Genomic DNA, 144,179 nt, shown 5'->3' on the forward strand with positions numbered 1-144,179 from the left:
GAAAATGAGGAGGAGGTCGTTGGATCTGGTTAGTGGCGCGGGCTTCGAGGTTGATGCGGCGGCTGGAGGTTTGGGGAGGGGCTAGGCTAGGTTTAGACCCGATTTGGAAGGGGAAGGGGTCTATTTATAGTAGGTGGGCTAGGATTAGGGTTTGGAGAGGGGCTTGCTCCGTTTTGGACCCTCGGATCGTGATCGTGCGGTCCGAAGCGGAGGGGGAACTAGGTGGTCTGAGAGCAGAGAAGACAAGAAGAGGCCCGGCGGTAGTCCCGGATATCGAAAACGTCCGACGATTTGACCGACTATATTGTCGATGTAGTTTAACGGTTGGGCTATCAAATGAACCCCGAATGCGATGAAACTTGACAGGCGGTCTATCTACACTATAATAAGACCACATGCCAACTTTCAACCTAATCCGAGAACATTTTCCGGTCACTTATAAAATACTATTTCGGACATGCCACGGGCGCGTGCAAGTGTGGTCGGGCTCAGAACGAACAACGGAAAGAACGAGGAGACCGGGACGGATGCAAGTTTTGAAAACGTGATGATGCAAAGTACATGATGACATGACAAGATGCAACACGCAAGCGAATGACAAGACAACAATAGCGAATAACTGGAAGACACCTGGCATATCGGTCTCGGGGCGTCACAAAATTAATCTCTCGAATCCCTGTCCGGTAGCATGATTGCCGAACACATGATGCAGCAACCAAGGAGGCAGAAAGCTACATCACACCACGGAACTCCCAGGTGGATTACGATAACAAGTGAAATACTTGCTTTAATATTATTCCTCAGCTTGCCCTTGGAGGGGACATAGTCCTACTTTTTGCTTATCGCCCTACCTGTATCATTCTGCTCTAACGCACGTTTTTTAATAAACAATGCATTGCATTAAGGCTTTTATTGCATTCTTTATATATATATATATGTGTGTGTGTGTGTGTGTGTGTGTTCATTAATGACACCTTGCAACCGTACACTTTGGTACGGCCAAAACACTAGGGGCTTAAGTACCCCACAATATGGTGTGAGAAGTCCGAACACTTTCACAAGTGCGGCACCTCGAACTTATAGCATTATATGCATCAGCTCCGAATCATGTCTTTGGTCAATAGTTGGGTTTGCCCGGCTCCCATGTTTTGGTACCTTACGTTCCGCTATATCGGCTAAGGTAGCACTGGGAGAACTACTACGATTGTGCCCCGGTTCAGCTGGGCTAAGCACCTCAGTAGAGAAAAGCTAAAACTGATTGTCATGATAAGGCGAGAGACTGGTTGCTGTTCGAGAGGTTTTCGAGTCCTTGAAGACTTATGCCGCTTAGAGCGAGGAGTCGGCCCTGTCCGGCTTAAGGCGTGTATCGCGCCCCAGATTCGGCCTTCCGAATACTAGGGGCTTCGCCAAAATTTAAAATTATAGAATTCTATGGCTAAGTGAGAGTGATAACGCATTATAGTCCGATTGCCTTGTTCGTTGTGCTGAGCACCTCCCTCGAAGGACCTAACAATGGGAACAAGAGTGCTCAGGTTTATCCCGAACACCCCAGCACTCGTGGCGTGGGGGCAGAAGCCGACGACTAGCCATCTCTCAGATTTGATAAACAGCCGAACAGAAGGTAATATTTTAAATTCAAACAAGCGTTGCATAGCGCATATGAACAAGTTTTCATAACTACATGATTACACGAGCAAGTTTACTCAAATATTACATCTTTCGTACACTCATCCGCTATGAGACAGGCACCCTTCAGGACACCCTCATAGTACATCTTGGGGTGGCGATGCTCCCTGCCCGCCGGCGGCCCTTCCTTAATCAGCTTCACGGCATCCAGCTTGGCCCATTGCACCTTCACACGAGTGAAAGCCCGGCGTGAACCTTCGATGCAGACGGACCGCTTGATGACTTCCAGCCATGGGCAGGCATCCACAAGCCGCCTCACCAGGCCAAAGTAGCTGTTGGGAAGGGCGTCGCCAGGCCACATCCGGACTATAAAGCCCTTCATGGCCTGTTCGGTCGCCTTGTGTAGCTCGACAAGCTGCTTTAGCTGGTCGCTCATGGGCACCGGGTGTTCGGCCCCAGTATACTGAGACCAGAACAACTTATCCGATGAGCTTCCCTCCTCGGCCTGGTAAAACTGCACGGCATCCGACACGCTACGGGGCAAATCTGCGAACGCTCCTAGAGAGCTCCAGATTTGGGTAAGTAACAAGTAATTTACTTTCACATGCTTGCTCTGCATAAGGAATGCCTTACCCGCTGCTATTTTCTTCATCGCCTCAATCTCCTGGAGGGCTCTTTGGGCCTCAGCCTTGGCATTTTTCGCGCTTTCAAGGGCCGCGGCAAGCTCAGACTCTCGCGTCTTCGAGTCACGCTCCAATGCCTCATGCTTCGACACGAGAGCTTGGAGCTCTTGCTGCACCTCGCCCACCCATGCCTCCTTCCTTTCCCGCTCGGTGCGCTCCTTGGCCGCTCTGTCTTCGACCTCGGATAGCGCTTGCTTCAGGGTCGCCACCTCGGTCGTGGCCCCTGGCAAATTTACGATGATCTTGTCATTTTGCAATCGCGTCTTCTTTTATATATACATATCTATAGACAGGGTATTACTTACCCTTGTTCTCCTCGAGCTGCCTCTTGGCAAGGCCGAGCTCTTTCTTGGACCCCTCGAGGTCCTGCTTCAGTGCGGCGACCTCCGCAGTCAGTGCGGCAGCTGCCAGCAGCGAAGCCTGCATACGCATATTGACATACTTATATTAGACTCCTGCGATATTGTTTGATCCTCTGTTCGGCTTTTCTTTGTGAACACCGAATAGAGCATTAGGGGCTACTGTCTATGCGGTAATATTTTTCCCCATATTTCAAAAACTTACCTCAAAGCCTGTTAGAAGGCTGGCACAGGCTTCAGTCAGTCCGCTCTTGGTGGACTGAACCTTCTGGACCACCGCACTCATAATAGTGCGGTGCTCCTCGTCGATGGAAGCGTTGCGAAGCGCTCCCAGCAGATTGTCCGGTGTCTCTGGATGGACAGAGGTCACCGGCACAGGCGTCTTGCCCCTCTTGGAAGGAGGCCACCTGCTCGAGTTCGGAACCACTGGAGGTTCCGGCACGGTGTTCGGCTGAGGGCCGAACTCGGAGCCCTCGGGGGCCTTGTTCCCTCTGCTCCCGGAGTCCGGAAGGTTGCCTTGAGGCGCCTCCAGGACTGTCTCCCCTCGACCCGGTGCCTCTTGAGACAACACCTCGGCGTTGTCCGTAGGGCAAGGGGAGGTGGCGGTCGGAAGTGGATCGCTATCCATATCCGACGAGTCCAGGGAGCCGTCCGACGGGGATACGTCGATACGGGCTCGGGACAGTCTGCATAATCACGATTCGGTGTTAGGAGAAGTGGTGCGACAAAGGAATGCTATGAGTTACTCTGGTATCCGGATACTTATGACTTCGCCAGGGGCTTGGCTCTGGGCAGCCACTCGTCTTCGCCTTCGGCGGCGGTGGTGGAACTGGCCGGAAGGAGAGTCCTTTCCTTCTTGGACCCTTCGGCCCCCCAGTTGGGGCGGCCTTCCTTTTCTTGTCTCCCCCGACTGGAGGGGGAGTGTCTTCATCTTCCTCCTCGTCTTCGTGGGAGGAGTGCGCCGAGGAGTCCTCGAACGACGAGTCCGATATCACCTGGCGCCGGGAACTCTTTCGGGTTCCCTTGGCCTTCTTGGTCTTCTCCCGCACCTTGTAAGGAGCCGGAGTCAGCATCTCCGTCAGGAGAGCGTCTGCTGGGCCTTCGGGCAAAGGAGCCGGACAGTCGATCTGTCCGGTCGTCTCCTGCCAGTCCTATCAAAGGTATGGGAGCTTAGATCCCGCATAGAGACAAACTATGAAAAACAAGTATCCTGTAAGAGGTAAAACAACTTACTGCGCTGGCTTGGCGCTTTGTGCAGAATCCGCGATCCTCGGTAGTGGGAGGGGGAACCTCGGCGCCCTTGAATAACACCTTCCAGGCATCCTCGTGTGTTGTGTCGAAGAGCCTGTTCAGAGTTTGGTGCTGGGCCGGGTCGAACTCCCACAAGTTGGAAGCCCGTTGTTGACACGGGAGGATCCGGCGGATGAGCATGACCTGGACTACGTTGACGAGTTTGAGTTTCTTGCTCACCATGTTTTGGATAAATGTTTGGAGTCCGGTCAGCTCTCCCGAACTACCCCAGGACAGGCCCTTCTCTTGCCAGGAGGTGAGCCGCATGGGGATGCCAGATCGGAACTCGGGGGCCGCTGCCCATGCAGGGTCACGCGACTCGGTGATGTAGAACCACCCTGATTGCCACCCCTTTATGGTCTCCACAAAGGAGCCCTCGAGCCATGTGACGTTGGGCATCTTGCCCACCATGGCGCCTCCGCACTCTGCCTGGCGGCCGCTCACTACCTCCGGCTTGACATTGAAGGTCCTCAGCCATAAGCCGAAGTGGGGCTTGATGCGGAGGAAGGCCTCGCACACGACGATAAATGCCGAGATGTTGAGGATGAAGTTCGGGGCCAGATCATGGAAATCCAGGCCATAGTAGAACATGAGCCCCCAGACGAATGGGTGGAGAGGGAATCCCAGTCCGCGGAGGAAATGGGTAAGGAACACTACCCTCTCATGGGGCCTGGGGGTGGGGATAAGCTGCCCCTCATCTGGGAGCCGGTGCGCGATGTCGTCGGGCAGGTATCCGGCTCTCCTCAGCTCCTTGATGTGTCCCTCCGTGACGGAGGAGACCATCCACCTGCCTCCCGCTCCGGACATAGTTGGAGAAGGTTGAGGTGGGAAATGCGGACTTGGGCGCTGGAGCTCGAGTGTGCGAAAATGGATGAGCAAAGGAGGAAGAAGGCGTGGATGAAAAGGTGAATCCTTGTCCCTTTATATGGGTGGACGAAACTATGCGTCCCCACCAGCCTAGTAAAACTCGCTTATCCCCCAAGCGCTGTAATCGATGGCGCGGTTGGGCTACCCACGCCCGTATTGATGAGAATCCCGTAATATGGGGGACACCTAGGGAAAAGGCTAGCAGCAGCGCGGGTTTTAGGTGTATCAGTATCGCAGGGACCGGCGCTACAGCTAACACGTAGCAGTAGCGCGTGCTCACCAGCGCTACTGCTACACAAGTGTAGCAGCATCGCGCTTAATGGAAGCTCGCTACTGCTAATAGCTATAGCGCGCTTCTCCTGTGCGCGCTACTGCTACTACCGCGCTGCTGCTAACTTTTCTCCACTCGCTACAGCTAATTTTAGTTGTTTTTGTTTGTTGGGCATATTTGTTTTGTATTTGAACAGGCTTTATAGAATAATCTTTAGCACATACAAATGTCATCATGATACATACAAATGCCTGCGAGACCACAAATGTAATCATAGCATATACATACAAATAGTCTCATCATAATCATCATCCAACACAAAGTGGTATCTTGTCATCATCTCGAAAATAGCGGTACATGCAAGTCTCGAATACTTGCAACTACAACGTCATCCATCTAAACAAAGGTATACGCGAGAAGAGCTATCACTATGAGTGAGAGTGGAGCTATGCAGTACATGAGGTGGCGATTACGAGTCCTCTCTCGCGCTAGCGTGAACCTTAAGTAACTAGCTTCTCCTTCTTGTCTGCTTTTGAAGCCTTTATGGCTGGCGCCCGAGAACCCATTCACTTGCGCCTAACACTCACGCCACTTGTTGTACACCCCCAGAACCTTCCCTTTGTACACGACATAGCACTTCGATCTCGCCATCAAGAAACTAGGTACCTGTTAGAGATGCATGTTCATGAAGAGGATGTACAATCATATATATGCAAGAAAATATACTAGAGCAACACCAAAAAAGAAAGGGTTGGCAACTAGATGCAACATACAGTACGCAAATTAATTAACTAGAGGTACGCAGGTCATCGTACGCAAACTAACAAAGTAGCGTTACGCAAGTTCGGCAGGGACCATGGACATCACAAAGTTTCATCGCTACAAAAAGTATACAAGTTCAACCGACACATATCATCATCATCGGCATCATAAATCACTAGAAGTTCCATCCTTCCATATCATCGAGGATGGACCCTAGCTTCTTGAACGGCATGAGGTCTAGACGTTGCATGCCTATGCGAGTTCAGACGTCAGCTCGCGATATAGGGCCGTGGTGGAACATCCCCTTCTCATCACGACTTCTTTCATGATGATCGTCGCAATGTCGCTTTGGATGCGAAACAAGTCATCTCTAAGTTTATAATCCGCTTCTCCATGAGATTCTAGCCACTTGTGGATATGATCATCATTTCTGCTTTTCATGCGAAGCTTTTGGTGATCCGTGTTGAACTGAATCATGAGATGGATGATGTAGAATCCATCCTTCTTGCTTGGTTTTGGGACATGGATGCAGGAGAAGTTAGTTTTATGCACGAAACCCATCTTCTTGTTCCTTTGTTTCCTGATCTGCATGTGGCCACCTCTAATGCTGAAGCCTTGGAGAGCATCATCTAGAATATTCATTATGTGGGTGTAGTCTTTTTTCTCGTAGTCTCTGGAAGGGTCAAAATACACGGCGTGGGAGACTTGCGGGTAAAGAATGATAAGGATGGCGCGCCCGTTGCTGCGGGGAAAAGACACCTCTAATTATTCCCCATATGAGAGAGAAGGAACGATTGAAATGTACGAAAGGGTTGTCCGGAACTGACTTACTTTGGATGATAAGGCACGAGGACAATTTCCCGATCCTTATTCTGTACCATGAAGTTTTGGAGGTACTCCCTAGCAGTTTCACACTCAAAGTCGCCGAGACTCAAGAAAGACTCGTGCATGTAGTACGGATCCGCCACACAGATTTGCGAGACTTCTTCACTCTTCATGACGGAGCTCATATGTAGCGCAAAAAGGCGCACGATTGTAAAATCGAGCCGCCTTGTCAAAAACATTTCAAAGATATGGTCAAACCGCAGGAAGAACACCTCCGCGGGCCGTGTCTCGACGTAGCACTTCCCCTCAGGCACACGAGCCGCGTATGTCGGATATCCTGGATCCTTTGAGGCTAGTAGGCTTTTCTCAGTCGATAGCACATGGTCGTGCAGTCTCCTGAGATCCCCTGATAGTGCCTCCAGCGGTTTCGGCGGTAGCATCGGCTCGCCCGTGAGATGGAACATGGCCGCACCTTTCACGGGTACACGCTCTTCAGAATGCATCGTCTGGCTGCTATGTGCTCTGGCTTGTTTCGAGGCAGCTATCTTCCTCGATCTCTTTCTCTCCTTTTTCTTGGGCACACCTTCTAGACCCTTCCTTAACCCCTGCCCCAGTGTTCCCGGGCTAAGTATTGTACGACCCTCGCGCCCGGCTAGTTGAGCATGTGTTGAGGCAGCATCTTCAGGCGTGTCCTGTGAGGATTTCATGAAGAAAGACTTTTTGCAATCCCTGCTATGACCTTCCTGCCCGGGCATATCATCCATATCCTCATCAGCAAGCTGATAGCCGATTCGTCATATGGTTGACTCATCAATTCTATGTCACAGTCATACGCGTTTGTATTGAGGAAATCCATAGGGTCGACCTCCGTCTCATCATCCATTCTCTATTCTACAGGACAAATTACATCAGCCAGTACTATTGCACCCCCTTCATCATGTCGTCCGCCGCTCTCACCCGGCACTACAGGAGCTGGTAATTGCGTAGGCGGGGTGGTGGTCTCCGCACATGCTTGTTGATGTGTGGTTATTGGTGTGCTCTCGGCCGGCTCCAGACGAATAAGATTCTTCGGCCATAGCAGCACCCAACCCTTGCAGCTTCCAATCTGCGGCGGGGTCTCGTCGTCCGCTCCCACATGCTGTACTGGAGGAGGCAAATCCTCGTGCCCTGATTTCACACTGGACAAGCTAACCCTGAAGTGCCCAGCGGGGATCGGCTGGTTGTGGAACGTGGGTTGCAAGGGGTCCATTATCATCCCCTTTCCCATGTCCACCTTCTGGCCTTTGATCAAGTAGAGTATGGTGCACGGGGTTTCTTTCGCCTGCAAACACATATGTCTGTGGCGTAAAACATCCGAAAGGCAACAAAAATGGAATAATATATATATATATATATGTTGGTGCGACATGTAATTACCGTGATGGCGTCGAGCTCAGCCAAAGATGAAGGCCCACCGAGCGCGCTAGAGACTGAGGACGGGCTGCTATGAGCGGGAGCGGCTGTGAGAGGAGGCCCGGTTGCGTGGGCAAGTGATGGTGCGATCGTGTTGTTGTTCATGGAGTTGCTCTCGACAAAACTGGGCAACAGGAAATCATGTACCGTCTTGTCTGGATTTTCCTTCGTCCAGTTGATGATAACTAGAACCAAGTTAGTAGCGAAATCATTTCTGCAGGCTGTTACAGCTGCATTGACTGCCTGCTGTAGCAACTCATATTTGTCCTCGGCTGCTTTTTTCGCGTCCTCAGCTGCTTTTTCTCGACCGCAAGCTTCACCTTCGCGTCGATGTCCGCCTGACTAAACTTATTTTTCTGCTTCTTGGCCTCCGGGCCCTCGTTGTAAAACACCTTCCACGTGGCGCCGTCTCCAGCGCCGTGCACACGACCATATTGCGGCCGCTGGCCCAAAGGGAGTCCCTTAAGTTCGTTCAAGGCCCGGTTGAGAGGGGTGTCCCACTTGGGCCTCATCGGAGAAGTAGGGCTTTCGGCTACAAGCTGGTGTTGCTTCTCCAGTAGTCTAATCAATTTCCTCATGATCTGGTCCGTGTAAAAAACCTTTTTCTCCATGTCCCACTTGTAGCGGGCCCTGATGAAGTCACGCTCCAAGGGGTTGGTGAACTTCGCGAAGGGGTCTGGGAGACCCGCGGCTTCACGTTCCATGTCCTCCTTATCCCATATGGGCCTTTTACCGAGGTAGCCACGGCTTCTGAGGCGATGCTTCCCCGCGTTCCTGTGCTGAAGGCTCTTGAATTTCGCAGCCTTAGCCTTGGCGTCCTCGGTAGCGCAAGTGTCCTTGAACTTTTCGAACTCCTCTTCTGTAAGTGTCGGATTTTCCTCCAAAATCTTGGACAGGGGTTCCTCAGCCTCAATAGCTCGTTTCACCCTCCCTTCCCAGGAGGCCAAATCATTGCTGAACATGCCCATGGTGTGATTGTTAATCTTTTTCATCTTCGGATCATCCCACGGTTGTTCTATGTTATCATCCCGGTCGGGGAACTTGAATCTCTTGTGCAACTTCGTTAGGAGCAACTGCGTCAAGTGTTCTTTACTCCTTAAGTCATCGTCGTTGATGCTCGCGCATTCCCATAGGATGCATCCTACTTGGTTCCCATAGCACTTGCGAGGTTCTTCCGGCTCTAACGGCTCAAACTTGCCAGGTGCCATCTTTGTGATCACAAGTCGTCCAATCCCTAGTTTGTTAGGTTTTCGTATCCTCTGCTTCTTATGCTTCCTCTTTTCGGTAGCGGCATCGGCGCCGGTACCTTCCCCGCCAGTATCTTCCCCGCCGGTACCTTCCCCACCGGTCTCGGCGCCGCCATCGGTGCCGGCGCCGTCGGTGTCGATGTCGGCGTCAGTACCATCATCGAGGCAGACCTGCAAACCTTGCTTAGCAGTCAAAAAGTCGAGGTAGTCTTGTTCACCCTGATAATCCATCACGTATGCATCTTGGTCAGAAGGCCCAGTTTCTTCGTTGTTCGACATGTTTCCTATGATTAAGTGTCCTCATTTATTTCTAAAAGTATGAATAAATGAGAAATGACATAAAAAAGAAATCTATGTGCCAGCACTTGATATGCCAACTAGGTAGCAAAAATCATGCCTTTATTCACGGGAAATTTCGGCATGACCTTTGCTAAAAAAAATGGACATATCGAGCGCCTAAAATTCACCGGAACGGAAATGAATCAACATTCCGGTGTAACATAGGCCACTCGGATCATTTACCAAAACATGACATATCCACATATCACATGTCCAGTTCAAATTTGCATATAAATTCAGCTAATTTTGAAACCTATCTAAATTCATAACTAAATAGATAACCTAATTAACATAATTAAAACCTAAGTAAATTAACTGAAGAACCCTAGCTAGCAGAGAGAGAGGGGGGTGGTTTACAAAGGGTGCAGGGGCGAGGAGGCAGGCCCGACGACGGCCGAGGTTGGGAGGGGAGGAAGCAGAGGAGGGAGGCGAGGGCCGACGGGTCGGGGGCGAGCGCCGGCGCCAGGGGCGAGCGCCTGGGTCGGGGGCGAGTGCCGGCGCCGGAGGCGAGCGCCGGGGCCGGGTCGGGCGCGGCGGTGCGACGCGGGGAAGAGAGTGGGGATTTGGCGGAAAAGAGGCGGGATGAAGCAGGGAGAGTGAGAATTTTGGGTTAAGTGGACGTAGTAGTAGCACGTTTAGACAAAACACGCTACTACTATTAAAGGCAGCTATAGCTACAGAAACCGCTACTACTACCTTGACTAGCTGTAGCTCTTTTTCAGTAAAGCGCTACTGCTATAACCAGTTTCCCTTTTTCTTTTCCTTTATTTTTCTCACTTTTTTTTCCGAGAGCAGTGAACGAAGGGAAGGCGATATATATTGCATCATTTGACGGTTAAATATGTATGCAAAATACGAACATATATATTACATCATTGGACCCATGCATAATAATGGCTAAGTGTGTATACAAAATAGGAACATATATATATATACATTACATCATTTGACCGATTCCTCAGCGCTGACGTTTTCGTTTTTGAGTCAGCTTCTTTCCCTTCTTGTTCATCGAAGAATAATTGAGCCCCTCATTGTGACTTTGCCTTTTCCATGGAGTACGATTTTTCTTAGGTAATGTAGTATTGATTCTTCTTTTGACGTATACTTCATCATCATCGTCATCTTCCCTCATTGGGTTGCCGTACTGATCATAGTCTTCCTCGTTGGCGACTCCATCCATTCCAAAGATGTTCCTTTTGCCTCTCTTCACGACAACACGACTGGGATTGCATGGGTCGGTTATGAAGAAGCATTGTGTCACGTGCTTAGCGTGTACCCATGGCTCATTTTTTGCGATAGCGTTCACGGTAGCGCTCTTGGCGTTGGGTATAGTCATGGTAGTGAAAATCCGGTTTTCTATTTCGACATTCTTAGCCCATCTAACACGGAACATCGTCGTGTTGTGCAGTCCAGAGTAGTCAAGCTCCCAGATCTCCTCGACCCTTCCATAAAATCGTTCAGTTGCGCCGTTGTCGCTGCCGGTCATGCATTCCATCGTCACCCCTGAGTTCTGATCATCACTGTCCATATTTTTGGCCTCCGTGTAGAACATGTATCCGTTGATATCATATGCCTGATAGGTTACGAGGTTGGGCGAGGGGCCATGTGCTAAGGCATATATGAGCAATCCATCCTTAGAGCCCTCCTCCAGGGGATTAGCAATAATATGCTCTTTGAACCAATGCAGGAAAGTGGAGTTGTGCTCTCTAGTAACTTCGGCGTCTGTCTTGCATACCTCCCGGTCACGATACTTCTTTGCGATAATTTCTTTGTGCAGTGCCACGAAAGGATCTACCTCGTCTAGATGTTGTAGCACTACCAAGTTTGCTCTGTCAAAGTCGTTGCGTCGATCTGAGTATGCCACGTGCAATTCCCTGCGACCGTTGAAGTGACCTTCTCCTTCGAGCCTCCCATCGTGCTTGTTAACGGGAAAACCAACACTAACACCAGGCGGTTGGTCTGCGCCATATAGAAAATTCTCACAGAAAGAGATGCACTCTTGTGTCAAATAGCCCTGGACGATGCTTCCATCCGGACGGGACATGTTACGAACGAATCCTTTGATGATCCCATTCATCCTCTCAAACGGCATCATGTTGTGCAGGAATGACGGCCCCAGGTCTATTATGTCATCCACAATATGGACACACAGATGCACCATGACGTCAAAGAACGCGGGCGGGAAGTACATCTCAAGCTCATTCAGTATCACAACGATCTCTTCCTGTAGCCTTCGGAGCTGCTTCACATTGATCGACTTTCGAGAGATGACGTCAAAAAAGTTGCAGAGACCAATAAGCGTGTCATGGACGTGCTTGTCCATTATCCCTCTAAGGGTAACAGGTAGTGTCTGCGTCATCATCACATGACAGTCATGGGACTTCATCCCGCTGAACCTTTTCTTGCCCGTGTCTAGATATCTGCTTATCTTGCCATAGTAACCGGAACTAACTTTGACTCCGGTAAGGCACTTAAAGAATTGATGGATCTCAGCCTGACTTAAGGTGAAGCAAGAAGGGGGGCAATAATCCTCTTTCTTTATTTTCTTGCCCTTCTTCTCCCGTGCCTCTGTCTCCGTCTCTGTCTCGTCTGACATTTTACAGGGCAGCATGTGCAGATCTTCCCTGATTTTCAAATCTTGCAAGTCTTTTCTTGCCTTCGGCCCATCCTTAGTCTTATCCGGCATGTTCATCAGTGTTGCGAGCAAGCTCTCAAGGACATTCTTACAGATATGCATTTGATCAAGGCAATGAGGTGTATCGAGTTTGTGCCAGTACTCCAAGTCCCAGAACACATACCTCGTCTTCCATACCTTCAACAGCGGCTCCGGCGCCTTTCTCATTGTCTTTCCCGACGCGGGGCACTCCTTCCAGTTTTTCAACAGCTCATCGATTTCAGCACCGCTCCGCTTACGTGGAGGTCCTCGATGCTCAGCGTGACCATTGAATAGATCTCCACGGTTTCTCCACGAGTCGTCCTATTCGAGCCATCTTCGATGCCCCATGTACACGATTTTCCTAGACCCGCCATCTTTCCTTGACGTTAGCTGCTGAGACGTCGTATCATCCATGCACCCCGTGCATCCGCAATATCCATGGCACACCTGGCCTGCCACATATCTGTAACCGAGATAGTCCTGCACTGTCGTGATCAGCGCGGCTCTCATGTTGAAATACTCGCCTTTGCTGGCATCCCATGTCTTGGCCGGTGTTTTCCATAATGTGTCTAACTCCTCTTGAAGTAGCCCCAGATACAAATTAATATTATTCCCTGGTTGTTTCAGCCCTTGAATAAGCATGCTCATGTGAATGTACTTCGATTTCATGCACAACCAGGAGGGAGGTTGTACATCCATACAAACATGGGCCATGTGCTATGGTTGGTGTTCTGATTGTCAAACGGATTCATGCCATCGGTACACGCGCCGAGCACGATGTTCCTTGCATCACATCCAAAATACCGACAGAAGCTGTTCAACGCTCTCCACTGGCTTCCATCCTTGACGTGTCTCAGCTTCAGATCATCTCCATCGCCAGGCTTCTTCCTCTCCGCGTGCCAGCGCATTAGCTTTGCTTCCTTGGGATCCACAAAATACCTCTGGAGATGGAGAGTGATCGGTAAGTACCATACCACTTTCTGGGGACATTTCTTCCCAGCCTTCTTGTATCGAGAAGCATTGCACACCGGACAACTTGTTTTTTCCGTGTGATCCTTCCGATAAATTATGCAATTGTTGATGCATGCATGGTATCTAACGTGTGGCAGATCAAGAGGGAACACGATCTTCTTGGCCTCATCAACACTACTAGGACATATATTACCCGCGGGAAGAACATCCTTTAGGTACTTGAGATGCGCATCAAGGCTAGTGTCGGTCCATTTGTTTTTAGCCTTCGTCTTCAGGAGTTGGAGCGTGAAACTCAAGCGGGTCACCTCGGGATTGCAACCATCATACAATGGAGTGTTCGAGTCTACCACCAGTTGCTCCAGCTTAGCCTCCTCTCTAGAAGCAGCTCTCTCAGTACTTGTCTCCTTGCGAAGCAATGCTTGAACATGAGGGTCCCGCACGATTGAACTTAGTACCGACGAACTCTGCTGCGTGGAGTCCATGTCGTTCTCTCCGCCGCCATGTCCGGCCCCTTCTCTGCCGCCATGTCCGGCCTCTTCCCCGCCGCCATTATCGATCATCTCTTCGTCTTGCCCCGTGTCATCATTGCCTGCCCCGTCGGCATCCTCAACATCGTCATCCTCATCTTCAATTATCCACCGAGTATAGCCATCCATGAAACCAGTCATGAGCAGGTGCGCTTTGACACAACCATCGTCATGGGGGTCGAGCCAAACTATTCCTTTGCATTTTCGACATGGACATAAAACCTCTGTCAGGTTATTTTCCTTCATGTCCTGCACCGTCGACCGCAACCACCTGTCCACCATCGTTCCACTGACCATCGTCAACTCTGCACGGTAATAATAAACAAATTGATTATAAAAATGCGTGCATTCATCAAAGTCATACAAAAATTCGGCATGACCTTCCTTAAAAATAGGACATATATAGATCTAGAGTTTGCCCGGAATTCGCCAAAACGGAAATAAATCGACATTTTGGCAAAACATAGGCAACTCAAAAGCACAATTTGGCATCAAATCATGCCACACACAAAATTTCCATAAACATATCACACACACATAAACATATTTCCATTTTGCAAAAGCATGAAATTTTAATCACCTCTATCTCGAGATCGAGCACACGGTGGAGATGATGTTGTAGGGAGATCAAAAGTGCACAAATCTCTTCTTGACAAAGATAGATCTAGTTAGGGGCAAATAGGTCACTTAACTAAATGCTACATCTACCTAGCTACCTAATTTGGGAGGAGACAGCTTCAACTAGTGGAGGGGGAAGGAAAAAGAGAAAGGAGATGCATTAATGGAGGTGGTGTAGTTATAGCTAGGAGTAATGAAGAGAGAGAAAGGTAGTTAGAAGAGGGAGAGTAATGGGGGAGAAGTATTGAGGAAGAAGAAGAGTGAGAGGGAGGATGTGGGAGGTAGGGGAAAGGGAGGAGAGGAGATGGGGAGGGAGAGGTGGAAAAAGGTGGTGGGTGCTACGTCTTAGCAGTAGCGTGGGAGCAAAAGTGTGTTGCTGCTAAGAGCGTAGCAGCAGCGCGCTTTCCTGTCACGTGCTACTGCTAAACGGGCCAACTGTGTGGACAATTTCAAAATTAGCAGCAGCGACGTGACTAAAAAGAGCGCTACTACTATGGCATTAGCAGCAGCGCGCTTCCTGACGCCGCGCTACTGGTAAACTTAGGTCGTTGTGTACTGTCGGTGGATTTTTGTAGGAGCGCGGTTTAAACATCACGCGCTACTGCTAAATTTGCACCAGTAACGTGCTTTCCGTAACCGCGCTGCTACTAATTAGCAGCAGCGCCTCTTTTTATGCCACGCTGCTACTAAGATTCTGTGCATAAGGTTTTCCCTAGTAGTGGATCTCTGCTTTGACAAGACGTGTCAAAAAACTGCCTCGCGTTATGTGCGGGGCTAGTTAACGGAAACGGTTCGAATAATCACTGGGCCATGGCATAATGTCGTATTGCCAAAACAAGTCAGCAAATTAGATTTGTGGAAATATTATTCTCTCTACGGTGGTATGTGGAACTTATTTTGCAGGGTCGGACACTATCCTTGTATTCAAATTCTTCCATGGTGTATTCGAAGGAGGAACCCGCCTTGCAATGCCGAAGACAACACTGCGCGCCGGACTCATCATCATTGAAGCCTGGTTCAGGGGCTACTGAGGGAGTCCTGGATTAGGGGGTCTCTGGACAGCCGGACTATATCCTTTGGCCGGACTGTTAGACTATGAAGATACAAGATTGAAGACTTTGTCTCGTGTCCGGATGGGACTCTACTTGGCGTGGAAGGCAAGCTAGGCAATACGGATATGTATATCTCCTCCTTTGTAACCGACCTTGTGTAACCCTAGCCCTTTCCGGTGTCTATATAAACCGGAGGGTTTTAGTCCGTAGGACAACATACAGTCATACCATAGGCTAGCTTCTAGGGTTTAGCCTCTCCGATCTCGTGGTAGATCAACTCTTGTAATACCCATATCATCAAGAATAAATCAAGTAGGACGTAGGGTTTTACCTCCATCAAGAGGGCCCGAACCTGGGTAAAACATCGTGTCCCCTGCCTCCTGTTACCATCCGCCTTAGACGCACAGTTCGGGACCCCCTACCCGAGATCCGCCGGTTTTGACACCGACACCGTCGATGTCATCGGAGCCGTAATCGAGCATGTCAGTTAAGTCTTTGATAGTGGCTATAAAGTGGGTGGCGGGTGGGGAGCGAAATTCCCTGTCATCAGCTTCTAGTTCGAACCAGATATAGTTCGGCTGTGAGTCCCCCGCCAAGGACAGGTTCTTTAATGAGCTTAGCACATCGCCCAAGGGTGAGTGCTAGAAGATGTCTGTGGCGCTGAACTCGAAGATCGATAAACGATCAAGTTCAGCATCCGTGGACTCACATGGTTCGGAACTTACACCCAGAGACGAGTTCGGGGTTCCAGTGACACAAATATTATGTGAGTTTAAGTCCATGTGCGGCTCCAACGCCGGGGAATCTGTGGCCGCCATGGTGGGGTTGAACCTCCAATCCTTAGATGGCGCCGTATGCTTTGGATCTAAGGCAAGATCAGTTACAGGAGCTATCTCCTGAATGTGGTCCGATGACAGATTTAGGTCATGTTCATCGAGGTGACGAGGAGCGATCGCCGCGGTCTCGAATGCAGCAAAGATCAAATCTCCACGGATGTTCGCGACATAGTTCAAGCACCCAAATCTGACATGATGGCCATGGGCATAGCTACCGATATGCTCCAGATGGCCAAATGAGTTGGCTCGCAGTGCAAAGCCGCCGAACACGAAAATATGTACGGGGAGGAAGGTTTCTCCTTGGACAGTGTCATTGTTGATGATTGAAGGGGCCACCGAACCTTTTGAGGACGGGACAATGGAACTCTCAATGAAAGCACCAATGTTGGTGTCAAAACCGGCAGATCTCGGGTAGGGGGTCCCGAACTGTGCGTCTAAGGTCAATGGTAATAGGAGACAGGGGACACGATGTTTACCCAGGTTCGGGCCCTCTCTATGGAGGTAATACCCTACGTCCTGCTTGATTGATCTTGATGAATATGAGTATTACAAGAGTTGATCTACCACGAGATCGTAATGGCTAAACCCTAGAAGTCTAGCCTGTATGACTATGATAATGAATCTCCTCCTCTCCGGACTAAGTCCTCCGGTTTATATAGACACTGAGAGGATCTAGGGTTACATAGGCTCTGTTACAAAGAAAGGAATCTACATATTTGATCGCCAAGCTTGCCTTCCACGCCAAGGTGAGTCCTATCCAGACACAAGTGCAGTCTTCGGTCTTCGTATCTTCACAGCCCATCAGTCCGGCCCATGGCTAACAGGCCGGATACCCGAGGACCCCTTAGTCCAAGACTCCCTCACCCGCCGCTCGCGCATCCCCCTCACACTCGCCGCTCGCAGCCAGCGCACCCGCCGCTCGCGCACATACTCGCCGCTGGCACCGCGCTCGCAGCCGGAGCCCCATCTCCCTGCCCCTTCTCTCGCATCCACTTTCGCAAGGGCGACAGTGGCCAGCGGCGGCGGCCGGATTTGGCGTCAGATCCATCGGCCCCATCTCCTTGCCCCGTCTCTTCAATCACTCTTCCTCTCTCCGAATCTGAAAAAACAGAGCGTACCTCAGCGACGGCGAGCTCGGGGCAGTGGCGCGGGCGTCCTCCTCGTCTCCAACTGCTCCAGATCGGCGCGGAAGCGAGCTTGCAAAGGGGCAGCTCTAGTTTGGACGTCCTCGCTCGGTCGTCTAAATATGGACAATGCGTAGTGATTCTGATGGATGTCTAAAATTTGGGGAATTTGATTATTTGCCACAACTTTGTTTGCTCTTTGATAATTTGCCATACCTTACTTTGTAATTGATCTAGTGGCACCAGTTACATGAAACTTTGCCTTTTGCCCTCTGTCAACTGGGTCCCACAAGCAAAGTCGAAAATACCCCTCTCCCACGATTGACCACAAACTAGAGAGCTCATTCTGGTTCGCTCACCCTTGTTCCCTTTCCTCTCGCCCGCAAGAACAAGGGGAAGGCGGCGGCGGCGACTTGCGTAGGGGGCCCTCAACGACGCTGGTCCTGGTGGTCCTCAACGGCGGCTGGATCTCGGATCTGAAGGTGAGGCCTTCTCTCCCGCTACTATCCTCTGCCCCCTATGTCCCGTCCCTAGGGTTAGGCGCCTCGGGCTCGATCTCGGCCACCACCCGCCCGCCGCCGGTCGCCACCCCCGCCCGCCGCCAGCCGGTCGCCGCCCTCCCCTAGCGCTGCTTTTGCTACTGCTCTCAATTCTGAACAGTGATGCTTGTTGTTGTTGCTCTTTTACTGCTATTTCGGTGTGGCTCTACTGTTGCTTGTATTTTTACTGCTATTTTAGTGTTGCTTGCTGCTGGAGATCTTATTGTTCTTCGATTGATTGTTGATGGTAGACCACAAATTTAAGATGAACTAGGTAAGGGCTGAACCGGAGATGGGTGACGGGTTTATGGCAGACGACTTCAACCTTGAGACTTTGTTCTCAACCAAGCCGAGGTGAGAAAGCAAAGTATCTCCTGACTCTTCTATTGTTCATTGTTGAACACGACACACTAATTCCCTAGTATGTTTCTCCTTGTTGCTTATTGTCAAGTAGGACGCCTCCACCACCCAATATTTTCATAGTAACCATTAGAGTTGCTCCTTATGTCGTCAAGCTTGACGATGGAAGTGAGGAACATGTTGAAAGGCATGATGTTGTTTTTTGACGTAAACATATCAAAATGGGTTAATTTCAATGCTATTGTGGCACAACATATCAAAATGAGGCCACACCAGGAGCTAAAGTTATTTGCTTATGACCGTGTCTTGAAAACAATTGATCCAATGGGCAATGGTCAGCAATTGGTGATGCACTTGATGAGTGATCAATGGGACTGGGAGGCAAAGAAATCATTTTTATATGCTAATGTGGTTACATTGGAGAAACCTAATGCAAAGAAATCTGGAAAAAAGAGCTCCCGCTCCCAAAAAGCTAGCTGCCCCAAAAAACCACCAGCTCCTAAAAAGCCAGCTGCCCCCCAAAAGCCAAGTGCTCCTAGAAAACCCCAAAACCCACCAGCTTCCAAAAAGCCAAGTGCTGTTAGTAAGAAGGAAGCAACAAACACTTTTGTAGAATGCAGTGCTAGCTCATCTATGGTTGTTGACAATTCAAACTTGTCAGCTTTTGAGTTAGCACAGACAATGGGGAGTCAGTATAGAGTTTTTCCAGATGATATGGAGTTTTCATCGGATGATGTTGACCACCCAGCCACAATGCAATCTCAAAGTGTTTGTGATGTGGCTAATAGTAGTGAGAGATGTGAGTCCTCTGTGCTTACTCAGGAAGAACCAACATAGATTGGAGCTTGATTGAGATAGCTCCTCCCATATCTGATGACAATATGTGCGATCCTCTTGGTATCAACAATGTCGACATTCTCGTAACTGAAGATAATATGTGCGGCAATATTATTGGTATCAACGATAGGGCGGTTCCCGAGCCACCAGCTTCTCCACCGAGTGAGGAAGTTTACATGACCGATGAGGAGGATCATTAGCTTTTCATTGAGGCTGCCATTCCTATTGATGATAGTGTGCCACCAGATGAGGAGATTGCATATGACAAAGAGAACCCGCAAATGTATCTTGGTGCTTTGTTTCCTTCAATGAAATATTTTAGGATGGCTATCAGACAATATGCAATTAAAAGGAGATTGACATTTGGGGATATAAGACTGATAAGAAAAGATATCTTGGCAAATGTAGAGCCAAGGGTTGTCCATGGAGGATTATAGCTAGACTAAGGACTGATGGACAAAGCATAAGGGTACTAACGTTTGTAGACCATATCTTAGTATAGACTGACGGTATTGTTCTCTTTAACCGATTCTTTATGGCTCTTATACCATGCATTGATGGTTTTAAAGCTGGTTGTAGACCATATCTTAGTATAGATTCAACTGCACTCACCAGTAAATGGAGAGGTCACTTAGCAGCTTGTACGTCATTAGATGGGCATAATTGGATGTAACCTGTAGCATTTGCATTCATTGATGGTGAAACCGATGAAAATTGGACATGGTTCATGTCACAACTAAACATGGCATTAGGTCTTGTTTCCCCTCTAGCTATATGCACAAATGCATGTAAAGGTTTAGAGAATGCATTCAAAAAAATATCCCTCATGCAGATCAAAGAGAGTGTTTTAGGCATCTCATGGCTAACTTCTCTAAAAAGTTCCAAGGAGATGTGTTTGGCAGAATGTGGCCAGCTGCTAGGGCATATCGGCCACAAGTTTCTAACTACCACATGAATAAAATCCTAGCATAAGCACCCGATGTGAATGAATATCTCTCAAGGTACCATAGCTTAAAATGGATGATATGCATGTTTGACCCCTCAATTAAATGTGATTACATCAATAATAACCTTGCTGAGTCTTTTAATGGTTGGATTAAAGATTACAAAGAGTTGCCACCTGATGAGCTAGCTGACACTCTTAGAGAGCTAGTCATGAAACTTTGTGAGAGAAGAAGAAAGATTGGAATGAAACTGAAAGGAAAAATTACTCCAGCCATCATCCAACAGATTCATAATAGGACAAGGGGACTTAAACATTTGAAAGTTGGGAAATCTAGAGTTGCAAGTTGTGAGGTGAGGGACACAAGTAAATACAACTTGCGACATGTTGTAAAAACTGACCAAAGCGAGTGCATGTGCTTGGAGTGGCAGCACACAGGGAAGCCTTGTGAGCATGCACTTCCTTTCTTGCTGGATAGAAGAAACCCCAAATGGGAGGATTATGTGCATGACTATTTCTCTCCCGAGAAGTTTCGGGCAGCATATGCTGGAGAGGTTGAGCCATTGACAGATAGGTCCCAATGGCCACATGTACAATTTCCATTTGACATGGAGGCTCCATTAGACAAGAAAAGAGGTGTTGGAAGGCCTAGAAAAAACAGGTACAAGAGCTTCCTCGAAGGTGGAGATGGTGGTCCTAAAAAGAAGAAAGAGCCAAAACAGCTAGGCAGCAAGAATAGATGCAAAAGATGCCACATTTTAGGCCATAGGCAGTCCACCTGTCCGTTGAATGGACCAAGGCCAGGGTACACGTAATGATCTATGTTTATTTCATCACTTGTAATGATCAATGTTTATTTCATCGCTTATTTTACTGTGTACTAACTTGTTTATGTGCAGGAAAAGAAAGAAGAGAGCACCAAGATATCCAGCTGATGATGATGACTCGGCACCGGAATCTGAAGTGGCAGCCCAACAACCTAAAGTTGTTGTCACTCCCAATAGGCACATGATCACTATGCCACACAGTCTTCAAGGCAACCCCATTCCAGTGACAAGAAGGTAACACATCCACATATTATAGTAATATCTAATTTTCCTTGCAATTCTTACTTTTCTCAATACATCCAGGATGTTGGCTACGGCGTTGGCTGATAAGGCAACACATGTAGCACCACAACTTGAAGTTGTTGTCACTCCCAATACACACATGATCACTATGCCACATAGTCTTTAAGGCAGTCCCAATCCTATGACAAGAAGGATGTTGGCTATGGCATTGGCTGATGAGGCGTCGCAGCAAACTACCTCAACCGTGGAGGACACCATGATTGCATATGACATGGTCTTAAGCTCAAAAGCTAGAAAGTTGACCCCAAAGAGAAGGAAGTACTAGTGTTGTGTTTGATCTTCTCTATGCTTTTGGTTGTAATATCTATGGCAGCAACTATTGCCTTGTGCTTTTGGTTGTAACATGGCAGCAACTATTGCCTTATGCTTTTGGTTGTAATCGTGGCAGCAACTATTGCCTTGTGGTAGATGAGATATAGATATGATGGATGGACATGTTAAATGCTCTCTCTTGCTATGTTCTCTTCATATTGTGTCATGGTATATGAATATGTCCATCTGCAAATATATGTTTGAATTTGGATATTATGTGCAAAAAATTGCTGAAAAGCCAAAAAAAAGTCAAAATGCTATCCAAATTGAGCCGGATTTCTGCCAAAATTTTGACTTTTTTCGAACCACCCAGAAAAATTTGAAAAAATTCCATAAAAACAAACATATAAGTGCGCCTAATTCGAGAAAGTTTCATCGAATTTGGATCAACGGTTCAACGGTTCCATGCATTTCAATTACAGTTTAACTAATTTGACCAAATTTTGACCGACATTTGAAAGTTGTCAGAATAATTTCAAAAAATTATGGAAAATTGTTCATATATGCGTGACTAATCTGGGAAAGTTTCATCCAAGTCGGATGAACAGTTCAACGGTTGCATGCATTTCAACTAATCTAAGCAATTTTTGACCAAAATTTGACGAGGAACGGCGAGGGAAGAAGAGACTGTACTAGTTGGGGCAGTGGTGGCTGGGTATGAGGTGCAGGAGGGGGCAGCGGCAGCAGGGCAGCAAGGCCGACGAGGAGCAGCAAGGGCCAGGGAGGAGCAGCAAGGCAAGGGCCGGCGTGGAGCAGTACAAACGTGCAGGAGAGAGGAGGGTAGCACGAGTTCAATCCTTCCTGTGTGTTATGTTTGGGTCAAACAGGTACAAGGGCATAATAGTCCTCTATTTTGTTCACTTATGCTGTCTATTATTTATAAACGTTGTTTTTGTGTTGAAAAGTGGTAAAAGATCAAAGTCCAAACAAAAAAGTGTCACTAGATCAATTACAAAATAACGGATGGCAACCCCCCCCCCCCCCTAAAATTTAGAACAGGACATACAGCCACTAGACACATTTTTTGGCCTCTGAGAGCAACTCCAATGGGTCGATCCAAACGGACGGCGCTTTTTTCCGCTTTTTGTCCGTTCGGGTCGGTCGCCCGCCCGGCATCCGTCCTCTTTTAAATTTGGGTCGGCAGGGCGCCCAACGCTTTGACCCATTTCATGACTGCGCGCGCTGGTTTTGGCGCTCCAGCGCGTGGGAAAGGTTCGCATGCTGGTTTTGGCGCGGCCGGCGCTCGTGATTAAGAAGGCGCTCCCTCCACACTCTGTCCGGCGCCCACTCGTCTTGCCCCCTCTTACTAGCCTCGCCGCCTTTGCGCCACCATGTCGATGCGCCACCTAGGCGCTTCGGATTTTCGCGGAGTCCGCGAGCGCCGCTCCGCGCCTTCTCCTCTGAGATCTGGTTTGGCGAGAAACGCCCCATTCTCGGCACCTTCAACACCGCAGAGGAGGCAGCTCGCACGTACAACGCGGCGGCGTGGCACCTCCTGCGGCCTCATCCGGAGATGAATTTTCCCGACGTGTCGACGAGCCAACGGGCGCAGGATCTCACGCCTCTCCCACGGCTTTTCACCGATGAGGATCGTCGTGACCACCGGAGGCGGCAACGTCGCCTCGCCATCGCCAGATGGACGTGGAAGGCATGACGGTGTGGTGTGAATGCTTCCCACAGGACATCGTTGACGAGCGCTAGTTCTACAAGGAAAGGAGGACGGACAGGGAGTCGAGGAGGACGGAGCGAGCCTCCTATCGGGAGGACAAGCGTGCGCGGAAGCAGACCGCTCAATTGAACATGAAGCTAGGAAAAGCGTCGTCCTGAGAAAAAATGGTCGGCGGCGTCGGCGGCGAAGCAGGCGGGCGAGGGTGTGCTGTTGGATGGGGAGAGGCCAATGTGCCACCGACCAGCGAGCCCGGAGAGGAGAGAGGGCGAGCGCGCGCATCCGTCTTGTATCCGCGCCGACGCAAATCTGGCTCAAAAATAGGCCGGGAATAGGTCGGCAGGTGAACGAAAGCGGACGCGCGTCCGTTTGGGTCGGCATGTTGGGCTGACTTTTCTGTCCGCGTCGACCCAAACGGACGGCGACGGATGAAATGGGTCGCCTCATTGGAGTTGTTCTGATGGTCTATATTTGACTTAGACTATGAGATACACGGAACATGCCTAGCAGAATTCGAGGTCTCCCACCTTGCCACATGAGCCCGGAGGCAAGCGAACCAACGAGATCGCAACAACCGCTCAAACCCTAGTTGGCATTTGTCTTCCACTTATCTCCAAGGTTTCTAGTCTGGCAACATTACACATGTGAAGTGTTATAAATAGATTATGCCTAAGCTTCTAGAACTATGTTCGGGCCCTACTTCATTTTTGTCAATGGATCATATGAAGGTGGACTCGATGGTGACCTCGTGTGAGGGACAAGCTTCGCATTTGTCATGTCATCAACTTGAGGTGAACTCGCCTGGGCGCTCGTATGTGGCCTGGTGCCCACTTCTGCCCCGCCGGAGCATCATCATGGTGCCCTCTTTGTAAAAGATCTTTATGACGTGCTTGCCAGCTTGGAGGCTTCTAGCCCTGGATTTGGAAGGGTGGTTGCTTACCTCCTTACAGGGTCGGCAATCAAGGACAAAAGCAAAGAACGCAGGTGATTGCCCTCGGACCAGTATCCCGAAGGAGAAGTCACTCAAAGTGCAAGGGAAAACAGAGTGATTGTCATAGGATATGCGTCCGCAACTGCTTGATGCATGGAAGATCTCGGTCCCTCGGCTCGTCCTCGAGGTTGCATTCGTTATTGTGGTTTTGCTGTTACACATTTCCTTTTGTTGACGTGTTCTCGTCAGCGCCATGTTGCGTTGTACAAGTGTCTGAAATTGCGATGTTGTGTGTTTGAAGAGTTTGATGGGCTGTGTGTGTGCGGTCGTGGGATTTCACACCTTGTGAGTAGTCCACTTATGGTTTGATTGTATGGGTTGTCGCATGATTTGTCATAAATTAATTTGACAATCTTCTTCATAATTAATCGAAGATGCAAAATCTTTTTTTTGCGAGGGGAAGAGGCAAAACTTTTGCCTCCATTTAAAACAGTTATAATATATGAAGAGGAAGTTGCACCGAGATACTCCCTCCGTCCGGAAATACTTGTCGGAGGAATGGATGTATCTAGACGTATTTTAGTTCTAGATACATCCATTTTTATGCATTTCTCCGACAAGTATTTCCGGACGGAGGGAGTACAAGTTTTGGGGCTCTTTCCTCTAGACAAAGAATGCATTGCACGTAGTTAATAAAAGTTTGCATTGCACGTCTTTGTTTGCTAGGATTCTTCTTTTGAACGGCTTTTTTTAGGGAATTCTTTTGAACGTATGCTAGTTGGTACAAAGCCTGCTGGGCCAAAGCTTATTTTAGGTATGAAACCGAAAGAGTTTGATAGTGAGCAGAGCTGTTACGCACCGAGGGAGACTAGACTGAGAAATCGATGAACCATACAGCTTCCAGCAGGAAGATCTTGTAATCTCCAGCAACATAAAGAACAAGGACGTCGGGGCCAAAACATCAATACTACCGAACTGACCCACACGTAAGTATATACCGTAAGTCGTCCTATATAAGTACATGCGCCTTGTGCACTTCTCTCTACAGTTTCGAGCAGAGCACAACCCTTTCTGTATTCTCCTGCACCTTGTATAGGAAGCTTGGAGCTTAGATTTCACAGAGAGAACGAAGGAGTACGTAGATGGCGACTTTCGGGAGAAGTGCAATTCTTGTTGCACTGTTGTACATGTGCTTTGTTGTGACCCATGCATGCGACGGTATGTGTTTGATTAAGTTCCCTGACCAAGTTCCCTCCTAATCAAGCGCTGTTGTATAATGCTAGTTGATTTATAATTGTGGGCATGTGACTCTGGCACACGTTTGTCTACCCTTCTTCACATCTGCCAGTTATCTAGTATGTTAGAAGAATAAAACCTGTATGTAAAGGTCCCATCTCTATTTCTGGTTTCTTATCAGTCAGTACTCAGTACTCTTCACTCTTTTCCTATTTCTCTTGAAATGGAATATCTGGGCTTTAAAGTGAAAAAGGCATGCAATCTTTCACTAAAGAAAATACTCCAGTATTATTCAGATTATAATCATTTCACTACATGAACGGTATACACCAAAGAATGACGGCAAACGGGAACTAAAATAGATGCGGGGTTGTTTCATCTTGTCAGCAAAACAACATCTTGTACAATCTGATTTCAAAAAAAAACATCTTGTACAATCTTGCCATCTTCATCTTTCCTATTGCTACTTGCACAAAGTTTCATCTTGATGTATGATTTCTTATCTATATTTTCTTACTCAAAGGAACCGGCGTGAGATTCGGATACAGTGGGAGAACTGGCCCCGAGCATTGGGGGAGCTTAAGTCCTAATTTCACAGTTTGCTCAAAAGGAATCTACCAGTCTCCAATTGACATCGTGAGAGATGGTGCCTTACACAACCCAGGAATGGAGCCCTTAGAGAGGGATTATACTTCTACAAATGCTTCAATGGTTGACAACGTCTTCAACATTGCGGTTTGCTCCGAGCCTCTCAACCAAATGGTTCTTTATATCAATGAACATAAAATGTTCACATACAAGCACGACAATACCTGATTTAGCTTATCTTTATTTTGTTTGTCTTACAGTAATTTGCTTCGTTTGCGAGTTCTTTTTTCCTGGATCGGCTTTTCTAGCTTTGGTTTCCTTTGATGTTTTGGTTGTATAACTTCATTAACTTGTGCCATCGGTGTAGTGTAATAAAATACACGCATTGTGAAAAAAAAGTCCATCATATTGTGGTCTTCTACATAATGTACCAGTGACTATTACAACATGTTCATGAAAACATGCGTTCTGCTACGTACACGTAATCTCCTAGTTTAAAGTAATGTGTATTATGAAATCATTGTGCCAACTGATTGATGTAGCTGCGATACAATGACACTGTTGGGACTGTCAAGGTGGATGGGAAGAAGTACAAATTGAAGCAATTGCATTGGCACTCCCCCTCAGAACATACCATCAATGGCCAAAGGTTCACATGTACGCTTTTGAGATTTGGGAAGCATTCAATTTCCCTTGTACTAACTATGTGCACCACTCTCTTACCCTGGTAGATTTGCGGTAGAGCTCCACATGGTTCACTCCACCGATGATGGTGACATTACTGTTGTGTCAATCCTTTATCGTTACGGAAAACCAGATCCTTTCCTTCACCAGGTAAATCGCCGTGATAAGAAAAGGGGAATGTGTTGCTACTATATGTATTATCACTGTCGCATTGTAGAACACTACACGGTGTATATCACCGAGATATGAAATGGTCAGTAGCTGTTAGTTAGTCAGTTGAGTAGTTTATATACATTTAATACAAAGCTCTGTTTTATATGAATAGTCGGGAGACATTGACCTGTTTCAAGAACTGAATAACACGATCACAACTTGTAATTTGATTTCTAATCAATATGTATTGGACTTATATGTTGAACCAGATGACTAGGGCACACCTAATGACGTTGCATGCTTGGTCTACATGCATTTTGATTTGACTATTTGCTTTGTATTGTACTCATAGATAAAGGATAAGTTGGCTGAATTGTCTGCGGAGGGCTGCAAAGCTGAGAAAGGTGATCCTCTCCCCGTTGGGGTGGTGAATATGAGGGAACTAATGCAGGGTGCACATAGGTATTTCAGATATGTTGGATCTCTCACCGCACCACCATGCACAGAGAATGTGATCTGGAACATTCTAGGCGAGGTATTCCATCTGCTCAAATATTGAAAATAGTGTGGAAACTTTAACTTCACATGATGTTTATGCAATGGGAGTTACTAATCTATATATACTTTGAGATGTGTCGTAGATAAAAGAAATGACAAAGGAGCAGGCTGCTACTTTGATGGCACCTTTGAAGGGGAGTTACAAGCACAACTACAGGCCGCTACAATCACTGAATGGTCGCGCCGTACAGCTCTATGACAGGTCACGCAATGTTCAAAATGTTCTTTAGTCAACTGAAGTTTGATCCATGGTGAACTATTTTGCTTGGTGCCAATCCAGAACAATGAAAGAAGCGTAAGGTGACTTGATAGATTGCAATAAAATGTAGCTCGTGGCATTGGTACTTGTGTGTGCAAGAACATAAATTATAATTATGGCCATTATCATGTATTTTTTGTGTAACCATTGGGTTGTTGTTTGGATATTAATACCGATCAGTGAAATTTCAAATAAGGAAATTTTCTAAAGTAAAATAGCAATGAAATTTTGTTGTCTGAATGGTGTTAGAAATGTTCTCTTGTCCGTTTTGTTGATAAATCTGAAAGAACACCATGATGTGAAATGCAATATCATTTTCCTTAAACCAAAGAATTCGAATGGCACCAAAACTAAATTGATTCATCCACTTGTGAATATTGTATGGTGGGCGGAGTTTTTCCCCACTATTCCAAGATGAGGGTATAGCAGTATTGATCATGTTGGATGTGGTCAACAAGAGGATGAGGTCCATCTGTTTTTCATGTGCTCTTGTGCAGCTTGGTTTTCCTCTCCTTAGTTTGTTCGTTCGGATGCTTTAGTCCAGGGGCATTCCACCTTGCATTCTGTTCTTGATTTTCTTTGCATGAGGCATCCATATGGCTCTTTCTAACATTTTTACATTTCTTTGGTGTCTCTGGAAAACAAGGAATGATTTTCTCTTTGATAGGGCGAAGTCTCTTCCTCATCAAGTTCACATTGCTGCTCTTGCGTTAACCTCTAATGTGTATGACAATGCCCTTCTCTTGAAGCAGGCTCCAACTCCAACTCAGTTGTCTTCTAATCAAATTCCTTTGCCTGGCAGAACCCTTAGGTCTGATTTGTTGGCTAATGGAGCTAAAATCTATTCGGATGCAACTTTTAGGACCAAGAAAATTCCAGGTTTGTTGCAAGGATAGGTTGGCACAGGTGTGGGAATCTTTATATCCTTACCCTCTAACCGAGGAGAGATCAATGTGCAAGTGCAATCTTCAGCTCCTCCAACTTCTACTCCTCTGCAAGTGGAGGCTCTTGCACTAAATTTTGCTGCTTATTTTGCATCTCAACTCAACATTGCTTAGCCTACTTTTCTGACGGACTGCTTGGTTTTAGCGGGGGCTGCTGCTCTATGTAATGTCTCCACTTCTGAAACTCCATGGAGTATCAGGAAATCTTTGGCTAGTTTTTTTAAGACTACTTATCAGCTTCAGCCAAAAGTGTTTCACATTTCTAGGGAGATCAATGGTATTGCTCACAATCTTGCTCAACAAGTTTTCTGTGCTATTGGCGACACTCGGCTCTTTTGTTTTGCTGCACGACACAATCATGGTCTTTGCCCAATACTGCCTCTTCTTGAAAAATTTCAGATTCAGGGCTTTAGAATTCATACAGTTCAATGTTATTAATTTTCTCCCTGTAGGTTTTGGTGTGGCAAGTTTTTATCTTTGTACTATGTGTTGTGCTTGGTTTTTATTCGTTTGCAGATCTCTGGAGTTTGATGCTATATCGCGAAGCTGGGTACATCAGTTTCTTATTTTGCAGGGTTTTCATCTTGATTGCAGATGTATTTTGCTGTTTCTACAGTACCTTCACATGCTTGCTTCAAGAAGGATGGCTGATCAGTAGTGAAGCAAAAGGCAACAACAATTCCTAGTTTCAGATTCAGAGTGTTCCTGTGCTAGTTCTGACCATGTTGATCATGGTGTAGTGGTCATTCCCACTTTGCCTCATATAGGGTCTTTCTTCAGCTCTCTTTTCTAGATACTACTGCTACTCCTCTCTATATCTTTAGCAGATCTATGTAATTCTCTTTGTACTTTCTCTTCGAGCTGAATGAATTTGGCACTTCGGTGCCTTTGCTTGTTCAAAAAAAAAGTGTTACTAGTATAACCTTTGGCACGCCTTGCCACACCCTTAAGAAGACACACAAAGGTTGACACAGAGAGCAAAACCTCATGCATGGGGTCCTGATCAATACCGAGAGGTTTAAAACTTCATGGGATGAGAATAATAGTTGTTAGTCTAAGCATGAGGATCGGGTTGCCATGGCAATGAGATATCTTGCCTTACTGGGTGCCGAAGAAAAAAATTGGTCTTCTTGTTTGGTATGAATGGCTTTTTATCTAGTGATTGGGTGGCATACTTACACGAGCTTCTATGCCCATATATACAATAAATTACATCAAACCATCACAAGTTGGAGCAATACATATCCACTGCTTTTGATAGCTCTAGTTCTCATTGAGAGCGTTTTGACAGCTGATCTGATGACCCAGAACCATTTGCGAGGACCGATATGATAGCACACATAGAAGGTACATTGAGGTGGGGGCACCCCACCGGTCGGATATATCTCCTTCTTGCCACCCTTTTCTCCTTTCACATGTTGTTATTATTGCTGCTTGCACCATTGTTGTAGTGACCACATCACAAGAGAGCAATGCCGCAGTCTTCGACCCTTTGTTAGTATGTGTACAGAACTGCAATGAGTGTGATAGGATGCTACTTGTGAGAGCAAAGGGAGGAGCGAGTGATTGGGTGGATGGAGGAGGGAGAGGCGGAATAAGGAGAGGGTAGCAATGATGGGCGCTCACATGTGGTAGTAGAGAGAATGAAGGCCATGTGCTGCCGCAGCTCGAGAGAGGGATAGTGATCTACCTTAGTGTGGCAGTGGCCGGTCAAGGGTGCCAAATGTGGCGATACGGGAGTGGGTGGCATAACATAGCTCCCATGGCCTGTCTCTTCCACCGTCTTGTCGTCTAACACGTTGGAGCTCATCAAATCAGAGGCTGCCGCTTCCAAAATTGTGATGCATACAATATGGGAGTGGGCATGTTTCTCTATTAGTCTTAGGCCCGAACGAGGAAGTGCAGTCCAGCTGCCAGGTTTTGCGGATCGATTCGAGCGAGATAGTGCAGTATGAAGTTGCACCATTGGAGGGTTGAGTTCACATTGTGGAGGTGTTTTGTTCGATGTTTCGTAATGTAAACCGATAACAACAGGATCTGAATACCTTAGTTATTTTTTGTAGGAGTTAAGCGTAATGAGGTCCTGTGTAATCAGACGACGTTGCTATTATGTTTCCGCCAACACCTCCCCGATATCTGGTACCTCATGATTTTGTAGCAGTTGTTATTCTCTTGGGCTGGACCAGCGGTGTCGAAGATGAACATGACTGGGGGCTTGCCAGATTGGAGTAGTTGGCGGCGCAAGACCGGGGATGGCTGACAGCGCTTAAAGTCGACGGATGGCTGGCAGCGCGCATGATTAGAATGGTAGGCGGTGCTTAAGATCTAAGAACCGGCGGTTCTTGATTTTGGGGATGACGAGTGGCGCTTGAGATCTAGGGGAAGCCGGGTCCAAGGAAGAGCAGGGGCTAGACAAAGAGCACAGGGATGGTTATTAATTCCTTTACCTAAGAGAACGAAACAAACTTGAAAAGAATTCATTACACCTCCTAAAATGTTGTGATTTGATTACATTAACGCCAATGTTATCATTTTTGTAGCCAAACATCTCCTGTAACTTGACTCCTTTCGCCTAGTCGCATCGTGGCAAAATGATGTTTAGGTTAGGGCCGATGATGGCTCGAGCGGATGAGGTCGATGGTGCAAGAAAGATGTTTGCATGCAACATCTCGATTTGATACCTACATCGTGGTCTCACAAAGCAACTCATGTTGAAGATAGAAGGGGTAGGCTAAGAATATAGATGTGAAGAAGATGACCATGAGTCATTGATAAGTGAGCCCCACATTTACGTGAACATACCATCCACGTGAGCTATTCTATCGATCATGTTATGTGAGCCCAGGTAGTCAAATTCACTTTTGAAGCTTTGTGAGCCGAGGATGTATGCTATGTGTGCGACCAAGCCCAAACAATATGTATGCTCCCTACATATGCTTTACTTGTAATTTTTTATTTGTATGCCCATAGAGTAACCAAGACTGCGTTTCCCTAAAAAAAAGCGAGTAGAGCACATGCAACAATACCTTGCTCTCGCTCATCATGTTACCCCAAAAATTGGCGACCACATACTACCTGCGGTGAACAACACGTATGACGCTTCACATCCCACACTATGTACTTGCATCGGTGGATCAACCAAGACCTTCCACACTTTTTGGCTCGGAAGCGAGAGAGAATATGTAACCAGTGCTTGAAATAGAAAAGTCAAGGCTCCTTCCCGTTCCTCTCAGATAGAATTCGTGTTGAAGCTTATAGATGAGCCTCTTCGAGTCAAGAGACTAGTAAAAACATGTCTGACATGTTCACGCAACCCGCAAAAGCCATATATAACTTGCTGCGATAAGTATGTCAGCATCGCCTGCAGGGGACCACTGAAGTAGGCTGATCCATTTAGCATTGTTTTGGGAAGCTTCTACTTCAATTTTAATGGTCTGGGGAGGTTTCGGCCGTTTTTCCTTCTTTGCGTTTCTTTTTGCTGGTTTTTTATTTTCCGTTTTCTTTTTTTCTTTTCTTAACTGTTTTTTATTCAAATTCATCTAGTTTTCTAATCTTCTAGGTTTTGGTGTAGAAATTATTTTAATACACCCTGAACATCTTTTTGAATGCACGTTACATTTCAGACACACATTGAAGATTTTCCAGTACACGCTGAATAGTTTCTAAATATATGTTAAACATTTTTTTAGATACACACTGAACATTTTTCGAACACATGTTGAAGACTTTCTAATACACGTTAAATGTTTTTCAGATACAGATGAACATACATGTTGAACATTTTTAAATACATTGTGAACTTTTTCATGTCATAAATAATTTTTTTCAAAATTGCTCAAACAAATATTTATATCTCATGAACATCTTCTGTGAATGATGTGAACAAAATATATTTTCATGAATATTTTTATAAATAATATGATCAAAATTTTAAACGTATGTACATTTTTACAAAGTCTAGAACATTTTCTGAATGGTATGATTGTACTTTCAAATATTGTAAAAAAATAAAAAAAATATCATGAATATTTTTTAATGAGCGGTGAACACTTTATAAACAATATGAACAAAATTTTAAATATATGGGCATTTTAAATGTCTCGATTTTTTAAAATTGTATGCATGTTTTTCAAAAACTGCAAACATTTTATTTACAATTTATCAATGTTTTTTAATGTGCAGTGAAATTTTTAATAATTTAAGTAAATCAAATTTTAAAACTCATTGTTCCTTTAGACAATTTTTGAAGTAGGCGTTTTTTTAGGTGTGGCAGGCGTTTTTTTAGAAACAGGTTGTTTCCTTTAGACAATTTTTGAAGCAGGTGCATCCTAGTTGAGGCCTGTAAGCATCAAGCCTCCACGCACAAGCTACTAGATGTGTCGGCCCGGACGAGTTCAAAAAATTGTTGCTGATGTGGTCAACAAGAGGATGAGGTCCATCTGCTTGTCATGTGCTCTTTTTCTCGTGCAGCTTGGTTTTCCTCTCCTTGGTTTGTTTGTTCGGATGCTTTAGTCCAGGGGCATTCCACCTTGCATTCTGTTCTTCTTGATTGTCCTAGCATGAGACATTCATATGGTTCTCTTTCTAACATTTTTACATTTTTTGGTGTCTCTGGAAAGCAAGGAATGCTTTTCTCTTTGATAGGGCAAAATCTCTTCCTCATCAAGTTCAGATTGCTGCTCTTGCGTTAACCTGTAATGTGTATGACAATGCCCTTCTCTTGAATCAGGCTCTAACTCCAACTCAGTTATCTTCTAATCAAATTCCTTTGCCTGGCAGAACCCTTAGGTCTGATTTGTTGGTTGATGGGGCTAAAATCTATTCGGATGCAGCTTTTAGGACCAAGAAAATTTCAGGTTTGTTGCAAGGACAGGTTGACACAGGTGTGGGGGTCTTTATTTCCTTACCCTCTAATCGAGGAGAGATCAATGTGCAAGTGCAAGCTTCAGCTCCCCCAACTTCTACTCCTCTGCAAGCAGAGGCTCTTGCACTAAATTTTGCTGCTTATTTTGCATCTCAACTCAACATTGCTCAGCCTACTTTTCTGACGGACTGCTTGGTTTTAGCAGGGGCTGCTACTCTAGGTAATGTCTCCACTTCTGAAACTCCATGGAGTATCAGGAAATCTTTGGCTAGTTTTTTTTAAGACTACTTATCAGCTGCAGCCAAAGGTGTTTCACATTTCTAGGGAGATCAATGGTAGTGCTTATAATCTTGCTCAACAAGTTTTCCGTGCTATTGGCGACACTCGGCTCTCTTATTTTGCTGCAAGGCTCACTCATGGTCTTTGCCCAATACTGCCTCTTCTTGAAATTTTCAGATTCAGGGCTTTAGAATTCATACAAGTCACTGTTATTAATTTTCTCCCTGTAGGTTTTGGTGTGGCAAGTTTTTTCTCAGTTATATATGGAAGCTTGGGCATGTTTTTTGGTATTTCTTGAGCTCTGCCTTCTCTCTGTACTATGTGTTGTGCTTGGTTTTTTATTCGTCGCACATCTCTGGAGTTTGATGCTATAACGCGAAGCTGGAGTTTCATCTTGGTTGCAGCTATATTTTGCTGTTTCTACAGAACCTTGACATGCTTGCTTCAAGAAACATGGTCGATTAGTAGTGAAGCAAAAGGCAACAGCAGTTCCTAGTTTCATATTCAGAGTGTTCCTCTGCTAGTTCTAACCATGTTGATCATGGTGTAGTGGTCATTTCCACTTTGCCTCATATAGGGTCTTTCTTCAGCTCTCTTTTCTAGATACTGCTACTCGTCCTCTCTATATCTTCAGCTAATCTATGTAATTCTCTTTGTACTTTCTCTATGAGCTGAATGAATTTGGCACTTCGGTGCCTTTGCTTGTTTAAAAAAATGCATTTTGTGTCAAACTGTCGAGCTTTCGCACACGCTGGCGAGCGGTGAGCTGGGTTGATCCATTAATGTGTTGCAGCATTTCCTATTTTACGAACCTTACAAAGATTCCCAACCGGTTTTTATCGGTTTTGGGAACCTTCTAGAAGGTTCCTGAACCGAGTTTTCTATTTTATTACCTTTTCATTTCTATTTTTCTGTTTATATTTCTTTTTCATTTTTTATCTTTTCTGTTTATTTTTTTTGCTTTTCTGTTTCTTTTGTTCGGAAATTTCAAATATTGTTCAATTTTTTTGAAGAAAAAGTTCTTGTTTTAAAATTTTGTGCACAATTCCAAAAAATGATTGTGTTTGAAAACAATCTTGAGGAATTCCCAAAGATATCTTATTTTCAAAATTTGTGCACAATTTCAAAAAATATTCTTTTTTTAATTTCAGAAAAAAAGTTGAGGAATTTCAAAAAAATGTTCTTGTTTTCAAATTTGTTCACAATTTCAGAAAAATGTTCATGTTTCAAAAAGTGTTCAGTAATTCCAAAAAAATTGTCCTCGTCTTTTAATTTGTTCACCATTTGAGAGAAAATTTCATGCTTCAAGAATGTTCGCAGTTCCAACATAAAGGGGTACAATATTTTTTTGTTCATTTCAGAAAAATGTTCCGTTTTAACTTTTTTGTTCGGAATTTTAAAAAATATTCCTGTTTTCCAATTTTTCATAAATTAAAAACTGTTTGTGATTAAGAAAATATTCGTAAATATCAAAAAATGTTTGCATTTTTCATAATTTTTTATTTTTTCAGAAAATGTTAAATTTTAGAAAAATTGTTCGGGATTTGGAAATTTTGTTCATGTTTCTCTTTTAAATAGGAATTAAAAAAAATCTTCTCCCAATAGAATTGCGGCATTTGAAAATAGCAGACATTTTTCAAGAAAAAAATTCAAAAAATAATTCCAATTCTTGACGCTTCTTTGTGTTCTTATAAAGTTTTGCACCTTGATGTTCGGTTATCACTGTCTGGCTTGGTGGCTAACCGCTTGCTGTCTAGTTTCTTCATTGTCTGAGGTCGTGGGGATCACATCTTGGAACTCTCGATTGTTTTTCAGCGAAACATGTTGGACGGCCCAGTCGGGGCTCGCCCTGCGCGTCGAGCTCCTGTACATTTTGCGTCATATAGGAGGTCCCCCAGTTCAGGGCTTCAAGATAGCAACTAATCAAGGAGTACTAGATGTTGGGGCGCCACCTAGTGGCGCCACCTGAAGCGGGCCTGTGCGCACTTATCTTGTGTCGGTACATTCTGCTGTCATGTTTAGTCCTAATCTCACTCATGTACATCAATAATGGATTTGTGCTATAACATTAGGTCCAGTGGCGGAGCTTTGTGGAGAGCAACCTGGGCCATTGCCCCCCCAGTCCATAAGAAAGTTAGCAAATATCCTCTAGTATTCAGCCCATATGTCTAATTAAAATCAGCCTAAAAGCATGTTTCTTGCCCCTCCAGCCCATTTGCCCCTCCACAAATTCAGCCCAAGCTCCGCCACTGCTCTCAGGCACCTGAGACGCTGCAGGCAAGGTACCTTCAAGGAAATTATCTCACGGCAGCAGCTGAGTTCCAATAGCTCCAAACCAAAAGAACCTGAAAGAAGGAACCCCAACTCATCCCCCGTGATATGCACAAAACTCAGAGACAGATTCGTCAGGCTTCTCATGCAACCAAAGCCTACGGTGGGGTGGAAGGCACAACCTACAAATGTTAGATCACGAATGGAGTTTTGACACCCATCAGATAAGAGTGAGCATGGGATTTTGTATTTAGGCTCTTTGTAGAATGGAACACCCTCTGGACACAACAGTCGAAGGGAGAGTCCTTCTATCCCGGGTGCAATGGCAGTCTGGAGGCAACTATCGAGACAAGAATTGGTGTCGCCATCATATGGACCATAGAATCCAAGGTGGAGTGTCTTCACACCGACGCCCGAGTGGCTTCTCAGAATACGACTAACTTTGCTGTTGTAATCTCTTGTCAGTTTACTCTGTCCACGCGCATTTACATTGTACCCACTGTTTCCATACGAAAGCTGAGGTTGGGACGGCACTTCCATGAACTTCGAAACACGCAAGAAACACAAGCAGCACGCGCAGCATCTTCCATTGGCAGAAAGGAGCATATATGAAGCCAGATATCCTGTATGCACAAGTAGAGAAGTTCAAGATTTGAATTGCGGAGGCAAAAAGCCAAAAAGTATCAAGTGCAAGATAAACGTGCGAGATATCACTATTTACATGATTTTTTTTTGATAAAATGCAACAAGTCAGCTTCAAATTTCGAAATCATAATGAGAAAGATTACACAAGAAAACCGCACGAGACACTAATCCATGACACGAAACCCTTGCCCTCTGTCTCCTCCATATCCCAACCTTCCTCTAGATCTTCCAGGCATGGGGAAAAAAGAGGAGACACAGGGAAAAGCAATCTGCTTGGCCCAGCCGTCTGCTGTTCCTGAAATTGCTCCTCCTATTAATTTAGCAAGTGGCAGTAAATGAACTAGAAAAAAGATCTTTGTGGAGTAATGTGCACAGGCACTCTCTTCGGCTTGCATTCCTCCAATATCCTGCCCCCTCTCGTGGGCCTGCAGTTATGCTATGACACTCGTTGATTGTGGATGCTCCGTGCCGTGGGGATTCACAACTCGTTGATTGTGAATGCTCCTGTATCGCACCGTGGGAAGGTAACTTGTTGATTGTGGATGCTCCTATATTGCACCATGGGGATCGGAACTGGTTGATTGCGGATGCTCCTATATCGCGCCATGGGGATCGGTGGCTCACAAAGTCTTGGTATTGTGACCCCTCGTCAACACCACACATCTACTTGTGTTTTTGTTGGTGATGGTACTTCTGTGTATACTGGCTTATCTTCGCCTTCCTCTTCGGCACCCATTTTCTTTCTACTACTGTTATTGTATGGTTTTCGGCCTGGTTTCCCTCATCAATGGGGTCAACTTGTTTAGGTTTTCCATCTGGTTTTCCTTGTGAACTCGATCAGCCAACCAAGAGGGCGACACTCTCTTGGTATCTGGCCTCTTTGAGTAATATATATTCAGGTGGGACCCTCCCCCCACCCTTTGATTTCTTAAAAAAAAGGTATTATGTATTCTGTTATCAGCATTATATGACGTACCTCTGGAAGGCACTTCTTTATTCTTTTGCCAGTCTGAGAAGCATCGTCTGATGAACCAGTTGATACATCTGCAACACGACATGGCCATGAGACGCCAACAAAGGAAACAGCAACCCAAGAACGAGTACATCAATACAGATCTAGTTATGACCATCGTGCAGCTTTTGTGCGCATTACAAAAACAAACATGTTTCAATTTGTAAGAAGAAAAGGGATTTTAATCGGCCGTAGCTATTCTTGCAAAACATTGCAGTCTTGCCAATCCAATCCTGTAGAACATGACAGTAGAGCACATGATTCAGTGAGCATGGGCATCTTTGCACTGCCCCTGCCAATTTATTTATTTATTTATTGTATATATCTATATTTACCAATAAAGCAAGTGCGTTTTTTCAATTTTTTCATCCGTTCACCCCATATTATTTTTTCTGAATTTTTTTACTATCCGAGGTGGTACTAATTTTCCATCCGTCCGTGGCCCATCTAGGTCGTGTCAGGCAGCCCAATAGCAGTCCGAGATGGGGAGGCAAAAATATTTGCCTGGTATAAGGAATTGAACTCACAACCTCCAATAAAGGACTTTCACCAACCGCCAACTGAGCTAGAACGTCTTCTGCTGGCTTTGTACTGTAAGTTTGTCTATTGAATAGTACCACATCGCCCTTTTACGTCCAACCTCATCAATTTATATACGTCTTCAAGTTATTAGATAACAATCAACTCAATAAGCTAGACCGGGAATCAAAATACGTATAAGGAGAAAGGAAAGGATTGAAAAGAAGGAATAAAACTAGGGAAGGAAAGGAATTTAAAGAAAGAATAAAATAAAATTCAATGTGCCCTTAAGAAGGAAAAAAATTAATAGAGAGAATAAAGTTGGCTGTGCCTTGGGAAGGAAAGAAAAGGAATTAATAGAGCGAACAAATTTGGCGGATTAAAAGAAGGAATGGACTCTATATGGCTACCTGCATGGATGAAGGGGCCGAAAAGTGAATAAATTTGGTGGATTAAAAGAAGGAATGAACTCTATATATTGCTGCATGCATGGATGAAGGGGGCAGGTGTTGTTTGGAGTCATATGGGCCGTATTTGCAATACCAAGAAAATAAAGGTACACGAGGTGCCAAATAAAATACATCACATGTACATTGTTTCAGGTGATTTCGTGTAAGGTGTAACTGATCGACCCTTTCGTGAGGTGACAATGGTAAAAATAACTATGAGTATCTCTCTGTGAGAGAGAGAGGGAGAGGATGAACTATTAATCCAACGCCCACGGAAATCAGTGGTGATACAATACAACCATCAACTATGAGTTTGTTGTAGCCTAAACAACATGGATCCATTTTCTAGGAGACAAATTCACTAATTTCCCTGAAAAATGTCGTTGACATCGGAAAATATATTGTTGTTATAGTTGAAGAGTTTTTATATTTTTGGACCTATTTTCGTTACTCATTAAAAAATTAAGACCGTCCTTCTAGATCTAATATTGATATGACTGCTAAAACATTTCATTTATTGAGAGGGGGGTGAACAAGGAGAGACGTCTAATCGACCAGCCAGTGCCCATCACCGACACACTCCACTATTGGGCATCGCTAGGAAGAAGCCGTCACTGCATGATCCGTTGGCACCTGTCACCAATGCACCACCAATCGAACTCATCGCCCGGTGTTTCCGATAAGAAATCCTCAATCCTCACTTTCCCTATAATATTAGCCAAAGGATAAGGATAAAGTGTGCAATGCTCCTCATCATATCCAACATAACCGACGCTCCATATAATGGTACCTTGACCGGGACAATGGTTGTTCATAGTAACCAACATTTATTTCGTAGCAAAGCACAAGCATTGTCTACAAAATTACAAGTCGGTGTAGGAAGGTCTTGTGAAAGTGGCGTGCTAGACTGTGTTTATCAAACTCATCACCTTGGAATTGAGAGCGTGCATTGTTAATTGGTGGATAACAAGACCACCATCTGTGATGGTGATGAAGAGGAGAAGTGGCAACACAGATGGATCTCAAACAACGTGCGAGGATTTTTGTTCTCCCGTTACAACGTACGGGCACATTTGCTAGTGAAACTAAAGCAGAGAGGGACACGGCGGGCTGTGCCGGCGGCCTTGGATTTGCCGGTGACGAGGATCCTGCTCCAGGGACGCCATAAGACAGTTGGGCGCTAGTAGACCCACGAACGATGCATCCACGCGGGAAATCCCTCTCTTTTCTGCTCTGCCTCCGCCTCTCCGTCCGATTCTGGATCGATCCCGAGCCCTGTGTGGACTCTCGACCTCAGTTTCGGTTGGAATCTAACTCCGGAAGGAGATCGCCTCTGACGCCGCCTTTCCCCCTTGCAGAGTAGTAGTAGGAGTAATTTAAAAAAATACAACCTCGGGTTTTAAAACGACCCGGATCAGCGAGTTCAGGGTTTCCTCCTCCTCCACCCCCGCTGGGACCAGCAAGGCCGGCCGCCGGCGCCGCCTCCCGCCTCCCCGCCTCGACCTCCTCAACCAATTCTGCAAGCTAGCTTCTCCCATGGCGGCGGAGGGGCAGGAAAAGGAGAAGATGGTGATGTTGCGGAGCGAGGACGGCGTGGACTTCGTGCTGTCAGAGTCCGAGGCAGAGGCCCAGTGCGGCAGGAAAATCAAAATAATGATGAAGCACGACTTCGAGAACCACATCATCCCTTCCGGCGACGGCGGCGGCGGCGAAATCAACTACTGCCTCATCCGCCTCCCCGTCCGAGGCGACACACTCTCCAAGGTGATAGACTACTCCAAGATGCACGCCTCCGGATCCCACGACTTTGACCCACTGGGATGCGGACTTCATCGCTGCTTTCAACCACGAGGCCCTCTTCGATCTCATCCTGGTGAGTACGTACATACATACTTTCACATTGAGCTTATTCGTGAGAATTCTAAACTTTTGATTCAAGAATAGTAGAGAGGAACTTATGTCACCACAAACAAAACTAAAAGTGTTGGATTTCAATCTGGTGTTAAAGATCATAAATCGATTTGCTACACCCTCCCCGGTATGAAACCAAGGATATGTAAGATTTTGGTCCAAGGCATCGTCGGTTCCTAGCTCCGCCACTAGTATTATCTATGATATGAGTCATGCCCATATAGCAACAAACAGTTTTGCTCATTCGAATGAGAATTATCTTAGAGCTCAATCAACTCCTTAGCAAAAAGATGCCATATCTCATTCATTTCTTTAAGCTTTGCATTACTACTTGCAGGCTTCGGAATATCTTCAAATAAGAGGACTGATTGACCTAGCTTGCCAGACTATTGCTAGTAAGATAAAGGGGAAATCTCCGCGTGAAATTTGTAATATCTTCAACATCAAGAGTGTCTTTCCTCCGGAATTAGATGGAGAAATGATAGCAAAGCGATTGCAATATTCCACAACATGTTCGAGCGACAAGGTATGTTCCTTGATTGATCCACTCTTTTCACGTAATGCAACCTTACCACTATAGAGTCATTTATCTTATGACTTGTTTCATTGTGACATCAATAACAAAATCCTATGGTCATCTTCTACACTTATTTCATTGTTGCTCTGGCGGATTAACAACAAAGTCTTACCCTCGTGTTGTGGACAAGCAGGAGTTGCCATGCAGTGAGACCCAATGTTTAATGCAAGAGCTTGAATTCGAGGAAAAGGCTTTGCAGGCTCTTGACATAGTTCGATGTCAAGAGTTTACGGGATACGATCCTAAGGTCAACGCTTACACCCGTACCCGATTCGACATATTCAACCTAGCCTTCTTTGACCTTGACAAAGAGTGTGAGTATTTTCATAATTGTTTCATTCGTTAATCTTCTTTAGGTACTCATTTGATGAGCATACATGTGTTGGAAATATGCCCTAGAGGCAATAATAAAAGCATTATTATTATATTTCTTTGTTCATGATAATTGTCTTTATTCATGCTATAACTGTATTATCCGGAAATCATAATACACGTGTGAATACATAGACCATAATATGTCCCTAGTAAGCCTCTAGTTGACTAGCTCGTTGATCAACAGATAGTCATGATTTCCTGGCTATGGACATTGGATGTCATTGATAACGGGATCACATCATTAGGAGAATGATGTGATGGACAAGACCCAATCCTAAGCATAGTACAAAGATCGTGTAGTTCGTTTGCTAGAGCTTTTCCAATGTCAAGTATCTTTTCCTTTGACCATGAGATCGTGTAACTCCCGGATACCGTAGGAGTGCTTTGGGTGTATCAAACGTCACAACGTAACTGGGTGACTATAAAGGTGCATTACAGGTATCTCCGAAAGTGTCTGTTGGGTTAACACGGATCGAGACTGGGATTTGTCACTCTGGATAACGGAGAGGTATCACTGGGCCCACTCGGTAATGCATCATCATTATGAGCTCAAGGTGACCAAGTGGTTGATCACGGGATCATGCATTACGGTACGAGTAAAGTGACTTGCCGGTAACGAGATTGAACAAGGTATTGGGATACCGACGATCGAGTCTCGGGCAAGTAACATACCGATTAACAAAGGGAATTGTATACGGGGTTGATTAATCCTCGACATCGTGGTTCATCCGATGAGATCATCGTGGAGCATGTGGGAGCCATCATGGGTATCCAGATCCCGCTGTTGGTTATTGACCGGGGAGTCGTCTCGGTCATGTCTGCTTGTCTCCCGAACCCGTAGGGTCTACACACTTAAGGTTCGGTGACGCTAGGGTTATAAAGATATGAATATGCAGTAACCCGAATGTTGTTCGGAGTCCCGGATGAGATCCCGGACGTCACGAGGAGTTCCGGAATGGTCCGGAGGTAAAGAATTATATATAGGAAGTGTTGTTTCGGCCATCGGGACAAGTTTCGGGGTTATCGGTATTGTACCGGGACCACCGGAGGGGTCCCGGGGGCCCACCGGGTGGGGCCACCTGTCCCGGGGGGCCACATGGGCTGTAGGGGGTGCGCCTTGGCCTTCATGGGCCAAGGGCACCAGCCCTACTAGGCCCATGCGCCTAGGGTTTCCACCACGGAGGAGTCCAAGTGGTGGAAGGCACCCCGAGGTGCCTTGGGGGGAGGGAAACCCTCCCCTGGCCGCCGCACCTAGGAGATTGGATCTCCTAGGCTGCGCACCACCCCCCCTTGGCCCTCCTATATATAGTGGGGGAGAGGAGGGATTTCATACCTCAGCCTTTGGTGCTTCCTCTCTCCCCGTTACGTCTCTCTCTCGTAGTATAGGCGAAGCCCTGCTACTGTGACGCCCTGCATCCACCACCACGCCGTCGTGCTGCTGGATCTTCATCAAACCCTCTTCCCCCCTTGCTGGATCAAGAAAGGAGGAGACGTCATCCGTTCCGTACGTGTGTTGAACGCGGAGGCACCGTCCGTTCGGTGCTTGATCATCGGTGATTTGAATCACGTCGTGTTCGACTACATCATCCCCGTTCTTTGAACGCTTCCGCTCGCGATCTACAAGGTACGTAGATGCATCTAATCACTCGTTGCTAGATGAACTCCTAGATGGATCTTGGTGAAACGAGTAGGAAAAATTTTGTTTTCTGCAACGTTCCTCAACAGTGGCATCATGAGCTAGGTCTATGCGTAGTTCTCTTGCACGAGTAGAACACAAAGTAGTTGTGGGCGTTGATTTTGTTCAATATACTTGCCGTTACTAGTCTTATCTTGATTCGGCGGCATCGTGGGATGAAGCGGCCCGGACCGACCTTACACGTACTCTTACGTGAGACAGGTTCCACCGACTGACATGCACTAGTCGCATAAGGTGGCTAGCGGGTGTCTGTCTCTCCTACTTTAGTCGGATCGGATTCGATGAAAAGGGTCCTTATGAAGGGTAAATAGCAATTGGCATATCACGTTGTGGTCATTGCGTAGGTAAGAAACGTTCTTGCTAGAAACCCATAGCAGCCACGTAAAACATGCAAACAACAATTAGAGGACGTCTAACTTGTTTTTGCAGGGTATGCTATGTGATGTGATATGGCCAAAAGGATGTGATGAATGATATATGTGATGTATGAGATTGATCATGTTCTTGTACAAGGAATCACGGCTTATATGTCGATGAGTATGACGATCTACAAGGATGATCATGGAGCCCCAAGATGGAGATCAAAGGAGCTATGTGATATTGGCCATATCATGTCACTATTATTATTTGATTACATGTGATGTTTATCATGTTTTGCATCTTGTTTACTTAAAACGACGGTAGTAAATAAGATGATCCCTTACAACAATTTCAAGAAGTGTTCTCCCCTAACTGTGCACCGTTGCTATAGTTCGTCGCTTCGAAGCACCACATGTTAATCGGGTGTGATAGATCCTTTCGTTCACATACAACGGGTGTAAGAAGTTTTACACATGCAAAAACACTTAGGGTTAACTTGACGAGCCTAAGCATGTGAAGACATGGCCTCGGAACACAGAGACTGAAAGGTCGAACGCGAGTCGTATGGAAGATACGATCAACATGAAGATGTTCACCGACGATGACTAGTCCGTCTCACGTGTTAATCGGACACGGATTAGTTGACTTGGATCGTGTAACACTTGGATGACTAGAGGGATGTCTAATCTGAGTGGGAGTTCATTAATAATTTGATTAGATGAACTTAATTATCATGAACTTAGTCTAAAATCTTTACAATATGTCCTGTAGATCAAATGGCCAACGTTGTATTCAATTTCAACGCGTTCCTAGAGAAAACCAAGCTGAAAGACGATGGCAGCAACTATACGGACTGGGTCCGGAACCTGAGGATCATCCTCATAGCTGCCAAGAAAGATTATGTCCTACAAGCACCGCTAGGTGATCCACCCGTCCCAAAGAACCAAGACGCTATGAACGCTTGGTAGACACGTACTGATGACTACTCCCTCGTACAGTGCGGCATGCTTTACAGCTTAGAGCCGGGGCTTCAAAAGCGTTTTGAGAGACATGGAGCATATGAGATGTTCGAAGAGCTAAAAATGGTTTTTCAAGCTCATGCCCGGATCGAGAGATACGAAGTCTCCGATAAATTCTTCAGCTGTAAGATGGAGGAAAATAGTTCTGTCAGTGAGCACATACTCACTATGTCTGGGTTACATAACCGCTTGACTCAGCTGGGAGTTAATCTCCCGGATGACGCGGTCATTGACAGAATCCTCCAGTCGCTTCCACCAAGCTACAAGAGCTTTGTGATGAACTTCAATATGCAGGGGATGGTAAAGACCATTCCTGAAGTATTTGCTATGCTGAAATCAGCAGAGGTAGAAGTCAAGAAGGAACATCAAGTGTTGATGATGAATAAAACCACTAAGTTCAAGAAGGGCAAGGGTAAAAAGAACTTCAAGAAGGACGGCAAGGAAGTTGCTGCGCCCGGCAAGCAAGCTGTCGGGAAGAAGTCAAAGAATGGACCCAAGCCTGAGACAGAGTGCTTTTATTGCAAAGGGAAGGGTCACTGGAAGCGGAACTGCCCTAAATACTTAGCGGATAAGAAGGCCGGCAACACCAAAGGTATATTTGATATACATGTGATTGATGTGTACCTTACCAGTACTCGTAGTAACTCCTGGGTATTTGATACCGGTGTCGTTACTCATATTTGTAACTCACCACAGGAGCTGCGGAATAAACCGGAACTGGAGAAGGACGAGGTGACGATGCGCGTCGGGAATGGTTCCAAGGTCGATGTGATCGCCGTCGGCACGCTACCTCTACATTTACCTACGGGATTAGTTATAAACCTCAATAATTGTTATTTAGTGCCATGTCTGAGCATGAACATTGTATCAGGATCTCGTTTAATACGAGATGGCTACTCATTTAAATCCGAGAATAATGGTTGTTCTATTTATATGAGAGATATGTTTTATGGTCATGCTCCGATAGTCAATGGTTTATTCTTAATGAATCTCGAGCGTATTACTACACATATTCATAGTGTGAATACCAAAAGATGTAAAGTTGATAATGATAGTCCCACATACTTGTGGCACTGTCGCCTTGGTCACATAGGTGTCAAACGCATGAAGAAGCTCCATGCAGATGGACTTTTAGAATCTCTTGATTATGAATCATTAGACACGTGCGAACCATGCCTCATGGGAAAAATGACCAAGACTCCGTTCTCAGGAACAATGGAGCGAGCAACCAACTTATTGGAAATCATACATACTGATGTGTGCGGTCCAATGAGTGTTGAGGCTCGCGGTGGCTATCGTTATGTTCTCACCCTCACTGATGACTTAAGTAGATATGGGTATGTCTACTTAATGAAACACAAGTCTGAAACCTTTGAAAAGTTCAAGGAATTTCAGAGTGAAGTTGAGAATCAACGTGACAGGAAGATCAAGTTTCTATGATCAGATCGTGGAGGAGAATACTTGAGTCACGAATTTGGCACACACTTAAGAAAATGTGGAATAGTTTCACAACTAACGCCGCCTAGAACACCTCAGCGTAATGGTGTGTCCGAACATCGTAATCGCACTTTATTAGATATGGTGCGATCTATGATGTCTCTTGCCGATTTACCGTTATCTTTTTGGGGCTATGCTTTAGAGACTGCCGCATTCACTTTAAATAGGGCTCCGTCGAAATCCGTTGAGACGACACCGTATGAATTATGGTTTGGGAAGAAACCTAAGCTGTCGTTTCTAAAAGTTTGGGGATGCGATGCTTATGTCAAGAAACTTCAACCTGAAAAGCTCGAACCCAAGTCGGAAAAATGCGTCTTCATAGGATACCCTAAAGAAACTTATGGGTATACCTTCTACCTCAGATCCCAAGGCAAGATCTTTATTGCCAGGAATGGATTCTTTCTAGAGAAAGAGTTTCTCTCGAAAGAAGTAAGTGGGAGGAAAGTAGAGCTTGATGAAGTATTACCTCTTGAACCGGTAAATGACGCAACTCAAGAAAATGTTCCTGAGGTGCCTGCACTGACTAGAGAGGAAGTTAATGATGATGATCAAGATACTTCTGATCAAGCTCCTACTGAAATTCGAAGGTCCACAAGGACACGTTCCGCACCAGAGTGGTACGGCAACCCTGTCTTGGAAATCATGTTGTTAGACAACAGTGAACCTTCGAACTATGAAGAAGCGATGGCGGGCCCGGATTCCGACAAATGGCTAGAAGCCATGAAATCCGAGATAGGATCCATGTATGAAAACGAAGTATGGACTTTGACTGACTTGCCCGTTGAACGGCGAGCCATAGAAAATAAATGGATCTTTAAGAAGAAGACAGACGCGGATGGTAATGTGACCATCTATAAAGCTAGGCTTGTCGCTAAGGGTTATCGACAAGTTCAAGGGGTTGACTACGATGAGACTTTCTCACCGGTAGCGAAGCTGAAGTCCGTCCGAATCATGTTAGCGATTGTCGCATTCTATGATTATGAAATATGGCAAATGGACGTCAAAACGGCATTCCTTAATGGTTTCCTTAAGGAAGAATTGTATATGATGCAGCCGGAAGGTTTTATTGATCCTAAGAATGCTTACAAGGTGTGCAAGCTCCAACGCTCGATTTATGGGCTGGTGCAAGCATCTCGGAGTTGGAACATTCGCTTTGATGAGATGATCAAAGCGTTTGGGTTTACGCAGACTTATGGAGAAGCCTGCGTTTACAAGAAAGTGAGTAGGAGCTCTGTAGCATTTCTCATACTATATGTAGATGACATACTTTTGATGGGAAATGATATAGAACTCTTGGACAGCATCAAGGCCTACTTGAATAAAAGTTTTTCAATGAAGGACCTTGGAGAAGCTGCTTATATATTAGGCATCAAGATCTATAGAGATAGATCAAGACGCCTCATAGGTCTTTCACAAAGCACATACCTTGATAAGATTTTGAAGAAGTTCAAAATGGATCAGTCCAAGAAAGGGTTCTTGCCTGTTTTGCAAGGTATGAAATTGAGCTCAGCTCAATGTCCGACCACGGCAGAAGAGATAGAAGAGATGAGTGTCATCCCCTATGCCTCAGCCATAGGTTCTATTATGTATGCCATGCTGTGTACCAGACCTGATGTAAACCTTGCCGTAAGTTTGGTAGGAAGGTACCAAAGTAATCCCGGCAAGGAACACTGGACAGCGGTCAAGAATATCCTGAAGTACCTAAAAAGGACTAGGGAAATGTTTCTCGTTTATGGAGGTGACGAAGAGCTCGTCGTAAAGGGTTACGTCGACGCTAGCTTCGACACAGATCTGGATGACTCTAAGTCACAAACCGGATACGTGTATATGTTGAATGGTGGAGCAGTGAGCTGGTGCAGCTGCAAACAGAGCGTCGTGGCGGGATCTACATGTGAAGCGGAGTACATGGCAGTCTCGGAGGCAGCACATGAAGCTATATGGGTGAAGGAGTTCATCACCGACCTAGGAGTCATACCCAATACGTCGGGGCCAATCAAACTCTTTTGTGACAACACTGGAGCTATTGCACTTGCCAAGGAGCCCAGGTTTCACAAGAAGACAAGGCACATCAAGCGTCGCTTCAACTCCATTCGTGAAAATGTTCAAGATGGAGACATAGAGATTTGTAAAGTACATACGGACCTGAATATAGCAGATCCGTTGACTAAACCTCTCCCTAGGGCAAAACATGATCAACACCAGAATTCCATGGGTGTTCGATTCATCACAATGTAACTAGATTATTGACTCTAGTGCAAGTGGGAGACTGTTGGAAATATGCCCTAGAGGCAATAATAAAAGCATTATTATTATATTTCTTTGTTCATGATAATTGTCTTTATTCATGCTATAACTGTATTATCCGGAAATCATAATACACGTGTGAATACATAGACCATAATATGTCCCTAGTAAGCCTCTAGTTGACTAGCTCGTTGATCAACAGATAGTCATGATTTCCTGGCTATGGACATTGGATGTCATTGATAACGGGATCACATCATTAGGAGAATGATGTGATGGACAAGACCCAATCCTAAGCATAGTACAAAGATCGTGTAGTTCGTTTGCTAGAGCTTTTCCAATGTCAAGTATCTTTTCCTTTGACCATGAGATCGTGTAACTCCCGGATACCGTAGGAGTGCTTTGGGTGTATCAAACGTCACAACGTAACTGGGTGACTATAAAGGTGCATTACAGGTATCTCCGAAAGTGTCTGTTGGGTTAACACGGATCGAGACTGGGATTTGTCACTCTGGATAACGGAGAGGTATCACTGGGCCCACTCGGTAATGCATCATCATTATGAGCTCAAGGTGACCAAGTGGTTGATCACGGGATCATGCATTACGGTACGAGTAAAGTGACTTGCCGGTAACGAGATTGAACAAGGTATTGGGATACCGACGATCGAGTCTCGGGCAAGTAACATACCGATTAACAAAGGGAATTGTATACGGGGTTGATTAATCCTCGACATCGTGGTTCATCCGATGAGATAATCGTGGAGCATGTGGGAGCCATCATGGGTATCCAGATCCCGCTGTTGGTTATTGACCGGAGAGTCGTCTCGGTCATGTCTGCTTGTCTCCCGAACCCGTAGGGTCTACACACTTAAGGTTCGGTGACGCTAGGGTTATAAAGATATGAATATGCAGTAACCCGAATGTTGTTCGGAGTCCCGGATGAGATCCCGGACGTCACGAGGAGTTCCGGAATGGTCCGGAGGTAAAGAATTATATATAGGAAGTGCTGTTTCGGCCATCGGGACAAGTTTCGGGGTTATCGGTATTGTACCGGGACCACCAGAGGGGTCCCGGGGGCCCACCGGGTGGGGCCACCTGTCCCGGGGGGCCACATGGGCTGTAGGGGGTGCGCCTTGGCCTTCATGGGCCAAGGGCACCAGCCCTACTAGGCCCATGCGCCTAGGGTTTCCACCACGGAGGAGTCCAAGTGGTGGAAGGCACCCCGAGGTGCCTTGGGGGGAGGGAAACCCTCCCCTGGCCGCCGCACCTAGGAGATTGGATCTCCTAGGCTGCGCACCCCCCCCCTTGGCCCTCCTATATATAGTGGGGGAGAGGAGGGATTTCATACCTCAGCCTTTGGTGCTTCCTCTCTCCCCGTTACGTCTCTCTCTCGTAGTATAGGCGAAGCCCTGCTACTGTGACGCCCTGCATCCACCACCACGCCGTCGTGCTGCTGGATCTTCATCAAACCCTCTTCCCCCCTTGCTGGATCAAGAAAGGAGGAGACGTCATCCGTTCCGTACGTGTGTTGAACGCGGAGGCACCGTCCGTTCGGTGCTTGATCATCGGTGATTTGAATCACGTCGTGTTCGACTACATCATCCCCGTTCTTTGAACGCTTCCGCTCGCGATCTACAAGATACGTAGATGCATCTAATCACTCGTTGCTAGATGAACTCCTAGATGGATCTTGGTGAAACGAGTAGGAAAAATTTTGTTTTCTGCAACGTTCCTCAACAACATGTTGGTTTTGATTTGTGATTGTGGCCTCTATCCACAGCTGATTTTTGTCGTGGTCCGCGGCTTAACATGATTCCTTCACCAATATGTAACTCGATCGTAGGATCATGTGTAAATGTCATTACCTTGAAAGTAAAGGAATCGGAAGTTGGCTTCCCGATAAAAGTTTTTGGTACCGTTGTAGCAAGAGACCAGGTCGACTATAGATGTGTTTATCTCTTCAGGCGTGAAAGGGATGATCCCCAACTCATCACCTCGGCGGTATGTATTTGTGCCTCCAATCTTTTCCTATGCTTATGTATGGCTCCAAAACACATGGAAAGATTATTTTGGTTGAATTTTCTTTTTGCAGGATGGCAAGTTAACTTTGATGGATCCATGCCGAGGGCTTGTTCCGGCAGACAGAATATATTTTGAGATGAATTTAAAGATAGTCCGTGATGGAGGTGAGGTTGAAGATTTCAGCAAAGGTGTGATCGTTTTCAACAGGGCCCGCCTCCCTAATGATAAGCAGACCATGGGTGTGAGTCTAAATAGTTATCTGAGTAGGGTGGAAGTGAGATGTGCGTATGTTGTATATCCCATTGAAGCTACCATTGAAGTCAATATTTTGAAGGGACCGTGTAGTGTCTCAAGAGTTGCCGCCTGGACTACCAAGAATTATGAGTATAGTATGGATCTTTACAACGGTGGTAAAGCAGCAGCAGAGATTGAGGCAGGAACCGTTCCCTTGAGTCGGCATGTTGTAGCTGTCCCACTTGGTAGAAAGTTGGTGCTCCTTGTCACCGGTCGTAGCGTTGGTGATGTTTTTAATAAAAACATCATCGTACCTTTAGGACGATCCAATGAGATGATGCATTATAGATTAGGTTCCGCACTTGTGGAGGTGAAACTTGTCTGGACAGCTGTTCCCAGACGCGAGAGGCAAGATATGATCAAGGATGTGGGAGACGAGAGCCTTTTGATGTGATCCGGCTGAGCATCTGTTTGATGGATGGAAATCGACGCCTCGAAAGTATTCTGTATTCTGGAAAGTATCTTTATTTTCTAGCAGACGGCTGTAGATTCCATGTACTCGTATCTTTATATTTTGGAATGAAGGTGTTTGATTTACTACTCTGTTATTCCTGCCAAAGAGTGTCTTTTTTAATGGATGGAAATCGACATCTCGAATTATTATTATCACTAGGAATAACTTAGATTCGGATAGTAGCGCAAAGCTAAGTAAAAAAAAAAAACCAACGTTGCTTAACTGAGACAAAAATACGGTGACTTCAACAGTCAACATTGTGTTTTTCAATCAAGGTGAAAAACTGTATACAAAACAGTTGCATAGGATGTATACAGGCAAAATGTACTGCCAAAGATGGGCAGCGCAAAGTGGATACAATGATTAGCTGAGTCTAGCCGAGCTGAACCAAAATATTTAAGCTGGAACGCTGTATCCAAATTGTATCAGCGTAAATCTGTAGTGCAAACAGAACGTTTTGGACCCAGCCATTCTACTACATCATTATGTATTCGTAGAATAAACAGTAAAGTAGTTCCTGCTTATATAAAATGCACCATGGAAGAATGAACAGAAAGAAAGCGTGCTCTGCTTTTATGGAACATATTCTGAAAATCAAAAAATGGAAACCAACATTAGCAAGTACAAATGGAGCAGAAATTTGAGAGCACAGATAACTATATATATATATATATATATATATATATATGAGAACATACACGAGAATCAAGTATTTCGGACCTACGACCTCCTTGGCTCCTTCAACAACAGGAAGTACCTGTCTAAAATATAGGCAAAAATGATGATTGGCATTCGGCGGTTCACATAGGAAAACTGAAACGGTATTTTCACAATTATTTGCCAAACAATTATGACATCCATGGTACACCACCTTTGCTAAAATGAAGTCTAAGTTGGGTGTTTGCAATGCAAAAAGAAAAAACTTTCAAATGCTGTCAGAAGAAAATTAAAGCTCTACATAAATCCCATCACTTGTGTACTACACACAAAAGCATAGCAACAAATGATACATCTAAATAAAAGATGACGGCAGATATTGGATGATTAATCAAAACCAAAGCATGGCTAAGCACCAAAAAAATTAAATCCACCTGCAAACTATGATGCCAACAATAATAATTAAGAAAGAGTCAGTAAAACATGACCAATCATGGTGGATGATAAGTACATGACATGTGGACACTGCATTAGCAAGAGGGGGTATATGAGGTACCATACAAATTAAAAGACAAAAAAGAGTTGTGCATGCATGATCAGGCTTTATAGCAGGAGATCCTGGAGCAACTCCAATGCCAAACTGTATACCCACACACAAAAATAAGAGAAGCATAGCCATTCTGAGATGCTTAATAGAAGAGAAAACTAAGGGATATATTCCAGAGCAATAGATATGGACATACATAGCGAAGTGTAACAATGGTGGAAGAGGCAAAATGAGCCGGGATGAAAGAGTGAGGAGAGAGCCGATGCGCTGCCGTCAGCCGGAAACGTTTCAATGACGGTCAAACCCCTTTGACCAAACGGAAACGGCACGGAAGGGTATTTCCATAATGGCACATGACGGAAGAGGGGCATAATTGAGCATGTTTTTATTTAGAGGTAACGATGAGGTCAGACGAAAATTAGGGGGAAAATGGAAATGTCCCAATATGTTATTGTCATGCAAGCTAGCTGCAGCAAGGTGCTACCTATTATCCTTGTTACGTGTTATGATGAAAATATTATATTATTCTCATAAATTGTTCGATCTAAAATTACAAGACAGGTGCTACCAATTTTTTTTAGAAATACGTAATCTCAGTATGTTAATTTGAATAGAACTGGTTCAGCATGGTCATTTGCCATTGAGGGCAAAATCGTCATTTTGCTTACTTTGACAGAAGTGGTTCACACCGACTTAAACGGTTGATGACAAATTGGCAAAGAAACGAGCTTGTAAGCAGCACAAGAGCAACATTGGTTTGTTCGATGGCAAATGAGCAATAGCCGAGCTTGCACTACAAGGAATGTGTTAATACATGACGGACTCGGACTGTCACAATTATGCATAACCGTCAAGATAGGGCATTCATGACGGATTCTGAATCCGTCATGTATATCGCGTCATAATTTGGCCACCATGCACTCCTTGACGGATTGCCAAATCCGTCATGGATCCATGACGGTTCTTGACCGTCACAGGTTAGTATTAGATAACGGCGTTAACCATGCATTTCACATCAACGTATTACATGGCGGCCAACAAGGATTTGACATGGCGGCCCAATTGTTTCAAATTTTGGCCCAATAATTTTGTTATAGCCTTTGTGGCAAATGGCCCAAATAGAATTCCAGCCCATGAATTAGCCCAAATAGGGTTTCAAACTAAGTTTTTATAGCTCAATATTCTTTCGACCGAATCAGCTGCCAATTAGTTTGGGTCCAATTCGTACTTACAGACCATTAGATTTCCTTAATATTTCTGCACATATCATCGTCAAATAAAAGCAAATTACATAAGGAGCAAAGGCAAAACGGACCGCTAAAAACTAAAATATTACAAAAGGTCATTTGCAACGAAGGCCACAGCCCCCCACTCCATCTCCGCCCATCGCTCGCCGGAGATTCTCCACATCCCGTCTATTCATGATGGATGGCGCGACTCCGGTGTCCTTGGCGCTGCTCGCCGTTTTAGCTCGATTTGGTGCCACTTTAGTACATCAGATGCGCGGAGCTGGACGGGATTACAAGGAGTGGCCGCACCAGTATCCATTGCACTGGGACCTCGAGCACCAGTACCCATTGCCCTGGGATCTCGTCGTCCAAGCAATAGTTCGGCGCGCCCACCAACGAGCCCGCTCGCTCGACATGGTGACACGGGCACAACCTGCATCAAGGGCACCGACGCCTGGATCAGGCCGGTGGGGAGAGAAAGGGGTAGGGGACGCCTGGATCAGGCAGGTGGGGAGAGAAAGGGGTAGGGGAGGCTAGAGGTGAGGGATGGGTATGACCGCGCTGTGATCTACCCACAGTTGTCGTGGGCTCATAGATCTCGACGGGATCCGGCTGGGGGTGAGGGCACTGTGGCGATGCGGTGTGCATAGGGGCGCGGCCGATTGTGGGGTAGATGGGCACGGTGGGAGGCGGGGGATGTGGGCAGGACGGCGAGGAGCCAGAAGGGGAGGAGGTGAGTACGGCGGGCTGGCGGCGGGTGGTGCGGCTGGAGAGGGTGCTGGTTCAACGGCGAGATTTGGGGAACCAGAGGAGTCTGGGAGGATTTCTCTGGAAGAGAAGACAACACGTGGGCGGGCTGCAGAACAGACTAGAAAGAGGGGGAGGTTTGCTAGCCGTTGGATCTCAGAGTATCTGACGGTTTGGAATAGCGATCCGTGGGACGGTATGTTCAACCAATCACAGCGCGAGTTTTCCCTCACACTGGATTGCCACATCAGCAGGAGCTGTTATTTCTTCTAACAAAAACAGCAGCATGCCGTGACGGTTTGGACGACGCTAAAAAAACAAAGCAAAGCCGGATCACTTTTTTTTAGGGAAAGCCATCATGGCGGTTTATATTTCATGTGAAAATAAAGATACATCGTTTGATAGGACGTCCACTAGAAAACCCGGAGGCTCCAACTTCCAAACAATAGTTCGAGAGGACTCCAAATTCCTAGCCAACACATCGGCCGCCATATTGGCTTCTCTAGGACAGTGATTAAAAACAATAAAACTAAAATTACGAGCTAAGAAAGTACATTCTTCATAGATTGCCGCCGCATGTCCGAGGAAGTTCCCGCCGTTCTGCATAACATCAATCACCTCCATGCAGTCCGCTTCGACATAAAGTTTGTTGCAACCCATATCATTAGCAAGTAACAACCCATTTCTCAAAGCCCTTGCTTCTGCCATCGCCGCATCCTCCACAAAGGTAATGTCCCCGCACGAAGCAACTATAAAATTTCCCATGTCATCTCGCAGGATAGCTCCTGTACTCCCAGAGCCGCTGTCCATCTCAAATCCCGTGTCGACGTTCAATTTTATAATTCCCTCAGGTGGCCTCTCCCAGCCGTGCCTCCTGATCTTTGTGTTCTTATTTCTAGCTCTCGTGAAATTTTTAGCTAGAGCTGCAATAGCCTGCGCCGATCTGGACGGGTCCTGTAGAAACTCCTCGTGGGTGTAGCGGCGACGCTCCCACGACACATACCATACAGTGGTTGCCACCAGTGCATTGCGTTGGACTCCCGTCACCGTTGCCTGTAGGCTGCTCTTGGACAGAAACATGTCATCTAGTACTGATCCTCCCTCACGTTGTGCAATACATACCTCAGCCACCAATTGTCCTAGACCTAGGATGCGCCACACATCTTGTACTCGTGGGCATAAGAATAGGGCATGTTTAATACTCTCACAATCGATACTACACATAGGACATTGCGAACTCGTGATCATATGTCTATTTTCTAGAACCCCCAGACAAGGGAACTCTCACAATCTTTATCTTGGCGGGTACACTTAATTTCCAAATGGTACTCCAAATAGGACTAGTACTTGAGGATTGAACTGAGTTTGTCATTCTCAACTTTCGTCCATGTTGGTGTTCCCACTCTTCATGATAAGCTGACCGTACAGAAAAAATACCGTTCTTATTGCAGTGCCAAGAGACAAAATCATTCATCATACCTATAGCCAGAGGTATATTCAGAATACGATGTACATCGACTGGCCAAAATAATTCATTAAGCAACTGCTCATCCCAAACTCTATTCTCTTCATCTATCAACTCAGAGACACGTGTGATAACAATATTACCCCTCGGGGTCATTACTCCCCGTGTAGGGCTGGTTGGGATCCATGGATCCTCCCATATGTTTATTTGAGAGCCATCCCCTACTCTCCATATATGCCCTCTCTTGAAAGTTTGTATCCCACTTCATAGGCTCTGCCATGTATAAGAACTACCCTTCTTAAGACTACAATTCAGAAGGTCGCCCTCAGGAAAATATTTAGCCTTCAACACTCTCGCACAAAGTGATTCTGGTTCAGACAACAACCTCCAACACTGCTTAGCCAAAAGTGCCATATTAAAACAGTGCAAGTCTCTGAATCCCATGCCTCCTTTCTCTTTTGAAACACACATCTTCCACCATGCAAACCAATGCATATGTTTTTTATATCATCATCGCCCCACCAATATTTAGACATGGCCGTTGTAATGCTATTGCACACCTGTTTGGGCAATTTAAAAATTGACATAGCATACGACGGGATAGCCTGTATCACTGCCTTCAGCAAGACCTCCCTACCTCCCACAGATAACAATTTTTCTTTCCATCCCCTTATTCTGCACAGAACTCTGTCAATAAGATGTTGAAAACAATCTAACCTGTCAATTCCCATAATTGGGGGTAGTCCCAAATATTTGTCCGTGATCGCCTCCGCCATAATATTTAGAGTTGTGCACACCTCCACTCGAGTTTCAACAGGGGTACAGGGGCTAAAGAAAATACTTGATTTAGCTTCACTCAACAGTTGTCCCGAGGCAGCACAGTAATCGTCCAGTGCTCTCCGAAGACTATTAGCATTTGCTGCATCGGCCCTCATAAGGATAAGAGAGTCATCGGCAAACAGTAGATGTGAAACCGGTGGGGCGTCCCGGCAAACCCGAACTCCAAGCAAATTACCCGCCTCCTCTTCATGCATAATCAAGCTAGAAAGGCCTTCATCACAAAGCAAGAATAAGTATGGCGAGAGCGGATCCCCCTGTCTAAGACCCCTGGACGGAACAAAATAGTCAGATAAATCATTATTAACTCGGACTTGGTACCTTACAGATTTTACACACTCCATAAATCAATGCCACCCAGCTGGGCCTAAACCCCAGTCTTAGTAAAACCTTCTCCAGAAAACACCACTCGACCCGGTCGTAAGCCTTGTGCATATCAAGTTTCACCGCACAAGTACCATATTTACCAACTGTTTTTGTCTTAATTGCATGATATGATTCAAAAGCCACAAGAAAATTATTCGTGATGAGCTGCCCCGGAACAAAGGCGCTTTGGTTTGGTGAAATAATATCTGTCAAGAGAAACTTAAGCCGGCTCGCTAAAAGCCGGATCACTTGTTCTATCAGCTTCTCCTCACCAACGGACAGACCAACCATGGCGGTTTTATTAGATAAAAAAATGTAAGACTGTTGATTCCCATCTAGATGAAGTTAACAAATTATATTCATATTTTTATGAGTAACCATCACATTTAGATACATTAAAACTGAGCGCTTTTCCAGCCATCTCAGACCATTAGCATTTTTGGCCGTCGGATCTACTGTTTTAGGAGTTTTCGGCCGTCTAATCAAACAGATGCGCACTACTTCTGGCTACCGGACTGGGAGCTACTCTCGCAACAAAATTGAAGGCCTGTAGTTAATTGGGCCCTTGCTCTTGCATGAAGCCCACCCAACAATCCTTGCTCCACCTTCCTCTTCTCGCGATTGAGCCTCGATCCAATCGAGCACATGTACTGTACGAGAGACTGACGTGGAGCGAGGCGACGCGGTGCGGACCTTGCCAATCGATGCGAGGGAGAAGCGATGCACGCATAGGCAGCTGGTGCAGAAGGGAAAAGTAGCGTTGTAGGCATTGAGTGGCAATTGAAGTCGATCCGCTGTAATTAAGCCACCAAAGCATCCGTTCCTATTACTCATTTATGATAGGTAATGCGCGCCACTTGCCGGTGGCGATTAATGGATGCGGATACTATTTCGAAAACCTACACGTACTCAAGTTCATCCGCCTATATATATATATATATATATAGGAAAAATCCATCCTACCACCCGGTGGTAGTTACTCCACATATCTCATATACTACCATGTGATATTATATATATTATTTTATTATTTTAAATATGTTCATATAATATATCTAAGATATTTCAAAGCAAGTTATATTAAAAAATTACATATGAACCCATAGTTTTTATTATATTTGTGAAATACTTACATATTTGTATGTAAAAAAGAGCATACTCAAAACATGGTACATACTACTGAAAAATTAGTATATATACTACCTAATCATTGTTATATACTACATACTACACGTACATACTCTCGGTTTTGATAGATAGTACATACAACATACAAAACGCAAGTGGTGGTAACTACCACTGCTTGTAGGAAACATTTGTCATATATATATATATATATATATATATATATATATATATATATATATATATATATATATATATATATATATATATAGGGTCGCGCTATTCGTCACTCTGGTTGAGAAATAGTTATTCTTCACTCCTTCTATTTTACCATCAATGCACCGTAATTTTACGTTCCGTAAGTTTTTTGTCTTATTTCCGACACAAAAAGTGACCGTAAGAAAATATATAATCGTCATAAAAAATATTTTATGTTATGTAAAATTACAAACGTAAAAACATAGTCTAAAATACACATAAACTATAAATTTTCTTGTCTTATGACCTATATTTTTATTTTCTTATGTTAGATTTTACGTAGTGAATCAATAGAAATGTAACTATTTGAATTCCAAACGTAATTTAATTATGAAATGATTGTAAGATTATCTCAGGTGAAGAATAATTTATTCTGCACCCTGGGTGATGAATATATATATATATATATATATAGGAAAATGGTTGTGTAGTACTGGGAGTACTCCCGCTTCTCATATACCACATAGATGAATCTTTTATACCATTTTATTATTTTTAATATACTTCATTAGTAATTATTAGATACCCCAAAATGAGTTTCATGAAAAAATGCATATGAGTCTACATATTTTTAAATGTTTACGTATATACTGATGTGTTTGTACGTGAAAAAGGTATATTACAAAAAGTACATCACAGATGATATTTTTTCAACAAAACTCATATTGGGGTATCTTAGAATATTTAATAAAGTATATTAAGAATAATAAAGAGGTATAATTAATGCGTATATGAGATATATTGAGAATGAGAGTACATACTCCCAGGAGTACAGAAGAGGAGTCATATATATATATATACACACACACACATATATATTGCTTGGAGTCATATATATATATATATATATATATATATATATCCCTCACGCTCTCGTGTCTCATGTTCCCCTTCTTCCTCCTGCAGTAACACCTTGAGCAGCTATAGTTATTGACTAAAGTAGCCCCTCCATCTTCGACCTTACTGCAGAATTTTCCCTACAATTCCATCTTTAACCTAACAATTCCTTTGATTTATTTTCAATATTAGGCCTTTTTTGGTTTAGAGGAATTTTATAGGAATTCTACAGGATAGGATTTTTATAGGATTTTTTCTTTTAGAACCCTTTGGTTCATAGGAATGGATTCCTATTCCTACATAGGATTGGTTTCTATCCTCCACATTTCATAGGAAAATAAAAAAGAGCCTAGACTCAATGGAAAAATTCCTTTGGTGTCAACCAAATGACATCTTGTTTCCTATTTCCTACTCATAGGATTTGAGATACATGTCATCTTATTTCCTACAAGATTCCTATTCTTATGATAATCATATCCTATGAATCAAAAGAGGCCTTAATTTTGTACAAGCAGTGTACATCTTGCTTTTGGTCTATCGGTTCAGGCTAATTCCGAAGGTTCTTTCTCATATCTTGCTTGGATTGGTCTTCATCTGACAATTGCATGCCTGGTAATTTCTTCACGGGGCCAGCCAAGCCCCGTCTCTTCATGTTTTACTATCCATGTAACTAAGCGTTCTTTCTCTGGCAACCTGCAATGAGAATTATTGATATGTATGTGTATCATTCATGACATGGTAGTGTCTGTTGATGTATTCCACAGATTGCTTACAACAATAAAGTCAAATGTGTGAAAATCATAACCCGGTTGCTCTATCAATAAGCGAACAAGCGCTAATAATTTCCCTGATAATTTCATTCCTAAATACACAGTATAACACATTGAGGAAAATCATTGGCTCGCATTAGATACAGGAAACATGGAAAAGTAAGATCAAGTCTGGAGTACTGCATGATGCCTCTGGCCACATTTCCCTCTAAATGAAGAGTACATAGGTGTCCTTGAAGGTAAATAGTTTTTGAAAGATCCCTTGAAGGTAAATTTGATTCTCGCATTTGATGCCCATTTGTTCCCAATGTATATAATAATCAACAAGAGTATATTATTTTGATTAACCTTGACTCCAACCCATCAAAACAGCGTGTTTCATATAATTGTTGTTGGAGCACACGCTATGTCTACTTACCAAATCTTTTAGACCTACTTCCAGATCTTGCAAACGAACCTCTATCCAAGAAACAAAATGTGGCATCAATGTTACTATTTCTATACCATCAAAGCTGTAGTTTTTCCTATCATGTTTCCAGGTTGATTTCCTTGTGATGTAGCTTAAATTCGATGCATAGTACTTGAGCCTGAATGTAGACACTGGTTCGGCTAGAAGACATATCATCTTACTTTTGGCCTATTCACAAGTATCTTCTCATTCCTAAAGCAGAAGAAGAGCTTGCTTCTTCACAGGAGTTGTTTCCTATAAGGGAAACAACGTGGGAGAGATGAGGCTTTGATTTCAGTGGAGAACTTGATTGACCTGTGATATAATGCCCGACGGGAATACCAAAGTTTTGCACTTTCCAAAAGAAAATATATATGATGCGTGTTTGTGTCACAAGATATATTGCTGGCGTGGATTATTGTAATATCACACTGAATCTTTTCCACATTCCTTATGTATGTATCATAAAATTGTACACTAAATGTAGGTAATCAATTCTACAGTGATAGCATTACAAAGTACTCTTACTAATTTATTGCTATAATTACATATTATTTTCTTGGCAGAGAAGCAAATAGTGTTGGAGATGGTAGAACATGAGCCAAAGGGAGTACACAAATCTTCTGCTTGGGAGAAGTTATTTAAGAGATTTGTTGATTCCACATTGGATTGCAATCAGTTCAACTCATTTATTCCTTATTACATGTTTCGTAAAATCTTCAGCACTATGTGTATATTTGTACTGCTACTCAAGTGATACATGAATTGATTATAAATAAAACTGTTCGCGGATGTTCTCCCAAACTGCTATTTGTTGTACCCCTATTTGCTATGAGGCGTTGTTGATGGGAGCAGGAAATATTGTCGTACATCGCATTCCCGGTGATGAGGTCTTAAATACAGTAACTTACGCAAGATAGAGATACACCAAATTTCATACTCTGACAGAATAACTTTCATTACACGGGGTGGTTACTACTCCCTCCGTCCCATAATATAAGAACGTTTTTGACACTACAATAGTGTCAAAAACGTTCTTATATTATGGGACGGAGGGAGTATGATTTTCCTTGAACCAAAATATGCATGTGAACCAATAATTGTAGCCACTGTTTGTTACAATTGCACAAGAATCTGTGTTTCTATTCTCTCATTTGGCTTCTTAGTAGGTATCGTCTTGTGCAATTTTAGCTACCAGATGATGGTTGTACTTGCCTGAAAGTTTCAGAGGTTGTTGCTCCCAGTTGTTTGAATACTTTCAATTTAGAATACGTTCTTAAACTTTGGGGGAAATTATATCATTTATAAAACAAGATTTTTAATATAGATTACGTTCATAAACTTTTAGGGGCAATCATATCATTTATATGTTTAATGTCTTCATATGCATATACGAATTCCAACCATTCTAATGCCAAAATTGATGGGTGCAGCAACGCGCGCCATCATGGTCTAGTAATATATATGTAGTTGTTGTATACTAGTGCAATTATTTATGTCCGTCTGTCACACCAAAATATCTGGACCAACTTGTATTGAATTATTCAAGTAGGTGAGAGGTGCAAGATCTCTTTTTTTTTTTTTTACGAAAACTTGTACTTAGGAGTATTATCAAAAGGAAAATGTCTGAATGCTCTTTGAGTCAGGATGGTAGCGTAGTTATCACAAGCTAGTCTCTTAACCTAAGAGATCTTGGGATCGAGTGCCAATAAGATTTCCTTTTACTAAAAAATAAAATTGCATTCTTCATGGAAAAAAAGTCATATGGGCTTCACGAAGTTTCTAGGCACATTCCATCTTGCTGATCGATGACGGTTTCCATGACGGATGAGAAAATATTGTCATCGACTGTGACGAATTCTTAGAACGTCATCAGAAATTCGTCATGAATTAACGGGTTTCTTGTAGTGTTGTCAATGGTGAATAAGCAATCGTCTCAATATACAGGCTTTCTTTTCGAGCATACCGAGCAGCCACTAGACTAGAGTCGAGCATACAACTTCCTTTTAGTACCGGAAATCGAGCTTGTACATCGAGCGTACAGCAGCTTGATCGGGCCGTCGCGCGCCACCGATCAACGAGTGAAATCTGTTTTGAACCATGTGGTTGTAGAGCGCGACCCAAACGAATCCTCACGTTGAAATCCTTGAAGTCCATACCGTGTCCTCACCGATCCCAGCCACTTGTAACCCTAAACCGACCCTACATCTGTTTGGCAGGACAATCTCGAGTGGGATAGCTTGTTTCTCTCATTGATCATACAGGCCCACATGTCATACCCTTCTTCTTCAACAATCTTTTTCTTCCTCTGATGTAAAAGAAAAAAATCCTCTCTCTCTCTCTCTCTCTCTCTCTCTCTCTCTCTCTTCACAGTGTTGCTCGTCCTGGCCCATCACCATTTTCCCAAAACCAGCTCCCCCGTCCGCGCGCGTCCATGTCCAACATCCAGTGGCGAAGGCAGGAATCGTAAATTTATGATCTTGAGGGGGGCCCGATTAAGAAAACATAACAAAAAAATTACTGTTCATGCCCAAAATACAAAGAAGTGACTAATGTTAGGGAGGGCCCGGGCCCCTGCCCCCCCCCTCCCGTGCCTCCGCCACTGCCAACATCACATGCCGCCGTCGGCGGCATGGACTCGCGAGCCATGGAGCGACATAGCTTCAGATCAATTGCCCACATGTGTCGTATACACGTAGCTAGCCCTCGCAACGAGCAATTCACACACACACACACACACCGGCGGCCCGGTGAGCAATTGAACACACACGCATGCGGCCAGCGTAGGCGCCTCACGTAAACCAAAAGAAGACATAAACTTCATGGCACCCACCACGTTCAAGGTCCGGCCTGCGCCTCGCCTCGCGCAGAAACAGCGCTACGTTACTTTTCTCCGTCATGCTATTGTTGCTCGTATGCCACGCTAACGTCTGCTCGCTGGACGGCTACGTCACGGCGCTCATGGACTTTTGGCTCGCCGCTGACCGCTCCGTCGCGCTCGTGAGCTGGAACCTGTCCGTCAGCTCGTCCCCGTGCAGCGGGGAAACAACAGCGGGGCGTGGGATGACCCGAGCCTGGGGCGCGCGACGCAGCTGGTGCTCGAGGGGCTCGGCCTGTCCGGCGCGGACGTGCTCTACCGCTCGCCAAGTTGCTCCTCCAGCCGCGTCGCCCCCATCTGCTTTGCCACGCGGGACGTGCAGGCCGCCCCTCCGTTTCTGTGGTGATGCTCGCGAAGGAGCTCACCGACGACAAGAAGATGACTGTCCACTGTCGCTTGTGCACCAGCGGCCAGTCTCCGCCTTGGGCGCGAGACGGCGCCCTCCGCCTCCACCTGAACACACATCTGAAAGGATTGGGACAACCTATTCAGTTAGAGTAAAGGTATATCCCGGCCAGGATCATCTATTTCCTGGTATGCCAAACGGATCCAGGGTCTAGATCGACCGGGGACGACGAGTAGAGGGTATCCATTTCACGTATTTAGACGTGGTGTTTATTTACATCACACTCTACAACCTTACAGCATCTTCAACAGGCGCGCTAAACAGGCGTCGCGTCCTAAATATACCCACTTTAGCGCGCGCGCGCAACCCGGCGGATGGCTCCAGCGGGTGCGCAATAACCGCGCGCGCGGTATAACCAGTTGGGCACGCGGCAGGAAGCGGTACCTCGCGCGGTGTATTTGCGGCGCCCGCTTCCACGCACGGCACACTCGACGCTCGCGCTGCGCTCTTCTTCTCCCCCTCCAAAGCCCCGCGCGCTGGCGCTGGCGACCCGCACCCATGAACGCACGCGCCGGCACCCCGCTCACCCCGTCCTATAGCCGCGACCCCCCCCCCCCCCGCCCCCGTCGCCGCCGCCGCCACAAACCCTAGCCCGGGTGGCGTTGGCCTTGCCTCCGCCGGAGCTCCTCCGACCAGCGGCCTCGCGCGCGGTCTCTTCATGCCGCCGCGGATGACCTCGGCGGCGGGTGGCGTCGCGCCGGCGCCGGCCCGAGCCGTCCCCCCCTCCTCCTCAAAGCTCCCCAATGCGGTGCGGCCAAAGAAGGGCAAGACATCAGCGAAGAAAAACAAGGCGGCGGACGGCTCCGGCACCTCGAAGGCGAGGAGGAAGAAGCTTGCGGGGCGTGCGACGGGCGCGGCGGCTGCCGAAGCGCCGGCAAGCTCACTCGTTGAGCCGGCGGCCGGCGCGCACAACATGTTCGACGAAATGCCTCCAAGGTAAAAAAATTCTAACTTTTCATTTTTTTGTTATTTTTTGAGTGCATTCGTCACATATAGATAGCTTATTTGCATTGTGCAAAAAAAATTGTAGTCTCAATGATGATGCATACATGTCAACGATGGGTGTTGGCTCCAACAATTCGCATTGGTCTCAAACAAATGACATGCATTTTGAAGACCATGAGTTCGAGGTGGACGAGGAGGGTGAGGGCATTGTCGACGCACCGATAGGAAGAGCGGGCAATTACACCAACGCCGATGACATCTTACTATGCAATACTTGGTTGCAAGTGTCGAGGGATCCATCCGTTGGAGGTGATCAAAGTAGAGTTGCTTATTGAAACCGGATGAAGGAACATTTTGATGCTCGCAACGTGAGTGGAATTGACCGCTCCAACCGATCACTTAGGTCCCGGTGGTCGACAATAAACTCGGATTGTCACAGGTGGGCGGCATGTCAAAAGACGGTTGACAAGTTGAACCCAAGTGGCACAAATGAGGACGATAGAGTAAGTGCCATTTCATCTTACATGTTGGTGCTAACTTGCTTTGTTTTGCTTGTTGTTGGTGCTAACTTGCTTTGTTTTCATGTAGTTCAACATTACGCAAAACTTGTTCAAAGAAGAGGAGAGAAAAACCAAGAAGGGGAAGATCAAGAAAGGAAGGGTATTTACTTTGCCTCATTGCTATGAAGTGTTGAAGGATGATGAGAAATGGAAGAAGCGTGAAGATTTGGATGATTTGCGTTTGAGCGACAAACGAAAGCGAACAATTAAGTTGGATGATGACGATGAGGAGGAGGATGCATCAAATGATGACGGCAAGAGAAGCCCCACACCCAACTCGGTTTCATACTCGAAGCCTAAGCGGCCGGATGGGTCCAAGAAAGACAAAACCGAAAAGAAGAAGAGGAAAGGAGATGATGAGCTCAAAAATGCTATGGAAGCTATTGTGAAGGCAAGAAAAGAAGCCAACGAGGTGAGGAAAATGGCAAGGACCCAAGATGCCGCGGCCAAGGAGAGGAGGTTGGCGGCCGAGGAGAGGAGGGTGGCGGTCGAGGAGAGGAGGGTGGCTTTGGAGGAAAGGAAGGTGAGCAATGAGGAGCGAACTAGGTTGTTGGAATGGGAGAAGCACTTGTTCTTCTTGGACACAACTAACCTCAATGCGGCGCAAAAGGAGTATGTCAATCTTGCCCAAGAAGAAGTCTTGATCCAAAAAAGAGCCATGGTTCGTGCAATGGGTGGCGGTGGCCTCGGCGCCATGGGTGGCGGTGGCCTTGGCGCCATGGGTGGCATGGGTGGCTTCGGAGGTACCGTGGGCGGTTTACGTGCAATGGGAGGCATGCCTGGCTTTGGAGCACCCCCCCCCCCCCGACGCTATGGCCACCATGGGAGGCATGAGTTTTGCTTCTCTCATGGGAGGCATGGGTGCACCTCCGGCCGCCATGGGTGGAATGTCTTTCGATGTGCCTCCTCGCACACATTCCCATGAAGATGCCGTTGAAGATCTTTCCAACACCGTCGGAGCTTCACGTGATGCGGTGCGCGATGAGGAGAGGGAGGAAGATTCATCTTCAGAGGCGGAAGAATCGTCTTCCGAAGATGAGGACGAGGACGAGGACGAGGACGAGGAATGATGTGTCTTTCATTTGTGTATTGAACTTGATTTGCATTTTGAACTTGGTTGGATGAACTTGTGGGCATTATTTTAAACTTGTGGGCATGAACTTCATCAACTTGTTTGTGCGAAATTTTATTGTGTTGGAAAATGTTTATCATTTTGTGTTGAAAATGCCATATGCAATGCACCTGCGAGTCGCGCGCGTTGCATTTTTACGCGCTGCTGGAGCGGCGCGCGCGCGCTGCATTTTAGCGCGGCTGCTGGAGCCAGCACTGCGCGCCGCGCCAAACCAGGCGATGCGCGCGCGGCATATCTGTTTTTTGCGCGCGGCGCGACCGGCGCCTGTTGGAGATGCTCTTAGAGCATCTCCAACAACGGCGGTAAAAAACACTCGCGCGGGAAACGTGAGTATTAACGCGCGCGAAGCGGTTTCGCGCGCTTCAACGGGCGCGGAAGATCCCGGCACACGGGAAAAGACCGCGCGCACCGAAAAACCGGCCCGGCGCGCTCTATAAAACACGCGTGCCGATGCCAGCCAATCACACACTCGAGCGCTCACGCCGCCCCCTTCTTCCTCGCATCCGGTGCCCCTCCCCCCTCCCCCACCGCCGCCGACATGCCGCCGTGTCGCTGGAGCAGCTCGGGCTACCGTGGCGTCCGCGACCGCTCTTCCGGCACATTCTACACGGAGATCCACTCCGGTGACGTGCGTCTCGGTCTTAGGAAGTTCGAGACCGCGCAAGAGGCCGTCCGCGCGTACGACGTGGCAGCTTGGCGCCTCTCCAGGCCACGCTCGCAGATAAACTTCGACGACGCGCAGACGTGCCAGCAGGCGTAGAACCTCGCCCCTCCGTTGCGTCTAGTAACCGACGAGGATCGTAACGAACACCGCAGACGGCAGTGCCACCTCCTCATCGCGGAGGCGGACGAGCTAACCATGGTGGAGTGGCGCTAACGCTACCCGCAGAACGTCGCCGACGAGAACGCCTTCTGGGCGAAGAGGAGGGCAAAGCGCCATGATGACCGGTCGGATAGGCGTCGGCGGAAGGCACAGGTGATATCGCAGTGCAAACTGGAACATACATCGTTCTTTGACGACAAATATCTCATATTATCAAAATGAACATGTTGCCAGCGTCAGCTGCTTGCGCACGCAATTTTTTGCAGCGGGTGTTGGAGCCAGCGCTCTGCGGCGCGCAAAAAGTTACTATTTCAATGTTGTAAGCTTATTTTAGGGCGCCGTGTGGTTACGCACATGTTGGAGATGCTCTTAGGGTTTAAAATAGACTTCATTCTTGATCAACCATGTCACTTAGAGCAACTCCAATGCACAGACCCAAAATGTCCGCCTGCGTCCGTTTGGGTCGGCGCGGATAAAAGTGGAGGCTCAACGCCCCGACCCAAACTGAAAATGCGTCCGCGCTGAAATGGAGTGCGCACGATTTAAGTTTTTCTTTAATATTTAATTAATATAATATGGACACATGGACTCTTGCCGGCCTTCGTGGCTGGCTTTAATGTTTAATTAATATTTATTTTTAGGATTCACACGAATTTCAATGTAAAATCAATAACATATGACTTAGATGTGTAATACTTATATCAAATCTAGATGTGCTTTAGCAAAACTGTTATTTTTATTTTTGAAATATTTGTGGGGTTTTTTCACGCAACGTCGAAATGAGTCTGATCAGCGTTGGGCGTATGCGTCGATCCAAACACGGAAGCGAACATTGATGTCCGTTGGACCGACTCAAACGGATAAAAATCTGACGGTAGAACGTGGCAGGCAGATCTCTCCGCGCGACCGGCCGCAAATCTGACGGCAAGCGCGAGGCAGATGGCTGCGATCGACGAGCTTGCGATCTACGCCGCGGCACGTGGGAAAGCCGAGCAAAGGTCCTAGATCGCGGTCGCACTTTGAGAATCCACGTGACACGACATCCCGAGGTCCGTCCGTCCCAAGACGCAGCTGCAACGTTTGACAAATGCTGCCGCCTCGTCCGTCCGGCAAACGGCAAACCACCACCCCGAGCTCGGTCGCCGCGCCGCGCCAACCATACGTTCCAGCGGCTAAACCGCTCGTCAGAACCGTGCCGACCCTACGGCCAGCAGAACGGCGACGAAAGTCAGTCGCCGCTCGCGAGAGTCCGGACCCGACGCCGGAACCGTCCGCCGTCGCCGCCCGACCGCGCGCGCGCAACTTGGCCATTTGGACGCAGAGAAGCGCGCTCGCTCCAACTGCACCGGACAATGGCCGATCCAACCACAAGAGTCTACCTGGGTACAGTACTGTACTGCTAGTACCAGCACTTATACTAGTCCAATACGAGGAGGAGTATTTAGGCGCGCGACTCGTGCTCTTGTTACGTACGGTGCGTGTGTGTCCCGAGTGAGTCAGTCCACATACGCGTAGCGTGAGCTAGCGTGGCGTAGGGCGCTCCTCCTGACCCGAGCGGCCTCGCGCGCGCGCTGATGGAGGGGGCGCCGAGGGCGGTGCCGTCCCGGCGCGGCGGCGTCACGCTGGCGGAGCAGCTCGCCGCGTCCTCCAACCTCCGGGACCTTCTCAAGCTCCGCGACGACGACGGCGAGGGCGACGGCGCGCGGCCCGCCAGGCGCCGCACGCTCCTCGACGTCATCCGCGGCCCCGAGGACGACGCCGCTCCCCCCTCCTCCACGCGCGCCGCGGAGCCCGCGGTGACCGTGGCGGGAGCGGTGCCGGGGGCGGCGTCGCCCGGGCAGGGGGAGGAGCGGCGGGTGTCGCTGATGGCGCTGCTGGAGCAGGCGGAGCGGCAGTGGACGACGGCGGCGGCGCGCGCCGGGGCGTGGACGCGCGTGGACCAGGAAGCGGCGGCGGAGGAGGGGGAGGCGGGGAGCGGGAGGGGTGTGGGCGGGCGGTGCTGCGTGTGCATGGCGCGGCGCAAGGGCGCGGCCTTCGTCCCCTGCGGCCACACCTTCTGCCGCGCCTGCGCCCGCGAGGTCCGCGCCGGCCGCGGCCGCTGCCCGCTCTGCAACGCCGCCATCCGCGAGGTCCTCAACCTCTTCTGACGTGACGCCGGCGACCCGGCTCACATCCATCCATTGGCGCCCATTGGGAGACTGCTAGCATCATTCGGTGTATAGAACTATAGACAAATCTCTCCCGTTGTTGATTTCTTCTTCCTTCTTCGTACTAAGTACAAGTGAAAACATTGAATACAGTACTGCATCATTGTCAGTTCATCAATCTGCTCATCTACAAACATGCTGGATCGAATCCTCTGCAGTTAAGATGCTCGTACGATACGAACGCTCGATGGTATGGCATGGTACAGCACGCGCGGCATGGCCGTCCAGGGTGGTTGGGGTCGATGCCATCATTAAGCTCGACTCGCCTAGCCGTTTTCAGTGTCTTCTGTCCAAACTTCAACGCGTCGGAAAAATCCACCCGTGGCGGCGGCGGCGGCGTGATGTCACCGCCGGAGAAGATAGATCGATAGGGAGGACTTGCGCCGCAGGCCAGCCATCTGTCCGGCCTGACCTGATGATGCCTTAGGCGGTGATGTTGACCCGGTGGCTCGGCCCAACGGTGCCGTTGCGGCAAACGGCCAAAGTGTTGCTCTCGTCTCCTCTTCTGTTCTCGTTCTCTTTACCGGTTGTGAAAGTTAAAGCGAAAGGTAAGCAACGCATCGTTGGCACTGGGTCACTGGGAGACGAGATAGATGGCGATAAAGCCAACTGCGCTTGTGCTATTGGACGCAACATGTCTGCACACTCTGCCCACATCGTACTTGCGTTAGATATCGTTGGTTGGGTTGGTTGGGCTGGGTGGTAAGCTAACCTCACCATCACACGCACTATGGTAGAATCGTCTCAAAAAAAAAAAAAACGCACTATGGTAATCTTTCAGAAGTATATCTAAATAGCTAGCCCCCACTAATTATTTCTCTCAACATGCAAGTATGCCACGTCATCACACAACATGCATAAGAAAAGGCCCACTCCCACTATCATATGTCTTACATGCAATCATGCCACTTGATCGTGAAATATGCATGAAAAAGACACATCTCAACATGCAAAACATGAAATATGCAGGGGGTTGACGTGGTGATGCTGCAGCTGAGCCGCGGTTGCTCCTTGTGCTCGAGGGCAAACCAGACCTCCCAATGGGGAGAGTCCGCCGTATGCTCTGGCATACGTCGCTGCTCCGGCGTGAGCTGCGACCAGACGCATGCGCACCTCCTCGACATGCACCCGCTGTGACTGCGACACCGGGATCCACTGCGGATCGAGATGCCAGTCGTGCGGCAGCGGCTGCCTGAACTCCCAGTGCCACCGTGCTTGGTGCATCGGGATGTGCAACCGCTGCCTCACGGGGCGGGCGGGCGGCAACGGAGAATGAAGAGTGCGGGAGGAGGAAGCGCCGGGGGTGAACTTCCCCTTGCTCTTGCCGGAGCCGCTGAATAAATCCATGGCTAGGGTTTGGTTGTTGTCGGCTAGATGTGGACGAATGTGAAAGTGGATGAGCCTCCCCTCCCCCCCACCCCGCACGCGCGGATTAAAAAAGGATGCCCGCCCGACGCTTTTATTGGCTGACGCGTGGACCCGGTGTCGGTGGCCGCTATTAATACGACCGTGTTCGGTCATTGGCCGGCCTCCAATCGGCCGACCCATTTTGTCCGCCCACGTTCATTTGGATCGTCATGGACCAAAATGCCGGCCCAAAGCACAGACCCAAACCCGCACCGACTTTTTATAAACTCAATTTTGGGCTTGAAATGTGTCGGCGCAAACATGAAACAGACGCGTTTTGTGTTTGGGCCCGTGCGCGTTTTGGTCCGTGGCGAGCCAAACGAACATGGACGGACGAAATGGGTCGCCCAGTTGAAATTGCTCTAACGGCGTGTCCACATCGATCGGCCGGGGACCGGACCAACGGCGAGCTTATCTCAATTCCGTTGGCCGTCGACCGTTTGTCCTGGCGAACAAGGACAGCGGGCGTGACGGCGACGGCCCGCGTATGCATGCGGCAAACCGGCCAAACGAGCCGAGGAACGGGTCTGACGGACGGACGGATGCATGCTGCATGGGAGTCGTTGGCAGTTTGGCACCTGGCTTCAGACACAGGGCCGGGTCTCCACGACGGCTCTGCTGCAGTCACGTACGGTGCCCCTGCGCTCGGGGCCTCATGATCGATGTGAACTTTACGTGCTGCGTCAAGCATCAACCAACTAAACCGAAACCGGCCGCGTACGTGCGTTGCCGCATCGGCATCGCGTCGTTGCTGTCCATGTCGGCAGGTTTTTGGAAGCCTCTCACCTCCAAGTCCAAGAGGCTGGCTTTTGGGTTCAAAGTACCGATCACATATTCGCTCACTGCTGACCGTAAAAGCGTCCAGGGTCTTGGCCGATCGATCGATCGATCGATGCAGATGGTGGGGTGTGAGAGGATTTTCACGTGCAGGTACCATGTGGCCGCCACTTTTGGGGCAGCACTTGACGGGCTGGGGTTCAGAGCAAGGTATTGTTGCACGTGCTCCGCGCCGTCTTCGTTACTCTTTACGCATCAGGATCACCGTGTGATGGATGCAACTTGAAGATGGATTGGGGGGTGCTAGCAAAAATTATAGAGCCGGACTAAAATGACCGCCCGAGCCAAATTTGTAGACGCCCCGTTTCATTTTGCAAGTAGCAAGAGCATCTCCAACGGCTTGTGTATATTTGGTTGTCTGTGCGTTCATATAAATAATGGTCAAAAAGGATTTTCTCATATGCACAAGCAATTTTTTCAACAGTCTGTCTATGCATAGAGATAGTCTATATTCTCGCTCGTGTATTTTAATATTATCTTGTGGCTATCAATTCAACTACCATTTCAGCAGCTATTTTTTCACACGGTTTAGGAATCGACATCACAAAATGGACTGCATGTGGGTTGTTGAGATCCTCTGTAGTAATTCTTTGTGCAGTACAATCGATGACGCGTTGCGTCGGGACCACAAACGACAGCGATCGTAGCTACGGTTTAGTTGCAACCGAGGACATGGAGACCTCACATGCAGACACCAAGCATAGATCCGTCTGGACCATGGTCTAGCACAACATTTCTGGCTACATTTTATTGCAACCTATCATGTGAACTTACACTTTCTTCAGCGTTCAGGATTGGCATCAAACAAAATAGTTCACTGTGGATCGAACTTTAGTAGGCTAACGAGTATAATAGTTCACCGTGGATCGAACATCAGTAGGCTAACGTGTATTTTGATTGTGTGACATGTCATAGAGTTGCACAGTGCGACCATTCAGTGACTGTAACGGCCTACTGTTCTGCCTGTAACTCTTCTCCAAAGGAGCCATCAAAGCAACAGCCTGCTCCTTTGTCATTTCTCTTATCTGCGGGACATCTCGGAGTATATGAATAAGTAACTCTTGTTGCGTAAACATAATGTGAAATTAAAATTTACTATTTTCCATATGTGAGAAGATGGAATACCTCGCCAAGAATGTTCCAGATCACATTCTCCGTGCATGGAGGTGCGGTGAGAGACCCAACATATCTGAAATACCTATCCTCACCCTGCATTAGTTCCTTCATATTCACCACTCCAACGGGGAGAGGGTCACCTTTCTCAGCTTTGCAACCCTCCGCAGACAATTCAGCTAACTTATCCTTTATCTATGAGTGCAACACAAATCAAAATATTGAAATGCATGTAGACCAAACATGCACAAAGTACTAAGTTCAAGCCCAATAAATATTGATGGCAAATCAAATTACAAGTTGTGATCATGTTATTAGTTCTTGAACATGTGAGTGTCTCCTAGCTATCCACATAATACATACCCTTGTATTGAATGTATATAAACTACTCAATTAACTAATTAAGGGTTACTAGTCATTTCAATAATCTAGTGCTATAGTGATGCCGACTGGTTATAGTTTGGATTCTTACTTCCCGCGGTCAAAATGAACATATAAAGCATGAAAACACTCCCATCCTGATACACTAAGGGAAAACACCACCACCTATTGAACTAGATCTAAAGCCACCACTCGTGTTATTTGAATCATATCCTCAAGTTGATCATGATGGGGAATTTCAATGTGCAGTGTTCTACAATGCGATAGTGGCAGTAGCAGTCCATGCCTTTGTCATATAAGGGTGATTTACCTGACAAAGGAAATGATCTGGTTTTCCATGCCGATAAAGTATTGAAACAACAGTAATATTGCCATCATCGGTGTAGTGCACCATGTGGAGCTCCACAGCAAATCTAGAGGGGTAAGATAGTGGTGCACACGGTTAGTACAACAAAAGCTGAATGCTTCTCAATTCTCTATAGTACACATGTGAACCTCTTGCCATTGATGGTATGCTCTGAGGGGGAGTGCCAATGCAATTGCTTCAATTTATACTTCTTTCCATCCACCATGACAGTCCCAGCAGTGTCATTATATCGCAACTACATCACTCAGTTCGCCCAATGATTTCATATAATTAGCATTATTTTGAACTAGGAGATAACATTTACGTACTAGAACATATATTTTTATGAACTTTTTATTATAGTCATTCTTACATTATAGAAAAGACCACAATAGGATGAAGGTGGGGGGTTCTTAATGTGTGTTATTTATTACTCCCTCCGTCCGAAATTCTTGTCAAAGGCATGGATGTATCTAGACATATTTTAGTTCTAGATACATCCATTTGTATCCATTTCTCCGACACGTATTTTCGGGCAGAAGGAGGACAAGATATTGAGATGGTGGAGGTTAATGAAGTCATACAACCAAAACAACAAAGGAAAACAAAGCTAAAAAGCCGAGCTAAGAAAAAAAGAAAGCAAACCAAGCAACTTACTGGAAAACAAACAAAATAAAGATAAGTGAGGTCAGGTATTGTTGCGCTTGTATTTATACATTTTATGTTTGGTGACATAAATAACCATTTGGTTAAGAGGGTCAGGGCAAACCGCAATGTTGAAGACGTTGTCAATCATTGTAGCATTTGTAGAAGTATAATATCTCTTTAGGGGCTCCATTTGTGGGTCGTGTACCACACAATCTCTCACGATGTTAATTGGAGACTGGTAGATTCCTTTTGAGCAAACCGTGAAATTAGGACTTAAGCTCCCCCAGTGTTTTGGGCCGGTTCTCCCATTGTATCCAAAGCTCACGCCATTTGCTTATAGTCGGAAAATATAGATAAGAAATCATGTGTCAGCACAAAACTTTGTGCAAATTATACCAGCAATAGTAAAAACAAAGATGGCAAGGTTGTATGGAATGTTTTTTTACAATGTTGGACTAATTTTGTATCTATTTGAGATTGTCGTGTCTCACCCTTCTGTAGCATATCCTCCATGTAGCATATAACTTACCCTCTATAAGTGGTACAAATATGTTCGGGAATTGGTTGGTGAGAGTTCATCATAGGCTAAAGGCTCAAATCCATGTGTGGATATGCGCTTTACCTTGGGCTATATGAAATTGTTGTGTTTTTGACCGAACGAAAGTTGTAAAATGAACTGTAGATTATTTTCAATTGTACTAGATGGATCTGTATGTGGTCCTATCTACGGTGCACAAAGGCTCGGACGACCACATACAACCAATGGAGATGACAACATGTACTGCATTGAACCAATTTGGATGGCTATTCAGCAATAAATCTAGTGATGCATGAGACACCATGTAACTTATCGATGTCTAATGTTTTTAGAATTTTAGCATTTTATACCCGTATATAACACATTTCGATCTTAAAACTTTCCAATGAGAGAAGGTTGCATGCATGAGTCGATGCAGAGCCCTGGTCTTTTCTCCTTCTTGAATTGATTTGGAGTACATCTGAATATATCCAAGAATGATTATAATCTAAATGGCATGCATGATGTTTTGTACTACATCTTTTATGAAAGATTGCGTAGCTTTTCCATTTTTCCACTTTTAACGACTTGGCAGTGAAGTGAACTAACCGATAAGAAACCAAAACAGTCTTGCTAAGTCTCAGTCGACTGAGACTTCATTAAGTCTCAGTTGATACTATATCCATAAGATTTTATGTTGAGATCCGTGCAAAATTTCTTTTCAATTTTTTCCTTTTCTCTCTTACATGTTATGTCATTTGACTAAGACTTAGTTAAACCTCAGTCGACTGAGACCTAGCCACACTCAAACTAAAAATATCTTCTAGACGGGGCCTATAGAGGTTCTCCTTTTTTTAGCACAGACAATCATCATGAAACAGTCGTCCTTTATCCAAATGCCGAACCTATATAAATGTCATCACAAATTAATGAGTATGTGCTTTTTTCATACAAAAAAAAGAGAGAGAGAACAGTTGAACGACAAAGCAGCTTATGAGCCAAATTGAGTGTCTAGAAACGTTGAAAATCATGGAGAACGGAAGACAAAAGTCGTGCCAGAGTCACATGTTCACAGTGAAGAGCAAAACTGAGCTAGCTTCGGAGGGAAATTGGTTAGGGAATGTATGACATAGGAGTAGAACACATACCAGTGTCGCACGCATGGGTCACAAGAAAGCACATGCACAAGAGTGCAACACACGCTGCACTTTTCTCGGAAGTCACCACCATCGTTCTGTTTGAGGTGCAGGAAGATATGGAAGGAACTGTGCTGGAGCTACAAAGAAGAGCTGCACAAGGCACACACGTATATATACAGGGCCACTTGCGGCTGATGGTATGCTACAGGACGCGCTGGTCTGTTTCGTGCATCCAGGGCGGCTGGAGGTCGACGCCATCATTAAAACTCTCGGAAAATCGTAGTGCGGCGGCGCTGTGGTGTGATGTGACGGCCGGAGAAGGTAGATCGATCGATATGGACGAATTGAGCTGCAGGCCAGCCATCTGATACGTCCGGCGGATCTTGACTCGGTGGCTCCCTCGGCCGAACGACCGTCACACGCAGTATAGTAGTAGTATATGGTATACGAGTGTATACAAATGGTAAACACATGCGATCGGTCGGCGACCGGACCGGCGGCGAGCGTTATCTCGTTCCCTTTTGCCGTCGATATATGGTTTGTCTTTGTGGACGAGGACAGCGTGCGCGACGGCGACGGCCGACGGCCTGCGGATGCGGCAAGGCGGCCACACGATAGAAGAACGGGTCGGACGGATCGGGGATGTGGCAATTGGGATTGGGATTCAGCCGCAAAGATACACGTTTACAGGGGCCGGGTCTCCGTGACCTGTAATGACGGCTCTGCTGCAATAATCTCATACTACAGTGCCAGCCACTGCCAGTGTACGTACTGCATGAGCTCAAGGCCGGCCGCATTATCGATTGAAAATGTCAATAGAAGATCGGGCCTCTCGGTTCTACACATTATTGAATTCTTTGAGCTATGGGTTGGTTGATCTTCAGGATGTGAACCTCGCTGCCGTTGCCGAGGACGGAATTGTTTCGATAAATTGCAAAAAACAACCATATATGTGAACCCTAAATCACAAAACCACCATGTCTCGTTTTTTTCTTGAAACCCACCACCATTTGCTGACAGTTTGCGAAAAATGCTAATTAGTCTATTAGAGCATTTTTACGCTAGACCTAACTTCTGGGTCCCACGTGCCATGTGCCCGGGTGGACACGGCGCCCGTTCAACAGGTACTAAAGGTATCTCCAACAGTAACCTGCAAATTTCCTCCCGTATCCGTCCGTGGACAGAGGGACTAGCCCATTGACACGGAGAGGTTGTCATCCAACCGTAGCCACATACATTTTAACAACAGTTCGAACCAACCGCATGAAATTCGTTCAAACACGTCCGGATTTCATATAAACAAATACAAATTTCATATAAACATGGTATAATTAATACCTAATCTAAATGGTCGTTGACGCCCGTTTCCCATGTCCGGCCATGAGCGAGAACTGAAGTTTCGTCTTCTCCAGTTCCGCATCGACGTTCTCCAGCTTCGCCTTCGGAGACCCGGGAAGTGAAACTGTCTGTTTCCACGTCGCCGCCAAGTGAGTAATCGGCCGCCGATGTTGAGCCCACCAAGCTTGGCGTCGATGGGAAGGGAGGAGCGGTGGCCTTCCTAAAACCAGAGCGACGGCGACCTACTATGCACTACTCTTCCTCGTTGGCGGTGGCGCGCACGGACGTGCCACCTTCGTGGTTGTCACGGTGGGACGTGGAGTCAGCGATGTCCTCCTGCTCGTCGTCGGTCTCGCCAAACACAACTTTGCCTGCGTCGTCGCTCTCCTTGTAGGCGGTCGCCACCTCCGCTACTCGCTAGCGGTACAGCTAGCGAGCGAGGCGGATCTCGCGGGTAGAGCGGTAGGACTCGAGCAGCGCCCCCTGCTCCGCCAGGTCCGCGTCCAGCGCGGCCGCCCTTCTGGCGGCAAGCTGCTCCTCTGCCTGCACATACTCCTGGAGGAGGTGGTTGTTGTATCTGGCAGCGGCCTGCGCCTCTCGCTCCTCCTGCACCATATCCATGTAATGGGCACGAGCCTCGCCGATTGTCATGGTGCAATGCACCGGCGAGGGTGCCGCAAAGGAGGAGGTGGCGCCGGTTTGTCGTCGGCATCGTCATCCATTGGGACGTCGTCGTCCTTTGGTTGTCTACCGGCCAGCCAACCGGTAGCAATGGCGGCCATCCCCTTCTTTTGGTCCGACGTCAGCCCATCCCATATAGCTTTGACGGGGGAGGAATCCATGGTGTGAGTAGTGCGGAGATAGATCGGAGGCGGATGACTGCGGCTATGGCCGGGGCATTGGTTTATATAGCAATGATGGGCGGCAGCGGGACAGACATGTAGCATCGGAGGAGACGCCTTGGCAACCGCATGCCATCAATGTGGCCGGCAAATAGACAGACAGACGAGCGACCTTCGTGTTGTTTCAACGCGCAGCAGTCGCCTGCACTGAGAAGCGACGCCGACGACGCTCTTTCGGCCGTGTGCCGCCTCAATGCTGGCGGCGCCAGTGAGCGGTCGTATTAGCTCTACCCGAGCATGAATGCGGACGATGGCGCTCTGGAGCGGCGCTGACCGAAAGTGCACGGGATGGGAGGGCTTTTAGGGGGCCAAGGCGGTCACAATAGAGCTTGGGAGCGGTCCGGACTTCCGCAAAATCCCTATGTTGCGCGAGAAAACACGTCCGAACCATGCCTGTCGGATCACGGGTTCCGACAAAACCCTCAAGGTTCGAACACTGGGGTGCGCACGAAGATTTCCCCCCTACCGATCCACGTCCTAGTTTTGCTAATATCTCGTGGACTAACTCAACGAACTCACAACACAAGGGACACACGATTTATACTGGTTCGGGCCACCGTTGTGGTGTAATACCCTATTCCAGTGTGGTGGTGGTGGATTGCCTCTTGGGTTGATGATGAACAGTACAAGGGGAAGAACAACCTCCTGAGGTTGAGGTGTTCTTGTGCTTGGCGAACTTGTGTGTGTGTGAGGATTCGATCAGCTCAGGCTTGCTTGCCTTCTACTGTGGTGGCTAGTCCTATTTATAGAGGCCCTGGTCCTCTCCCCAAATATCAAGCGGGAAGGGAGCCAACAACGGCCAATTTGAGAGGGGACAACTAGTACAGCTTATCCTGATAAAAGCAGTCTTCACCTGCAAAAGGCTCTGGCGATGACGCCGCCTTGGGCTCTATGGTGACCTCCGTGTTGCCGTCCTGTTGGTCTTGGTTTCATTGCACTGATATGGAAACCTTTGCTTGATGCCTCGGTACTCCGCGCCTGCGCTTGCCCCCTTTGCACCAAAGAGGAAATAAGGACGTTGCGCGCGCTGGCACCTGCCTGGTCTCGATCGTCATGGCTCACGTCACGAGAACCTCGCGAGGTTTGCCTTGCCTTGATCTCTCCGCCCCTCGCGAGCCTGCCTGGCGAGGCTGCTCCTGAGGAGGTCTTGCGCCGTCCGCCTCACGAGGCTTGGCCCCTCGTGAGGGTCTTGGATGCCTTGTTGATGAAGATGGGCCGTATAGGCCTGCTAGCAAAGCCACACCGTGGGCCGCAGGCAGGCAAGTCCGGAGACCCCCGTTCCCAGAACGCCGATAATAGCCCCCGGGCCCAAGGCGCGCTCGGGCTTGGCTTCGAGGCAAAGGCAAAGGTCAAGTACGGAGCGCCGCGGGCCCCAATAGCCTGCGGCCTTGGTCGACGCGTGGTGGTTGATTGGACGTGGGCGTCTCCGCTTCCCCACGCTACCTCGGCAACTGCCCGACTTTGACAAGTCCCTGCGATATGCAAGGAAAACCATCATTATCTGTGATCGTGGGGGGCGCTGGTTGGCCTTCTCCTGCTATAAATGAGGAGGGGGGCAGAGCCCCCGTCGCCCATTTCTTCCCATTCCGCTTGCTTCTTCTTCTGCTCGACCACCGACTCCGATGGCGCCGTCGAAAAGGTTCTCCACCGCAGAGAAGGGAAAGGCCCCTCGCGAGGGGCCCGGCTCCCCGGCGCCCAAGAGTGGACGCGGCCGTCCCCGCAAGCACACCGCGACCCCCCGTTCCCGCGGTGGCGCCGCTGCGCGTGGCAGGGGTCGTTCTAGTCGCGGGAGCCCTGTTGACGAAGGGAGACGCGTCATGGTCGCGCGGCCTCCCCGGCCGCGCTTCCATTCTGCAGTGGTGTTGCCGGAGTTCGTCGTCTGGCCGGAGAACCCGGCCAGCAACTGGCTTCAGCTTCCGCACTTCTTCGCCGACGAGCTGCCAGCCTCCGGTCCAGGCGGGCTCTGGCTGCAGGCGGACGGCTGCTGTAGCAGAGCTTCTTGGGTTGTGGTTGAGGTCTCCGATCCGGGCAAAATAGCTCTGGCCCGCGGTTGGCAGACGTTCGCCTGCGCGCGCGGCCTGGGCAGGCGGTGCACCCTTCATTTCAAGTACGACGGTGATGCGACCCTCTACGTGAGGGTGTTTGGAGAAGATGGTCGCTGCACCGAGTGCTGCCCCGAGGTGAACGACGGCGAGGAGGTGCTCGGCCTTGGCGATGGTCGGGACGAGGAGGAGGGCGAACCCGCCCTTGGTGCCGACCGCATCTTGTCCAGCTACGGCGGCTCTTCCTCTGGCGATAGCTCCAGCAGCGGTGGCTACGCTCAGCCGCCGTGCCGCCGCACCCGCTTCGAAGGTGGTAGCGGGTCGTCTCGTCGTCGCGTCTCCGTGAAGTGCGAGGAGGGGTCTGGCTGAGCTCAGGGCGGTGCCAGGAGCCTGCTTTCGTGGACCGCCGTAAGGGCAGGCGCCGCTTTACTTTGTTCTTCCTTTCTTTTCTGCATCAAGAAGAAACTAGTATGGGCCCCGGTCGGCGTGTATCGAACTATGATTTCCCAATCATTATGCTGTGTTTGTTGTTTCCGTGTTGTGTCATTATTTCGTGTAGAGGTAACTTAGCTTGGCATGCTTGGGGTAGCCTCCTCCTCGCGAGGGACTCGCTTCCTGGTGCCTGCGGAGGCCTTCCTTGGCTTGGCGGGTGTTAGGGAACTGCAAAAAACTTGTTAGGAGCGTCGCCCGGAGGTTTATCGTTCTGTCGAGCCTAGATCCAACGCTTCGTATCGCGATACCCGAGGGGCACAGATCAGGAGAGGCGTGCTAGCTTGTTGGCTCGAACGAGAATTCCTCACGAAGAAACAGACGAAGGGCCTCGCGAAAAACAGACGAAGGGCAGAGGAAAGGAAAAAGGCTCGCGAGGGCACCTGCCTAGCCCCCTCGCAAGGTACGCGCAAGAGAGAAAACAGGTTTAACTGCAACCAGAAACAGCAGCAAAAAGCGACGAAACCAAACCAGCAAGGAAATCTAGAAGCAAACTTTGAATTAAAAGGAGGTGAGCCAACTACAGAAAGCAAATGAAAAGCCACGTCTGGCACCTAACCTAGTCTTCAAGTCTTCTCACCAGCGCGGAGCTAAGTGCTGCCACTAAGACATGGAGGGAGCCCCCGAGGCCCGAGGGTGGCACTCCTGAGACTCCGGGGCGTGTACAGCCCCACTCATTATTACGTGAGAGTGTCACGGGCGGCGGTCTTCACAGGCACTGGGCCTTTCTTCACAGGCGCTGAGCCTTACTTCATGGGTAGAACTTCCGGAGATGCTGGATGTTCCAGGCGTTCTGGATGGGCACCCCGTCCTATGTCTCCAGGCACGCGGCGCCAGGCCTGGAGACATGGACGACCTTGAATGGGCCCTCCCACATGGGTGAGAGCTTATGCAGCCCTTCCCCGGAGAGGACCCGCCTCAGGATGAGGTCACCCGCCTCGAGCGTCCTGGAGCGGATGTTGCGGCAGTGGTATCGCCGCAGCACCTGCTGGTACCTTGCCGCCCGTAGTGCGGCTTCGCGGCGGCGTTCCTCCCCCAGCACGAGGTCCATCCCCTGCGCGGCGTCCTGTTGCGTTTCATCAAACGCCAGGACCCGTGCGGAGTGATGCCTGACCTCGTGAGGGAGGACCGCTTCTGTTCCGTAAACGAGGAAGAATGGGGTCTCGCCCGTTGGCTTGGTGGCGGTGGTGTGGATGGACCACAACACGGACTGGAGCTCGTCGTACCAGCCCTTGCCGCAGGCCTCGAGCTTCTTCTTGAAAGTCCTGGTCTTGAGTCCCCTCAGGACCTCTGCGTTGGTGCGTTCGGCCTGACCATTGCTCCTGGGGTGTGCCACCGAAGCGTAGCAGATCTGCGTTCGAAGGTTAGCACAGTATGTTGATAACCCACAAGTATAGGGGATCACAACAGCTTTCGAGGGTAGAGTATTGAACCCAAATTTATCGATTCGACACAAGGGGAGCCAAAGAATATTCTCAAGTATTAGCAGCTGAGTTGTCAATTCAACCACACCTGGAAACTTAGTATCTGCAGCAAGGTGTTTAGTAGCAAAGTAATATGTAGTGGTGGTAATGGTAACAAAAGATTAATGAAAGCAAAGTAATGTTTTTGGTATTTTGTAGTGATTGTAACAATAGCAACGGGAAAGTAAATAAGCATAAACCAGTATACGGAAAGCTCGTAGGCATCGGATCAATGATGGATAATTATGCCGGATGCGGTTCATCAGGTAACAGTCATAACATAGGGTGACACAGAACTAGCTTCAATTCATCAATGTAATGTAGGCATGTATACCGAATATAGTCATACGTGCTTATGGAAAAGAACTTGCATGGCATCTTTTGTCCTACCCTTCCGTGGCAGCGGGGTCCTAATGGAAACTAAGGGATATTAAGGCCTCCTTTTAATAGAGTACCAGAACAAAGCATTAGCACATAGTGAATACATGAACTCCTCAAACTACGGTCATAACCGGTAAGTATCCCGATTATTGTCACTTCGGGGTTAACAGATCATAACACATAATAGGTGACTATAGACTTGCAAGATAGGATCAAGAACTCTCATATATTGATAAAAACATAATAGGTTCAGATCTTAAATCATGGCACTCGGGCCCTAGTGACAAGCATTAAGCATAGCAAAGTCATAGCAACATCAATCTCAGAACATAGTGGATACTAGGGATCAAACCGTAACAAAACTAACTCGATTACATGATAAATCTCATCCAACCCATCACCGTCCAGCAAGCCTACGATGGAATTACTCACGCACGGCAGTGAGCATCATGAAATTGGCGATGGAGGATGGTTGATGATGACGACGGCGACGAATCCCCCTCTCCGGAGGCCCGAACGGACTCCAGATCAGCCCTCCCGAGAGGTTTTAGGGCTTGGCGGCGGCTCCGTATCGTAAAACGCGATGATTTCTTCTCTTCTATTTTTTTCTCCCCGAAAGCAAATATATAGAGTTGGAGTTGGAGTCGGAAGGTCTCCAGGGGGCCCACGAGGTAGGGGGCATGCCCTAGGGGGGGCGGGGCACCCTCCCCCCTCGTGGACAGGGTGTGGCCCCCCTGGTCTTCATCTTTGGCGAGGATTTTTTATTATTTATTGTAAGATATTTCGTGGAGTTTCAGGTCATTCCGAGAACTTTTGTTTTCTGCACATAAAACAACATCATGGCAATTCTGCTGAAAACAATGTCAGTCCGGGTTAGTTCCATTCAAATCATACAAGTTAGAGTCCAAAATAAGGGCAAAAGTGTTTGGAAAAGTAGATACTGTTGGAAATATGCCCTAGAGGCAATAATAAATTAGTTATTATTATATTTCCTTGTTCATGATAATCGTTTATTATCTATGCTATAATTGTATTGATAGGAAACTCAGATACATGTGTGGATACATAGACAACACCATGTCCCTAGTAAGCCTCTAGTTGACTAGCTCGTTAATCAATAGATGGTTACGGTTTCCTAACCATGGACATTGGATGTCGTTGATAACGGGATCACATCATTAGGAGAATGATGTGATGGACAAGACCCAATCCTAAGCCTAGCACAAAGATCGTGTAGTTCGTATGCTAAAGCTTTTCTAATGTCAAGTATCATTTCCTTAGACCATGAGATTGTGCAACTCCCGGATACCGTAGGAATGCTTTGGGTGTATCAAACGTCACAACGTAACTGGGTGACTATAAAGGTGCATTACAGGTATCTCCGAAAGTGTCTGTTGGGTTGGCACGAATCGAGACTGGGATTTGTCACTCCATGTAAGCGGAGAGGTATCTCTGGGCCCACTCGGTAGGACATCATCATATGCGCAATGTGACCAAAGAGTTGATCACGGGATGATGTGTTACGGAACGAGTAAAGAGACTTGCCGGTAACGAGATTGAACTAGGTATTGGATTCCGACGATCGAATCTCGGGCAAGTAACATACCGATAGACAAAGGGAATTGTATACGGGATTGATTAAGTCCTTGACATCGTGGTTCATCCGATGAGATCATCGTGGAACATGTGGGAGCCATCATGGGTATCCAGATCCCGCTGTTGGTTATTGACCGGAGAACGTCTCGGTCATGTCTGCATGTCTCCCGAACCCGTAGGGTCTACACACTTAAGGTTCGATGACGCTAGGGTTATAAAGGAAGCTTGTATGTGGTTACCGAATGTTGTTCGGAGTCCCGGATGAGATCCCGGACGTCACGAGGAGTTCCGGAATGGTCCGGAGGTAAAGATTTATATATAGGAAGTCCTGTTTCGGCCATCGGGACAAGTTTCGGGGTCATCGGTATTGTAACGGGACCACCGGAAGGGTCCCGGGGGCCCACCGGGTGGGGCCACCTACCCCAGGGGCCACATGGGCTGTAGGGGGTGCGCCTTGGCCTACATGGGCCAAGGGCACCAGCCCCAAGAGGCCCATGCGCCTGGGGAAACCCTAAAGGAAGAGTCCCAGCAGGGGAAGGCACCTCCTAGGTGCCTTGGGGGGGGGGGGAGGACTCCTCCCCTGGCCGCCGCCCCCTTGGAGATTGGATCTCCTAGGGGCTGGCGCACCCCCCCTTGGGATCCCTATATATAGTGGGGTAGGAGGGCCTCTCAAACACACCTTTTGCCTTTGGTGCAGCCCCTCCCTCTCTCCCAAGTTCTTCTCCTCTCCCGTGGTGCTTGGCGAAGCCCTGCAGGATTGCCACGCTCCTCCACCACCACCACGCCGTTGTGCTGCTGCTGGATGGAGTCTTCCTCAACCTCTCCCTCTCTCCTTGCTGGATCAAGGCATGGGAGACGTCACCGGGCTGTACGTGTGTTGAACGCGGAGGTGCCGTGCGTTCGGCACTTGATCATCGGTGATTTGGATCACGACGAGTACGACTCCATCAACCCCGTTCACTTGAACGCTTCCGCTTAGCGATCTACAAGGGTATGTAGATGCACTCTCCTTCCCCTCGTTTCTAGTCTCTCCATAGATAGATCTTGGTAATACGTAGGAAAATTTTGAATTTCTGCTACGTTCCCCAACAGATACGACGGAGACGTATCATATGTTCTGAAGAGATTACTAGTGAACTGCAAGCCGTTATCAGTGATGATGCGGTTGGAGACCCCGAAACGGCTCACGAGACCCTTGATGAACTTGACCGCGGAACCAACTGGGATGGTGCGGATGGCTTCCACTTCCGCCCACTTGGTGAACTTGTCGATAGCGGTGTAGAGGTAGCGGTAGCCCCGTGGCGCTCGAGGAAATGGGCCCAAGATATTCAGCCCCCAGACCGCGAACGACCATGTGAGTGGGATAGTCTGGAGGCCCTGAGCCGGCTGATGGATCTGCTTGGCGTGGAACTGGCAGGCTTCACAGGACTTCACCAGCTCGGCTGCGTCGTTGAGCGTCGTGGGCCAGTAGAATCCGCTGCGAAATGCCTTGCCGACGAGGGTCCGTGATGACGAGTGGTGCCCGCTGTCCCCTCCATGTATGTCAGATAGCAACTCCTTCCCCTGGTCTCTGGAGATGCAACACAGTGAAATGTCATTTGGTCGCTTGCTGTACAACTCACTGTCCCGGATGCAGTATGCCGTGGCCTGCCGGGCCACGCGCTCCGCGTCCTCCTCCTTCTCCGGCAATGTCCCTTGCATCAAGTATTCCTTGAATTCCTTGGTCCAGCATCCCTCCTGGGTCTCGAGCACCAAGAGTAGGTGCGCTCCCGAAGTCGGGCCACAGGCTGGGGCTCCTGTGGTAGGCGGCTGCGGGAGCTCCTCCTGAGGCTGAGCTGTCCTTGAAAGTGGTGGCGTTGCTGACGGCTTGAAGAGCCGCTCCTCGAAGATGCCAGGCTCTTGGGGCTGCCGCTTGGATGCCCTCTTAGCGATGTCATCGGCTTCCTTGTTGGTGCCACGTGGCACGTGCTGCAACTCCAGGCCCAGGAACTGCTTCTCCATCTTGCGCACCTCTGCGAGGTATGCCTCCATGTGCTCGTCCTTCGGCTTGTATACTTTGTTGGAGAAGTTGACGAGAAGCTGCGAGTCGCCCCTGACAGTGAGGCGCTTCACCCCCAGGGCTGCCGCAGCTTTTAGGCCAGCTATTAGGCCTTCGTATTCTGCAATGTTGTTGGAGACCTTCTCGCCTTGCTGAAAGCAGAGCTGTACAACGTAGTAGAGCTTGTCTTGAGTGGGCGAGACGAGTACTGCTCCAGCCCCCGCGCCTTGATGCGCGAAGGCACCATCGAAATACATGACCCAACCATCGGGCGCCTCACTTCCCGGCGAGGTGGACCGGTCCTCGCCTACTTCCAGCGTCGGGGCATCCGTCCATTCCGCCACGAAATCAGCGAGTGCAGCTCCCTTGATGACCCTGGTAGTGCTGAACTCCAACTGGAATGCCTGCATCTTGATGTTCCACTCAGTGACCCTTCCAGCAGAGTTGGGGCTCCTGAGCACTCTCTCCAATGGATAGGCTGAGACGACCTTGATGCGGTGGCCCTGGAAGTAGTGCCGCAACTTGCACGAGGCCACCAAGAGCGCGAGAAGGAGTTTTTAGGGCATGGGGTATCGTGCCCTTGCCTCCCACAACACCGTGTTGAAGAAATACACCGGGTGCTCGACGAGGGCTGGCGCGTTGGTGAGGCTCGTGCCTTGCAGCAGCTGGGGTGTCTCATGAGGTGATGGAACCTCCGACGCTTGATCGCTTGTCGGGACCTTGGTGGCGACGTCCTGCCGAGCTTGGCCCCCTGTTGATGCCGCTACGGCTCTGGCTGCACCTTCCTGATCTTGCGTCACCCCGGCTGTAGCTTGGCGCGACGCGCCTTTGGCTTGGTGCTCTTCCCAAACCGCTACCAGTGCTGCGCTGGCGGAGTACGGAGTGGCGACAAGATAAAGTATTAGGGGATCGAGAGGTCGCGACGCCACCATCACTGGAGGGCTGGTCAGGTAGCTCTTGAGGTCTTGAAAAGCTCGGTCGGCCTCCGGGGTTCACTCGAACGGGCCCTTCTTCTTCATCAGCTTGAAGAAGGGTAGGGCGCGCTCTCCCAGCTTGGAGGTGAAGCGCCCCAACGCGGTCACCCGACCAGCCAGCTTCTGCATTTCCTTGAGGGTCTGCGATCGGTTCATGTCTTCAATGGCCTTCATCTTCTCCGGGTTCGCCTCGATCCCTCTGTGGGACATGAGGAATCCCAACAGCTTGCCGGAAGGGACACCGAACACGCACTTTTCTGGATTAAGTCACAAGTTCACCTGGCGCAGGCTCGCGAAGGTCTCCTCCAGATCTTGGATCAAGGTTCTTGCCTCCCGAGACTTCACCACAATGTCGTCGACGTAGGCCTCCGCATTTCTCTCGAGATGCCGCCCTAAGGATATGTGCATCAACCGCTAAAAGGTCGCGCCCGCGTTGCGCAGCCCGAAGGGCATACAGGTGTAGCAGTACACCCCACACGGGGTCAGAAAGGCTGTCTTCTCTACATCTTCTACTGCCATCTTGATCTGGTGATACCCTAAGAACGCATCCAGGAAGCACATCAGGTCGCACTCGGCGGTGGAGTCAATGATCTTGTCGATGCGTGGGAGTGGGAACGGATCTTGGGGGCAGGCCTTGTTGAGGTTGGTGAAGTCGACGCACATTCGCTCCTTCCCGCCTTCTTTCGGCAGTACGACGGGGTTCGCCAGCCATTCGGGGTACCAAACCTCGCGAATGGCACCCGCCGCCTCCAACTTGCGGGTTTCTTGGACGATGAAGGCCTGCTTCTCCGTGGACTGCCGTCTCGCCCGCTGCTTCACCGGGCGTACGTTGGGGCACACCCTCAAGTGACGTTGAATCACTTCTCTCGAGACCCCCACCAGCTGCTTGGGCTCCCACGCGAATATCTCCTTGTTTGCGCGCAAGAACTTCACCAACGCTTCCTCTTGGCCTGGCTCGAGGTCAGCACCTATGGTAAAGGTGGCTCCCGAGGATCCATCTTCATCGACCGACACCTGCTTGGTTTCCATCTTGTCTTGGGTGAACAACTGCTTCTTCTTGGCTGGTGCGGCCCCCTTGGCCTCGGAGGCGCCTCCGTCGACAGGCTGCGCCGCCGTGGCGGTCTTGAGGGCAAGCTTGAACGCTGCTAGGGCCTCCTTGGCGCCCCCTTGATAGTGAGGACACCCTTGCTTCCAGGCATCTTCATGAGGTTGTATGCTGGGTGGGTCGTTGCCATGAATTGGGCCAGTGCTGGGTACCCGAGGATGGCATTGTACGGGATGCCGACACGGGCGATGTCAAAGTCGACCAGTTCGGTGTGGTAGTTGTCGCACGTGCCGAAGGTGACGGAGAGGCGGATTTGCCCCAAGGAGTGGGTGGTGCCGCCACCAACTCCTGAGAAAGGCTTGCTGAGGCTAAGCCTCTCGAGCGGCACGTGAAGAAGGCTGAAGGCCTCTGTGGAGAGCACATTGAGGCCAGCGCCGCCGTCGATGAGGGTCTTGGTGACGGCCATGTTGCAGATGGTGGGCGTGCAGAGCATTGGGAGCATACCCGAGCCGGCGGTGGTGATGGGGTGGTCTTCTGAGTCGAAGGTGAGGTCGGCCTCGGGTGCAGCCCAGCCCGGCAGAGCCCCCGAGCGCTTGGAAGCGACGCCGATCTGGCGAAGGAATGGCTTGACATGGCAATCTGAAGGCGGTGCTTGAGAGCCGCCTAGTAGGGCCGCGACCGCGTGGTGCGTCGGTGCCGCGTAGCGCGCAGTGAAGAGGTCGCGCAGCTCCTCCCAAGATGCCACCGTGGATCCGGGGAGGTTGAGCAGCCAGGCGCGTGTCACGCCGGTGAGGGCCATGGGAAACCAGTTGGCCATGACCTTGTCGTCACCCCCGGCCTCGAGGATGGCCTCCTCGTATGCCAGCAGGAAAGCCGTCGGGTCCGCCGCGCCGTCCTAGCGCGGCGGCATCTCCGGCTTGTACTTGGGTGGCCACTGCACTTGCCGCAAGGCGAGGGCCAGGGCTCGGAGCCTCCTGGCCCCGTCGTCAACGCCGGCCGTCGGAGCCGGTAGCGTGGCGCCTGCCATGAGGGCGGAGCACGATGCTGGCGGAGCGTAGATTGGCGGAGGGAAGGCTACGACGCACCCCTACCTGGCGCGCCAGATGTCGGATCACGGGTTCCGGCAAAACCATCAAGGTTCGAACACTGGGGTGCGCACGAAGATTCCCCCCTACCGATCCACGTCCTAGTTTTGCTAAGATCTCGCGGACTAACTCGACGAACTCACAACACAAGGGACACAAAATTTATACTGGTTCGGGCCACCTTTGTGGTGTAATACTCTACTGTTGGGGAACGTAGCAGAAATTCAAAAATTTTCCTACGTGTCACCAAGATCTATCTATGGAGAAACCAGCAACGAGGGGAAGGAGAGTGCATCTACATACCCTTGTAGATCCCTACGCGGAAGCGTTCAAGAGAACGGGGTTGATGGAGTCGTACTCGTCGTGATCCAAATCACGGATGATCCTAGTGCCGAACGGACGGCACCTCCGTGTTCAACACACGTACAGCCCGGTGACGTCTCCCATGCCTTGATCCAACAAGGAGAGAGGGAGAGGTTGAGGAAGACTCCATCCAGTAGCAGCACAACGGCGTGGTGGTGGTGGAGGAGCGTGATACTCCAGCAGGGCTTCGCCAAGCATCGCAAGAGACGAGGAGGGAGAGGGGTAGGGCTGCGCCAAGAAGGAGAGGAACTCATGTGTATTGGGCAGCCCAAACCTCAAGTATATATAGGGGGAGGGGAGGGGCTGCGCCCCCACCTAGGTTTCCACCCCTAGGGGTGGCGGCCAGCCTAGATCCCATCTAGGGGAGGCGGCCAAGGGGGAAGAGAGGGGGGCGCACCACTAGGTGGGCCTTAGGCCCATCTGAGCCTAGGGTTTGCCCCCTTCCACTCTCCCTTGAGCCTTGGGCCTTGGTGGGGGGGGGGGCGCACCAGCCCACCTGGGGCTGGTCCCCTCCCACACTTGGCCCATGCAGCCCTCCGGGGCTGGTGGCCCCACTTGGTGGACCCCCGGGACCCTCCCGGTGGTCCCGGTGCGTTACCGATAAACCCCGAAACTTTTCTGGCGACCAAAACAGGACTTCCGATATATAAATCTTTACCTCCAGACCATTCCGGAACTCCTCGTGACATCCCGGATCTCATCCAGGACTCCGAACAACATTCGGTAACCACGTATATCTATTCCCTATAACCCTAGCGTCATCGAACCTTAAGTGTGTAGACCCCACAGGTTCGGGAACCATGCAGACATGACCGAGACGTTCTTCGGTCAATAACCAACAGCGGAATCTGGATACCCATGTTGGTTCCCACATGTTTCACGATGATCTCATCGGATGAACCACGATGTCGAGGATTCGATCAATCCCGTATACAATTCCCTTTGTCTAGCGGTACGATACTTGCCCGAGATTCGATCATCGGTATCCCGATACCTTGTTCAATCTCGTTACTGGCAAGTCTCTACTCGTTCCATAACACATCATCCCGTGATCAACTCCTTGATCACATTGTGCACATTATGATGATGTCCTACCGAGTGGGCCCAGAGATACCTCTCTGTCACACGGAGTGACAAATCCCAGTCTCGATTCGTGCCAACCCAACAGACACTTTCGAAGATACCCGTAGTGCACCTTTATAGCCACCCAGTTACGTTGTGACGTTTGGCACACCCAAAGTATTCCTACGGTATCCGGGAGTTGCACAATCTCATGGTCTAAGGAAATGATACTTGACATTAGAAAAGCTTTAGCATACGAACTACACGATCTTTGTGCTAGGCTTAGGATTGGGTCTTGTCCATCACATCATTCTCCCAATGATGTGATCCCGTTATCAACGACATCCAATGTCCATGGTCAGGAAACCGTAACCATCTATTGATCAACGAGCTAGTCAACTAGAGGCTTACTAGGGACATGGTGTTGTCTATGTATCCACACATGTATCTGAGTTTCCTATCAATACAATTCTAGCATGGATAATAAACGATTATCATGAACAAGGAAATATAATAATAATCAATTTATTATTGCCTCTAGGGCATATTTCCAACAGTCTCCCACTTGCACTAGAGTCAATAATCTAGTTCACATCGCCATGTGATTAACACTCATAGGTCACATCGCCATGTGACCAACACCCAAAGAGTTTACTAGTGTCACTAAACTAGTTCACATCATCATGTGATTAAGACTCAATGAGTTCTAGGGTTTGATCATGTTTTGCTTGTGAGAGAGGTTTCAGTCAATGGGTCTGCAACATTCAGATCCGTATGTACTTTGCAAATCTCTAGGTCATATTATAAATGCTGCTTCCACGCTCCACTTGGAGCTATTCCAAATGGTTGCTCCACTATACGTATCCGGTTTGCTACTCAGAGTCATTCGGATAGGTGTTAAAGCTTGCATCGATGTAACCCTTTACGCCGAACTCTTTATCACCTCCATAATCGAGAAACATGTCCTTATTACTCCAAGGATAATTTTTGACCGCTATCTAGTGATCCACTCCTGGATCACCTTTGTACCCTCTTGCCAGACATGTGGCAAGGCACACATCAGGTGCGGTACTCAGCATGGCATACCGTATAGAGCCTATGACAAAAGCATAGGGGACGACCTTCGTCCTTCCTCTTTCTTCTGCCGTGGTCAAGCTTTAAGTCTTAACTTCATACCTTACAACTCAGGCAAGAACTCCTTCTTTGACTGATCCATCTTGAACACCTTCAAGATCATGTCAATGTATGTGCTCATTTGAAAGTACCATTAAGCGTTTTGATCTATCCTTATAGATCTTGATGCTCAATGTTCAAGTAGCTTAATCCGGGCTTTCCATTGAAAAACACTTTCCAAATAACCCTATATGCTTTCCAGAAATTCTACGTCATTTCTGATCAACAATATGTCAACAACATATACTCATCAGAAATTCTATAGTGCTCCCACTCACTTCTTTGGAAATACAAGTTTCTCATAAACTTTGTATACACCCAAAATCTTTGATCATCTCATCAAAGCATACATTCCAACTCCGAGATGCTTACTCCAGTCCTTAGAAGGAGTGCTGGAGCTTTGCATACTTATTAGCATCTTTCAGGATTGACAAAACCTTCTGGTTGTATCACATACAACCTTTCCTCAAGAAAATCGTCGAGGAAACAATGTTTGACATCCTATCTGCAAGATTTCATAAATAATGCTAATATAATTCCAACAGACTCTTAGCATCGCTATGAGTGAGAAAGTCTCATCGTAGTCAACTCCTTGAACTTGTCGGAAAACATCTTAATGACAAGTCGAGCTTTCTTAATGGTGATACTTACCATCATTGTCCGTCTTCCTTTTAAAATCCATATGTACCTAACAGCCTTACGACCATCAAGTAGTTCTTCCAAAGTCTACACTTTGTTTTCATATATGGATCCTCTCTCGGATTATATGGCCTCGAGCCATTTTGGAATCCAGGCCCACCATCGCTTCTCCATAGCTCGTAGGTTCATTTTTGTCTAGCAACATGACTTCCAAGACAGGATTACGTACCACTCTGAAGTAGTACGCATCCTTGTCATCCCACGAGGTTTGGTAGTGACTTGATCTGAAGTTTCATGATCACTATCATAAGCTTCCACCTCAATTGGTGTAGGTGCCACAGGAACAACTCCCTGTGCCCTACCACACACTAGTTGAAGAGACGGTTCAATAACCTCATCAAGTCTCCACCATCCTCCCACTCAATTCTTTCGAGAGAAACTTTTCCTCGAGAAAGGACCCGATTCTAGAAACAATCCCTTATTGCTTTCGGATCTGAGACAGGAGGTATACCCAACTGTTTTGGGTGTCCTATGAAGATGCATTTATCCGCTTTGGGTTCGAGCTTATCAGCCTATTTTTTTTTCACATAAGCGTCGCAGCCCCAAACTTTTAAGAAATGACAGCTTAGGTTTCTCTAAACCATAGTTCATACGGTGTCATCTCATCGGAATGACGTGGTGCCCTATTTAAAGTGAATGTGGTTGTCTCTAATGCCTAACCCATAGACTATCGTGGTAATTCGATAAGAGACATCATGGTATACATCATATTCAATAGGGTGCAGTTATGATGTTCGGACACACCATCACACTATGGTGTTCCAGACTGTATTAGTTGTGAAACAATTTCCACAATGTCTTAATTCTGTGCCAAACTCGTAATTCAGATATTCATCTCTATGATCATATCATAGATATTTTATCCTCTTGTCACGATGATCTTTCAACTTCACCCTGAAATTACTTGAACCTTTCAATAATTCAGACTCGTGATTCATCAAGTAAATATACTCAACATCTACTCAAATCATCTGTGAAGTAAGAACATAACGATATCCACTACACGCCTCAGCACTCATTGGACTGCACACATCAAAATGTATTACTTCCAACAAGTTGCTTTCTAGTTCCATTTTACTGAAAACAAGGCTTTCAGTCATCTTGCCCACGTGGTATGATTTGCATGTCTCAAGTGATTCAAAATCAAGTGAGTCCAAACGGTCCATTTGCATGGAGTTTCTTCATGCATATACACCAATAGACATGGTTCGCATGTCTCAAACTTTTCAAAACGAGTGATCCCAAAGATCCATCAACATGGAGCTTCTTCATGCGTTTTATACCAATATGACTTACGTGGCAGTGCCACAAGTAGGTGGTACTATCATTACTATCTTATATCTTTTGGCATGAACATGTGTATCACTACGATCGAGATTCAATATTCATTTTAGGTGCAAGACCATTGAAGGTATTATTCAAATAAACAGAGTAACCATTATTCTCCTTAAATGAATAACCGTATTGTGATAGACATAATCCAATCATGTCTATGCTCAACGCAAACACCAATCTCGATGGTAGAGGGAGCGTGCGATGCTTGATCACATCAAGCTTGGAAAAACTTCCAACACATATTGCCAGCTCACCTTTAGCTAGTCTCCGTTTACTCCACAGCCTTTTATTTCGAGTTTACTAACATTTAGCAACCGAACCGGTATCTAATACCATGGTGCTACTAGGAGTACTAGTAAAGTACACATTAACACAATGTATATCCAATATACTTTTATCGACCTTGCCAGCCTTCTCATCTACCAAGTATCTAGGGTAATTCTGCTCCAGTGGCTGTTCCCCTTATTACAGAAGCACTTAGTCTCGGGTTTGGGTTCAACCTTGGGTTTGTTCACTAGAGCAGCAGCTGATTTGCTGTTTCATGAAGTATCCCTTTTTGCCCTTGCCCTTCTTGAAACTAGTGGTTTCACCAACCATCAACAATTGATGCTCCTTCTTGATTTCTACTTTTGTGGTGTCAAACATCGCGAATATCTCAAGGATCATCATATATGTCCCTGATATATTATAGTTCATCATGAAGCTCTAGTAGCTTGGTGGTAATGCGTTCGGAGAAACATCACTGTCTCATCTGGAAGATAAACTCCCACTCGATTCAAATGATTGTTGTACTCAGACAATCTGAGCACAAGCTCAACAATTGAGCTTTTCTCCCTTAGTTTGCAGGCTAAGAAAATCGTCGGAGGTCTTATACCTCTTGACGTGGGCACGAGCCTGAAATCCCAATTTCAGCCCTCGAAACATCTCATATGTTTCGCGACGTTTAAAAACGTCTTCGGTGCCTCAACTCTAAACTGTTTAACTGAACTATCACGTAGTTATCAAAATGTGTATGTCAGATGTTCGCAACATCCACAGACGACGTTCGAGGTTCAGCACACTGAGTGATGCATTAAGGACATAAGCCTTTTATGAAGCAATGAGGACAATCCTCAGTTTACGGACCTAGTCCGCATAATTGCTACTATCAACTTTCAACTAAATTTTATCTAGGAACATATCTAAATAGTAGAACTGAAGCGCGAGTTACGACATAATTTGCGAAGACCTTTTGACTATGTTCAGGATAATTAAGTTCATCTTATGAACTCCCACTCAGATAGACATCCCTCTAGTCATCTAAGTGATTACATGATCCGAGTCAACTAGGCCGTGTCCGATCATCACGTGAGACGGACTAGTCATCATCGGTGAACATCTTCATGTTGATCGTATCTACCATACGACTCATGTTCGACCTTTCGGTCTCTTGTGTTCCGAGGCCATGTCTGTACATGCTAGGCTCGTCAAGTCAACCTAAGTGTTTCGCGTGTGTAAATCTGTCTTACACCCGTTGTATGTGAACGTTAGAATCTATCACACCCGATCATCACGTGGTGCTTCGAAACAACAAACTGTTGCAACGGTGCACAGTTAGGAGGAACACTTTCTTGAAATTATTATGAGGGATCATCTTATTTACTACCGTCGTTCTAAGTAAACAAGATGCAAAAACATGATAAACATCACATGCAATCAAATAATAGTGACATGATATGGCCAATATCATATAGCTCCTTTGATCTCCATCTTGGGGCTCCATGATCATCTTTTCACCGGCATGACACCATGATCTCCATCATCATGATCTCCATCATCGTGTCTCCATGAAGTTGCTCGCCAACTATTACTTCTACTACTATGGCTACCGGTTAGCAATAAAGTAAAGTAATTACATGGCGTTGTTCAATGACACGCATGTCATACAATAAATAAATACAACTTCTATGGCTCCTGCCGGTTGTCATACTCATCGACATGCAAGTCGTGATTCCTACTACAAGAACATGATCAATCTCTTACATCACATATATCATTCATCACATCCTTTTGGCCATATCACATCACATGGCATACCCTGCAAAAACAAGTTAGACGCCCTCTAATTGTTGTTTGCATGTTTTACGTGGCTGCTATGGGTTTCTAGCAAGAACGTTTCTTACCTACACAAAAACCACAACGTGATATGCCAATTGCTATTTACCCTTCATAAGGACCCTTTTCATCGAATCCGATCCGACCAAAGTGGGAGAGACAGACACCCGCTAGCCACCTTATGCAACTAGTGCATGTCAGTCGGTGGAACCAGTCTCACGTAAGAGTACGTGTAAGGTCGGTCCGGGCCGCTTCATCTCACAATGCCGCCGAATCAAGATTGGACTAGTAACGGTAAGCATATTGAACAAAATCAACGCCCACAACTACTTTGTGTTCTACTCGTGCATAGAATCTACGCAATAGACCTAGCTCATGATGCCACTGTTGGGGAACGTAGCAGAAATTCAAATATTTTCCTACGTGTCACCAAGATCTATCTATGGAGAAACCAACCAACGAGGGGAAGGAGAGTGCATCTACATACCCTTGTAGATCGCTACGCGGAAGCGTTCAAGAGAACGGGGTTGATGGAGTCGTACTCGTCGTGATCCAAATCACCGATGATCCTAGTGCCGAACGGACGGCACCTCCGTGTTCAACACACATACAGCCCGGTGACGTCTCCCATGCCTTGATCCAGCAAGGAGAGAGGGAGAGGTTGAGGAAGACTCCATCCAGCAGCAGCACAACGGCGTGGTGGTGGTGGAGAAGTGTGGTACTCCAGCAGGGCTTCGCCAAGCATCGCAAGAGACGAGGAGGGAGAGGGGTAGGGCTGCGCCAAGAAGGAGAGGAACTCATGTGTATTGGGCAGCCCAAACCTCAAGTATATATAGGGGAAGGGGAGGGGCTGCGCCCCCACCTAGGTTTCCACCCCTAGGGGTGGCGGCCAGCCTAGATCCCATCTAGGGGAGGTGGCCAAGGGGGAAGAGAGGGGGGCGCACCACTAGGTGGGCCTTAGGCCCATCTGAGCCTAGGGTTTGCCCCCTTCCACTCTCCCTTGAGCCTTGGGCCTTGGTGGGGGGGCGCACCAGCCCACCTGGGGCTGGTCCCCTCCCACACTTGGCCCATGCAGCCCTCCGTGGCTGGTGGCCCCACTTGATGGACCCTCGGGACCCTCCCGGTGGTCCCGGTACGTTACCGATAAACCCCGAAACTTTTTCGGCGACCAAAACAGGACTTCCCATATATAAATCTTTACCTCCGGACCATTCCGGAACTCCTCGTGACGTTAGGGATCTCATCCGGGACTCCGAACAACATTCGGTAACCACGTATATCTATTCCCTATAACCCTAGCGTCATCGAACCTTAAGTGTGTAGACCCTACGGGTTCGGGAACCATGCAGACATGACCGAGACGTTCTCCGGTCAATAACCAACAGCGGGATTTGGATACCCATGTTGGTTCCCACATGTTCCACGATGATCTCATCGGATGAACCACGATGTCGAGGATTCGATCAATCCCGTATACAATTCCCTTTGTCTAGCGGTACGATACTTGCCCGAGATTCGATCGTCGGTATCCCGATACCTTGTTCAATCTCGTTACTGGCAAGTCTCTTTACTCGTTTCGTAACACATCATTCCGTGATCAACTCCTTGATCACATTGTGCACATTATGATGATGTCCTACCGAGTGGGCCCAGAGATACCTCTCCGTCACACAGAGTGACAAATCCCAGTCTCGATTCGTGCCAACCCAACAGACACTTTCGGAGATACCCGTAGTGCACCTTTATAGCCACCCAGTTACGTTGTGACGTTCGGGACACCCAAAGTATTCCTACGGTATCCGGGAGTTGCACAATCTCATGGTCTAAGGAAATGATACTTGACATTAGAAAAACTTTAGCATACGAACTACACGATCTTTGTGCTAGGCTTAGGATTGGGTCTTGTCCATCACATCATTCTCCCAATGGTGTGATCCCGTTATCAACGACATCCAATGTCCATGGTCAGGAAATCGTAACCATCTATTGATCAACGAGCTAGTCAACTAGAGGCTTACTAGGGACATGGTGTTGTCTATGTATCCACACATGTATCTGAGTTTCCTATCAATACAATTCTAGTATGGATAATAAACGATTATCATGAATAAGGAAATATAATAATAATCAATTTATTATTGCCTCTAGGGCATATTTCTAACATCTACCCCCGTGTGGTGGTGGTGGATTGCCTCTTGGGCTGATGATTAATAATACAAGAGGAAGAACAACCTCCTGAGGTTGAGGTGTTCTTGTGCTTGGCGAACTTGTGTGTGCGAAGATTCGATCAGCTCAGGCTTGCTTGCGTTCTACTGTGGTGGCTAGTCCTATTTATAGAGGCCATGGTCCTCTCCCCAAATATCGAGTTGAAAGGGAGCCAACAACGGCCAATTTAAGAAGGGACAACTAGTACAGCTTATCCTGACAAAAGCAGTCTTCGCCTGCAAAAGGCTCTGGTGATGACGCCGTCTTGGGCTTCATGGTGACCTCCGTCTGGCCGTCCTGCTAGTTTTGGTCTCGTTGCACCGATATGGAAACCTTTACTTGATGCCTCGGTACTACGCGTTTGCGCTTGCCTACTTTGCACAAAAAGGAAACAAGGACGCTGCGCGCGCTGGCGCCCGCCTGGTCTCGATCGTCATGGCTCATGTCATGAGAACCTCGCGAGGTTTGCCTTGCCTTGATCTCTCCGCCCATCACGAGCCTGCCTGGCGAGGCCACTCCTGAGGAGGTCTTGCGCCGTCCGCCTCGCTAGGCTTGGCCCCTCGCGATGGTCTTGAATGCCTTGTTGATGAAGATGGGCCGTACAGGCCTGCTAGCAAAGCCACACCGTGGGTCGCAAACAGGCAAGTCTGGGGATCCCGTTCCCAAAACGCCGACAATGTCACAGACCAATACAAGAGTGTGTTGGATGGGTTTTATGCTCTGAAGGCATTTGAAAGGTTTTCGGGTCCGCGTTGAAGATGCCCTAACGGCGCTAACTGGTTATAGACCAGTCAAAATCGCATCCATAGCTGTGTCGTCACCGTCTCAGCGCGCTGCTGGGTCGCGGCATCTCCGCCGCATTCCTTCTCCTGAGGCGCATGCTACCACCATCTGCTCCTGGTCGGCCGCCCAGCCTCTGACGCCGTCGCTGAATGGCCCTGCATTATCACTCTCGCATGAGCCCCGCTCTCACTAGTGGCGGTGAACGCGCACATGTTCTCCGCGCCGGACAAGCCGAGGCGCCCTACCTACGCCGTTGCCGCCCGGACTGGGTGATGCCGACGCGCTTGCGTCGGGCCTGGATCCAGCGCACTGCCCTCCTCAAATAGATGCTACCGCACGCGGGCGTGCAGTACGGACACCACCGCCATGAATTTCGTGTAGTGCTCCAGCCCACGTCACCCCTGGAGCCGAGCTCCACCACGCCTCGCCAGCTCCAGGTAGCCTTCTGCCCCAGGTCGCCTCTCTACCGAATCCCACGAGGCTCCACCTAATGAACGGCTCCGGCTGTGTGACCAGGAGGCACGCCCCGACGACGGCCGCGAGGTTGTGCTGCCTTTCCTTGCCACCCCGATAGCGAGACGACGCCTGCCAGCTATCCACGATGAGTTCTGCCCCGTTCAACCCCCTCCTCAGTTCAGGGCGCCCGAAGGGATGAGCACGAGCAGGTTGCTAGCTGTTTGACGAAATGCCAAGGAGGCAGTGGAGGGGTTGACCGGTCGCTCGTGTCGTGTCCTGCATCCGTGCCTCCGTGGAGAAGAGACGGGGAGAAGAGAAAGAAGTAATGCAACGGACAAGTGGGCCCTGTGAATTTTTTAAGGGCATGTGCAATGATGTTATTTTAGGAGTGCCAAATAAGATAAATGATAAGGTAAAGGAGAGAGAATTCATAAAAAAAGTCTCTCTTTTCTTATTTAAGAAATGACAAGAGATTGTCTCTTAGCACAATATGTCTCACCATATTTTTAGAAACTGCTAGTTATTGAAGGTATGTCTAAGAGATGACCCATTGTAGACTCTTTTTTTATCATCTCTAGATTACATGCAAAACTTAAGATAAGATTATCTTATCAACCATTGTACATGTTCTAATGTGCTAGTCAAATGGTGTCTGAGAACTTGGTGCCATGTCAGCTTGACAAGCGGGACTCATCGGTCAGTTTCGGCGTCAATCGCTGCTTATTGAGCGATCCATGTTTTCGGCAAACTGTCAACACAATGATGATAGGTTTTTGTAAAATGGAAAAAAGTGTGGTCGTGTTTTCAACCACCTCGAGGAAGTGCTAGGCCTCCTGGGCTTACTCTGCTCAGCCTGACACCTTGACCGCCTCACAGATGAAACCGGCTGTTTGGGATAATTGGGGCCACCAATACATAACATTTCTGTGTGGCTAATTCTACAGTGCTTGGACAGCTAACCGAAAAAAAAAGACTTCAACGTAGGGGATGGTCTAATTGTGGCGTATGTCAATTATGCGAGAAAGAATCGAAGACGACGACACACCTTCTTTTTAAGTGTAGATGCACTAAACAAACTTGGGATGGCATTAGAGCGTTGCTAGGGCTGACCTACATGAGTATTGATGGTTCGAACACGTTCACCTCCATCAAAGATTGGTAGCACTTCATGGTAAACACCATTGGAAAGAGGTCACGTATCTTGTCATGCTCATGTCGCAGAGGCTTTGAAATGAGAGAACACTATTGGTTCGGTACCCCTCCTCCTAAACGCAAAGACGGCTTGAATTGACCCATATCTCTTCATAAGAAAAGGCATGATGGTCATATATTCAAAACTCATAGGACACGAACCAGAGACTACCTGATACAAAGTTTGACGCGATAACCACGGTCAGCTGTTGTGTTTATATAGTTCTTTCTCGTTCTTTCCTCTTTCCTTTTTCCTTTTTTCTTTTTTTCCTGTTACTTTTCCCGTTTTCCCAAACGGTTTTGTTTGGCTTTTATTTTCCTTTTTTCTTTTTCGTTTTTGTTTCCTTTTTATTTTCCCTTTCCTTTTGTAATGTGCAAACTTTTTCAGTTTCCTTAGAAAAATAAATGATTTATTTTTTCTAAATCGCTGGACTTTTTTCAAAATGAATGAATTTTTTCCAAGTCGATGAACTTTCTTTTCAAAATCGATGGACTTTTTTCAAAATTGATAAACATTTCCCAAAATCTATGAACTTTTTGAACTTTTTTCAAATCCTTATACTTTTTTTTCCTAAACCCATGATTTTTCTTTCAATTCATGGTATTTTTAATTCATGAACGTTTTGCAAATCCACTAATTTTTTCAACTCCATGAGCTTGTCCAAAAGGATGAACCATTTTCTCAAAGTCAATGGTCAAAGATTAAACATGTCAATGATCAACTTTTCGTCCATGTCAACCATGAAGAAGTTTTTTTGGATGAAGAAGCGATCGGGCGGATGCTCTTGACGAGCGACAACTGATCACTCGTGTAGTTGGGCCGACCCATGAAAGGTGGCGTGCGAGCGCTGCGTCTGCTAACTAGCACAGAAAGTGGTGACTAGGTGCTCCCGCTGTACAGGGAGTAGTGTCACACAAACCAGTGCACATGCTCCTCCGTCCTACGTCTGGTCCATTTTTCATTTCTTTTTCTAACCTTCAGAAAATAGGTGCATGAAGTAGGACCTCTTGGATTACTTCCACCCACTATAACCAACTAGGACAACTCTTTTTTTTTGTGCATCTTCTCAGTCTGGTTTTGTTTTTTGCTTTTGTTTGGACTATTTTTCTTTGGTTTATTTGTTTTATTATTTTTCTTTGTTTCTTATTCTTGTTCATTTTCTTAAATTTGTGAACTTTTTTCAAATCTATGAACTTATTTTAAGGATTCAAAAAACAACAGGTTCTCAGACAGAGCCTTCTGGCCTACTAGACACCCTTTGTCGAACATGGTCTAGTTTTGGACATCTTTCAAATGACCCCAATTTTTGCAGGAAGGTGGGCATTGCCCATGGTAGGCATCAGTGCCAGGTTTGAACGATTTCTGACACTGTATGCAAGTTGCAATATGTCCGGTTATTTATTAGTCTTTTTCATCGGAAAAACTCCAGAAAATGCAAAACTTGTTGAAAATCCAAACAACTTGGCATGGTGCCTTGAGTTGATCATACAAGCCCATGGAAAAAATTAGGACCATTTCAAGGATGTCAAGAAACAACGCGCTCTTAGACGGAGCCTTCTGGCCAACCGAATACCATTCATTGAACATGGTCTAGTTTTGGACATTTTTGAAAAACGACCCCAACATTTTCAAGCATGTGGGCATGCCTATGGTAGGCACGCATGTCTTGTTTGAATGATTTTTGACACCGTATGCAAGTTGCGACACGTCCGGCCATTTGTTGATCTTTTTTGGCTGAGGAAACTCCAAAAAATGCAAAATTTGCCAAAAAAACAACTTGACATGATGCCTTGAATTATTCATACAAGCCAATGGAAAATAATAGGTCATTTGATGGATGTCGAGAAGAAACATGCTCTCAAACGGAGCCTTCCGACCTACCCGGACACCCTACGTCGAACATGATGATTTTCTCTACACGGATACAAAAAATGCTCGAGAAAATTCAAAGAAAATGATTTCAAAATTTTGTTCTTTTTTCTTGAAATCTTTGCAAATTCCAAATTTGTTAGGTTTTTTTTTCATAAAATGATAAGAAACCGAAAAATGTTTGTGTTCAAAATTTTGTTTGCTCCTTTTAAAAATGTTCATGTTTTGACATTATGAGCAATTTTGAAGAACACAAACATTCTGAGGAATTTATATAATGTTCGCGTTTTGAAAAAATTGGTCATAGTTTCAAAAAATGCTCATCTTTTCAGTTATGTTCCTGGCTTTTAGAAAATGTTCATATTTTCAAAAATATATTTGTTGTTTCGGAAAATGTTCTTGTTTTCAATTTTGCTCCTATTTGTTTTTTAAATTTTGAGATTGTGGAACATTGTTCATAAAAGGTTTGAGTTTTTTAAAATATGTTCACAAATTTTGAAAATGTTTGGGTTTAAAAATATATTTACTTAGTCAAACAGAAATTCACATACGATTTTTCATAAAAAAAACTTTTTGGGCTAGTGATGTTATGCACTCGCGGGAGCTTGTGTGTTAGATCCGCTCACCATTTTAGTATTTGTGAATTGCTGTTTAAGTGTTGCCGATTTATTTAGTTTTTTAAGTGTGGCACTACTATTCTAGCACTTGAGGTAGCCAGTCGAAGTGACTAGCAACGAGAGCCATTCTATCCATGGTCGCGAGTTCGATACCTATCTAGGGCGCTATTTCCGTTGATTTTTCAGCACAAATGGGCCGACCCAGATGAGCTATGGCTTTGTCAAAGGTTATCACCCTTTGTATGCTTTGTGTGGGGGAAAAAGATTAGAATCAACTGGCTGATCATGTGTAGAGTTCTGCCGGCTGCACAACCCTTAAATCCAAGTTCGATCGGATGGCACACAACATACGTCTTAGTGTAACACAATAGTTATTGTTAAATTCCTAATTGCAACACGCCAGGTGTTGCAAAACCTGTGAGTCTCCCGTCTCTACTGGATCGGGAGCTGCACCAACCACCTCGCTCGATTCAATCCACACGCCACCGGACCGTTTGGCTGATCGTTAGAGCGCTACCGTCGGCGAGCCTATCTCAGCCACCGCACCACGTCCCCTCACTCCCCCACGTCTCTTTCCCCCGTTCACAGCCAACCACGACCTCCAGCCGCCGCCATGGTCGGCGTTCTCTTCTGACTGCTGCTGGGCGAGCCCAGCCGGCCATTGTCGTTGGGAACCTCCACAGCCCACGCCTCCTTCCTCCCTACATTGGTCTCCTCTCCTCCTTTCCTTGCTGGCCGGCCCAGGACCTCCACCACTGAGGCGTGCCTTTGTGACCTTGGGAATTTTTCTGCAACATCAACTGTGTTGCAGAAGTCCTTCCGCAACAACACCCACATTGCAGAAATTTAAGACGTAAAAAATTCCGCAACAAAAGCTCTATTAGAAATGTTTCTACAACACGAGATCGGTTGCAAGATTTATGCAACATTGTCTTTGTTACAATGGTGATTGAAGGGTTGGGCTGCGGGAAAGGGCCAGATCAAACGGCTTTTGAGGTGGCGGATCTTTTAAAAATATCTGTCTGCCGACGCGTAGCGTCACCCGCTTGTGAGGGGGGTTGTACCGAAACTGGGCTCGTAAGAGAAATGCAAGAATTTTTAGTAATTGATAGGGTTCAAGCGGAGTCAAGCATTTTGGGGCGGTAATTGCCAAACACTTGGGATCTTTGGGGTTGCGAGAGTTGACCTGTGGTCATCACAATCATTAATCTGTCGTTTGTTTTATCTGGTAAACTCCTCTAAACTAAAATGACGAGATAAAGCTTTTGCTTCCTTTCGAAACTCTATGCATTGCACATTTTAACCAACCAAACCGACCACATACGTTGCTAGCACACATCAGCATCATGTGGTGGGGTGTGTCCACGAGAAATAAATCTATGCCTCTCGCAAAACGGGAAAAAAACATGTTTTTTCACGACAATGTTTATTTTCAATTTTCTTTGTCCACAACCTAAGAAAAACAGGGGAAAACGAAAATACCCCCCAAAAAATAATTAAAAATCATCTAAAAATCAAAAACACATACAGAAAACTAGAAAAACAAAATCCGGATGGAGCACCCAAAGCGTGACACATGGCGGCAGCCGAGAGGGCGCCAAGTGGTGTGCTCCCAGCCCACCCCTAGCGACCCTTGCGTGGACTCCCGAAGGAATCCACAACAATAAGCTACGCCAGAAGTGAGGACGCTCGCGCTATCCACGTCGGATTACATATACAAGACAAAAAGGACTCGCAGTTTGCCCTTCGCTGCCCCCACCGCATTGTTTGCTTCATCCAGAAGAAAAGAGGAAATCGCCCAGCCCCTTCTCCCTCGACGCACGCGACCCTTCTTTCCTTTCCCAAAAATTCTCTCTCTTGTTAACACCACCACCGCCTCGCCCCATCGGCTCATCCAAAGTCCTCCTACGCCGGCCACCGGAGAAGGAAGCAAACTCCATCCAGTCGCCCATGCCTCCTCTCGACCCAGGCACATCATCGCCTTCCCTCACCCCCGCCCCCTCTCTACCACTCCTACCCCTTTCTCTTCTCAGTCCGGGTCCATGGAGGTGATCGTTAGGGAGGACGAGGATCTGGAGGAGGCCGCTGCCAGCCGGCCGGAGTCACCTCCACTCTTGCGCCCATCGATGGCCCTCTCCACCATTGGAGCTGTTCTGCCCATCTCTGCTCGCCCCCGAGCACGACTCGGCCTGCCCAGCAGCCCCTCCATGCCGGCGGCGACTTTATTTCTATGGTTTGAAGTTGGCTCAGTAGTTGAATCAAAGTCCATTAATTTGTGTGGTTTAAGGAAAGGCGTAGATTTTATCTAATCTTGTGGTGCTGCTGCTCCTCCTCAACTATGATTGCTCTTGGTATTAGCCTGCTTAGTTAGCACATGGTTAGGGAAAGGCAACTACATTAGTTATTAGTTCAAGTGATTGAGATACTGGGTAATCACTCCTCTTTGTTAAAGTGTGTACTATAGGATGTATACGGTGTATGTATAAAGCGTATACATGTGTGGGCGTGCGTTGTACCTCAAGTGGTTAGGATGTGTTTGGTTGATCTCTATCCTTTGTATAGATCATGACTTGGAGATCAATCCTACAACCTAACTACCTGTAAGTGCATCTAGTGCCCTTTAGTGATTTTGGTGTATTGAAGACTTATAGGTTAAGGGACTAATGTGTTTTTGAGTGTACACAGGTCTACAAGTCTATGAGGAGTTTGATATTTACAGAGAAAGCCGACCCCTAAAAATGAAATTCTTTGACTGAAGACTTTGGATTTCTGAAGACTTTCTGAAGACTTTGAAAGTGAAGAAATTGGTGCAATCCTGAAGACTTGGTATTCATTCGAGGAACATGAAGCGTGAAGACTTTTGTTTTTGTAGTTTCATTTTATCTTTCTTGAGTCATAGGAAACACCGTACTGTTAAAGGGGGTCGAGGAAATACTAAGGAAAAATTTCCATGTGATGCTCAACTCAAAATCCTACACCTATCAATCCCTTCGAGTGAGGCCATTGGAAATCTCATACAGTTCATTCATATTCTTCAGTGACAGAGACGAAGTTCTTCTGGTCTCTGAGGAATTTTTTTGATTGAGGAGTTAGGAATTCGCCAGTGCGGATTGCCTACACAGTGAGGAACATGATAGCCCTGAGGAGTTTGATACTCAAATTTCCGACCGTTGCTGTGCTATGCGCCAGCTGTCCCAAAATATCTACCCACCTAACGGTCATATCATTGAAGGGCATTTATGTCTTATCATGTCGGGCTGCTCCCTAGGCTATAAATAGCCACCCCCTACAACCACTAGCTGGTTGGCTGCTCTGAGACAAACTGACACTTGTCATTTGAGGGCATCCCATCCTCCGAGGACTTTGAGCGAAAATCATCAAGTGGGGAAAACCCAAACCCAAACACCTACAACCCCCAAGTGATTGAGCATCATTGAAGAGATTGATCCTGTGTGGATCCGACGCTTGTTACCTTTGAAGACTGTGCTTCTTCCAGACGGTTAGGCATCAAGGTCTAGAGCATCCAAGAGGAATTGTGGATCGCCGAGTGACCAAGTTTGTGAAGGTTCGGAAGTCACCTGAAGACTTACCACGAGTGATTGAGCGAGGTCTGTGTGACCTTAGCTCAAGGATAATACGGTGAGGACTGTGTGTCCGGGACTGTGTGTCCTCAGGTTTAAATACCTAGCTGCTCCAACCAGATGTACAACTGAGACAACAGTTGGAACTGGTCTACCAAATCATTGTCTTCACCAAGCTCACTGGTTCTATTTCCTCAACTCTTTCATTTCCTCATAACTGTGTTGAGTGCTTGTTCGTATCTGTGTTTGAAGACTTTGACTGAAGACTTTCTCAATTTCCTTAGTTCAATTTCTTCAGTCTGTTTGTCTTCATCCTGTGTTATCCTGTGCTTACGCTTTCTGTACTCTGTGCTTGTCTTCATTTCATCATGATGACTATGCTTGTGTTTTGTTATGTTTACTTTTGAGTACTTATTCCGCTGCTAGTAGTTCTTTGCTAAGGAATTTCCTCACCTGCAAATTCCTCAGTGAAGAATTCATAAAAATTGCCTATTCATCCTCCTCTAGTCGATATAACGCACTTTCAATTGGTATCAGAGCGAGGTACTCCCTTGTTATGTGTGATTTTGGTTTAACCGCCTGGAGTTTTAGTTATGTTGACCACATGAATGAAGACTGTGTCATGCCCCAGCTTTGACGGTCACGAGTATCCCAAGTGGAAGACCATGATGAAGAAGCGCCTCATGGCGATGAACAGCGAGCTGTGGACCGTCACTGAGATTGGTCTGACCAATCTGTGCAAGATGGCGGAAGCTGATGACATTCGCAAGTACACTCTTCTCAACCTCATGGCGAAGCATGTCATCTGCTCCTGTCTGTCTCAAAATCAGTTCAGGAATATCATGCATCTCGATCATGCGAAGCTTATCTGGGACCGTCTCTCTGAGGTCTATGAAGGTCATTGTCGGTGTCAAAACTGGCGGATCTTGGGTAGGGGGTCCTGAACTGTGCGTCTAGGCCGGATGGTAACAGGAGGTAAGGGACACGAAGTTTTACCCAGGTTCGGGCCCTCTCGATGGAGGTAAAACCCTACGTCCTGCTTGATTAATATTGATGATATGGGTAGTACAAGAGTAGATCTACCACGAGATCAGAGAGGCTAAACCCTAGAAGCTAGCCTATGGTATGATTGCTGATGTGTATGTTGTCCTACGGACTAAAACCCCCCGGTTTATATAGACACCAGAAAGGGTTAGGGTTACATAGAGTCGGTTAGAGTGGTAGGAGATCTGAACATCCGTATCGCCAAGCTTGCTTTCCACGCCAAGGAAAGTCCCTTCCGGACACGGGACGGAGTCTTCAATCTTGTATCTTCATAGTCCAGGAGTCCGGCTGAAGGTATAGTTCGGCTATCCGAACACCCCCTAATCCAGGACTCCCTCAGTAGCCCCTGAACCAGGCTTCAATGACGACGAGTCCGGCGTGAAAATTGTCTTCGGCATTGCAAGGCGGGTTCCTCCTCCAAGTACTTCATAGAAGATTTTAAACACAAAGATAGTGTCCGGCTCTGCAAAATAAGTTTTCCACATATTGCCATAGAGAGAATAATATTTACACAAATCTAATCTGCTGACGTATTCCGTAGTGCGACCCACCACGGCCAAGCCTTTATCCGAGTCGTTTCATTATCCCACCTCAGCGCGTCATGCGAGGCGGTTTCCTTGGCACGTCTTGTTAAAGCAGAGATCGTGCCCCCTTATTCCGGGATTCTCATCAATACAGGCGTGGGTAACCCAACCGCGCCTTTGATTACGGCGCTTGGAGATAAGCAAGTTTTACCAGGCTGGTGGGGACATGTAGTCGTGTCCACCCATATAAGGGGATAAGGATCCACTTTTCCACCCACGCCTTCTTCCTCCTTTGCCTATCCATTCTTGCGCACTCGAGCTCCAGCGCCCAAGTCCGCTCTATCACCTCAACCTTCTCCAGTCATGTCCGGAGCGGGAGGCAAGTGGATGGTCTCCTCCGTCACGGAGGGACACATCAAAAAGCTGAGGAAGGCCGGATATCTGGCTAGCGACATCGCGCACCGGCTTCCCGAAAAGGGGCAGCTCATCCCCACTCCTAGGCCCCATGAGAGGGTGGTATTCCTCCCCCATTTCCTCCGCGGACTGGGCTTCCCTCTGCATCCATTTGTCCGGGGGCTCATGTTCTACTCCGGCCTGGATTTCCACGATCTGGCCCCAAACTTCGTCCTCAACATCTCGGGTTTATCGTCGTGTGCGAGGCTTTCCTCCGCATCCGCCCCCATTTCGGCCTATGGCTTAAGACTTTCAACGTTAAGCCGAAGGTGGTGCGCGGCAGCCAGGCGGAGTGCGGCGGTGCCATGGTTGGCAAGATGGCCAACGTCCTGTGGCTAGAGGGCTCCTTTGTGGAGACCCTGAAGGGGTGGCAATCATGGTGGTTTTACGTCACCGAGCCGCGCGACGCCGAATGGGTCGCACCCCCTGAGTTTCGATCCGGCCCCTCTACGCGGCTCACCTCCTGGAAGGAGACAGGCCTGTCTTGGGGTAAAAAAGGAGAGCTGACCGGACTCCAAACATGCATCCAAACTCTGGTGGACAAGAAGCTCAAGCTTGTCAACGTAGTCCAGGTTATGCTCATCCGCCTGATCCTCCCGTGTCAACGACAGGCCTTCAACCTGTGGGAGTTCGACCCGGCACAGCATCGAACTCTAAATAGGCTCTTAGACATGACGTACGAAGATGCCTGGAGGATGCTTTTCAAGGGCACCGAGGCTCCCGCATTCGCTGCCGAGAATCGCGGATTCAGTACTCAGCATCACGCTCATGCGGTAAGCTGTTTTTGTCCTTTTTCAGGGTATCCGTTTTTCATAGTTTGACTCTATGCGGGATCTAAGCTCCCTTATCTTTGAGAGGATTGGGAGATGACGTCCAGACAGATCAACTATCCGGCCCCTTTGCCCGAAGGCCCAGCGGACGCTCGCTTGGCGAAGCTGCTGGTTCCGGCGCCCTATGTGGTGCCGGAGAAGAAGGCCACGAAAAGGGCCACGGGGACTCGAAAGAGTGCCCGGCGCCAGGAGGTGTCGGATTCATCATCCGACGGTCCCGAAGCGCCTTCCTCTCGTGAAGACGAGGAGTAAGAAGAAGAAACCTCTCCCCCTCCAGCGGGAGGAGAGAAGAAAAGGAAGGCCGCCCTCTCTGAGGAGGCCGGAGGGTCCAAGAAGGGGAAAACCCTTCCTCCGGACTACTCCGCCGATGCCGACGACGGCGGAGAGGAGTGGCAGCCCAGGGCCAAGCCCCTGGCAAAATCGTAAGTATCCGGATACCAGAGTAATTCATAGTATTCGTTTATTGCACAGATTTCCCTTATGTCGAATATGCTTATGCAGCCCACCCAAAGACCGGCTCGACGCGTCGTCGAGCGGCTCACTGGGCTCGTCGGATGTGAACTCGCTTTCGACGGCTTCCTCCCCCCGCCCTACGGACGACACCGAGGTGTGGTCTCAACAGGTTCCAAGCAGGGAGGAGGTGGTCCCGGAGGCGCCGCAAGGCGACCTCCCGGACTCCAGGAGTAAAGGGGATGAAAACCCCCAGGGCTCCAAGTCCGGCTCTAGGCCGGACACCACTCCGGAACCTTCAAAGGTTCCGGAGTCCGGTGGGGGACCTCCTTCCAAGAGGATTAAGTCCACCGTGCCGGCGGCCCCCGTCCAACCGGAGGCGCCGGACAATATGTTGGAGGCGCTCCAAGGTGCCTCCATCGATGACGAGCACCGCGCTATTATGAGTGCGGTGGACCAAAAGGTTCAGTCCGCCAAGAGCGGACTGACTGAAGCTTGTACTAGCCTTTTGACAGGCTTTGAGGTAAGTAAATAATGTGTAAATAATATTACCGCATAGACAGTAGCCCCTGATGCTCTGTTGGGCGTTCGGGAAGAAAAGCCGAATAGAGGATCAAAGAATTCGCAGGAGTCTAACAAAAGGAGTCAATATGCGTATGCAGGCTTCTCTGCTGGCATCCGCCGTACTGACTGCGGAAGTGGACACGCTGAAGCAGAGCCTCGAGAAGTCCGAGCAAGAGCTCGGGCGTGCCAAGAAGCAGCTCGAGGAGAAGGAAGGTAAGAAATACCTTGGTTGAATACTATTGACTATTTCAATTCATTCACATCTGCTCGTGCGTGGTTCAACTAGCGGAGACTCTTGGAAAAGATGGTATATAAAAAAAAGGTGCAATTGCAAGAAATGACCGGATTAACATGGCTATTGTAGGGGCCACATCTGAGGTGGCGACCCTTAAGCAAGCGCTGCTCGAGGCCGAGAAGAGTGCGGCCGCGGAGCGCACCGAGCGGGAGAGGTATGAGGCCGAGGTTGGCAAGGTGCGACAAGAGCTCCAGGTTCTCATGAAGAAACATGAGAGTTTGGAGCTTGACTCGAAGACGCGAGCGTCCGAGCTCGTGGCGGCTATTGAAAATGCCAAGTCTGCCAAGGCCGAATCCCAGAAGACCCTCCAGGAGTTGGATGAGGTGAAGAAGATAGCGGCGGGTAAGGCATTCTTTATGCAAAGTAAACACATAAACGTGAGTTACTTGATACTTACCCGAATCCGGAGCTCTCCAGGGGCATTTGCAGATCTTCCCCGGAGTGTATCCGATGCCCCCGCATTCTATCGAGCCGAGGAGGGCAGCTCGACGGAGAAGGTGTTCTGGTCTCAGTATGCTGAGGCCGGATACCCCATGCCCCTGAGCGACCAGCTGAAGCAACTGGTCGAGCTCCACAAGGCGGCTGAACAGGCATGAAGGGCCTCCTAGTTCGGCTGTGGCCTGGAGAGGCTCTGCGTGGGAGCTATTTCGGGCTGGTGCGGCGGCCGGTGGAGGCGTGTCCAAGGCTCGAAGTCATCAAGCGCCCCGTCTATATTGAAGGTGCCCGTAGGGCCTTTGCCCGTGCTAAGGTGCACTGGGGCAGGCTAGATGCGGAGAAGCTTGTGAAGGACGGGCCACCAGCGGGGAAAGAGCATTGCAAGCCCGAAAATTACTATAAGGATGTTCTGAAGGGTGCCCGCCTTGTGGCGGATGAATGTACTAGGGATGTAATTTTTGAGTAAAACTCGCTCGTTTTTGTCCCGTGCGCTAAAAACTTGTTCATATGCGCTGAGCAATGCTGCTTGAATTTAAAATATTACCTTCTGTGCGGCTGTTTATCAATACTGAGAGATGGCGAGTCGTCGGCTTCTGCCCCCTTGCCGCTAGTGCTAGGGTGTTCGGGGATAAACCTGGGCACTCTTTTTCCCATATTTGGGTCCTTCGAGGGAGGCGCTCAGCCCAACGAACGAGGCAATCGGACTATAATGCGTGAACACTCTCACTTAGCCATAGAATTCTATAATTTTAAATTTCGGCGAAGCCCCTAGTATTCGGAAGACCGAGTTCGGGGCGCTATCCACGCCTTGGCCGGACAGAGCCGACTCCTCGCCGTAAGCGGCATAAGTCTTTAGGGACTCGAAAAAACCTCTCGAACAGCGACCAGCTCTCGCTTCATCATGACAGTCAGTTTTAGCTTTATCCACTGAGGTGCTCGGCCCAGCTCAACTGGGGCACAATCGCAGTGGTTCTCCTAGTGCTACCTTAGCCGATATAGCGGAACGTAAGGCACCAAAACATAGGAGCCGGGCAAACCCAACTATTGACCCAAGACATGATTTGGAGCCGATGCATATAATGCTATAAGTTCGGGGTGCCGCACTTGTGAAAGTGTTCGGACTTCTCACACCATATTGAGGGGTGCTAAAAGCCCCTGGCGTATTTTGGCCGTACCAAGTTGTACGGGTGCAACACGTCGTTAGGGAACATTTATTTATAAAAAGATAATGCAAAAATAGACAAAAGCTATGCATTGTTTGTTAAAAATAGCTGCGATCAAAGCAGAATGATACAAGTAATCCGATAAACGAAAAGTTGGACTATTTAACATGTCTGCTCCTGGGGCAAGTTGCGGAATAGTATGCGAAACAGGTATACTGCTCGTGATAGAGACCACCTGGGATTTCCGTAATGCGGCATGGCTTGTCTGCTTCCCTGGTTCTTGCATCGTTTGTGCGGCAATTGAACTGCCGAACAGGCCTTCCGAAGAGTAGAGTCCTGGAAGTAAGAGAAAAGTAAAAAATCGGCAGCCCCTAGTGCGGTTTAAGCCGTGTTTTGGGCATGCCGTGATGGCGCCCCTCCCCCTATGCCCATGGTATTTCTAGAGCGTAGTTATGTATGCGAAGTACTGGCGTTGCCTTTTTGCGAGGGTTGGGGTTGGGGCCGCATTGATACGCCTGCTCGGAACGTGCCAGGCGGTCTTGTTATAGGTTACTCCGTGCGCGCTTGACAGTGTCCGGACGTTTAATGGCCGGACTGGAGAACTGCCTGGAGAGGCTGCTTTGTACTTCCGCTGCAAGGGCCACCATGTGCTCCTCCGTTCGGAGGGAGCGTTTGGTGTTTCCATTGACCGTAATTACTCCACGAGGGCCTGGCATCTTGAGCTTAAGGTATGCGTAGTGCGGTACCGCATTGAATTTGGTGAATGCGGTTCGTCCGAGCAGTGCATGATAGCCACTGCGGAATGGGACTATGTCGAAGATCAATTCCTCGCTTCGGAAATTATCCAGGGATCCGAAGACCACTTCAAGTATGACTGAGCCTGTACAGTTGGCCTCTACACATGGTATTACGCCTTTGAAGGTCGTTTTGGTGGGCTTAATCCTCGAGGGATTGATGCCCATTTTTCGCATTGTATCTTGGTAAAGCAGGTTCAGGCTGCTGCCACCGTCCATGAGGACTCTAGTGAGATGAAATCCGTCAATAATTGGGTCTAGAACCAATGCGACAAATCTTCCATGACGGATGCTAGTGGGATGGTCTCTTCAATCAAAGGTGATCGGGTAGGAGGACCATGGGTTAAACTTTGGGGCGACTGGCTCTACCGCGTATACGTCCCTTAACGCGCGCTTCCGCTCCCTTTTGGGGACGTGGGTGGCGTATATCATGTTCACCGTCCGCACTTGTGGGGGAAAACCCTTCTGTCCATTGTTGTTCGGCGGCCGGGGCTCCTCGTCGTCATCGCTATGCAGCCCCTTGGCTTCATTGTCGGCGCTTAACTTGCCTGCCTGCTTGAACACCCAACAATCCCTGTTGGTGTGATTGGCCGGCTTTTCGGGGGTGCCATGTATTTGGCACAAGCAGTCGAGTATTCGGTCCAAGCTGGACGGCCCCCTAGGATTCCTTTTGAATGGCTTTTTTCGCTGACCGGATTTAGAGCCTCTGAATCCGGCATTAACTGCCGTATCCTCAGCATTGTCGCCGTTGATGCGGCGCTTCTGCTTGTTGCGACGCGACATGCCACTAATGTCCCTGGTGTCCGAACTACCAGGGTTCTTGGTCATATTGTTGCTACGAGCAAGCCAGCTGTCTTCTCCCGCGCAAAAGCGGATCATGAGTGTCGTGAGTGCTGCCATAGATTTCGGCTTTTCCTGTCCGAGGTGCCGGGCCAGCCACTCGTCATGGATATTGTGCTTGAAGGCTGCGAGGGCCTCAGCGTCCGGACAGTCAACTATTTGATTTTTCTTTGTTAGGAACCGTGTCCAGAATTACCTGGCCGATTCCTCTGGCTACTGAATTACATGACTTAGGTCATCGGCGTCTGGGGGTCGCACATAAGTGCACTGAAAATTGTCGAGGAATGCGGCTTCCAGGTCCTCCCAACAACTGATTGATCCTGTTGGCAAGCTGTTGAGCCAATGCCGAGCTCGTCCTTTAAGCTTGAGTGGGAGGTATTTGATGGCGTGAAAATCATCGCTGCGGGCCATGTGGATATGAAGGAGGTAATCCTCGATCCATACCGCAGGGTCTGTTGTGCCATCATATGATTCGATGTTTATGGGTTTGAAACCCTCGGGGATTTGATGAACCATTATTTCGTCTGTAAAGCACAGTGGGTGTGCGATGCCTCTGTACTGGGCGATATCATGACGTAGCTCCAATGAGCTTTGTCTACTGTGTTTGGCTCTGCCGAATTTGTGGCCGGCGTGACAGTTACCGTCTCGAGCCGTGGGGTGCCCACGCGATCCGTAGATCGATCATGTTTGCCTTGCCTTGTCCTCCAACATGTCTCGTAAGTCCGGCGCATATTTCCGTGCCTTGGTATGGGGTGCGGCTTGAGTGGAGGGCCGGAGGCCTCTCTGCCACGGCCACGAGGTGGCCGTTCGGCCGCATCAAGTGCTTCCTCCTCTAATCGGGGTAGCAACCTGCGCTTTGGATAACTCTTGGAGGGGCGTTCGAGTTTATGCTCTTCGGCCGCAAGGACTTCAGTCCATCTGTCAACCAGCAAATCTTGATCAGCTCTGAGCTGTTGCTGTTTTTTCTTGAGGCTTCTTGCCGTGGCCATAAGCCTGCGTTGGAAACGCTTTTGCTCAACGGGATCCTCTGGCACGACGAATTCGTCGTCGTCGAGGCTTGCCTTGTCTTCGGAGGGAGGCATATAATTATCGTCCTCGACCTCTCTGTCTGGCGCTCTTTCATGAGGGCTGGTTTCTCCGACCTCCTGTGCTAAACCTTGCTGGAGGGGGTTTTCTTCGGCACTCTCCGGAGTATTATTATCTCCCGTGCTGGAATCGCCATTTTTGTGTTGGCGGGATTTTGAGCGGCGCCGCTGACGCCAGCGCTTGGGATGTTTCTTGGAGGGGTCATCCTCCGCTGTTCCATCGCCATCTCCCTCTTTTGGGGTGTCCACCATGTATATGTCATATGACGAGGTGGCTTTCCAGGGCCTAGTAGGCCCTGGTTCTTCATCATCTCCTTCATCGGTGTCCATACCGTTGATGTCTTCGGAGTCGAAGTCGAGCATGTCGGTTAAGTCGTCGACAGTGGCTACAAAGTGAGTGGTGGGTGGGTTTTGAATTTCTTCATCGTCCGTACCCCAACCTTGCTGACCGTAGTCCGGCCAGGGCTCTCCTGATAAAGAGAGAGACTTCAGTGACTTCAGGATATCGCCGAAAGGCGAGTGCTGAAAGACGTCCGCGGCCGTGAACTCCATGATCGGCGCCCAATCGGTTTCGATCGGCAGGGGCGCGGAGGGTTCGGAGTCCAGAGAAGAATCTGGCTCCATGGAGTCACGAGTCTTGCAGAGTACGGGGCTGGTGTTCGGCTCAACCGCCGTTGGGATCACAGCCCCCGAGGTGGCGTCCAACCGCCCATCCTTGATCGGCGCGGTTGGCTCCAAACTAAGGGTCGGAGCCGATGCGGGTGCGGCCTCCAGGGCACTGTTCGGCGGCAGAGCTAGATCATGCTCGTCGTGACAGTGCGGCACGCTCGGTAGTGGCTCGAATCCGTCGAAGATCAAGTCCCCACGGATGTCAGCCGTGTAGTTTAAACTTCCAAATCTGACCTGACGGCCAGGGGCGTAGCTTTCGATCTGCTCTAGATGGCCAAGTGAATTGGTCCGCAGTGCGAAGCCGCCAAAGACGAAGATCTGTCCGGGGAGGAAGGTCTCGCCCTGGACTGCATCGCCATAGATGATCGTAGGAGCCATCGGGCCTGACGGCGACGGCACAGAGGAACTCTCAATGAAAGCACCAATGTCGGTGTCAAAACCGGCGGATCTCGGGTAGGGGGTCCCGAACTGTGCGTCTAGGCCGGATGGTAACAGGAGGTAAGGGACACGAAGTTTTACCCAGGTTCGGGCCCTCTCGATGGAGGTAAAACCCTACGTCCTGCTTGATTAATATTGATGACATGGGTAGTACAAGAGTAGATCTACCACGAGATCAGAGAGGCTAAACCCTAGAAGCTAGCCTATGGTATGATTGTTTATGTGTATGTTGTCCTACGGACTAAAACCCCCTGGTTTATATAGACACCAGAGAGGGTTAGGGTTACATAGAGTCGGTTACAATGGTAGGAGATCTGAACATCCGTATCGCCAAGCTCTCCTTCCACGCCAAGGAAAGTCCCTTCCGGACACGGGACGGAGTCTTCAATCTTGTATCTTCATAGTCCAGGAGTCCAGCTGAAGGTATAGTTCGGCTATCCGAACACCCCCTAATCCAGGACTCCCTCAGTCATGGAACCCGTCATGATCCTTGGTTTGAGGACTTCAAGGAATCTCTCAAAGCAATGACATTCGAATCAGAATCATCATCTTCTGCATCATGCCTTATGGAAAAAGATGCTAAGGTAACTGAATGCTATCTATCTGAATCCAGTGATGATGAATCTGGTGATTGGACCCAGCTATGTCAAACTTGCTTCCCTTGCCACTAAACAACAAAGAGCTTTGGAAAAAGTTCAATACATGCTAAATAAGAGTGATGATATGTTGGGAGAAGAAATGGATCAGTCCAAAGCTTTGGCTGAGAGTCTTCAGAGGCTTCAGTCTAAGTTTGACAACCTTCAAGGTCATCATAACACTCTCTTATCTGATCATGAGAAGCTTTCATATGAATTTCTTCAAAGAAAGCAATATCTTGAAAAGCTAAGAGTGAGTTATGAAGATATTCAAAAGGAGCGTGATTCATTACTTGCTCAACAAATCAGTGCTTCTCAGGAAGAATTTGTTCCTCCATGCTTGAAGTGCATTGAACGTGAATCTGCTAATCCTTCACCTGAATGTTCAAATTCTGCTAATATTTCAAATTCTTCACCTTCCTCTGCTATCACTAATTCCTCATCTGAGGACATTGCTAGTATCACTGAAGATGCAGGGCTGAAGGAATTGTACATGACAGGCATGTACAAAAGCCTCAAAGGGCATCAGACTCTTTGTGATGTGCTTAAAAAGCAGATCCTCAACAGGAACCCTAGGAAAGAGGTTATTGCCTGTGAGAGGAAACTCAATGCTGATGGTACATATTGGAAGCCTGAGCAGTACCCCAAAACCTCATGGGTTGCTGCAAAGGGACCTCCAGTTGATCCATCTAACTTATATGGCTATGCATGTGAATCTCCTTGTTCTGATGATGAGTCATTTGACTTCAACTATAAACTGTTCAAAAATCAGAATGGTGAAATATTTGCTAGATATGTTGGCACTAACTGCAGGAACGGTCCTCCTATGAAGAAAATCTGGGTTCCCAAAAGGTGCCTTGAAAGTCTTCAGGTGAATGTCCTCAGGACACCACCTCTGAAGAATAGGAACCCCAGATCAAATTCTTCATATGGACCAAATTCTTCAAAAGGGTCAAAGTCCTCATATGAATATCATCGTGCTAACAACACTGCTTCGCAGGGAAGAGCTAAGGGCTATGAATATGAGCATTATTCTTCTAATCATTATGTTCATAAGTCCTCGAGAATTTCTCTGCTTATTCATATGCTTATCCTAACCCCTCTTATTATGTGAAACGAAATGGACTGGCTTCTATGCCACCTTTATCGTATGGAGCCCGCAGAGTGATGAACTCTTTGCCACCCCTTCAGATGTGGGTGGTGAAGAAAAATAACTAATCTCTTCTGCAGGGTCAGGTCTCCAGACGTACGTAATCGTCTGAAGAATTTGCTGGAGACCTGAGTGTGCCTGAAAGGACGCAGGCTAATCATGAAGAAATGAACCTTCATTTCTCACGTCCTCATACTGCTTTATCTGTTCTCTTGCTTGATGAAATTGATCTGATGAATTGATGTCATATTCTTCACTGATGAAGTATATGAGTTCGTAAGTTGCACTAATTCATCTGCAGGATGATCAACCGAAAGCCATTGAGTGGGTCCTCGATAGTGGATGTACAAATCACATGACTGGTGACAAGAATCTATTGATGGATGCTCCCTTATCACCATCGCATCTGAAGCATATCATCTTCGCTGACAAAGAAAAAAGTCAGGTGTTGGATCTAGGTAAGGTTGCGATCTCAAAGGATCGACACATGGACAAAGTCATGCTTGTCGAGTCCTTAGGATACAACCTCATGTCTGTCTCAATGCTTTGCGATCTTGATATGGTAGTTGTCTTTGGCAAGTATCGTTGTGTTGTGATCATGGAAGCTGACCATTCCAAAGTCTTCGAAGGATTTAGGAGAGGAGACTTGTATATTGTTGATTTCTCTACAGGACCACAACCAGCCGTGTGCCTACTTGCAAAAGCTTCAGAAGGCTGGCTCTGGCATCGACGACTTGGTCATGCAGACATGAGGAATTTGCACATGCTTGTGAAGAAGAAGCATGCCATTGGCATTGAGAATGTCAAATTCCTCAAGGATCACTTATGCGGAGCCTGTGAAGCTGGGAAGATGACAAAGGCTAAGCATCCAGCGAAGACTATCATGACCACCACTCGACCATTTGAATTGCTTCACATGGATCTCTTCGGTCCTAACCATTATTCTGCAGTTTCAAATGATGCATCTCAATATGGATTTGTTATTGTTGATGACTACTCTCGATACATTTGGGTACACATTGTTACTTACAAACATGAAGTGCAGGAAGTCTTCAAACGATTTTCCTCGAGGGCTTCAACCAACTTTGGTGTGAAGATCAAGCACATCAGAAGTGACAATGGAACTAAGTTCAAGAATTCTGGTCTTGATGACTACCTTGATGAACTTGGTATTACTCATGAGTTATCTACTTCTTATACTCCTCAGCAGAATGGCGTCCTGGAGCGCAAGAACAGGACTCTTGCTGAGATGGCTCGCACTATGCTTGATGAATACAAAACGCCTTGTCGTTTCTGGATTGAGGCAATTGATACTGCGTGCCACATCATCAACAGAGTATATCTTCACAAATTCTTCAAGAAGACCGCCTATCAAAGTCTTCGGTGCTAAATGTTGGATTAGAGATCCTCATCACAACTCAAAATTTGCACCGAAAGCACATGAAGGTTTTATGCTTGGTTATGGAAAGGACTCGCACACCTACAGAGTTTTTAACAACGTTCTTCACAAGGTTGTTGAAACTGTAGATGTGCGGTTCGATGAAACTAATGGCTCGCAAAGAGAGCACCTACCTTCTGTGATAGATGAACCAGCAACTGAGGAAACAATCAAGTTCAAGGCTACTGAGGATGTCATTCCTACTGAAGAATTTGCTGAAGAATTCATTCCAGAACATGAAGAACGTCGAGCTAATGCACCCGAAGAAAATACTGAAGAAAATGGTGCTGAAGAAAATGCTGATCAAATTCCTCAACGACAACTAGCTCATCCTCGCATTGCAAAATAAGTGCAAGTTGAAAAGATCATCAATGACATTAAAGCGTCAGGTCCTCTCACATGCTCAAAAACTTCACATTTATCTAACTTTTGTGGGCACTATGCTTTTGTCTCTATCACAGAGCCCACTAAGGTAGATGAAGCATTTCTGGAGCCTGAGTGGATTCAGGCCATGCAAGAAGAATTACATCAGTTCGAGCTCAACAACGTCTGGGAATTGGTCAAACGTCCAGATCCTCGCAAGCACAATATCATTGGCACAAAATGGATCTATCGCAACAAGCAAGACGAAAATGGCCTTGTGGTAAGGAATAAGGCACGGCTTGTAGCTCAAGACTACACACAAGTTGAAGGAATTGATTTCGATGAAACTTTTGCACCTGTTGCTAGACTTGAGGCTATTCGCATATTACTTGCTTATGTTAACCATCATGATATCACTCTATATCAAATGGATGTGAAAAGTGCATTCCTCAATGGTAAGCTTGAGGAAGAAGTATATGTTGCTCAACCCCCAGGTTTTGAAGATCCAAAGCATCCTGACAAAGTGTTCAGACTCAATAAGGCCCTCTATGGCCTTAAGCAGGCCCCACGGGCGTGGTATGATACTTTGAAGGAATTCCTTATGAAGAAAGGCTTCTAACGCGGTTCACTCGACCCTACTCTTTTCACTAAATCTTATGATGGTGAATTGTTTGTGTGCCAAATATATGTTGATGATATTATCTTTGGCTGTACTGACCAACATTGTACTGATGAATTTGGTTATATGATGAGGGAGGAATATGAAATGTCTATGATTGGAGAATTGAAATTCTTCTTAGGTCTTCAAATTCGTCAACAACGCAATGGCATATTCATATCTCAGGATAAATACCTCAAGGATGTACTGAGGAAATTCGGCATGCAAGATTGCAAAGGCGTCAAAATTCCTATGCCCACAAATGGCCATCTATGCACTGATGAAAATGGTACTGACTTCGATCAAAAGGTATACCGCTCCATGATTGGTTCTCTATTGTACTTATGTGCATCTAGGCCAGATATTATGCTTAGTGTTTGTATGTGTGCCCGATTTCAAGCTACACCGAAGGAATCACACCATAAGGCTGTGAAGCATATTCTTCGATATCTAGCTCACACACCAACACTTGGATTATGGTACCCCAAGGTCTCGGCTTTTGATCTCATTGGATATTCTGACTCTGACTATGCTGGTGATCGTGTGGACCACAAGTCAACATCTGGTACATGTCATTTCCTCGGACGATCTTTGATCTGTTGGTCCTCGAAGAAACAGAACTGCGTATCACTATCTACTGCTGAAGCTGAGTACATTGCCGCTGGTTCTTGCTGTGCTCAATTTCTATGGATGAAGAAGACTCTCAAGGACCGCGATGTCAACATGAAGAATGTGCCTCTCTTCTGTGACAATGAGAGTGCCATCAAGATTGCTCACAATCCAGTTCAGCACTCGAAGACAAAGCACATTCAGATTCGTCATCATTTTCTTCGTGATCATGTATTGAAGGGAGACATTTCTATTGAGCATGTGAAGACTGAAGAACAGCTAGCCGATATCTTCACAAAGCCCTTGGATGAGAAGAGATTTAGCAAGTTGCGGTGTGAGCTAAATATCTTAGAATCTTCGAATGTTCTTTGAAAAGGACACTCATCCTAACACTTATGCAAAATTGATGACTTAGATGTGCAACACATGAAGAAACATTTTTCTTCAATCAATGAAGAATAACACTCTAAGTATGAAGAAATTAACAAAGAATTTGATTCTCAGAACCCTACGACAATATATGAGTTTATGTCCTCTACAGCATTCACTTATGGCTATTTCTTCAAGTTGGTTTTTCTGCTAAGTGAATGTGATCGGACCCTTCCCCTTCTATGCTATACACAACCCAATCTGTTCACAAATTCTTCATGTGCGTTCTATTTGAAACTCGTTCAAAATCTTCATTGTGTCCTTGTTAGCTGAAGAAATTGCGAATGGAACTTTAAAACCCATCTTATCTAAATTTTCGGCTTTGACGCTCAAACCGTTCTGCATCCCACGATATACTTATCCATTCACCCACGATCGCACACGATCTCCACTTCTCTGTATGTGGGTGAAACATGTCAAGCGAATGAGAAGAGTCAGGGGCACGTTTGTCCAAATTCTTCGGACGAACAGTTTTTCACCATGGCTATAAATACCCCCTTCCCTTCCTCACTTTCTTTACTCCGCTCGACCTCTCTCCAGCTCGAGCTTCTCAAACCCTAGCGCCGCCGCTACATCATCGTTGCCGGTGAGGAAAAGCTTCACTGCCTCGACCTCATCACCGTCGTACTCGCGCCGGCCGCGGAAATCTTCACTCCGCCGCCGCCGTAGCTTTCTTCCTTCGCCATGTTAGGGCGTGGAAGATCTGCACTGACGAACTTCACATCTCCACATTCCAGTTTGTCGTGTTCTTCGTCCAGGGTAATTAAAAGTTACTTTTACTGCCCTCCTTGATTCTAATGTTCTCTACAAAATCTTCAAAGGTGTTTTCTTAAATTCTTCACACACTAAAACACGTCACATGTCATCTATTCTTGATTCGTTTCTCTAAGCTATGTTTTTCTTCAAGATTCCTCAAATGTGTGGATTTTCAATCTATACATCTCTAGAACCTAAGACAAAGAACGCTTAGTGAAATTCTTCAAGACTCATCTGGTCAAATTCCTCAAACTTGTTCTTTATAAAAAAAACATCTGAGAACGCATATGACCTCTTCAAATTCCTCGCAACTATACTCTGTTCAGAGGTACTCATGTTAGCTGCTGAATCACTAGGTTCTCATCAACTTAACTCATTTGCAGCGTTCCTCGAAGAAAAGTTGCATACCTCTTCAGAGAATTCAATTGTTCAAATTCCTCAACTGAAGAAATAATGGCTGATGGTAAGAAGCCACAGAAAGGAGGAAAGAGGCCTGAGGTCAATACTGCTTTTGAAATCCCCGAGGACACCTATGCTGGGTACTGCACACCCTCTGAGGAAGATAAAAATCAGCGCAAGGTGCGCATTCAAAAGATTGAGAGGAGATGGGCAAGAGAGTGGAGGGAGTACATATATGTCACTCCCAAATATATGAAGAAATTTGCTCTAAATCCTCCATGCCCAAGACCTCCGTTGGCACATGGCCAAATAGCTGATCCCACCAGCCTCAAGTGTGGTGAGGATTATCCTGATGAATGGGCTAAGCACCAGGCCAAGTTGGCCAAACAAGCAAAAGATGCAGTGAGGAAATTCAACGAAGACTCTGCTGCCGCTGCTGCTGTTGAGGCCTCTGTAAAGCCGAAGAAGGCCATGCCAAAGAAACCTGCTCACAAGCCCAGTTCTTCGCCAGCAATGCCCTCACGGCCAAGTTCCTCAGCTATGCCCTCACGGCCAGATTCCTCAAAGCCCTCACGGCCAATTCCTCATGCTGCTCCTGCTCCTCCAAAATCTTCAGCTGCTCCGACCAAATCCTCAGCACCTGTGCATCTCGCCACGTGCCAAAGGACCATAGGCATATCTATTGCCTCAGGAGCCTCTACAAGTTCCTCAGCTGCTCCCTCTCTTCTGAAGAAGAAAACTACTGCTGGACGAGGTCCTCGACCAAGTCCTCACAAGAAACAAGTTGCTTTCCAAGTGCCCTCTGATGATGATGAAGCTGATGATGAAGAACTTGCCGAAATCATCAGAGACAGGCAAGTCAGGGCCACTAGAGCCAAGGGTACAAGTGTGCCTCTGCTTTTGGATCCAAAGTTGATCCTCGAATACATTGATGTTTGGCACAAGGACCCCAACACTCCCATGTCTGACTTCAAGCTGATTCCTGGCCAGAGTCATATGTTGACTCACTTCATACAAGAAGAGAAATGGAAGTTTGAGAAGGCCTGGCAGATCAAGAAAGCGCAGTACAAGAAGGAACTCTATCTGAAGAAAAACGTTGTCTCTATGACAACTGAAGAACTTGTCACTATTCAAACTGAGATCAAGAAACTCAGTGATGAATTTGACGCATACCGCGCTGATTGGCTTGGAGCCAAGGTTCATTTTGTGAGACTTGCTAATAACTTCACCTCAAATGTTGCACCCCCAATGCAACAGGAAATTCCTCAGGCTAAAGCATCTGCTCAGCCGACTGAAGAACATGCCAGCACCGCTGATGAAAATCAAGCTGCTGAAGAAAATATGAGTTCCAGGGCTGATGACTGCATTCCGGCCGCTGAAGAAATTGCCAGGGCATCCACTAGTGGTGTGCCTGAAGAAAATGAAGAATTTAGGGCAACTGCATCAGTTGTACCTGAAGAAATTCAACCCAATTCCTCTGCTTCTCCTGCACCTACACCAACTCCAATCCTTCCATCTGCATCAGATGTGAAGAAGACTAAGGCTGTAGAGCGTGCAGCAGTGAAGAAAAGGAAGGCATCAACTTCATCAGATTCTTCAGCCCCGAAGAAGATGAAGCCACTGACAAGCTCGTTTGCAAACCCCATTGATGCTGTTCCTATCTCAACCATGCCATCAAAAGACCTTGTTCCTTTTGATGAAGAATATGTGATTCCAAGTGAATCCGATGAAGAGAATCCCTCTGCTGCTTCGTCAGAGCAGATGGAATAAGAAATTGAAGTGGATACAATCCCTTCAACACCAGTTGTCTTCTCGCCTATGCCTCAGTTTACTGCTGAAGAGGCCGGCATTGAAGAAATGGAAGATGAAGATGTGGACATTAGCTGTACCACACCTGTGCTAAGTGATGAATTTTGGGAAAGTCAGCACCCCAACTCTCCACTCTTCACACCATTGCAACAAATTCCTCGGTCCCCAGAAACTACTGTACACATGGGATCTGATGAACCACATGCCACATCATCTGTCCATGAAGAAATACCAGCCACTAGTGCCGAAGATCATGTAAATGAAGAATTGAAGTCCCAGGCTGTCTGTCGGTGTCAAAACCGTCGGATCTCGGGTAGTGGGTCCCGAACTGTGCGTCTAGGCTGGATGGTAATAGGAGGCAGGGAACACGATGTTTTACCCAGGTTCGGGCCCTCTTGATGGAGGTAAAACCCTACGTCCTGCTTGATTAATATTGATGATATGGGTAGTACAAGAGTAGATCTACCACGAGATCAAGGAGGCTAAACCCTAGAAGCTAGCCTATGGTATGATTGTTGTATATGGAGTTGATTGCCTACAGACTACAACCCTCTGGTTTATATAGACACCGGATAGGGTTAGGGTTACATAGAGTCGGTTACAATGGTAGGAGATCTTGAATATCCGCATCGCCAAGCTTGCCTTCCACGCCAAGGAAAGTCCCATCCGGACACGGGACGAAGTCTTCAATCTTGTATCTTCATAGTCCAGGAGTCCGGCTGAAGGTATAGTACGGCTACCCGAACACCCCCTAATCCAGGACTCCCTCAGTAGCCCCTGAACCAGGCTTCAATGACGACGAGTCCGGCGCGCAAATTGTCTTCGGCATTGCAAGGCGGGTTCCTCCTCCAAGTTCTTCATAGAAGATTGTAAACACCAAGAGTAGTGTCCGGCTCTGCAAAATAAGCTTCCACATATTGCCATAGAGAGAATAATATTAACACAAATCAAATCTGCTGACGTATTCCGCAGTGCGTCATCACACTACAGCCAAGTCCTTCACTCGAATTGTTTTCACTTTTCCACCTCAGCGTGTTTTGCGAGGCAGTTTCCTTGGCACGTCTTGTCAAAGCAGAGATCGTGTGCCCCCGTTTTACGGGATTCTCATCAATACGGACGTGGGTAACCCAATCATGCCCGTTAGCATGTTTTCTCGATTAAAGGCGAGTCCCAAACGGTTACGGGGAGGGCTCCTGGTATTCAACCTCTTATAAAGAGACCAGGGCCTTACTCCTTTTCCCCAATCCCAAAACAAGTTCGCCCGTCGCCTCAAGTTCCAACACCCTAGGCTCCAGATTCCGGGCGCCTCAGACCTTCGACAATGTCCGGTTCCGACCTTCAAGGACGATGGAGGAGGACGTGCTAAAGTTGAGAGAGGCTAAGTTCTTGACCGCCGAAATTTCACACAGGTTGCCTGCTCAAAGGCAGGCTATCCCCAGTCCCCAGCCCGGTGAGAGCGTAGTGTTCGTGTCTCACTTCCTTCGGGGGTTAGGCTTCCCGATGGATCCCTTTGTGAGGGGACTGCTGTTTTATTACGGGCTGGAATTCCACGACTTAGCTCCGGAGTCCATCCTCCATATCTCCTCGTTTATCGTTGTATGCGAAGCGTTCCTCCGTGTTACCCCTCACTTCGGATTATGGCTCAAGACTTTCAAAGTGGAGCCGAAGATGATCAAGGGACGGCACGCAGAGTGCGGAGGCGCTGTTATAAGAAAAAATACTGATGCTCCATGGCCCGAGGGCTCTTTTCAAGAGGAGCTAGGCTTGTGGCAACGAGAGTGGTTTTATATCACCACTCCCCGGAGCACCAAGTGGGTGGCGCTTCCTGCCTTTCGCTCGGGTCCCCCACCACGGCTAGCGTCAGGGGTTAACAGAGGGTTAGATTGGGGTTTGCCTAAAGACGTGCCCTTGTTACAGGGCCGACTTAAGGATCTCTTGGAAGGAGACCTCAGCTTGGTCAAGGTGACGCAGGTCATGCTGATTCGCCGAATATTGCCCGGCAAACGTCGCCCCCTTCGCCTGTGGGAGTTTAATCCAGAGGGACCGCGAGCTCTCCAGAACTTTATGGGCGCAACGCCCGCGGAGATGTATAGACTGTTCTTCGGATCACAAGAGATGTGTCCGGATTTAACCGAGGACGCAGGCCTAAGCTGCAATCGCCCGGATACTCAAGTAAGCAACCTTGTGCCCGGACCTTCTATCCGTATAATTGTCATAAACTTGCCCCTAAAAGAGCCGTCCTTTTAAACAGGAGTCGATAGCGAAGGCAAAGCTGATCAGGTGTCCGGCTCCCCTTCCTGAAACCAGGCCGGATCCTGTGCTGGTCAGGATGCTGGAGATAATGCCTTTGGAGGGGGAGGACAAGGAAGCTATGGCCTCCTCGAAGGAGGCTGCTCCGAAGGGAGGAACCGACATTCCTCTCCTAAGGGGAAGAAGAGAGCCGCCTCTGACGACCCGGAAACCATGGCCTCAAAGCGGGGGAGAAAATCCTCGTCAAAGGGTCCGACGCCGGGGAGTTCCTCGGCCGGACTACGCCCTCAAGGGGATCAGCCCTCCAGCGAGCCGTAAGTGGAGAAAAGATTTTCCTTTTGAGGGATGACGGAAATCCTTGATTTATATCTGAGAAGATTAACCAAACCTTTACCTTGTAGCTCGGACCTCAGCCCTTCTCAGCAGAGCTCGTCTTCGGGGGATCTCCTTCCGGAGATGATGGAGAGTGGGACGCCTCCCCCTGCCGTGCCGCCTAGCGAGGCGGGCGACCCTGAGGTGTCGTCACGGAGGGTTTCTCCAAATCCGGCAGGGGCGGAAGGTGGCCATGCGGCCCCTCGAGGTTCTCCGCGTCCGGCCTTCGAAAGAGGTCGTGGGAAGAGCCCGACACCGTCTGGTGCTCGGCCGGAGGAGCTAAAGATTCTGCTAGGGCGAGCTTCTATCTCAGAGGAGCACCGCGCATTGATGGGCACGATGATTGAAAGGATTTCATCTGTAGAGAGCGGATTATATGAGGCCGTCAAAAGTTTACTGACGGGTTTTGAGGTACATTAGATAATGTATACTTTTGTCAGTTGCGCATGAATAAGATGCGCCCTGTGTAGATAGTAGCCCCTGAGACTCTGCGCGTCGTCAAGAAATGACGGCACGCGGAGGATCATAATCCCAGGTCTAAGATGTCGCCTTTGAATGTAGGCGGCAGGGTGTCCGGAATCGAGCCGAACTGACGATTTTGCCAAACTAAAGCGGCAACTGGACGTGGCAGATGCCGACATCACGCTTGTCAATAAGCGGCTTGATGAGGCTCAAGGTATGTAATTCCTCGGGCGGCATCAGGTAAGAACAGTTTTATGCCTGTGTCTTACGATGTGTTTGCTTGACGCAGATGGTGCGGCCGCCGTGGAGAGTCTTAGGGCAGAACTTGCCCGAGCTAGAGAACAAGCCAGCGAAAGTGATGCGGCTACCAGGAAAGCCCTTGAAGAGCTGAGAGCCGAAGAGGCTGCTCATTGCCGAAGCAAGGAAGAGATGGCCGAGATGGCCGAAAAGTTAAAAAGCGCTACAGACCATTGCAGACTTCTTGAAAAAGAAGACGTGGCGAAACAGACGGACTTAGAGAAGGCCGTTGCCGATGCCAAGGACGCGCGCTCTGCGATGAGAGCTGCGAAGGAGGAGCTGCGTTAGGCCAAACAGATTGTGGCTGGAAAGCCCTTTATGCTGCGAAGGAAATTTTAAGATCCGAAGTTTGCTCCGTTGGACCGGATGTGGAGTGTGGAGGATACCTATCTGGACTTGGCAGCGAGTGCTGCTGATGCGACTGAACACTTCCGAGATCAGAAAGATCGCGAAGTGGAAAAGATTTTCTGGTCGTAGTTTCACAATCCAGAGCGTCCACTGGCAGTGGATAATCGTTTGGCTCAATGGGCCGAACTGAATAGGTTGTCTGGACTCGCCATGAAGTACGTCGTGGGTCACCTGTGGCCGGGGAGATCGGAGCCGAAGAGTTATTTCAGCTTAGTGCAGCAATTCCTTGACGCGGTGCCGCGTATAAATGCAATGAAGAGGTCAGCATGCATAGAGGGCGCTAGGATGGCTCTTGCCCGTGTTAATACATACTGGACAGAGATGGAGACCACCGTTGTTGCGTCCTGAGATTCGGACAAAAGCCGAGTACCCTCTGAGCACTATTTTCAGGAAGTTCTTGAAGGCGCTCGTGTAATAGAGACGCAGTGCCCGAAAGATGCTATGTTATGATAGCATATGTAATTATAAAGTAATATTTTGATAAACTGTAGTGGCCTTTTTTATACTTGTGCCTCCAAGTATTGGGAACACCTCCTGTGCGGCCGTTTTAAGATATATATATATATATATATATATATATATATATATATATATATATACAAAATCTGAAAGATGGCAGTCGTTGGCTTCAGCCCCCACGCACATAGTGCGGGGGTGCTCGCAGAAGACGCATTTTCACACTTAACCTAACGTCTTGGTCCTACAAAGGAGGGGATAGCGCAGCGGGCCAGGCAACCGGACTATAATGCTTTAACACTTTCACTTAGCCATAGGAGTTTGACAGTGAGACTATTTAGGTAGCCCCTTGGTGGCAACTGCGCTCGTCCGAGTTCGGGGCGCGTATGTGCCTGACCGGGAAGCGGCCCTTCGTTAAAGCGGAGGAATCCGATAGATTCCGATAGGTCATCGAGTGGCTGACCAGTCTCACGCTACATCATGACAGTCAGTTTTCGGCTTTCTCTACTAAGGTGCTCGCCCGGCCGAACCGGGGCACAATCACAGTAGTTCTCCTGGTGCTACCTTAGCCGATAGAGCGGAACGTAAGGTAGCCGAACTCAGGAGCCGGGCAACCCAACATTTGACCAAAGACATGATTCGGAGCTGATGCATATAATGCCAAAACTCGCGACGCCGAACACTCCCTAAGGTGTTCGGTCTTTATGAGTGCGGGGGAAACAACACTCTTTATTAAAAAAGCCCCTAGTGTCCAGGTACGTGCAAAAATTCTGACATGGCCACATGCCAAGACGCCAGCCTCCTCCTTGGTTATATCAGAAAAAACCAGGGGATGTGTAGCAACAAGAGACAGTAAAAAAGGTTTACGCAGGGTCTTAATCTAAAAAGAATCCTTTAGGACGGGTCCCTACTGCACGTCTGCGCCCGTGTCTCCGTTGTGCCGTATCCTGGACGGGCGTCGCACGACGTTCATCTGCAAAAGAGAGGAACTGAGTTGAAAACGGGTCGTGCCAAAAAGGTTTAAAATAAACAAAGTATAAAGTAAAATATATAAGATTGAGCTTTATTGTCTCTTATTGTATATGCGTGGAGCCCCTAGTGCGGGGGTATATGGCCACTAGGCCTGCATCAATGATGATTTTGCACCGAACTCGTCTATCCGTGTTCGTGGTCTTGAATGACCTATTTCGAAGTTTTCTGGCCGGTGAGGCCATTTTGCTGTGGGGCTGTCAAAGCGGCCGCACAGTCCTCTGCTTGGGGAGGTGCACTTTAGTGCTTCGCCTTCAAAGAGATGATGCCTCGTGGACCGGGCATCTTAAGTGTAAGAGATGCATAATGCAGTATTGCGTTAAAGCGAGCGAAAGCTTCGCGTCCCAGTAGTGCTTGATAGCGACTTGAGAACGGGACGATATGTAAGGTCAGCTTTTCGTGGCGGAAGTTATCGGCAGAGCTGAATATGACTTCGAGCCGGAGAAAACCCATACAATGGGTGTCCGGACCAGGTATTACCCCTTGAAAGGAGGTTTTGCTGCGGCGGATTCTTGCTGGGTTTATCCCCATGTGCTGGATTGTATCCTGATATATCAGGTTTAGTCCACTGCCGCCGTCCATAAGGACATTTGAAAACTGGAGTCCGCCAATTATTGGATCGAGTATCAAGGCAGTCCAGCCTACATTCTTGATATTTCTAGAATAATCTAGCTGATCGAAGATGATCGGTTTTGACAACCAGTGGCAGGACCCTTTGGGGATGGGCCGTGTGGTGCGTACCTTTACGGGCGCCGCATGTTTTGTTATGTGAAGTGAGTTCACTGTTTTTACTTCTTGTGGGAAGTTCTTTTGTTTCCCGGTGCTCTGCTTTTGGGGTTCGTCCTCGTCTCCGCTTGGTGTGTCGAGCCCCTTGTGTTCGGCATTGAGTCTGCCGGATTGTTTGAAAACCCAACAGTCTCTGTGGGTATGGTTAGCAGGCTTCCCGGGAGTACTGTGTATCTGACATATCCTGTCCAGGATTTTATTTAGGTTGGATGGATCGTCCCTGTTATCTTGGGGGGGGGGGCGATTTTTCCTGATTTTGTCGTGAGCCTTTGAATCCGGCATTGACTGCCGTGCTCTTCGGACTTTTGTCCTTAGTCCAGCGACGGTCCTTGTTGCGTCGCGGTTTTCCGTTTCCATCCCTAGTTTCGGATGTACTTGGGTCGCTGGGGCTGCACCTTGCCAACCAGCTGTCCTCCCCTGCACAAAAGCGGGTCATGAGGCTTGTTAGTGCGGCCATTGTTCTTGGCTTTTCTTGGCCGAGGTGTCTGGCGAGCCATTCGTCTCGGACGTTATGCCTGAAAGCTGCTAAGGCTTCGGCGTCCGGACAGATGACTATCTGATTCTTTTTAGTGAGGAATCTATTCCAGAACTACCGAGCTGACTCTCCGGGTTGTTGAGTTATGTGACTAAGATCGTCTGCATCCGGAGGGCGGACATAGGTCCCTTGAAAGTTTGCTCGGAAAGCATCCTCGAGCTCTTCCCAGCTTCCAATTGTGTTTTCGGGAAGGCTTTTAAGCCAATGCCGGGCTGGCCCTTTAAGCTTAAGGGGTAAATATTTTATGGCATGGAGATCATCTCCTCTAGCCATGTGTATGTGGAGGATATAATCCTCGATCCAAACTCCAGGGTCTGTTGTTCCATCATATGCCTCTATGTTTACGGGTTTGAATCCCTTTGGGAATTCATAGTCCAGGACCTCATCGGTGAAACATAGGGGGTGTGCGGCGCCCCTGTATTTGGGTGTGCCGGATTTTGATGATGGCTTCATAGTGTTGCTTACGAGAGCTTGCTTTCTTGGCTCATAAATGGACCTGACTGGGCCATGATGCGAATCCTTAAGTGGGTCGCATGCTGATTTAGGTGCGGCGCTGCTTGCCGCTTTATGGGGTCGTCTATCCGACCGTGTGGCTTTCTCATTTTTTGAATGCGAGGGCTCTAGGGCCTCTTCATCGAATTCACGCAATAGCTTTCTTTTCGGATAGCTTTTAGTGCGGCGACTGTCGCCGTATTTATCTGCGGTATTGATTACTTTGCTCCATCTAATCCAGAGTGCATCTTCCGCTGTTTTTAGCTTCCGCTTCTGCTTTTTTAGGCTGCGTGCAGTTGCAACGAGCCTATCGTGGAGATTCTTCTGCTCCATAGGTTTATCCGGCGTGAGGTCGTCCGGAATGCCGTTTTCGCCGGAGGAGGGATGTTCGGTTTCTCTATCCGTGTTGCCCTATTCGGACGGTTGCTCTAAGGCCTGCTCGTCGTCTACCGGCTCGTCCTGCTCTATGGCTGGGTTTTTGTCGAGGCGGGGCTTGGGTCGGCGTTTACGCCGACGCTTTAATTGCTTTTCGGGGGGTCGATCTCCCGTCCCATCCCCTTTTTCCTCGTTGTCGCTTCCTTTAGGGGTATCCACCATGTACGCATCGTGAGATGAGGTGGCTGTCCAATGCCCTATGGGCGTTGGTTCGTCGGTATCTCCTACATCATCATCCATGCTGTCGATGTCTCTGGAGTCGAAGTTGAGCACGTCGTTTAAATTGTCGACAGTGGCTACCAAGTGGGTGGTGGGTGGGCTTTGAATTTCTTCATCGTCCGTATCCCATCCTCGCTGACCGTAGTTCGGCCAGGGCTCTCCTGATAAGGAGAGAGACTTGAGAGAGTTCAGGATATCGCCAAAAGGTGAGTGCTGAAAGATGTGTGCGGCGGTCAACTACATTATCGGCGCCCAATCGGATTCGATCGGCAGGGGCGCGGGGGGTTCGGAGTTCGGAAAGGAGTCCGGATCCTCGGAGTCACGGATCATGCAGAGTGCGGGGCTAGTGTTCGGCTCGATCGCCTTTGAGATCGAAGCCCCCGAGGTGACGTCCAGCCGCTCATCCTCGATTGGCGCAATAGGCTCCGAGTTAGGGGTCGGAACCAATGCGTGTGCGGCCTCCAGGACACTGTCCAGAGGCAGAGCTAGATCATGCCCCTCGAGATAGTGCGGCGCGCTTGGTCGTGGCTCGAACCCGTCGAAGATCAAGTCTCCGCGGATGTCAGCCGTGTAGTTTAAGCTTCCAAACCTGACTTGATGGCCAGGGGCGTAGCTTTCGATCTGCTCCAGGTGGCCGAGCGAATTGGCCCGCAGAGCGAAGCCGCCGAAGACGAAGATCTGTCCGGGGAGAAAAGTCTCACCCTGGACCGTATCGTTGTTGATGATCAAAGGAGCCATCGGGCCTAAAGGCGATGACACAGAGGAACTCTCAATGAAAGCACTAATGTCGGTGTCAAAACCGGCGGATCTCAGGTAGTAGGTCCCGAACTGTGCGTCTAGGCCGGATGGTAACAGGAGGCAGGGAACATGATGTTTTACCCAGGTTCGGGCCCTCTTGATGGAGGTAAAACCCTACGTCCTGCTTGATTAATATTGATGATATGGGTAGTACAAGAGTAGATCTACCACGAGATCAAGGAGGCTAAACCCTAGAAGCTAGCCTATGGTATGATTGTTGTATATGGAGTTGATTGCCTACGGACTACAACCCTCCGGTTTATATAGACACCGGATAGGGTTAGGGTTACATCGAGTCGGTTACAATGGTATGAGATCTTGAATATCCGCATCGCCAAGCTTGCCTTCCACGCCATGGAAAGTCCCATCCGGACACGGGACAAAGTCTTCAATCTTGTATCTTCATAGTCCAGGAGTCCGGCTGAAGGTATAGTCCGGCTACCCGAACACCCCCTAATCCAGGACTCCCTCACTGCCGCTGAAGTAGCACCTGAAATTCCTCAGCCTGTGGAACCTGAGATCGAGATCCCGGAGGTTGTGATGCAATTGACTGACACTCCTCACCCCAAGCCAAAGGATCCATTTTCAAAGAAGCAGAAATTCAAGGCTGATGATTTCTTCGATGAGCACGTGTTCTTCACTAACTACAATCCTTATGACTCTGCTCGTCTAAGGAGGAAGCGTTTCTGGACTGTGATGTCTACTACACAACCTTCTTCTTGTAGACGTTGTTGGGCCTCCAAGTGCAGAGGTTTGTAGGACAGTAGCAAATTTCCCTCAAGTGGATGACCTAAGGTTATCAATCCGTAGGAGGCGTAGGATGAAGATGGTCTCTCTCAAGCAACCCTGCAACCAAATAACAAAGAGTCTCTTGTGTCCCCAACACACCCAATACAATGGTAAATTGTATAGGTGCACTAGTTCGGCGAAGAGATGGTGATACAAGTGGTATATTGATAGTAGGTAAATGTATTTGTAATCTGAAATTATAAAAACAGCAAGGTAACAAGTGATAAAAGTGAGCGTAAATGGTATTGCAATGCGTTGAAACAAGGCCTAGGGTTCATACTTTCGCTAGTGTAAGTTCCCTCAACAATACTAACATAATTGGATCACATAACTATCCCTCAACATGCAACAAAGAGTCACTCCAAAGTCACTCATAGCGGAGAACAAACCAAGAGATTATGGTAGGGTATGAAACCACCTCAAAGTTATTCTTTCCAATCAATCCGTTGGGCTATTCCTATAAGTGTCACAAACAACCCTAGAGTTCATACTAGAATAACACCTTAAGACACAAATCAATCAAAACCCTAATGTCACCTAGATACTCCAATGTCACCTCAAGTATCCGTGGGTATGATTATATGATATGCATCACACAATCTCAGATTCATCTATTCAACCAACACAAAGGACCTCAAAGAGTGCCCCAAAGTTCTACCGAAGAATCACGACGAAAACATGTGCCAACCCCTATGCATAGGTTCATGGGCGGAACCCGCAAGTTGATCACCAAAACATACATCAAGTGAATCACGTGATATCCCATTGTCACCACAGATATCCACGGCAAGACATACATCAAGTGTTCTCAAATCTTTAAAGACTCAATCCGATAAGATTACTTCAAAGGGGAAACTCGATTCATTACAAGAGAGAAGAGGGGGAGGAGAAACATAAGACCCAACTATAATAGCAAAGCTCGCGATACATCAAGATTGTATCATCTCAAGAACACGAGAGAGAGAGAGATCAAACACATAGCTACTGGTACATACCCTCAGCCCCGAGGGAGAACTACTCCCTCCTCGTCATGGAGAGCACCGGGATGATGAAGATGGCCACCAGAGAAGGATTGCCCCCTCCGGCAGGGTACCGGAACGGGTCTAGATTGGTTTTCGGTGGCTACGGAGGCTTCTGGCGGTGGAACTCCCGATCTATTGTGTGTTCTGGAAGTTTTAGGGTACCACGATATATATGGGTGCAGGAAGTACGTCAGAGGAGCTACGGGGGCCCCACGAGGCAGGGGCGTGCCCTAGGGGGGGCGCCCCTCACCCTCGTGAGCACCTCCCGTATCTCCTGGCATGGAGTCCAAGTCTATCCGGTGGCTTTCGTTCCAAAAATAACTTCTCCAGTTGATTTCGTTCCGTTTCGACTCCGTTTGATATTCCTTTTCTTCGAAACACTGAAATGGGCATAAAACAGCAAATCTGGGCTGGGCCTCCGGTTAATAGGTTAGTCCCAAAAATAATATAAAAGTGGATAATAAAGCCCAATATTGCCCAAAACAGTAGATAATATAGCATGGAGCAATCAAAAATTATAGATACGTTGGAGACGTATCAGACTGCAAGCCAGGCCAACTTCTATTCTTCACTGCTTTTCAACAAAGACAAAATCTTCTACCATGAGCATATTCCTCACGTGGACATGGAATCATTACCTTGCTTCTCTCCTGTGCTCAGTTGTATTCATGATGCAGGCCTCCTCAACTTTTGCTCTGACATTGTTGATTGAAATGAAGAGCTTATTCTTCAGTTCTACGCTACATTGCATATCACAGGTGATCCTGAAGATATCAACACCTGGGTCTTGGACTGGGTAACCGAAAATACTCACTATAAGGCACCGGCCTCTGAATTGCTTCACGCCCTACCTATCAGTCCACCCAGTGAAGGAGCTCGCTGCCTGTATCATGAACCAAAACTCACAGCTCATTACATGCAAGTGTTAATGAAGCCTTTGAAGCCCGGTCAAGCCCCAAGGACCAAATTCCTCGTGAAAGATTTACTCTATGTGCCTAGAACCGTCTATCGCATTCTGACGAGGACAATGAGTCCCATCAAAGGCCACGATTCATCTGATGAGGAAATAGTTGGCATCATGAAGAATCTGCTATTCAATATCATTCATAGCATTCCTATCAACTATCACAATTTCTTCATGAGGACTCTAGCAAATGCTGCACTTTCTCCGTTTGAGCTGAAACCTTATGCACCTTGGATTATGAGATTCCTCAGGACAAGGTCTTCACTCAACTACAAGGCTGATTTTCAGAATCACCTTAGCTATCTGCCCCCGATTGAAGTCCTCAAGCAGGCTTTTACTTCAACTGATGAAAAGGGCAAGGCTCATGCAGTCATTGATGAAGGCATTCATCCATTGGATGGTCAGTTTCGCAAAGCTGCATCTTATTCCACCAATGATGACTCTGCCACACATGACTCTGCTGCCAATGCACCCAAGTCTACTCCTCAAGCCACTGCTCCTCGTGTGATGACTGACCGTGAGCTTCTGCTTAGTCTTCACCAGAAGGTGGATCGAAACCATAAATGGGTTAAGCGTTAGTTTGGTTCATTTCTTCACAACATGACCGCTACACACAATGCAGTGAAGAAAAACCATTACTACCTCCATGAAGTCTTTGGTCGCACCTGGGCCATTCTATCACATCTGTATGGTGAAGATCTCAAGAAAATGGGTCTCAAGGAAGATTTTGACTGTTCTGCACCTCCACCAAAGAAATTCAAGAAGGTCAAGGTTCCTTCTTTGGTGTCCAGCTCATATTCTTCATCACGCGATACCGACGAGTACGAAGACTTGGATGACACTGCGGCAGGCCCTTCCACGACAAACGACCCCAACAACGCTGGCGCTCCTTCATCAACTTGATATTCTTCAAGGGCGTTAGTCCTCATTTTCGATCCTTTTGGTCATTCAATGACAAAGGGGGAGAATCACTACAAAAAAAATACACTTCCGTGATGATACGTGTTTGTCACAGTAGGTCACTTTTTTGTCATGCATGTACATCCATGACAAATTTATGCCAAAATCAAGATAGTCATACCTGTGCTGTCGTAGAAGTGTTCCATGACATTACCAAAATTATCATCACGGAAGTGTCCACTTCCATGATGATAAATCGCGCATCACAGAAGTGCTTTCATCAAGGGTGACCGACACGTGGCATCCACCGTAACGGAACGCCGTTAAGCTATCGGGTCGGGTTTTGGATCCGATAACCCGTTAACAGCCCCGACCAATGGGGATTTTCCACGTGTGAAATCATCATTGGCTGGAGGAAACACGTGTCGGCTCACCGTTGGGACAGATATCAACCACTCATTGGACGGAAGGCGCCTATGATACGTCGACACGTGGCACGGTCCAACAGAGGCCCATTCCTGTGAAAAGGCCGGCCCGTTTGACTTGGTCAAAAGCTGGCGGCCCGGCCCATGGAAAGCCTGTTAACGACCTGTTCGAATATAGCTCATTTATAGCCCGCTAACCCAAGGCCTGTTACACCCTATCCGAATTAGGCCCAGTAGCGTCATCTAGGCCATCCAATATGATTCCAACCCGTTTTCACTTCTAGCCCATGTATGGCCCATGACGTCTTTCGGCCCATATGAGGCCCTATGTAACTCTTGGCCTACTAACGGCCCGTGGTGAAACTGGGCCGTAATGAACAGTGTATCACTTTACACCCATTAACGGCCCGTGGTGAAACTGGCCCGTAATGAACAGTGTATCACTTTATACCCATTAATGACCCGTTATTCCGTTGGGCCGTTTCCAGCCCATGTTATCTTTCGGCCTTCTCAGAGCCCATTTATTCTTGGGCTCATTTCCAGCATTCGTTTACTTACGGCCCGTTACTGTCATTTTCTGCTTGTGGGCCAAATTCAGCCCGTGGTTACAGTCGGCCCGTTTGTGATCCGTTAATACGTTGGGCCGATTTCATAGCGTCATCAAATATGGCCTATTAACGATGGACCTTTATGGTCGGCCCATGAACGGACGATTCCAACTCTAGCCCGTTTACGACCATAATGCGGTCTGTTTGGCCCATGTTTGGCCAATCGATTATACGGCCCGTATAAGGCCCATTGATAATACGGCCCGCAGAAGGCCCATTGTTTCTACGGCCCGTAGAAGGCCCATTGTTTCTACGGCCCGTAGATGGCCCACTATTTCTACGGCCAGTAGGAGGCTCAGTGTCACTATAATAAAGATTAGCCCATGGTTATTGTGGCCTAGTTTTAAAAAATAGGTTATTGCAGCCACTAGCTAACCGCGGAAAAAGAACTGCAATGACTACAAGCAAACAAATAAACAAGACAACAAGGAAATAAATAAGCAAGCAACTAACGCTAGGCTATCACGGCTATTACACATATTACATCCATTGGGCATCAAAGTTCGCCACCAGTGCAAATATAGGGAACAAAGCAGCATATCATATACACTGGTTGTCAAAGTTGGCGACCAGCGCAAATAAACGCCGCAGCAAAACAAATCCAGAACTGAAACCACTTCAGAAGATCTCAAGAAACAATATCCTAGGTACCCATAATGCTGGCAAGATGCTTCGCAAGCTTAATAACTTTCTCTTGTTTGGCGCTTAAATCCTCCAGCACTTGCTATTGCACCAGAAAATATGCATCTGAATTCTGCAGGGACTTCCTTAGTCCTTCAGCTTCCTGTCGCAGCACAACTGATCGATGTCTTTCAACTTGAAGTTGAGACTCAAGAAGACGAACTGATTTAGGCAGCGAGTTCGAAGAGCTTGTGCCAGCAGTAGTGGCCAGTAACTCGAACACTACATCAAGACAGGAATTTTGGATTCCCTCACTGTGGTCAAGATAGTTTTTATCAGCTTTCTTGGAGACCAACAGGGATGTCTCACTATCTTGAACCTTATCTGCATTACTTCCTTTACCATTGGATAACGCGATACTGTTCTCCAATATTTTGTCCGCATTCTAAAAGAGAAACAAGCAGACACATCACATGTTTACCATGTTGTATATGAAACTCATTTTGGTAAATGAGTTCAGTAGTAAAGTGGACAGGATAATAGCATGAAACAAACATATATCTATGTACCATGGTCACTTTATGGTCTATACCATTCTAGTTTTTGTTGCCAAATCAAGATAGAGACATAGTTCAAATAATATTTGTTCAAGACAAAGCAGAATAGACAGAATATAAGTGTGGGTAACTATAGAGCAATAACAACACTTGTAATGTGCATGACATGAGAACATAACTGTGTATTCAATTGAAACTGAAATCAACATAGAGCAGGTTACAATAGCAAACCAGTTAAAGAAACAGGTTTAAAACATACCTGTTGCGCCATTGGAGTTTCAATTCCATCCTTCAAATTTGAAAATAGTTGGTATGAGTAAATACAGTCATGCAAGAGCAAAGGAGTATGAACCATAGCTACAGAACCTGACCTGAGAACAAATCTTCTTCTCCTTTAAGCGTTGAGTTGGGATTCGGAGTGGTGGTCCTCGTGCTTTGGGCACTGCAGTTCCCTTACTAACTGCTCGTGTTTGGGTGCTCTGTGGTGGAGACGGTGCTGTGTCAACTGGAACTGGGTTACTATATGCCGGGGTTGGGGTTAGAAGGGGTGTAGCTGGTTCTCTGTCTAACTAGGTAGGGGTACAATCTGCGAGAGTCTGGGTTATGTGTGGTGGATCTGGTCCTTGGGCAAGTACATCCATGGTTCTATCTGCATCAACTGGTAGCACTATCTTTTCTGAAGACCGTGTTGTTACTCCCTTAGATACTGCCATCATGCTCTCCAATTCAAATGGCTGATAAACAAGAAAAGTAATTGAAAGTATAGACATTGTATGATAGAGAGGTGCAATGGATAGTGGGGAATAAAAGAGGGCATGAAATAATTCATATTTATGTTGTCTAACCAAACAGGATAGCATGACACAATTTCACATATATGATGGCTAACTAAACATGATAGCATGACACAATTTCACATTATGATGGCTAACTAAAAAAGATGGAAAGACATAGTTGAAAATATGAGACTATGTAAACAGGATGACATTACATAACTATATAATGTGTTTATTAGATAGGTTGGCATGCCATAATTCACATACATTCACGGATAGAATGCCATAATTCAAAATATGATGACTGTAAACACTAAACAGGATGAGATGATATAACTATATGATGTCTTTATTAAATGGGTTGCCATGGCATAATTCAGATAGATGATGTGTATGTACTATGTAAACATGATGGCATGATATAATTCAAATATATGATTTATATAGTAAGCAAGTAAGCAGATGACAATCCATATATGATGTAAAAACTAAGCAATGCAAGACAACATGCATGACATGGGTAATATAACCCTGCCAAGTTTGAGCATAGACCTCAGGGGGAAAATAGGACTGGTCATCAGTCTCTGAATCCTCCTCTGAGGAGCTCTCTGTAACCAGCAAGATGTCTGCTTCAGCAGGTAGCATTGTCTGCTCTGAATACCTTGTTTTCATTCCAGATACTTCCATCACCGCTTCAAATGGCTGATGCACAGGAAGAGTAGTTGAATATACAAACGTTGCCGCCAAATGGAACACGTAATACAAAAAAATGATAGCATGATATAATTCACATACATGATGATTGGCTAAACAGCATGGCATTGCATAATTCACATATATAATGCGTTTGCAACAAGATAGCATTGTATAATTCACATATATAATGTCTTGCAACAAGATGGCAATGCATAATTCACATATATGGTAATTAGACACTAAACAGGTGGCATTCACACAAAGCATGTCTAAACTAATCAAATGACATAGCAATGCGAGACACCATACGCATGATATGAGCAACATAACCCTGCCAAGTTAGAGCATACGCCTCGGGGGGGGAATAGGACTGGTCATCTGTCTGTGAATCCTCCTCTGAGGAGCTATCCGTAACCAGCGAGATATGCGCTTCGTCAGATAGCATAGTCTACTCTGAAGACCTTGTTTTCACTCTAGAATTTGCCATCACCATGTCAAATGGCTGATGCACACGAAGAGCAGTTGAATGTAATAACATTGTTGACAAATGTAATATGTAACGAAAAAAAGGATGGCCTGATATAATTTACATCTAAGATGACTGGGTAAGCAGGATGACATTGCAAAATTCACATATATGATGCCTGGCTAAACAAGATGGCGTTGCATAATTCACATAAACGATGAATAAACTAAACAGATGGCATTCGCATAAAGGATGTCTAAACTAAGTAGATGACATATTTGATGTATAAAGTAAGCAATGCAAGACACCATATGCATGATATAACCAACATCAGCATGCTAAGTTAGAGCGAAGACCTCTGGGGGTAAATAGGAGTTGTCTTCTCCTTCTGAATCACCCTCAGAACAGATAACTTCCTCTCGATTTCAATCCGAAATGCGTGGAGGGGGGGCTGCCTTTGCGCCTACCATGGAGCGATGTCTGCATGAAATTTTATTGCCACACAAGGCTCGTCTCTTTTGCTCTACATGTCCAGTTCCATTGTTTACAATAACTGTCATGCATAGGAATAAAACATAGTGAGATTATATAAGGAGTGCGTGCAGAAATCCAGAGTGATGGTAGCAACCTGTGGATAGACCCAAAACCAATAATAGCAGGGAGATAATGGCTTCAGTTAAAAAATACAGATAATGGCTTCTTTACTGTTTGTTTCCCACCCAACATGAAACTCATAGTAGACACCGGAGATTAACCAGATAGTAGATAGATACTATTGATAGCGGCCCCGATATGTACCCCACAACCATTTAAAAACTCAAGTTTGACCATTAGTTTGGAGCTGACTCAGAGTCTAATCGGTGAACATGACGATAAAGTAGCATGTAATATTAAGCGATGCATAACGTAAGCAGACACGAAAGAGTGCGACCTCTCTTGCGGACCCGTGTAGTCCTCGAGGTCATCTTCTCGGTTGATGATGGTAGTGCAGTTTTCATGGCTGCCAGCGGCGGGGAAGAAGATCTGAGGCAGCGAAAGACAGTCTGGAGGCCGGATCCCTGCTGTGCTGGACCCTTCTATCATTGGAGCAGCTGAGCTGGGGTGGATGAGGCGCAACAAGAGTGGGACAAACCACACAAGGTTTTCTTTGACAACTATATGTAAGAGAAGTAATTCTGTAAGGGCTCGTTTGAATTGGAGGATTACAACAATGCAGGGATAGGAAATAGACAGGAATAGGATAGGAACGCACGTGCAAAACAGAGAATTTAAAAACACAGGATTTCTGCCAATCTGGGTGTTTGATTCACAACAATTGGAAGATCACATGATGCAAAGAAGCAGGGTGAGATTAAGTCAAACCACAAGAAAATGTATGGTTATAATGCTATTATGCCACTATCTCTTAGTCTTGTGCTTCATGAATAGGAATTTGAAAAGGAGGACAAGTGAAAATTAAAATTCCTACGTTTTTTCTTTCAAGGAGACACTAAAGGAACAAATCCGTGTGCTCAGTGGACAATATATATAACATGTAGAGTAAAAAAGAGATGCAACAAGTGTACAACCTCTTTGGCGAAGCCATGTCGATCTCAGCGTGATTGGGTTGGCCGGTGAGGATGCTCCGGCTGACTTGGCTGTCGGAGGAGGGGAAGAAGATCTTAGGCGTCTGGATATGGAGCCCGAGGTACTGCTCCGCTGTGATGGAGGGTTTCGTCGTTGGAGCAACTCCGGTGAGTTGTACGACGCCGAGGCTGAAGCAGGACAAGAGAGACAACGAACAACGTTAACCTGAGTGGAATTCTAATAGCATCTCCAATACATGACGTAAAATACATAACCACAAAGTGCTAGATGTAAAATACATCAGCCGCTCATCTCTGAACTTAACTGTCGAAACTGAATTTAACTGTCTAAACTGAACTTAACTGCTGAAACTGAACTTAACGGTCGAAACTGAATTTTGCTGTCGAAACTGAATTTTGCTGTCGAAACTGGACGCACTAGCAAGGTGAGGCTACACGTCGGTCGACTGACTTTTTCATCTCTGGTCAGTCGATTTTGCAGCCGTTGGATACGAAATCAAGGGCCTGCGGTTCATCTTCAACCTCCACCCCCCTGAGCCGGCCAAACAGCAGCCCCCCGCCGCCCGCGGTGCGCCGCCCCGCCCGCCCCGAAAACACTCCCCACCGCCGGTCCGCCGCCGCCCCGGCCATCCCTCTAGGCCCCCCCGTGCCGAGCTTTTTCTCCGGCAATCCCCACGCCACCGCCCCGCCAATGCCCCGCCACCGCCGGCGACCACCGCCCCTATCCTGAACCCTAAGATAGATAGTGGGGTAACTCTCCCGCGAGCCCCCTGTTGGGGAACGTTGCAGAAAACAAAAAAATTTCTACGGTTTCACCAAGATCCATCTATGAGTTCATCTAGCAACGGGTGATCGGATTGCATCTACATACCTTTGTAGATCACGCGCGGAAGCGTTCAAAGAACGGGGATGAGGAAGTCGTACTCGACGTGATCCCAATCACCGGAGATCCTAGCGCCGAACGGACGGCACCTCCGCGTTCAACACACGTACGGTCAGCGTGATGTCTCCTCCTTCTTGATCCAGCAAGGGGGAAGGAGAGGTTGATGAAGATCCAGCATCACGATGGCGTGGTGGTGGATGCAGGGGTCACCGCAGCATGGCTTCACCGTTCTACTACGAGAGGGAGAGGTGTTGCAGGGGAGAGGGAGGCGCCAAGACTCAAGGGTGCTGCTGCCCCCTCCCTTCCCCCCTTTATATAGGCCCCCTAGGGGGTGCGCCGGCCCTAGGAGATGGGATCTCCTGGGGGGGGGGCGGCCAAGGGGTGGAGTGCCCCCCAAGCCAGGTGGGGCGCCCCCCCACCCTAGGGTTCCCAACCCTAGGCGCATGGGGTGGGCCCAGGGGGGCGCACCAGCCCACTATGGGATGGTTCCCCTCCCCACTTTGGCCCATGGGGCCCTCCGGGATGGGTGGCCCCACCCGGTGGACCCCCGGGACCCTACCGGTGGTCCCGGTACAATACCGGTGACCCCCGAAACTCTCCCGATGGCCGAAACTGCACTTCCTATATATAATTCTTCACCTCCGTACCATTCCGGAACTCCTCGTGACGTCCAGGATCTCATCTGGGACTCCGAACAACTTTCGGGTTACTGCATATTCATATCTCTACAACCCTAGCATCACCGAACCTTAAGTGTGTAGACCCTACGGGTTCGGGAGACATGTAGACATGACCGAGATGGCTCTCCGGTCAATAACCAACAGCGGGATCTGGATACCCATGTTGGCTCCCACATGCTCCTCGATGATCTCATCAGATGAACCACGATGTCGAGGATTCAAGCAACCCCGTATACAATTCCCTTTGTCAATCGGTATGTTACTTGCCCAAGATTCGATCGTCGGTATCCCAAT

General features: G+C 47.5%; 5 protein-coding genes and 3 pseudogenes across 5 annotated transcripts; 6 read left to right on the plus strand and 2 right to left on the minus strand.

Moving 5' to 3' along the window:
* Window positions 1-18,337: 18,337 nt before the first annotated feature.
* On the plus strand, window positions 18,338-19,744 carry LOC147972102 (uncharacterized; annotated as a pseudogene).
* A 33-nt stretch (window positions 19,745-19,777) lies between these two features.
* Window positions 19,778-21,000, plus strand: LOC147972103 (uncharacterized; annotated as a pseudogene).
* Window positions 21,001-25,287: 4,287 nt separating this feature from the next.
* Window positions 25,288-27,762, plus strand: LOC125507173 (alpha carbonic anhydrase 1, chloroplastic-like). The gene is made up of 6 exons (XM_048671838.2): window positions 25,288-25,442; window positions 25,984-26,195; window positions 26,591-26,697; window positions 26,780-26,882; window positions 27,238-27,420; window positions 27,527-27,762. The coding sequence occupies exons 1-6, from the start codon at window positions 25,367-25,369 to the stop codon at window positions 27,671-27,673; spliced, it is 828 nt and encodes a 275-aa protein (XP_048527795.1). The 5' UTR covers window positions 25,288-25,366; the 3' UTR covers window positions 27,674-27,762.
* A 12,459-nt stretch (window positions 27,763-40,221) lies between these two features.
* LOC125507174 (uncharacterized) lies at window positions 40,222-51,103 on the plus strand. Its single transcript, XM_087524226.1, has 5 exons — window positions 40,222-40,449; window positions 40,934-41,122; window positions 41,307-41,487; window positions 50,147-50,367; window positions 50,459-51,103. Exons 1-5 carry the CDS (start codon window positions 40,222-40,224, stop codon window positions 51,074-51,076), a joined length of 1,437 nt encoding a protein of 478 aa, XP_087380352.1. The 3' UTR covers window positions 51,077-51,103.
* Window positions 51,104-51,402: 299 nt separating this feature from the next.
* Window positions 51,403-55,396, minus strand: LOC147972104 (uncharacterized). The gene is made up of 3 exons (XM_087524227.1): window positions 54,871-55,396; window positions 51,465-51,545; window positions 51,403-51,419 (listed from the first exon to the last, which is right to left on the minus strand). The coding sequence occupies exons 1-3, from the start codon at window positions 55,394-55,396 to the stop codon at window positions 51,403-51,405; spliced, it is 624 nt and encodes a 207-aa protein (XP_087380353.1).
* Window positions 55,397-65,584: 10,188 nt separating this feature from the next.
* On the plus strand, window positions 65,585-66,281 carry LOC147972105 (uncharacterized; annotated as a pseudogene).
* Window positions 66,282-68,371: 2,090 nt separating this feature from the next.
* On the plus strand, window positions 68,372-69,491 carry LOC147972106 (uncharacterized). The gene has a single exon (XM_087522942.1). It carries the CDS (start codon window positions 68,741-68,743, stop codon window positions 69,311-69,313), a length of 573 nt encoding a protein of 190 aa, XP_087379068.1. The 5' UTR covers window positions 68,372-68,740; the 3' UTR covers window positions 69,314-69,491.
* A 3,007-nt stretch (window positions 69,492-72,498) lies between these two features.
* Window positions 72,499-75,852, minus strand: LOC125507153 (alpha carbonic anhydrase 1, chloroplastic-like). The gene is made up of 6 exons (XM_048671828.2): window positions 75,771-75,852; window positions 74,227-74,438; window positions 73,607-73,713; window positions 73,422-73,524; window positions 72,743-72,925; window positions 72,499-72,642 (listed from the first exon to the last, which is right to left on the minus strand). Exons 1-6 carry the CDS (start codon window positions 75,850-75,852, stop codon window positions 72,499-72,501), a joined length of 831 nt encoding a protein of 276 aa, XP_048527785.2.
* Between the last annotated feature and the right edge of the window lie 68,327 nt (window positions 75,853-144,179).

Source organism: Triticum urartu, chromosome 5A (genome assembly GCF_056163025.1).
Source record: "Triticum urartu cultivar PI428250 chromosome 5A, HENAU_Tu73, whole genome shotgun sequence".
Classification (NCBI taxonomy): Eukaryota; Viridiplantae; Streptophyta; class Magnoliopsida; order Poales; family Poaceae; genus Triticum; species Triticum urartu.

Excerpts from the sequence above, each read along its gene's own strand:
- LOC125507174 (XM_087524226.1), top strand. The coding sequence starts at position 40,222 with ATGGCGGCGGAGGGGCAGGAAAAGGAGAAGATGGTGATGTTGCGGAGC. Across the intron at positions 40,450-40,933 it reads GAGGCGACACACTCTCCAAG|GCTTCGGAATATCTTCAAAT; the intron begins GTGATAGACTAC and ends TACTACTTGCAG. Across the intron at positions 41,488-50,146 it reads CTTTGACCTTGACAAAGAGT|CTGATTTTTGTCGTGGTCCG; the intron begins GTGAGTATTTTC and ends CTCTATCCACAG.
- LOC125507153 (XM_048671828.2), bottom strand. The coding sequence starts at position 75,852 with ATGGTGGTGACTTCCGAGAAAAGTGCAGCGTGTGTTGCACTCTTGTGC. Across the intron at positions 73,525-73,606 it reads CATACCATCAATGGCAAGAG|ATTTGCTGTGGAGCTCCACA; the intron begins GTTCACATGTGT and ends TTACCCCTCTAG. Across the intron at positions 72,926-73,421 it reads CAGATCATTTCCTTTGTCAG|ATAAAGGATAAGTTAGCTGA; the intron begins GTAAATCACCCT and ends TTGCACTCATAG.
- LOC147972106 (XM_087522942.1), top strand. The coding sequence starts at position 68,741 with ATGGAGGGGGCGCCGAGGGCGGTGCCGTCCCGGCGCGGCGGCGTCACG.
- LOC125507173 (XM_048671838.2), top strand. The coding sequence starts at position 25,367 with ATGGCGACTTTCGGGAGAAGTGCAATTCTTGTTGCACTGTTGTACATG. Across the intron at positions 25,443-25,983 it reads TGTGACCCATGCATGCGACG|GAACCGGCGTGAGATTCGGA; the intron begins GTATGTGTTTGA and ends TCTTACTCAAAG. Across the intron at positions 26,698-26,779 it reads CATACCATCAATGGCCAAAG|ATTTGCGGTAGAGCTCCACA; the intron begins GTTCACATGTAC and ends TTACCCTGGTAG.
- LOC147972104 (XM_087524227.1), bottom strand. The coding sequence starts at position 55,396 with ATGTTTCTGTCCAAGAGCAGCCTACAGGCAACGGTGACGGGAGTCCAA. Across the intron at positions 51,546-54,870 it reads GGCGGCAATCTATGAAGAAT|CGTTCCAGCTTAAATATTTT; the intron begins GTACTTTCTTAG and ends ATTTGGATACAG.